General features: G+C 43.7%; 1 protein-coding gene and 2 pseudogenes across 1 annotated transcript; 2 read left to right on the top strand and 1 right to left on the bottom strand.

Moving 5' to 3' along the window:
- The first annotated feature begins 2,903 nt into the window (after positions 1–2,903).
- LOC137526148 (uncharacterized) lies at positions 2,904–11,625 on the top strand (annotated as a pseudogene).
- A 20,446-nt stretch (positions 11,626–32,071) lies between these two features.
- On the bottom strand, positions 32,072–32,228 carry LOC137526276 (U2 spliceosomal RNA; annotated as a pseudogene).
- A 391-nt stretch (positions 32,229–32,619) lies between these two features.
- Positions 32,620–140,582, top strand: DNAJC10 (DnaJ heat shock protein family (Hsp40) member C10). Its single transcript, XM_068245414.1, has 23 exons — positions 32,620–32,812; positions 35,135–35,473; positions 49,032–49,197; positions 51,133–51,183; positions 59,724–59,806; positions 61,608–61,739; positions 63,551–63,644; positions 65,297–65,374; positions 74,857–74,900; positions 77,730–77,867; positions 79,804–79,893; positions 80,231–80,344; positions 84,504–84,618; positions 93,135–93,262; positions 95,795–95,911; positions 97,640–97,741; positions 98,690–98,845; positions 103,414–103,547; positions 106,879–106,932; positions 112,990–113,137; positions 117,140–117,262; positions 119,672–119,779; positions 140,203–140,582. The coding sequence occupies exons 2-23, from the start codon at positions 35,267–35,269 to the stop codon at positions 140,212–140,214; spliced, it is 2,394 nt and encodes a 797-aa protein (XP_068101515.1). The 5' UTR covers positions 32,620–32,812; positions 35,135–35,266; the 3' UTR covers positions 140,215–140,582.
- The last annotated feature ends 3,597 nt before the right edge of the window (positions 140,583–144,179 follow it).

Here is a 144,179-nt window from a genome sequence, read left to right as displayed (position 1 = left end):
TCAAGGTATTCAGAGAGGGGCATGGTGAGTCCGTGGCAGATTTCATTTTTTTTTTGTCGCAAGTTAGAAGAAATGGAAACTTTTTTTTTTTCTCACAAAGTGTCATTTTCCGCTTACTTGTGACAAAAAATAATATCTTCTATGAACTCACTATGCCTCTCAGTGAATACTTTGGGATGTCTTCTTTCCAAAATGGAGTAATTTGGGGGGTATTTATACTATCCTGGAATTCTAGCCCCTCATGAAACATGACAGGGGGTCAGAAAAGTCATAGATGCTTGAAAATGAGAAAATTCACTTTTTGCACCATAGTTTGTAAACGCTATAACTTTTACCCAAACCAATAAATATACACTGAATGGGTTTTTTTATCAAAAACATGTTTGTCCACATTTTTCGCGCTGCATGTATACAGAAATTTTACTTTATTTGAAAAATGTCAGCACAGAAAGTTAAAAAAATCATTTTTTTGCCAAAATTCATGTCTTTTTTGATGAATATAATAAAAAGTAAAAATCGCAGGAGCAATCAAATAGCACCAAAAGAAAGCTTTATTAGTGACAAGAAAAGGAGCCAAAATTCATTTAGGTGGTAGGTTGTATGAGCGAGCAATAAACCGTGAAAGCTGCAGTGGTCTGAATGGAAAAAAAGTGGCCGGTCCTTAAGGGGTAGAAAGCCCTAGGTCCTCAAGTGGTTAATGTATCTTTTGAAAATGGAAAATTTAATAAAAATTTTTGGAAAAAAGAAAAAAAAAGGCGGCAAAATGAATGGCAGTTTAGGTGCCAAAACCTGACCTTTAGGCACCAAAACCTGACCTTGCCCCAGGCGCAACTTGGTCTAGATCCGTCCCTGCTTGGGCTTCCCCAAGCCCCCAGCAGCCGTCCTGTCTCGCGCCGCTCCTGCACAAGCCTCTGTTCTCCCGCACCAGCCACTTTCGTTACCGCTGACTTGCAAGTCGAGGGCAACTGCACCTGCACGCCCTCCTGGGCAATGCAAAGCTTTCTTTGTTTTCCCACCCGCTATAGCATCCTGCGCTAACAGCGCAGGATGCTATTGTGGTCTGGAACGCGAAGAAAGCTTCGCGTAGCATGGAGCGCGTAGGCGCAGTTGTCATAGACTTGCAAGTCAGCGGTAACGAAAGTAGCTTGTGCGGGAGAACGGAGGCTCGTGCAGGAGCGGCGCGAGACAGGACGGCTGCTGGGAGCTTGGGGAAGCCCCAGGTAACTGAAACTGTTTTTTTACACGAATTTACAGTTCTGCTTTAAAGAAAACCTGAACTGAAAATTAAGTCAAAATAAGCATACACAAGTCATACTTACCTTCCATGAAGTCTACTCCTCAGTGTCTTTCTCCTGTCCCACGTCCTATTTGTTCACTGTGATCAAGGGAATTTTCCGTCCTCCATTTTGAAAATGGCCATTACCCATAACAGCTTTCTGGTCAGCAAACAGTTAAACTGTAACATCGCCCACTTGAGCCATAGGGAAACATGGACATTACCTGGTACATCAGTTTTCCTCTCAGCTATAACTGACAGCAACTGATATAGTTCAGATCTGACAAAATATTGTCAGAACCGGAAGGGATTATTATCAGAAGAAAATGGTGAGCTTCTGAGAGGAACTGATGGCAAGGTAACTATGCAATGGGTACTTGTGTATTATCCCGTCTAGCAGGACAGCTCGTCCGTTAGACAGGCTTAAAAAGTGTGCACTGTGTTTCTTTAGCAGCTGATTCATCACAAATCATCTGCTCTGTCCTGCTAGACGGATAATACACAATATTAATAACAGGAGGAGGATCGGGGCAGACGGGGCGTTTCCAGTGACAGCTCCCCTCCCTCCCTTACATCCCGGATTGTCGCTGCTTCCCCAGGCTGGTGGCCGGAACAGCCCGGATCACGGCTCGCTGTATAGTGCTGCGCACGGGCAGCGCCTCCCCGTGTCAGCTGGGCCGCTCCTGATCAAGCCCGCCAGCTGCACAGACTCGTCAGGAATCAGGCTAGATTATACAGATTAATGCACGAGAAGTGCTGTCGACTCGCTTCCCGGAGACTCTGCTGCATTTCCAAGTATCCAGAGTTCTCTCGTGAAAACGTGTGCCTCCGAGTTAAAAGCTGCAGGATGAACCTACTGCATTCAGTATTCCCTGAACTAGGGCTTCCCGCATACATGTATAGCACCGCACGGCTGCAGGAGGGGAGTAATTACTGCAGCGTGGAAATCCTCCTGCCAGCACAGCCGATCTGAGTGGGAGAGCCTGAATATTCGGGGAACACTGTACAGCGGATAGCGCAATAGCAGTATACCGCTCCGTAGTGATTGAATGAGGCAGTGGCTACTACTAGATTGTAAGGGATAGGTAATTAAATTCATAACAGTGTTACACAGCTCCGTAGTGCAGTAGTGGGTGGCTCTGAAAAGAGCCTTTGGGTTCACTTTATAGTCGGGTGAGAAGAGATGGTACTGTGCAGAACAGAGCAGCTGATTTGTGATGAATCAGCTGCTAAAGAAACACAGGGCACACTTTTTAAGCCTGTCTAACGGACGAGCTGTCCGGCTAGACGGGATAATACACAAGTACCATGCAATGTTCATTTGAAGTTACCTCATGTGTTTATTTTAAATATTTGTACTCAGTACAGGTTCTCTTTAAGCGCTCAGATGATTGTGGAGGTGGACAGCCATCATCAGGGGAGCCACGTGGAGTGAGGATCGCAAATCACTGGATTACAAACACAGCTAAATATGTTTTATTCCAAAAGAAATTCCATTTTGTTTTGAAATAAACATATATTTACATACACCTGCACCAGCAATTGCTTGACACTGTGTGGCTTCCATGATAAACTGACAAGAGCTAAAAGACTAATGTGTGCCCTACCTCCTGTTTTATATGCATTGATGGAAGTAGATATCCTATCAAAAGCAAGGAAGGAAGAGGTAGAGAAATTGAGATTTCAATTACGTGCGATAGAATCAAACGCCCAACTTATGAAGTCTAATAAAACCCAATTAGAGATAGAGAGCTCAAACACGGAAACATTGATTAGGTACCTAGAAACTGATGCTGAATATAGTTGCATAGCATACCGCAAGCTCAAAGAGGAATTTGGAGAACTGCAGCTACAATACTCCAAAAGTCAACAGACAGGTATACCTAATAGGGAGTGATCTCCTGTCCCTCCAGTAATTACTCCCCAATATAAGAATTGGTCACCATCTGCTCTAAAGCCAAACCAATTGGTGATGGTGATCCAGTGTAACGATCGGTGGGCGCAGAGAGTATCTGATTACCGGTGATCTGCAGTATCACCGGAAATACAGATATATACCAGATTATAAGTGAACTGCAGTCTCACCGATAATCCGATATACAAACTAACCTCTGATCTCCTGAATAGAGTGTAGTGTTTGGTGTAACTGTAACACTAAGAGGACAAGGCCTCAATGCAGTAAGGAGTACTGCACAGATTCCTTCCGCAGACCTGAGCTCTCCAAGACGGGAGGAGTCAGACTGACAGTAGGAAGGGATATCTGAAAGTGACCCTCAGGAGGAAGGATCGCTAACAGAGCGAGGAACCGCCTCTAACGGTAAGGTCGGTTCTCGAGGTCGGACAAGCCAGGTCGTACACACACGGACAGATAAAGTACAGGATCAGGAGGCAAAGGCAGAGTCAGAGTACAGGCAGGGTTCAGCAACGGGGTATCAGAAATATCGAGGTACAGAATCAGGAGGCAGAAGCAGAGTCAAAGTACGAGCCGGGGTTCGTCAACAGAGTATCAGAAATATCGAGGTGCAAGATCAGAGTTCAGGAGGATAGTCAAGGCAGGCAAAAGTCATAACAGATAATCACAATCAAACTAGTACTTTAGCTATCAACAGAATCTAGCTTAGTGTAGGATTACAGCTCCAGCTGGTCCCGGCACACTAACGGATCTAACTACGGATCTGGGTGCTCCCACATATGTGAACGCAACGCCAGACAAGGAGCAAGTGAACAACCAGCAGTATATATACTCTAGGACCTTTCCAGGACCTCCCTAATTGCTGGTCCAATGGGAGCAGTGGAATTTGTCAGCTGACCCAGCTGGTCAGCCGACACCCTTCTAACTGCTATTTAAATTCTGCCTCAGTGCTCGCGCGCGTGTAAGTCTGAATCTTGGTGGACTATCAGTCCCAGCCACACCAGTACTGTTTTGCAATGTATCTAATGCGGGGGTCGCCTCTGATGTGGATTCCGCCGTTACCAATGCGGATTCCGCCGCACTGCCCATGCGGCATGCAGCGTTTTTTCCGCGTTGTGACGCCATGCTGGACGCGGAAACAGCCGCCTCACCTCGAGAGACGGCGGCTTTTCCGCGTTTCCTCACAGTACCCCCCTCCCGAGGAGTGGACTCCGGACAACTCCCACCAGGTTTCTTGGGATGTACAGCATGAAATTCCTTCACTAACTCGTCCGCATGCATGCGGTTCCTAGGTACCCATTGCCTCTCCTCAATCCCGTACCCCTTCCAATGTACGAGGTACTGTACCGAGTTCTGTACAGTACGTGAATCTATGATCTTCTCCACTTCGTACTCGGGTTGGGCATCCACCAACACGGGAGGAGGAGGAGTGGGACCCACCTGGACTGCTGGTTTAAGAAGGGATACGTGGAAAGACCTCACCCCCCGCATGCTGATGGGAAGGTCAATGGAATAAGTAACATTATTAATCTTCTTGGTCACGGAAAATGGGCCCACAAACCTGGGACCCAGTTTGGCAGATGGCTGCTTCAGGGTCAAGTGACGCGTGGACACCCAGACTAGATCCCCTGGCCGAAACTTCCATTCCACGGACCGTCTCTTATCTGCTTGACCCTTCTGACTCTGGAACGCCTTCTGTAAATTCCCCTTAACAATTCCCCAATTGTCCCTGAGTGATCTCTGCCAATCTTCCAGTGCTGGAAATGGAGACGAGACAACTGGAAAAGGGGAAAATTTGGGTGACCTCCCTGTTACAATCTGAAATGGGGAAAACCCAGACGAGGAATTCTTTAAATTATTTTGAGCGAATTCCGCGAAGGGCAAAAATTTCACCCAGTCACTCTGCGCCTCAGCAACGTAGCATCTCAGGAATTGCTCCAGGGATTGGTTAATGCGTTCTGTCTGCCCATTGGTCTGTGGGTGGTAGCCTGACGAGAAAGACAATTTCATGCCCATTTGGTGGCAAAATGCCCTCCAGAATCCAGACACAAACTGGACTCCCCTATCAGACACGATGTCTTCCGGAATGCCATGCAGCCGCAAGATGTGAATGATAAACAATTCAGCCAGTTCTTGAGCCGAGGGGAGTCCTTTCAGGGGCACAAAATGGGCCATTTTGCTAAACCGATCGACTACCACCCAAATGACCGACATGCCTTCAGACCTGGGCAATTCCCCCACAAAATCCATGGACAAGTGGGTCCATGGCTCACTCGGGGTGGGCAAAGGCTGCAACCTTCCTACAGGTGCCAGCCGGGAGGGCTTACTCTGGGCGCACACCGCACACTCCCTAACATACTCCTTGCAATCTGTTGCCAAGGAAGGCCACCAAGCACACCTGGCAATCAGATCCTGCGTTCTGGCAGCTCCAGGATGACCAGCATTCTTATGGGCGTGAAAGAGTTGCAGAACCTGTAACCGGAATGGTAGTGGTATGAACAAGACCCCTTCGGGTTTCCCTTCAGGAACCTCCTGCTGAAAGGGACCCAAGATCTCTGTCCACTCTTCCCAAGACTCCGTGGCGACTAACACCAGTTTCTGCGGAATGATGGATTCAGGAGTGAGGGGCTGTGCTGTCTCAGGTTCGAAACACCTGGAGAGGGCATCTGCCTTGATGTTTTTGCTACCTGGAGTGTATGTGATTATAAACCTGAATCTCGTAAAAAACAAGGACCACCGGGCCTGACGGGGACTAAGCCTCTTAGCCCCCTCGATGTACTCCAAGTTCTTGTGGTTGGTGTAAACAGTGATCATGTGCTCTGCCCCCTCCAACCAGTGGCGCCACTCCTCAAATGCCAATTTAATGGCCAGGAGCTCTCTGTTGCCTATATCGTAGTTTCTCTCCGCCGGAGAGAACCTACGGGAAAAGTACGCACAGGGATGTAGTCTTCCCTGTAACCCTGATCGCTGAGACAGCACAGCCCCTACCCCGACCTCCGAGGCATCGACCTCAACAATGAACGGATAAGCGGTGTCGACATGTCTCAGGATTGGTGCGGAACAAAACAATTTTTTCAGACTAGAAAATGCATTCTGAGCCTCCGGAGACCAGTGGGTAGTATCTGCCCCCTTTTTTGTAAGACTGGTAAGGGGTGCAATGATTGTGGAGTACCCTTTTATAAACCTCCTATAATAATTTGCAAAACCCAGGAATCTCTGGAGGGCTTTCAGACCCACAGGTTGCGGCCATTCTAGGACAGCTGTGACTTTAGCGGGGTCCATTGACAGACCTGAGGTAGAAATCACATACCCCAGAAACGTGACGGATGTCACCTCAAAAATACACTTTTCTAACTTGGCATAGAGTCTATTCTGTCTTAATTTGTTTAGGACAAATTTCACATGGACCCTGTGTTCGGGGAGGTTATTGGAATAAATTAATATATCATCGAGATATACCAGTACGAATTTACCCAATACCTCCCGGAATACCTCATTGATTAGTTCCTGGAAGACGGCGGGCGCATTGCACAACCCGAAGGGCATCACCAAGTATTCGTAATGCCCGTCGGGTGTGTTAAAGGCCGTCTTCCATTCATCGCCCCTTCTAATGCGGATTAGGTTGTATGCCCCCCTCAGATCTAACTTAGAAAAGATCTTTGCAGTAGTGACCTGCGTGAATAAGTCGTCTATCAATGGTAACGGATAGCGATTTTTCACCGTGATTTTATTGAGTCCTCGGTAGTCGATACAAGGTCGAAGACCCCCGTCTTTTTTCTTAACAAAAAAGAAACCGGCCCCAGCAGGTGACCGAGAGGGCCGAATAAACCCCTTGGCCAGGTTGTCACGAATGTAATCCTGCATGGCCAACTTCTCGGGACCGGACAAGTTATACAGGTGACCCCTAGGGTGCATACAACCAGCACGGAGATCAATGGGGCAATCGAACGGGCGATGAGGAGGTAATTGATCAGCAGACTTGGGACAAAAGACATCAGAAAAATCGGAATACACCTCGGGAACACCCTCCACGTACACCTTGGTCTGACCCAATGTCACCTTTCCTAGACACTGTTGGTGACAACGATCAGACCATCTGGTTACCTGACCCGTGGCCCAGTCGATTTGTGGAGAGTGGGCCTGTAACCAAGGCATGCCTAAGATAATAGTGGAGGTTGACATGTTCAAAACGAAAAACTGTAGCTGTTCCCCATGCAATACCCCTATCGTAACCCTCACCTGCGGAGTCTGAGACAGGGGACGATCCCGTTGCAGCGGGGAATCGTCTACTGCCGTGACCTGAATGGGGGGACTTACTGGAGTGAGAGGAATACCCAACTCCCGAGCAAATTCAAGGTTCATAAAATTGGCCGCTGAGCCAGAGTCAATAAAAGCTTCAGTGTCCACAGACTTATCATCCCACGTAATAGTACAGGGGAGAAGTAACTTCTTCTCCTTTTGGGGTGAGAATGAAGTGCCTAGGGTGTCACCCCCCACTACTCCTAGGCAGACCCGTTTCCCGACTTGTTAGGGCAGTTTCGCACCATGTGCCCTGCTTCTGCACAATACAGGCACAGTTGTTCTGTTATTCTCCGCCTACGTTCCACCTGGGTCAATCTTGATCGACCAATTTGCATGGGTTCGGGTGGTGGTGAGGCTGGAGAGGGTGACACCGGTGGAGATGCCGTTACTGCGGGTGTACCAGAAGGTGCCACATACGAAGTCACCCTGACCCGGTGACTGCCCCTAGTCTGCCTCTGATGGCGTAGTCGACGATCGACTCTGATGGCCGATGATATGGCCTCATCGACTGTTGCGGGCTCGGGTAAGGTTAGCATCAAATCAGAGACCTCCTCCGACAACCCAGATAGAAAATAATCCATCAGAGCAAAATTGTCGAATCTGGCGGTAACAGACCACCTACGAAATTCTGCTGCGTAATCCTCGACCGACCCTCTGCCTTGCCGCAAAAGTTTGAGCTTCCGCTCTGAAGTTGCCGCAAGGTCAGGGTCGTCGTATATTACGGCCATAGCCTTAAAAAATTCCTCGACTGAGGTCAGAGCTAAATTAGTGGGGGACAGGTTGTATGCCCAGGACTGGGAATCACCAGTTAACAGTGTTTTAATGAAAATGACCCGTTGGGTCTTAGTCCCCGAGGATCGGGGTCTTAACTCGAAGTATGACAACACTCTACTCTTGAAATTCCGGAAGTCAGACTTGTGGCCGGAAAATTTATCAGGTACAGGCATACGTATGTCATCACTAGGAGGGGATCGCACTGAATCAACTGACGTCTGGAGGGTTTGCACAGAGCCTGAAAGGGCATCAATCAAAGCTTTGTGCTGGCCCAGTGCTTGATGGAGGTTATCCACCGAAGTGGCAAGCATACCCAGACGACCAGTGTTTGCGTCCATTTTGTTTTTTGGTCTGGCGTTCTGTAACGATCGGTGGGCGCAGAGAGTATCTGATTACCGGTGATCTGCAGTATCACCGGAAATACAGATATATACCAGATTATAAGTGAACTGCAGTCTCACCGATAATCCGATATACAAACTAACCTCTGATCTCCTGAATAGAGTGTAGTGTTTGGTGTAACTGTAACACTAAGAGGACAAGGCCTCAATGCAGTAAGGAGTACTGCACAGATTCCTTCCGCAGACCTGAGCTCTCCAAGACGGGAGGAGTCAGACTGACAGTAGGAAGGGATATCTGAAAGTGACCCTCAGGAGGAAGGATCGCTAACAGAGCGAGGAATCGCCTCTAACGGTAAGGTCGGTTCTCGAGGTCGGACAAGCCAGGTCGTACACACACGGACAGATAAAGTACAGGATCAGGAGGCAAAGGCAGAGTCAGAGTACAGGCAGGGTTCAGCAACGGGGTATCAGAAATATCGGGGTACAAAATCAGGAGGCAGAAGCAGAGTCAAAGTACGAGCCGGGGTTCGTCAACAGAGTATCAGAAATATCGAGGTGCAAGATCAGAGTTCAGGAGGATAGTCAAGGCAGGCAAAAGTCATAACAGATAATCACAATCAAACTAGTACTTTAGCTATCAACAGAATCTAGCTTAGTGTAGGATTACAGCTCCAGCTGGTCCCGGCACACTAACGGATCTAACTACGGATCTGGGTGCTCCCACATATGTGAACGCAACGCCAGACAAGGAGCAAGTGAACAACCAGCAGTATATATACTCTAGGACCTTTCCAGGACCTCCCTAATTGCTGGTCCAATGGGAGCAGTGGAATTTGTCAGCTGACCCAGCTGGTCAGCCGACACCCTTCTAACTGCTATTTAAATTCTGCCTCAGTGCTCGCGCGCGTGTAAGTCTGAATCTTGGTGGACTATCAGTCCCAGCCACACCAGTACTGTTTTGCAATGTATCTAATGCGGGGGTCGCCTCTGATGTGGATTCCGCCGTTACCAATGCGGATTCCGCCGCACTGCCCATGCGGCATGCAGCGTTTTTTCCGCGTTGTGACGCCATGCTGGACGCGGAAACAGCCGCCTCACCTCGAGAGACGGCGGCTTTTCCGCGTTTCCTCACATCCAGAAGCACAAGATGTTTTGGGCCGGTTGAGTGAAGCTTGCCAAGCTGTGACCGTCTTACTAGGCAATCACAGAACAAGGGTTCCTAGAGATTCTTATCCAGACACATCCCCAGAGAGGAATGTGCGAAATCCAATACCCGTGTCAAATGTGTCCCATAAAAGTTATGTTCCAAGCTCTAATGCAAGTGAAGTTGAGAGTGATGCGAGCAAGCATGGGTCCAGTCCTTTTCCAAACAGGGGGAAGAATTCCCATAAAAGGAGTTCAAAGAGAAAAAATCCACAATCTCCAGATGAAATACAAAATTCTGACAGCATAATTACATTTTTGAAAACTGCTGTGCCAAAATTTTCTAAGAAAGGTTCTTTCCAAATAGCAAACCACTTAGAACTGTATGAATCTACCGTGGATTCATTAAAATTGTCTGATGCAGATAGAATCAAGTTTCTTCCATAGGCCTTTGATGACAAATAGTGTCACAATTTTTCCTGTTTTAGGGAGAGGGGAATTACCAAATGGCAGTCTGTCTTACATGAAATTAAACTAGAATACGGGCCCTACCGAACTACCACTGCTGCAAAGAGAGAGATTTACAAACTTACATGTAGGCCTAATCAAAGCCCTCAAGAATTTCTCTCTGTTCTTAAAAATGCCTATGGTTTGGCCTACAGAAACCCTGATTGGGAATCTGTGGAATTTAAACCAGTATTTTATGAGGCCTTACCAACCCAATTCAAATTAAGTCTTGCCCATGATCTGGATTTTGAAAACCCCCTATAAAGAATGGTGACTTCAGCAACCTCACTGTTTAATATCAGTAAAGGCCAAAATGCAAATGAGAGGAGAAATAAACAACTCCCGGAGCATAATGTTTATGAATCCAGAGAAAAATCTGATTTAAATTTTGAGTCCCAGCCAAAGAAAATACCCTAAGCCACAGGGCCTAGTCAACAAAACCACAAACAACCGCTAAACCCCCAAACAAACTAAACCTCAAATTGCTAAAGGGTCAGGAGGGAGTAGCTCAGGTTCTGGAAGCCAGGATTACCGACCTCGCTTTAACCAAGGGTACCAAGGATACCAGGGTAATCAAAATTATAGGGTTATCAAGGATACAAGGGTCCCCAGGGGTACAGATGGTGGAACAATAGGCACAGGCCACCGTGGGGAAAAAGGCAGGAACCACCAAATTCTCCTAGGGGTGATTCACCCACAAGGAACTGGAATGGTCCCCAAAATCAAAACCCTCATAGGCCTTGCAGATTTGATCAACTTGCAGACCAGGTGGCCAAATTGAGCAACATTGTAAGTAAAATGTCTCAAGTTTCTGCACCAAAACAACCTGAAGTTTTTTAGAGGAAAAGGCAGGGCCAAGCTCTGCCAAGTAAAGAAAGCAAAGCCAAATACCTACATGGAAATGGACATGACAGAATCAAATACGGTTAACGATCATGTTTTGCATTGCACTGACCCATCCAGTGTCGGGGAGAGGGGAAGTTCATTTGTCTTGCAGCCCAATAAGGACAATCTTTGTAATCTGCTGTCACTTGAGTCTGTGTGTGACGTACCCTCTGTTCAGTCTGTTCCAATGGTAGAATCCATCGAAAACCGGGTGCCCTGCAGGCGGAACGGGGAGGAGCAATCTCAAAATATCCTGATGCTGCAGAGGGATCACTCCTTAAAACAAGAGATGGTAAAACTCTTTAATTTTCTCTGTAATCTTGTACAGTTAGACGGCTGGTATTTTATGGATACCTATCTCTAAGATGGATGTGTCGGACCAAGGTTTATTGGATATCGGGTCCCAGGTCACTATTTTGTCTTTCAGCTATGTCCAACAGGTTTTTGGAGTCATGGACAAAGAAGCAAAGACTAATGGCATTTGATGGCTCTCTGGTAAGTGTAAGTGGTGACAGTTTACAAGTGAAATGCACATCCTAGCTGTCAAATAAGATTGGTAAAACGATCATTAGACATCTAACATTGATTGTGGATCTTCCATATGATCGGCTGATCATCGGAATTGATTTGCTCAAAAGATTGAGTTCTACAATCAACTTTATTAATGAAGCAATATGGACTCAGGTAAAAACTCCAGTTGCTTTTGAGCCAGAGCAATGCACAACCGCAACATAGTTGCCAGATGATTGAAGAAAGGCCTAACTCTGTCAAAATCCATTTCCAGAACAATCAGGTAGCAAAAATGGTAAACCCCAAGAAGATGTTAATACTACTTTTCACATCATCAATATCCAGGATAAGATTGAAAAGATAATTCTGGAGGATGATGTATTAACCATTTCTCTTAAGGGGGAAATCAGGAAGTTGCAGGCCTAACCAGACATACCCAATCATTGGTTAAAATCGAGAAGACCAACAATACTATGCTGATTTCCGTACAGGTAAATGATATTGCCCAGGTGAAATATGCCAAGTTGGATCTGAAATCCGAGACCAGCTACATATGTCTAGGACTTCTAAAGCAGGTTACAGATCCTCAAATGATTAAGCTTTCCTCCTTACAGGAATGGTTTCATCATGACCTGGACAAAGATGTCCAGAGTCAAAATGTTATTGCAAGGTGCATTTTGTTTGTCTCCCTAGGAAACAAAATGTATGTAAGCACCTTCAGCATGCTTTTGTAATTTGCCCAGAGGAATATTGAGAAAGCTGCAGTAAGCACAAAGACGTATTATAATATTGACCACGCCTCCAAACGATAACATGCCCACCAGACCTGTCTGGGACCTCCCTCCCCCTCTCCTGAATGGTAAAGCATAGTGAGGCTGGAGAGAGAGAGCAATGCTAAGCAGCAGCGATACAGTATGTTACTTATTACAGCCACATGGGGGGAGCTTCTGTACAACTAATGCCATCCCGTCGGCTTCCACACAAGCTGTTACTTATAATGGTCACATGGGGAGCTCCTGCACAACTAATTCTGTCCCCTCGGCTTGCATATAGGTTACTACTTATTATGGCCACACGGGGGCTCCTGCACAACTAATCGGTGTCAGTAGTAGCAAAATTACCTCGGCAGCTGAGAGCGGCGCGAGCGCCACTCTCGCGTCTGACGTCACAGCGGATGCCACCGTCGCCTCCTCGGCATCGCTTCCCACCAGGTCAGGTCTCTCCAGGGCGCATCTCAGCAGAAGGGCGCACGCGCGCACACAGAGACAGGACCTTTATGCACTGAGGAGAAAGATCAGCTGACGCCTGAGAACTGACCTCTGTCGCCTGATTGGTTGAGAGGTGTGGGCGGAACTGCGAGGATTACCCTTGCATTTAAGTCCCGGGCTGTCAGTTCAACATTGTCTGCTGTTGCTGAAACTTTGCGGTTAAGCTCTCAGACCTTAGATAGTTCACACAAGATAGGAATTGTTTGATAGCTATAATTATAATTGATATTATTGTCTCTATGTGTATGAACCTTGCCTGAACTCTCGACTATCCTTTGCCTCACGATTCTGTACTCTGCCTATCTGTCTAGTTGCCGACCTGCTCTTGCCTTCTGATTCTGTACCTCCGCATATCTGATTGCTGCTGACCTTAGCTATCCTCTGACTATGTACTGTTTGCCGATTTTGTACTGCTGCCTGACCGGCCAGTTACCGACCCTACCTGTACGACCTCTCCTGTTCTGGTGATAGTCCCACAGCCAGGGGCTATCACTTGGGAGTGCTCCTGAGCTACTGTGCACCTAAACAAGTGTGATCACTTTGATTAAAGTACTGACCGTTCTGTTACTCTAATGCTAATCTCTGCATTATTGGTGATTCTGCAGATCACCACATAATCAGATATAGTTTCTGTATTATTGGTGATACTGCAGATCACCAAATAATCAGAATCCTGTCACCAGCTGACACTAACCGTTACAATCGGCTTCCATACAGGCTGTTATGTATTACGTCCAGGTGGGGGAGCTCTTGCTCAACTGATGCCGCCCTCTTGGCTTGCTTGCGCGCTCCTGGTTCTTCTGTGTAGTGCTTCTAGTGGGTAGGCGGACACTGTTTGCTGCCCAAAAATTTCACCTTCGCCACCAGTCCGCCGCTATTATGTCCGCAGAGGTTTGTTTCTGGACAGTAGCAGCTTTGTTGTGACGTCTAGTTGCTCCTCCTCCAAACCGGCACTTAACCCCACCCCCATGCACGTTCCTTTGTTTGACACTCAGTAGGAAACAGAAAACCCCACTCAGCATGGGTATGTGTAAAAATACACCACAAAATACATTATACTACTTCTCCTAAGTACAGCGGTACCACATGTGTGGCACTTTTTTGCACCCTAAGTGTGCTAAGGGGCCCAAAGTCCAATGAGTACCTTTAGGATTTCACAGGTCATTTTGCGACATTTGGTTTCAAGACTACTCCTCATGGTTTAGGGCCCCTAAAATGCCAGGGCAGTATAGGAACCCCACAAATGACCCCATTTTAGAAAGACGACAACCCCAAGGTATTCCGTTAGGAGTATGGTGAGTTCATAGAAGATTCTATTTTTTGTCACAAGTTAGCGGAAAATGACACTTTGTGAAAAAAAACAATTAAAATCAATTTCAGCTTACTTGTGACAAAAAATAAAATCTTCTATGAACTCACCATACTACTAACGGAAGTTAGGGTGCAAAAAAGTGCCACACATGTGGTATCGCCGTACTCAGGAGAAGTAGTATAATGTGTTTTGGGGTGTATTTTAGTTTCAAAAGTATTTAATTAAAAATTTGAGGTTTACAAGATCGCTTAGGTGTAGCCCTTAGCAAAGGGCGAATTTTGTGACATTTATCATGCGAATACAGTAAACAGTCTACTCAAAACAAGAGTAGCGTAAATAACATATAAACAGTAATGGTTGGTAACATACAGTCGATTAATTCGTTGGTACATTCCAGATTGACTTACAGGGCAATCATTGGGGCTACAGGTATTTTTTTCAAAAGGTAAGGGCACACGAACGTAGTCCCAGAGTATGCGAACAAGAGAGCCAAGGTTGCCAGGTTCTAGTGAAAGCGTCTGTAGTGTCATTAATTATGGCTAGGGTTCGCTCAGATATTAATATATCTTTAATAATATTATCAGTGAGGTCCATTGATAGTGTTGGTTGTCGCCATTGACGTGCTATGTGGATTCTAGCTGCTTTAGCTATGTGCTGGGAGAGCCTATGATGAGGATATTTCCATCCTTGAGGCTTGTCCCCTAGGAGTAGGAGTAGAGGATCTGGTGTGAGCGACTTCTCAAAGGCCGTGCTTAGAGCAGAAGTAACCTGGTCCCAATATCTTTTTACAACCGGGCAGAACCACCATATGTGGTCAATGGATCTGGGAGAGCCGCAGCCTCTGAAGCATAAATGGGAATTATCTGCTGATATAGCATGCATTTTAATAGGGGTAACATATGTTCTATGTAGTATCTTGTAGTTCTATATGGGAATAGAAACTACTGCCTTTAGTAAGGGTTTAACAGCATTTGGACCAGCGTTTAAGGGGTAGGGTGAGGCCCAGGTCTCTTTCCCATTGTATCATTGCCCTGGATTTTGTAAATTCTAGTGGTTGTGATAATAATGAGTATATGTAAGATATGAGGCCCCCTTCGAGGGGGTGCAGATCGCACCAGGCTTCATATGTGGTCCTGGTAGGAAGCGTGGCATTTTTAGCCGGAAACGATCGTATAAAGTGGTAGATTTGTGCAGCATGAAAGTATTCAGAAGGTGGGAAAGAAGTGGCCTCCCTAAATTGATTCCAGGAGGGTAGCTTATCATTTATCAAAACGTTTTTAAGAGTAAGAAATCCTCTCTCTTTCCACCATCTAAATGAGTTTTGTTCAAGACCCGGAGGGAAATTGGGATTACCGAATAAGGGAGTTTGGAGGGGAATAACTGATTGTAGTCCTTTTTGTATTTTAAGTCTATTCCAAATTGTTAAAGAGTGTGCTGTCAGCTGAGACTGTTTTTGGTATTTAGATGGGGATATCTGAGTTGACCATTGTAAGGCCAAGAAAGTGGCAGGATGTATCAAGGCATCCTCAATCTCAGCCCATAGAGGGGGACTAAACTTAGCATGTATTTGGGCCATTTGGGAAGCTTTGTAGTAGCTAAATAGGTCCGGAACTCCCATACCGCCCCTGCTCCTGTTCATGCACATTATTTTTTTATTTATCCGAGCTCTTTTATTGTTAGTTATGAACTTAAAAATAGAGAGCTGTAGATCATTGAGTGAGGATTTAGTTACTAGAACGGGTAATGTTCTGAACAGGTATAGCAGGCGCGGGAGAAGAGTCATTCTGACCGCTTGTATTCTGCCCGTCCAGGACAGTGAGGGTGAATTACATATTAGTAAGTCTTGTTTCAGAGAGGCCAGCATAGGTTTATAGTTGAGTGCATATAGATCTTTGGGATTGGCAGAGATTTTAACCCCGAGATAGGTAATGTACTTACTTTGAATTGAAAGGCCTAGTGAGGATGTTATGGCTGTGGCTTGTGCTTTGGATAAGTTAGTGAAAAGGACTTCGAATTTGTTGATATTAAGGGAGAGACCCGAGACATTGCCAAATGTTTTCATTAGATCTAATAAATTAGGCAGGGACGTGTGTGGAGAGGTGAGGGTAAGGAGTAGATCGTCCGCAAATAAATTTGCTTTGTAATTAGTTCTTGCTATTGTCACACCCTGAATGTCTGGTGAAGCACGTATTTTAGCTGCTAAAGGTTCTATTGTCAGGGCGAAAAGAGCTGGAGAAAGCGGACATCCTTGACGTGTTCCTCTTTGAATATTAATGGCACCTGGGTTGTTAGTAGGTAATTTTAGGTAAGCTGTGGGGGTGGAGTATAGACTCTGTATAGCTTTTAGGAAGGGCCCCCCAATCCCGACTTTTTGGAGGGCTTGTAACATGTATGGCCAGTCGATTGTGTCAAAGGCCTTCTCCATGTCGAGTGAGACCAGGGCTAAGGGGAGTTTTCTAGAGGCAGCGACATGGAGAAGGCCCACTACCTTTCTGACGTTGTCAGAGGCCTGGCGTTGCGGGATGAACACCACCTGATCTCTATGTATTAGTGGTCCCAGGACCTTATTCATTGGGGTGTATTTTTACACATACCCATGCTGAGTGGAAAAAATATCTCTGTAAATGGACAATTGTGTGTAAAAAAAATTGTCATTTACAGAGATATTTCTCCCACCCAGCATGGGTATGTGTAAAAATACACCCCAAAACACATTATACTACTTCTCCTGAGTAGGGCAATACCACATGTGTGGCACTTTTTTGCAGCCTAACTGCGCTAAGGGGCCCAAAGTCCAATGAGCACCTTTAGGCTTTACAGGGGTGCTTACAATTTAGCACCCCCCAAAATGCCAGGACAGTAAACACACCCCACAAATGACCCCATTTTGGAAAGTAGACCCTTCAAGGTATTCAGAGAGGAGCATAGTGAGTCCGTGGCAGATTTCATTTTTTTTTTTTTGTCGCAAGTTAGAAGAAATGAAAACTTTTTTTTTTTGTCACAAAGTGTCATTTTCCGCTAACTTGTGACACAAAATAAAATCTTCTATGAACTCACCATGCCTCTCAGTGAATACTTTGGGATATCTTCTTTCCAAAATGGGGTCATTTGGGGGGTATTTATACTATCCTGGAATTTTAGCACCTCATGAAACATGACAGGTGCTCAGAAAAGTCAGTGATGCTTCAAAATGGGAAAATTCACTTTTGGCACCATAGTTTGTAAACGCTATAACTTTTACCCAATCCAATAAATATACACTGAATGTTTTTTTTTTTATCAAAGACATGTAGCAGAATAAAATTAATTTAGGTGGTAGGTTGTATGAACGAGCAATAAACCGTGAAAGCTGCAGTGGTCTGAATGGAGAAAAAGGCTCTGGTCCTTAAAGAAAACCTGAAAATTAAGTCAAAATAAGCATACACAAATCATACTTACCTTCCATGTAGTCTACTTCTCAGTGTCTTTCTCCTGTCCTGCGTCCTGTTTGTTCACTGTGATCAAGGGAATTTTCCGTCCTCCATTTTGAAAGTAGCCATTACCCATAACAGCTTTCTGGTCAGCACACAGTTAAACTGTAACATCGCCCACTTGAGCCACAGGGAAACATGGACATTACCTAGTACATCAGTTTTCCTCTTAGCTATAACTGCCAGCAACTGATATTTTACTGCCAGCAACTGATATATTTCAGATCTGACAAAATATTGTCAGAACTGGAAGGGACTATTGTCAGAACAAAATAGTGAGCTTCCGAGAGGAACTGATGGCAAGGTAACTATGTAATGTTCATTTGAAGTTACCTCATGTGTTTATTTTAAATATTTTTACTCAGTACAGGTTCTCTTTAAGGGGGTAGAAAGACTGTGGTCCTCAAGTGGTTAAAAAAAAATACCAATCAGACACAGTAGCTGGTCACAGTGTAGTTGGTAAAGCAGATCTGGATGCTGGCTTGCTGGAGTCCCGGATTTGGTAAATATTCTGCAAAGCCACGTCATCCATCAAGACAATCGAATGAAACAGCAGTTAGAAAAAAAAACATGCTTTGTTTAACAAAGGTGGTTCCACAGCATTAGACATCCTGTACACAGTACTTGCTTATGCCTTCACATATTTTCCAGTACAAATACAGCAGGTAGCAGATAACAATCTACTTGCATGCATTTCATAAATATATCAGATCCCATGCCAACCACATCTAGCCAAATCTTAGAAAAAAAATAAAAAAATAAATTAATAAAATAATAACAGAAAATTAAATAAATGAACTCCTTATTTTACATCCTGGTTTCTTAACATTTGGTTTACGCATTCCAGGGGGTACGCTGTCTTTTAGTTAAACCTTATCAACACATTTTTAAATGCTTTGGACCACTAAGACAAAAAAAAACAAAAAACTGATTCTCCGCTCGATCGTTTTTGCCGCTCGATTCTGCAGTCTATTCTCTTATCTTCAGCTCGTTTTTCTTATCTTTTTCCATTCACTTCTATCAGGAATCGAGCGGCAAAACGATAGAACGGGAGATCGGACATGTCGGAAATGATCTATCTAACCATCTATCTGCCTCAAAAACGAACTGTGTATTCCCAGCATTAGTAAAAGGCAGAGTATATTTTCAGGGCTTCTTAACATTTTTTAGTACATATCCCCTTAGGAATTTAGGAAAGCCTGTGCTAGCCCCTTGGTATAGGACTTGTACCCATTGACACATTTGCGGCTCACTTACATGCTCATGCGCCTGCACTGGCAGGCTTGATCTTACAATGCGCGGCCATGATTGCAGAAGAGGAGCCGCACAGCCAGGATGAGGAGGAGGGGGGCGCTCTCAGCATGAGGGGCACTACAGACCACCGAGGGAAGCAAAAGGATCCTGATCTGAGAGGTCGTTCTTAATTTTAAAACCTGAGCTTCAGCTCGGGTTCTCTTTAAATAAGAACTTGGTTATTAGTCCCATAAAGCGGCATTAGAAGTTGAGGTTAGTAAAGGTCAAAGTGGGAGACAACAGAAGGTCGGCACTATTGTAATTGTGTGATGATACAGTTCATGTTGTAGCCAAGGGCTCACTAAGAAGCTTGTTCTCACCTCTAAATCAGGTACTGTGTGCTCAGGATAACACAAATCTTAACAGGCAATCTGTAGAACAGAAACTCCAGCACTGCAGTGCTTAGAGACACTAAAGCGAAAAAAAAAATTGATATTATGATTTGTATGTGTAGTACAGCTAAGAAATAAAACATTAAGATCAGATATATCAGTCTAATTGTTTCCAGTACAGGAAGAGTTAAGAAACTCCAGTTGTTATCTCTATGCAAAAAAATGCCATTAATCTCTACGACTTTCAAAGTCGTGGAGAGGGCTGTCTTCTGACTTTTATTAGCTCACCTGTAAGTGAACAGTTTTCTTTTTATCTGCTAGAGGAGAGGACATTAGTTCACAGACTGCTCTGAAAGAATCATTTTGAATGCTGAGTGTTGTGTAATCTGCACATATTATAGAGTGATGCAATGTTAGAAAAAACACTGTATACCTGAAAATAAAAATATGAGAATATTTTCTTTGCTGCTAATCTTCTAGTAATTATTTATAGTACACAACCAATTCATTATATCATATATTTTTTTTCGCTTCAGTGTCTCTTTAAATTGGCATTTATTCAATGTAGAACCATAGGCTTGCAGACAGAATTGTGAAGTGCTAAACATTACAAGGATGATCCTACCATTAGGTGAAATGGATGGCAGCGGGTACAGGTGTGAAATGGGCTGCCTAACGACCGTTTCGCATGGCGATGCTTCTTCCGAGGCTTGTCCACTGAGGTTATAATATAACAAGTTCTATTTTATTCATATTAAAGAACACCTGTAAGGAAAAAAAAGTGCCCCTTGGGGTGTATTTACCTCAGGACAGTGAAGCCTCTGGATCCTATTGAGGCTTTCCCGTCCTCCTTGGTCAGCCCGATCTTGTTCTGGGACCCCTGGAGAATAAAACTAAAATAATCTCCATTGCTGCTGCACGCAGGCGCAGTAGGGGCTTCCTGCTTGGGAAATAGCCGAGCCTGATCGCGCAAGGCGTCTGCACAGTAGAGCAAACTTCATCAGGCTTGGCTATTTCCAATGGAACCCAAGCAGGAAGCCGCTAGTGCATATGAGCGCATGCCGACAAGGAGATCTTTGGGTGTCCCAGTGCTGGATCTCCTCTACTGCGGAGGACAGGGAAACCTCTAGAATCCATAAGCTTCCCTCTTACGAGGTAAGTATCCAATACGGGCACTTTTTTAACTACAGGTTCACTTTAAGTTTAAGCAAAGGGGATGATATTAACCACTTCAGGACCACAGGCTTTACCCCCCTAAAGACCAGGCTATTTTATTTTTTTTTTACAAAAAGGGCCACTGCAGCTTTAAGCGCCCGCTGCAGGGCCGCACAATTCAGCACACAAGTGATCCTCCCCCCCCCCCCCCCCATTTTCTCTCCACCAACAGAGCTCTCTGTTGGCGGGGTCAGATCGCCCCCCGGATGTTTGTTTATTAGTTTATTTTTTAATAAATGTTCCTGTTTTTTTTTTTTTTAATTAATATATTCCTCCCTCCCCCCGCCAGCCAATCAGCGTGATCGGCTGTCACAGGCTTTAGCCTATAACAGCTGATCACTGTCAGGTCTCCCAGGGGGACAGCCGTGTCACACGGCTGTCCACAGTACAGCGCTACTGTAGATCGCAGCGCTGTACATGCTAATTAGATTGTGGTTTCGCCGTCTAACAGTCTCCGAGCGGCGATTGCCACTGGGAGACTGAAGGTGACTGTCTTAGACTGTGAATGTAGATGTAGAAGAGAAGGGCTTCAAGAACATTACCTTGAGGTACAACCACAGTAGCATGTGTTGGAAAGGGTTAGTATTGGAATACATTAGAAGACAGTGACAGAACACTGAGATGGTAAAGGGAAAGGGTAGAGCCTTGATTTCAAGGGATTACAGAATGTTAAGAGACAAAAATTGATTGACAGTGAGTCAGAGGAAAGGCCATTAGATACTTTTCAGTGTAATAGTGGGGTTGGAAACCAAACTGAAGGGGTCAAGCATAGAGGAAACAGAGAGGCAGTCTGACAGTTCTGAATTGATGTGCAGTTTACAAGCAAAGAAAAAGATGACGGCTAGACTGACCAATACTGTTGACAGATTTGATGATATTTGGCGCCCCTGGAACATTTGGAAGATAGAGACGGATTATGGTCCCATTACACAGCATAACCTATATTTTATAGGTGTTTAGGCCTTATCCACATTCGTTTCTCCTTGTTGTTGTTCTTCTTTTTTGTTTTTCTGATGGCACTCGGATTGCACATGTGACAAGTTGACCTGTTTGTGAAACTTAATTACTGGATTTTAGTCCGTTTGTTTGTTCCTTGTTCTTTTTTAATTCTACATTTTCCACTGGATGTTGCAACCCTAGCATTTATGTAACATATGTTGTGTTTGCTTTCTTTGTATTTCACTGTATTATACTTTTGTTATACTGTGCGCACTTAAAGGGAACCAGAGCTGAAATAATAAAGACGTTATACATACCTGGGGCTTCCTCCAGCCCCATACGTGCTGATCTATCCCTCGCTGCCATCCTCCTCTGCCCGCAGCTACGAGAACCGGCTCTGCGCTGTTCCGTCAGTCGGAGCCAGTCTAAGCGTAGCAGAGGTGCGCTTTTTTGCGTATCTCTGCAGCAGTGTATGTAGAGATACGTAGAGGACGCACTTCTCCTGCGTAGGCTGGCTCCGATGACGCCAGCGACGAGAGCCCGTTCTCGTAGTTGCGGGCAGCGGTGGACGGCGGCGTGCGATCGATCAGCGCGTATGGGGTCAGAGCAATTTTGGGTACCTGGAGGCGGTTGTTTCATAAACTGAATCGTATGATTTTGTCATATCCCTTTTAGATCAGGTGGACTTTAAAGAGAGCTCCGCGGGGCTGAGTGGATCGGGTAGCCGCAAAAACCACCATCCCCGTGGGCCGCAATGGCCCACTTTCACTTTCGTGACCTCTAGGTCACGACGCTGCACTGAGAGACTGTGTGTCTCTCATAGCGTGCAGAGAGGTGGGGGAGTTGAAGGAGGCACGGTCAGGGAGAGAGAGCTGCCCAATGGCTGCTCAGGAAACCCTGCAGGAACACCCCTGGCGGGCGTTTTGACCACGGAATTCCTCTCCCCTGTGTTTACAGTGGTTTCAATAAACTGAGGAGTCGGAGTCTGATGATTTTTGAACCAAATCCATAGCCCAGGGGTCAGGAACCTTTTTGGCTGAGAGATCCATAAAAGCCACATATTTTAAAATGTATTCCATGAGAGCCATACAATATGTTTCAAACTGGGACTGTGCGCAAGCGCAGCAAAGGGCTCATGTCCCTTTTGCCATGGTGATGTGGACACCGTTGATCCTCTGGGCAGCAGAAATGTCAGACACGTCTTCAGCTTCTCTTGGGTTTCAACAACATCAGTAATTTCCCCAAGAGCCAGACAGGAGAAATACCGAACAGCTAAATACTAACAGTACTAACAGCTTGTACAATTAGCTAACTGATTTGGGGATCGATTCACTTTGTAGGATGAGATCCCCGCACTTTGGCCCAATAGGCTGCCTGACAGGCAGCCTATTGGGCCAAAGTACGGGGACCTTGTCCTACAAAATCACTTGGCCTGACAAGGTCCAGGGTGGGACAGTTGGAGCGGCCGTTAGTTTTGGGGGAGCTCAAGTAAGTTAGTAGTGCATGCTACAGCAGTAGTGTGCCTACTTTGAAAATTGTACTTGCGCTGCCACATTTAGCTGTGCTGCTTGAGCAGTGTAGCTTAGTGAATCAATCCCTACTGATTTGTCTGTGAGCCAGATGTAGCCATCAAAAGAGCCACCTCTGGCTCCCAAACCATAGCCACCTCTGGTTCCCTACCCCTGCCATAGCCTTTGTAACAATTAGACTAAGGATTCGGATTTTGGGTACCTGGAGTCAAAGGTTTCATAAACTGAGGAGTCGGATTATTTTTGTATCAATTCCACAATCCTGGTTATGTTTGTTTGAAGGAAAAAGGGAAAATGCAGGCAAAGCAAGATTGAAAATACAGTAGATGTTCAAGCATGACTAATGGATGCAGCCCAATAGGGTATGAGAAGAGAATGAATGAGGTCCACAGCTCAGATAGGGAAGTGAGCTTTGGAGATCAGAGAAGAAAAACACTGTTCGGTTAAAGTAAACCAGAGAGGTGAAATGCTAAAGAGTCCCACGCTATCTTCCCATGGTCTGCCGTTCAGCCGCTATTAGCCCCGGTAACTGGCTCAGACACATCAGTCTGGGTCCACTGATCATGCACGGGAAGTCTGCGCATGCACATATGACCCAGACTGGACTGTTCGAGACTGTCAGGCTTGGAGGTGTATTCTCCACGGTCAGCACGCGATGCATAAGCTGACGTGAAGGGGGTACACACACCAGCACAAGGAATCAGGATATCCCCAGTTTAGTGGAGGAGAGGACTGACTCCAATAGGAGATTGTGGCGCACAGAGCCGGTGCAGATCCGAACAGCCACAAACAATACTTTCGTGATAACGTCTCAGCGCAAAGTAGCGCTGAGCGCATAAACCAGAACTGAGGAGATCAGGACAGGTAGACAGAATGAACGCTTGCTAGCCAGCCGCTACTTAGCGACAGCAAGCGTCCACAACAAGACAGACTGGAATGAGGCAGCCAATGCGTTGCAGCGATGGCGTGCCTCACAAAGACAGGACAGGATAGTCAGGAAATAGCAGGATCAAGATAGATGAACGTAACACAGATAAATATACAATAAGTATGTTTTCCTAGCGTATTACAATTACAGCTATCAATGAAACTATTTGTAACGTCTGACTAACATATGTATATATCGGCAATGAACCGATATATGACATAAGCAGGAACACTGACTAGGACTGGAGCAATACAGGGAACAGGACTCAGAAGGATTCACTATCTCTTCGCAGAGATGAACGCAATCCACAAACGGTAACAGGACAGGATTACTAACTCAGCACGGGTGATCACGATACGCGCAAACTACCAAAACGTGCTGGAAAGCTGACTAACTGAACACAGGATATAAACAGTTCGTGTACGTATATATCAGAGACACTGATGTATCAACGTAACACGAATACAAGGAAAATAATAAACGTGCTGGTATGCATATATATTGGCAATGAACCAATATATAATGCAAGACCAGCAAAGTATCTTTAGAACAAGAAACACGATCCGGGACTAAAGCAACAGCAAGACAAGCTTAACTGAAGCTATGATAGCCCAAGGAGCCCTGCAGGAAGCAGATCTTTATACTGAGGTCATCCAATGGGAGCAGACATGCAGATTCCCACACAGGTGAATGGTAATTATTCAATCCTGAGCTGGCCAGCATTGCAGAGCCACTGCAGATAGAGTCAGCAACTAGTTTGAGTGCAAACCAAACTATGCAAGCAAATGCATGTAATGACATCAAAAACTGCTTGTCTTCAGTCAAACTGCAGCCAACAATACATGCTGCAGACATGATCATAACATTACCCCCCCTTAAAAGCGGATACCAGACGCTTTTCAAAACTGAAATTCCCAACAAAACAATCTGACTGATAATTCATGATGACCGGGTCAGCCCGGCAAGACCAAATTCCAGAATCAGTCCCCACAAGACTGGACCCATCAGAACCAGAACCTACAGAACCATGCCCATCAATACTACAAGTCCCAGTGTGACACCCATCAGAACCATGATTTCCAGAAGAAAGCCCTCCGAAACTCTCTGAGCGATACCCACCGCCTTCCAGGAACCGTTCAAAAACGCCAAAGCCTTTGCAATGCCCACCGGAACTGTCTTTACCAATACAAAATCCCCTGTTGAACCAGTCCAAGGCACCAGGACAAGTTTCCTCAGAGATCTCCCAGAACACTTCGAAGCTCCAAAGAGATCCCCATAGGTCAGAACGCCCCTTAGGCTCACATGGAGAACTATCAAGAACCCCTATGGAACCCAGGGCAACTCCCGAGTCAGGGCCACAAGGACAAACATCAAGATCAGGGCTTTGAGGGACCAGAACCATCTCTGGGCATGCAGGCAGACTGGCAACATCAGAACATGTTCCCACTAAGGAAACATCAGAGCACGCTAACACCTTAGACACACTTGGGCATTCTGGTACACAAAGAACATCTGGGCACACTGGCACAAGAGAAACCTCTGGGCATGTCAAGGAACTGTGAGCCTCAGGGTCAGCCAAGACAGGACCGAAACCAGGACTGGCCAAAAAAAAAATCATCATGACTAGACTTCGCAACTACTGGACTTTCACACAAGAATGCAGGATCAGACTTAGATGTCGCTGATTCCAGCAAAGTCAGTAACAAATCAGGTTCAGGGGCACTAACAAGACAGGACAAATCTTCTGATGTATGCACTGAACCAGATAGGGACTCCACAACTACCTCTGAACTGGACAGAGACTCATCTAATACACTGGATTGGAGCTCATGAGGGGCTGCAGAACAAGTCAGTATTGCAGCAGCCCCCACTGGACTAGGCAAAACTGAGGAATTCCCTGGACAGGAAGGGGACTCTGGAACCTCTGCCACAGCGGCCAGAGAACCAGAATCTTTCAGGATACAGGGCTGGGTTTCAGGAACACTCATCAGACCGGACTGAAATTCTGAGATTTCTATTACCCTTTCCAGAGAATCAGAATCATCCATGTTACAGGGCAAGACTTCTGAAACATTCAGAGGACAGGGCTGAAGTTCCCTAGCTACTATAATATCAGAGAGGGACTCAGCATTATTAGCTAAATCAGACTGTGTACAGGGCAAGGTATCAACAACACTTGCTGACAAAGACAATGTCTCAATGGCTTCTGCTTCACTGGGCAGAGATTCATCAAGTTTTATTAGAGCAGACTGTAATTCCAAAACAGCTGCTAAACAAGTGAATATTACTACAACACCCACTGAAGTAAGCAGTGCCTCAGACTCCTCTACTAGAGGGTCTGAAGTATCCAAAGTACTGGGTGAAGCATAAGACTCTGCGACCACAGCTTCACTGGACAGGATCACTGAACAGTCCATATTGCAGGGCAAAACCATGGAAGCACCTGCTGGACAGCATAATGATTCTGTGACCTGAGTTTCATTGGAGAGATCTACTGCACAATTCATGGTACAGGGCAAATTTACTGGAACATTTTCTGAACACGGTAATAATTCTGCGATTTCGGATTCACATAGCAGACGCTCTGAGCTATTCACGAACCTAGAGCGAGGTGTAGAATCAGGAAGATCAAGACACAATGTTTGCGCATCTGAATCACCATTCAATTGTAAAATTGGAAGATTCAGATGCTGGGGTTCTGAGGTTTCTGGACAGGATTGCTGGGACTCGGAAACTGATGTAGTGCATCTATTGGCATCTGCTGGATCAGACAAGAGTTGAACTTTATTAACACAGGTAATTTCTGCAGAAGTGTTTGCAGAGGCAGGCAAGATTTTTCTGGTGTCTCTTTCACTGAACAAAGACTCATGAGTACTGGCTAGGCTAGACTCAGAAGTCAGCAGGACCTCTGGATTCTCTGCTGAGAAATTTGTGCAGGGCAAGGTTAAGAAAGTATCAGTGGCTTCTGTTTTACTGGGAAGTAACACTGAGTTATCCATGGTACAGGGTGGAGTTACAGGAACATTCACAAGACAAGGCAGGGACTCAGGAACTGGAGAAGTGGGACAGTCTCCAATTGACAGTGTGTCTTCCCTGGTATCAACTGATTGAATCGCATAAAAATCGTCCAAAATCATTTTCCACACATCGATTAATGGAGCCACAAAGTCATACCCACACACACCAGTTTTTATTAGGTTATAGGCAGACTTAATGCATGCATTCAATACTAATTCACTTTTTGCACTGTAAAATTGACAAAATGAACTTGAATCATTCTTCAATTCACAGACCAGGGCTTCCATCTCTCCTTTCTCAAATGGAGGATCCCATGCATACTTAAAGGGAAGGTTCAAGCAAAAAAAAAAAATGAGTTTTACTTACCTGGGGCTTCTACCAGCCCCATGTAGCCATCCTGTGCCCTTGTAGTCACTCACTGCTGCTCCAGTCCCCCGCTGGCAGCTTTCTGACCTCGGAGGTCAGGGCCACATTGCATACATTTTTACGCATTCCAGCTAGTGCAGGAACAAATATTTACGCGTTGCACCACTAACGAGTAAAAATGTATGCGTTAATGTTCCTGCACTAGCGGGAATGTGTAAAAATGTACGCAATTCGGCCCTGACCTCCGAGGTCAGAAAGCTCCCAGCGGGGGACTGGAGCAGCAGTGAGTGACTACGAGGGCACAGGATGGCTGCATGGGGCTGGTAGAAGCCCCAGGTAAGTGAAACTCATTTTTTTTTTTTTGCTTGGACCTTCCCTTTAACAGGCTGATCACAGTTTGCAAATGTGGTTGTGGCAGAAACATGTATTGGGTTAATTAGCAGGCGATTGGCAGATTTCTTATTCCTAAGGATCTCCAATACCTGTAGCAAGTGTTGGACTGTAGTGTATGCAAATGTTCCTTGCTGCACGAATAGATTGATCTGTTCAATACTCTGTAATATATCCTCATAATCATACTCAGATAATTCTTTTAAACAAAAATCTTTATTTTCCCTAGCCAGTGATGAAAGTTCATTAGTAGTTTCATAAGTCCATTTAACTCCCCTGAAAGACAATTGCATTTCATTATCTGTTAATGGCAGAATCTCATTACAGGTCTGATGCGCTAAAGATAACGATTCTGCTGATTGGACACGTTTCTTAGAACGTTTGCTTTTTGCCTTAGACCCTGCTGCCTTTGGTGATTTATTCAAAGCTGCAGGAGAATTATCAGTAACATTCTCTGCTTGCTGATCATTTTTGCAAGCAATTGAAGGAGCAGCTGATTGGCCTGCTGCCAGGAGTTCATTAAGAGGAAAAGGCAATGGATCTATGCGCAACCAATTGTGAATTACAAAAGCTATAAATTGCAAAGGACTTTGTCTAAACTGAGTGTGATCTAAGACATCGATTGCCCAATCAAAAAGCTTGCCCTTAAAAAGAGCGCAAACGATCCAATCAGACCAGGTAGAAATTGCAGAAGCCCGAAAGTCGGGATTGGCCAGAACTTTAACCAATTCTGATATAAATTTGTCTGTAACTTCAGGACTAAGCTTTTCAAATGTTTTAAAGGAGCAGGACCCCTGACAAACAGTGTCATAATTTCTGGAAATTCCCCCCACAATGGGGATTGGTAATGGGGCTATCATAATGTCAGGCTTGGAGGTGTATTCTCCACGGTCAGCACGCGATGCATAAGCTGATGTGAAGGGGGTACACACACCAGCACAAGGAATCAGGATATCCCCAGTTTAGTGGAGGAGAGGACTGACTCCAATAGGAGATTGTGGCGCACAGAGCCGGTGCAGATCCGAACAGCCACAAACAATACTTTCGTGATAACGTCTCAGCGCAAGGTAGCGCTGAGCGCATAAACCAGAACTGAGGAGATCAGGACAGGTAGACAGAATGAACGCTTGCTAGCCAGCCGCTACTTAGCGACAGCAAGCGTCCACAACAAGACAGACTGGAATGAGGCAGCCAATGCGTTGCAGCGATGGCGTGCCTCACAAAGACAGGACAGGATAGTCAGGAAATAGCAGGATCAAGATAGATGAACGTAACACAGATAAATATACAATAAGTATGTTTTCCTAGCGTATTACAATTACAGCTATCAATGAAACTATTTGTAACGTCTGACTAACATATGTATATATCGGCAATGAACCGATATATGACATAAGCAGGAACACTGACTAGGACTGGAGCAATACAGGGAACAGGACTCAGAAGGATTCACTATCTCTTCGCAGAGATGAACGCAATCCACAAACGGTAACAGGACAGGATTACTAACTCAGCACGGGTGATCACGATACGCGCAAACTACCAAAACGTGCTGGAAAGCTGACTAACTGAACACAGGATATAAACAGTTCGTGTACGTATATATATCAGCGACACTGATGTATCAACGTAACACGAATACAAGGAAAATAATAAACGTGCTGGTATGCATATATATTGGCAATGAACCAATATATAATGCAAGACCAGCAAAGTATCTTTAGAACAAGAAACACGATCCGGGACTAAAGCAACAGCAAGACAAGCTTAACTGAAGCTATGATAGCCCAAGGAGCCCTGCAGGAAGCAGATCTTTATACTGAGGTCATCCAATGGGAGCAGACATGCAGATTCCCACACAGGTGAATGGTAATTATTCAATCCTGAGCTGGCCAGCATTGCAGAGCCACTGCAGATAGAGTCAGCAACTAGTTTGAGTGCAAACCAAACTATGCAAGCAAATGCATGTAATGACATCAAAAACTGCTTGTCTTCAGTCAAACTGCAGCCAACAATACATGCTGCAGACATGATCATAACAGAGACTTTTTGAGTGTGATTCTTTTGAGGGTGTCTGCTTTCCTTGGTGAAGCGCCTATCTGTCCTGCTGCACTTTACCTATTGTAGAGTGACCAGACGTCCCGGATTGCCCGGGACGCGTCCCGGATTCGGGGTCCGCTGTCCCAGGCAGCATGAGGTCCCGGGAAACGTCCCGCTTTCAGCAGCGGGACCGCCGGGACGTCCCGGCCTCGGGACTCTGGCCACTCTATACTCATGGACTGGCAGCGGCGTCTATAGACACCGTGCCAGTTCATTGCCCGCAGCCCCGCTCCAGCCTAACTGTCTTCCGGTGTTCCGACACCGGCAGGCGAGCAGGGCTACGGCAAGATGGCTGCCGGATCCCTGTACTGGAGACTATTTGTGTCTCCAGTACAGGGCTTCGGGCGCCATCTTGCCGTAGCCCTGTCAGCGCGGGAGAGAAGATCAGCAGCAAGATGGTCCCGGGAGCAGCGCGCCAGAGGCCGGAGACTTCTGCCAGGTGAGTAAATGCTTTCTTTTCCAGGTGAAATGTTTGCCCGCATTGCGTTTTTTTTCCAGGTGAAATGTTTGCCCGCATTGCGTTTCTTTTCCAGGTGAAATGTTTGCCCGCATTGCGTTTTTTTTCCAGGTGAAATGTTTGCCCGCATTGCGTTTCTTTTCTGTTGAAATGTTTGCCCGCATTGCGTTTCTTTTCCAGGTGAAATGTTTGCCCGCATTGCGTTTCTTTTCTGGTGAAATGTTTGCCCGCATTGCGTTTCTTTTCTGGTGAAATGTTTGCCCGCATTGCATTTCTTTTCTGGTGAAATGTTTGCCCGCATTGCGTTTATTTTCTGGTGAAATGTTTGCCCGCATTACGTTTATTTTCTGGTTAAATGTTTGCTTGCATTGCATTAATTTTCTGGTGAAATGTTTGCCCGCATTGCGTTTCTTTTCTGGTGAAATGTTTGCCCGCATTGCGTTTATTTTGTACTGACATGTTTGCCCGCATTGCGTTTATTTTGTACTGACATGTTTGCCCGCATTGTGTTTATTTTCTGGTGAAATGTTTGCCCGCATTGCGTTTATTTTCTGGTGAAATGTTTGCCCGCATTGCGTTAATTTTCTGGTTAAATGTTTGCCCGCATTGCATTTATTTTGTACTGACATGTTGCCCGCATTGCGCTTATTTTGTACTGACATGTTTGCCCGCATTGCGTTTATTTTGTACTGACATGTTTGCCCGCATTGCGTTTATTTTGTACTGACATGTTTGCCCGCATTGCGTTTATTTTGTACTGACATGTTGCCCGCATTGCATTTATTTTATACTGACATGTTGCCCGCATTGCATTTATTTTGTGCTGACATCTTGCCCACTGCGTTTATTTTCTGGTGTCCGGGGTAACTGTTACTGCATTTATTATTTAATGGTCATAGATGGCTATGTTTGCTGCTTTGTGGTTACGGTATACTATTAGCATCACACAGTTTCTGCACACCCATGATGCAAAGTCTCGTTTGTCTTATGCCACGCTGTTACGTTAGCTCCGCCCATACAATGTCATGACCACGCCCATTTTTCACCAGTCTTCGTTGCTGCGCGCTCCTCAGTCCTGCCCACTTTTCGCCGCGGCGCGCCGCCCCCCCCTACCCCGTCCCAGGTTGGACCCACAAAAATCTGGTCACTCTACCTATTGCCAATTGATTTTACCTTTTTACAGGTATTTTTTTTTTTTTTTTTTTTAGCTTTCTTGGCCCCTGTTGCATGCAACAGAGGTCCCGGGTAAGCAAGGCTATTAGCCCCATGCACGGAAAAAGCGTGAGTGCCCTAAAGCACCCCCACAAAACGTGCATGAGTAGCCACAGGCCCCACAATGCTGCAGGGCCCTTCCGGTTGTTCCCCGAAGGGAACCTTCCCCCTTTGCCTTCGGCTCAGGGGGTGGCATCCTCCAACACCCGAGGGGTTGGAGGATCCTGGGGTCCTCCAAGGAGGACCCCTACTGCGCCCAGTGGTTACCCAAAGGGCCTGGCCATGTGGCATCCGTGTCCACATGGTCTGGGTGGCTCCCCCGAGGGGGAGCCGGGTGGGAACCGAAGTCCCCGGTGCCAGCAAGCTGGCCCCGACCTTGCGGCCGGAGTGATAAAAATTCCGCACTCTCCCTAGCCAAAAGGCCGGGGAGCTGCGTTAGTTGGCGATGCATATGGGCAGTACAGACCAAAGCACCCTACTTCCGCCTGAGATCTGCCACATCTCAGGTTTTTTCAGGTGCACCTGGAGCGCCACTTCCAGGGGCAGTACGCCTAAGCAAAGCCCTCAGCCATTCAGCCTCGACCATGGTATAGATCCATTCAATCAACCCCTGGGAATTACGACCAGGAAGGACACCCTGCCACAGTGCCATCCCTCCAGGTCCCCCCAAAAATTTCAAGAACAGATACTACACTTGATCTTAGCCAAAAGTACTACACTTGATCTTAGCCAAAAGGCCGAGAAGCGATTTAGCTGCCTGGATACTATTTTAGTAGTAGGGCTTACAATTTGAACATCCACAAAAATCCTAAAATTGTGCTAGGGCTTATCTTAGGGAAATCAGGGTATCTGCTGTGCAAATTTTACTCCTATCCCCATAAACACATGTGAAATTAGTTCTTTATTCCTCTCCCATACACCTCCTGTGCAACCTTCTTAGATGATCCTGTACCTGTACAAACATTACTTCTCTTCCTTTATCTCTCTGTGCAAGTTCTGCCCCTCTTCCCATCTCCCTTCTATGCAAATTCTATCAACTATCTCTCCTGTGCAAATCCTACTTCCTAGCAACGTATCCGCAAGTCGCTGTTCACTATGAAAAGTTTCCCCCACCCGCCCGGCAGCACAGTCAGCCGCAGCCAATCCACCCTCGCCAAGCCACAGAGCCAGCCCACGACCCACAATCCTCTCCTGCAGGACGGGGTATCACCGGGGAATCTGTACAGCATCATAGGCAGGATCGCCACTCTGATGTGCACTGTTTCCGGTGTTCCTTCTCAGCTACTGCAGTACCGGCTGGCAGACGAGATAGAAGGTTCCGCACGCATACACGGTAATGAGCTGCACTGCTTCTCGCATTTCCTGTGTCTGTAATTGCCAATAATCCATCCATGGGATTAGTAAAAAGGACAAAAACTGCCACTCTCTATAGTTATATTGCCATTTACTAATTTATGGGCGATGTAGTGCTTATAGTAGCATTTATTACAGGGTAAACCAGTGACTGAGGCATAAGTTATGGAACATCTTGTGGGGCTGTTGTAAACTATTGTGAAATGGGCTATGATTACTTGGGGGCTCATGCTCTAATATGGTGTCATATATATATATATATATATTGCTGATGGCAGGTCTGCTCTGAAGATAAACATATTTAAAGGGTTTTTGCTTGGAAACTGTTATGTACATGAAATTACTTGTACTGTAGTTTAATCAGAGGAAGTGATTACAAAATAGAGTTAAAAGAAGCGCTTATTGGTTTTTATTATTCTCAGATACCTGAGGTGAAGTCATTTGTACAAACAGAGGGAGCAGGCATTTTTGGGCAGCAGTCCTCATGTCCATTAGTCCTCTTCATTCTCTCCTAAATTAGCCTGTAAGTTGTGCACTACTGTGCAAGTGATGGCCCTGCAGCGGGCATCCTTGATTGCGCTCCCGTCGCACATGGGCACTACATAACAACTCGTGTGCATGCGCAGGGTGCTCCTGGCTACGAAAGAATGAACAAGGACATGCTCCACCGGGCCATCACTTTCACTGTAGTGTGCAATCTGGCATGATTTACATGGGGGGAGGAGGGGTAGTGGTGGTTACTGAATAATGTGTAAGTAGATCTGTTAGCACAAGTTGTGTTATTATATAATGGCAAAAAGCCACTCCAACGCACTCACACTTGCGTTGGAGTGGCAAACGGATCCTTGAAAACGGATCTGATCACAGTTGATCAGATCCATTTTAGTTTCAAAAACTTTTATTGGGCACCTAGGTGCCATGGGAGCAAGAGGTACATTACAGCAAAACATTGTTAATCTGTATTAGCCCAACATGGGCAACAGAGATCAAGAGGTACACAACGTATGGAATTACAATTACGTTCTAAATAATTCAACAGCGGAGAACATAGGAAAAGAAAAAATAGAAAGTAAGTTTAACAGGAACACGAAAATGACATAGAAAACATGGCACGGTCAGTTCTTTGGTATAATTGGTTGTAGAAGGGGGTCTACAGAGCTTGTGTATGGTATGGGGGTCCAAGATTACTTTTTTGGTGGGCCTTCGCGATTGGTGCAATAGCCGGTTAGATTTATGTTTGAATTATCTATGGTCAGTTAGAGGGGGAAGCGAGGTCCAGTTGCACTTGGGCTCCTTTAGAGAGTTTGTTAGTGGCCCAGGGGTCCCAGACTTTTTGAAATTGGGGCATTCTATCATTGATGATAGCATTGATACGTTCACATATCATTATGGAATTTACATTATGAACTATTTGTAGGTAAGAGAGATGTGGCGAGAGCCAGTTAGCTGCAATATGCGTTTTAGCAGCGTTTGCTATAAATTGTATAAGTTTATGCTGGGCATAAGGTATTGTCTTTGGTTTATGTCCTAGAAGGAATATTTTGGGGTCCAAAGTGATAGATGTTGGAAGTATACTATTAATAAGGTGACGTAATCTTCCCCAAAGGCGAGATGCTTTGGGGCATGAAAACCAGACATGATATATTGTGCCCGGGACCTCGCATCCCCTAAAGCAAAGTGAACTTTTTGTAGGATCTATTTGATGAAGTCTGTGGGGGACCAGATATGTACGGTGTAGTAGTCGTAAAGATACTTCCATATGTGTTGTTTGCAGACTACCCCTAGATAGGGTTTCTAGGCACTGGGTCCACTCCTCATCTTTGAGTTGTGAGTGGAGATCATTTTCCCATTGTTTTTGGTATTGATGTACATGATTCACTGGTGGAGAGTTGAGGATCGAGTATCAGATCCATTTTAACACTGTTTCCACTTCGCTTCTTACATTCCGTTTCCCCACAGACCCCCACCCCCAAAGTGTATTTTTCTATTAAGAACGGCCCATTTCTTTACTGGTGTCAAGAAACGTTCTGTTTCCTCATTGCCCCCAATGCAGCGCTTCAGCTTCCGTTCCGCTGGGCTCAGCGGTGTGGAAAATTTTTGCTGCAGGAAACTTGCGGTCCGTTCAGTGGATCGTGCGGAATGGATCCTTTTGAATGGGCAGATGTGAACGGATCCATAGGTTAACACTGGATCCATTCGCATACGTTCGCGGATAGGAACAAATCCTAACGGAAGGGGTTTTTTTTAACGCCAGTGTGGACCGGGACTTAGGTTAAATTTTTTTTCTCTCATATATTTATAGGGTAAACACGGAAAGAAGTCAGCAAGAGAGAAGCCGTCACCATGCACATCAGCTACAAGCCGGCCACAGTATAACGTGTTGATGCTCCCCACGGACTTTTAGCATTTTACCTTCTCGGCATCTCTCAGCAGGATGGAACCTTCATGCACACAAAACTGCATTTTCCAGAGAATTTTCAAGAGATTTTTAGTCTGTTTGCTGCTGCTGTCTCTGGCAGTGCTCATCTGTACAGAGCAGGACTACTATGGCTTACTTGGTGTGTCAAGAGCATCTTCTAGTAGAGAAATTCGACAGGCTTTCAAGAAGTTAGCTCTGAAATTGCATCCTGACAAGAATATAGTAAGTATAGCATGTATTAAAGTGGAGCTGAACTCTTACACAGCACATAATGAAAAGTCTTTATTCCACATATAGTTGCTAAAGAAATTCACTAGTCTGTAGTCTGTGTTTGTCTGCCCATACAGCAAACACTAAAGGGGCCCATACACTCAGCCGATTTTCTGGCCGATCGATCAAAATCGGTTGACCGATTGGTGGCCGATATCAATCGATCTTGCAGGGTGGAAAATCTAGGTCGATCTGTTGAGATTGCTTATCATTTTGCATTGGCCCTAATGGAAATCTGATGGCAAAAAAATGCCATCAGATCGATTTTCAATAGATTTCGAACTGAAATCTATTGGAATTCTAATCCTAGTAAAAAATGTTCCTAAACGCATCAGATAGATAAGAAAATCTATCTGATGATCTATCTGCTGCTAATCTAACAAGTGTATGGCCACCTTTTTTTTTAACCATTTCAGTGCTCCCTGCAAAAGTTGAACAACGTAAGTTAAAACTTCAGGCTTTTTTTAGGATTTCCCTAAATTGTAATAAAGAAAAAACATTTCATGAAGTTTATCATGCTGTGGCTCTTCTTTTAGCGTAAAGAAGAAGTTCTGAACTTAGTTTCACTGTACTAGAATGGCTTAATGGGAACCTGTATACAAATCATGTGACAAAATGAAATGGTGTGTACACACATGCAATTTTGATTGGCCAATTTTACCAAATACAAGAATCTGAACGGAGGCGCCAACAAGGATAAAAACATTTAAAAACCGTCTTGGTGGACTTACCTCCCTCGCAGATTAACAGACTGAAAACGTTACTTTAATTCAAAATAACATTTATTACATGCTCCACAATGCAACGCGTTTCGCAGGCCACAATCCTGCTTCATCAGGCAAATAATGGAGAAAACAAGTAGTCTGTGTAGCAGCCAAGCGCCTCTGCTGAATCAAAATGTCAAATTCCCTACTATTAAATTATTTTCATATGTTGTGTTGGTGCTTTATATTTCACTAAACGTATGCTCTATAAATTGATATGTTCTGATGGATGGATGGATGTTCTGATGGTTCTTTCTATGATGTCCATGCTTGTGTGCTCATCACATTAATATATTTGTTAAAGTTAGCAGATGGAGATAGACATACCGTAAATAAGTATACCGTATAAAGATGTTTTTAGTTAACCTCCTTGCCGGTCTAAAAAATCCGGCAAGGAGGCAGCGCCGCACTTTTTTTTTTTTTTTTTTTTTTTTTTAAATCATGTAGCGAGCCCAGGGCTCGCTACATGATAGCCGCTGAGCGGCGGCATCCCCCCACCCACTCCGATCGCCTTTGGCGATCAGAGTATGCAGGAAATCCCGTTGAGAACGGGATCTCCTGCAGGGCTTCCCCGGTCGCCATGGCGACGGGGCGGGATGACATCACCGACGTCATGGACGTCACAGGGAATCCCGATCCGCCCCTCAACGCTGCCTGGCACTGATTGGCCAGGCAGCGCAGGGGTCTGGGGCGGGGGGGGGAGCGGCGCGGCGGATCGGCGGCGAGCGGCGGCGATCGGAAGTTACAAGCAGCTAGCAAAGTGCTAGCTGCTTGTAACAAAAAAAAATATGCAAATCGGCCCAGCGGGGCCTGAGAAATCCTCTTGCGCAGGTTACCCCGAGCTGAGCTCGGGATAACCGGCAAGGAGGTTAAAGGAAACATCCAATCTAAAAAAACAAACAAACTCCACTTACCTGGGGCTTCCTCCAGCCCTGGCAGTTGTTCTGTGCCCTCGCCGCAGCTCCAGTGGCTCCTGGTGTCCTTCGCTGCAGAAGCCGGGTCGGCTTCCTGTGGGCTCCACGGCACGGGTCACGTGGTCCGGCCGACGTCATCAGGATTGTTCTGCGCCTGCGCAGTATAATCCTGATGACGTCGGCTGGACCACGTGACCCGCGCGGTGGAGCGTTGAAGAAGCCGACCCAGCGAGGTCGGCTTCTGCAGCGGGGAAGACCGGGAGCCACCGAAGCTGCGGCGAGGGCACAGAACGACTGCCAGGGGGCTGGACAAAGCCTCAGGTAAGTGGAGTTTGTTTTTGTTTGTTTTTCTGCTTGGACCTTCACTTTAATATCTGCTTCAGATTCCACCTACCAGATAACACAAATAAAATAAACATATATTCACCAAACTATTAGCAGATATGCTTTATGAAAATAAGGCTCTTATGTGTTTAGCAATTTTGGTGGATTTATTGGAATTATTAGGGTCATTTTATGCTGGAAGCTCCACTTTTGGCTGCACTTAAGTCTTCTGACAGAAGGTCTCATGTTCAAAAACTTTCTGTTGCAATGAAGAATTCATAGGGCCTGATTCACAAAGCGGTGCAAAGTGTTTGCACGCCTGTGTAAAGCCCTTTATCACACCTAAACTCAGTTTAGGCGTGATGAAAAGAAACTCGTGCAAAATCGTGCGGCGCACGTCGCAGTGCGCGCGATGCGCCCATTAAACCCTATGGGCTTTGCGCGCGATCAGCAGCACCAAGCGGTGATAACTCTGCTAGTGCAAAGGTTATCACGCCTAAAGTCTTTTAGGCGTGATAACTGGGTTATCACCGCTTTGTGAATCAGGCCCAGTGTGTTTTGTGGCAGTGAGCTACCCACATCCTCATGCTCCATCCCAAATTTTCTACAACTATGAAATGCTATCTCTGGTTGCCAAACAAGTAGTAAGTCTCTGTGGCAGAGAACCCTGTCTTTGCCTCATCTGCCTCAGAAGTCCTGATCTTCCACTAGGTGTTTAAAAGCAAACCTTCATCTCACTTTGTAGTTCCTGGACAATAGATCTTTCCTGTTGGCACACATTCCATGTAGATCTAGTTTGTGTAGATTCTTCTTCTAGTCTAATTGCAGACTTTTTACATACCGTAAGTGGTAGCAAGAGTGACTTGTGATGAAATTTGTGTGTTCCTAGACACTTATTTCAAAAAATTTTAATTCTCTTTTTAGGGTGAATGTGCCGAAATAGCCTAAATCCTAAGTAGGATATATTGTATAATCCCTTCCTAGGCTCATAGAATTCTATCATTTTCTTTCTGAAGGCCTTAAAGGGAACCTGAAGTGAGAAGTATATGGAGGCTGTCATTTATTTCCTTTTAAACAATACCAGTTGCCTGGCAGTCCTGCTAATCTATTTGGCTTCTGTAGTGTCTGAATCACTCGAGAAAGATGCATGCAGCTAATCTTGTCAGATCTCACAATAATGTCAGAAACCTCTTATCTCCATATGCTTGTTCAGTCTATGGCTAATAGTATTAGAGGCAGAGGATCAGCAGAATAGCCAGGCAACTAGTATTGTTTAAAAGGGAATAAATATGGCAGCCTCCATATTGCTCTCATTACAGTTGTCCTTTAACCTCCTGAGCGGTATGGACGAGCTCAGCTCGTCCATCACCGCCGGAGGCTGCCGCTCAGGCCCTGCTGGGCCGATTTTTATCAAATAAAGTGCAGCACACGCAGCCGGCACTTTGCCAGCCGCGTGTGCTGCCTGATCGCCGCCGCTCTGCGGCGATTCGCCGCGAGCAGCGGCGAAAGAGGGCCCCCCTAGCCGCCTGAGCCCTGCGCAGCCGGAACAAAAAGTTCCGGCCAGCGCTAAGGGCTGGATCGGAGGCGGCTGACGTCAGGACGTCGGCTGACGTCCATGACGTCACTCCGCTCGTCGCCATGGCGACGATCTAAGCAAAACAAGGAAGGCCGCTCATTGCGGCCTTCCTTGTTTATTATGGGCGCCGGAGGCGATCGGAAGAACGCCTCCGGAGCGCCCTCTAGTGGGCTTTCATGCAGCCAACTTTCAGTTGGCTGCATGAAATAGTTTTTTTTTAATTAAAAAAAAACCCTCCCGCAGCCTCCCTGGCGATCTCAATAGAACGCCGGGGAGGTTAAAAGGACTGAAGTGAGAGACGTATGGAGACTGCCGTATTTATTTCCTTTAATACAATGCAGATTCGCTGGCTGCCCTGCTGATCCTCTGCCTCTAAAGGTGGCCATTCATCGAGCAATTTTGGTGGCCGATTGACCAATAGACTGATCTCTTTCTCTGAGAATCTGATTGGAGAGATATCTGTTGACTGCCATGGTGCACTTGCAATTATTCTTTACCTCTCATGCCATCCCCAAGTATCCACACTGTACCGCCTCACTGAGGCCCCACCTGGTTGCTGGCATTCTAGCATGTGAGGTGTATGTATGCAGGGGCGTAACTAGAAGTCTTCGGGTCCCCCTGCAAGAATTTGAGCAGGGCCCCCCCCATACCCTGGGACCCGCTCCTGGCCGTTTTAGGGGGGCAGGAGGGGTCGCAGCATGAGGGGAGAGCTTGGTAGTGGGGAGGGGGGATGGTCCCCCCCCTTACCTCGGACTCTCCCCTCTGCGCTTCCCTCCTGCATCTATGTAAGTGCTAGCGGCGGCAGCAGCAGCTATAATTACCTCCATTCACCACCGGAGGTCGCCGATTTCCAATTAATTTCACAATTATAGCTGCTGCTGCCGCCGCTAACACTTACATAGATGCAGGAGGGGAGCGCAGAGGGGAGACCCTGAGGTGAGGGGGGCGACTGCAAGACACCCCCCCCCCCAAGGCCCCCCCACCCCCGCCGACCTGCTGCCAAGCTCTCCCCTCATGCTGCGATCCCTCCTGCCCCCCAAAACGACCATGAGCGGCCCAGCGGCCGCTTCCCCTATTGTTACGCCAGTGCATCTATGCCATCACACACATACCCCTCATGCAATACACCGGTAGTCACAGACTATGCAGTGCATTACGGCATAATGCGCATGTTAGCAGTGCCTCTAAAGCAGGGGTGTCAAACTCAAATACAAAGTGGGCCGAAATTGTACACTGGGACCTAGTCGGGGGCCAACCTCAATGTCTTGTGGCCTCCTGCCTCAGTTATAAAGTTCCCAGGTGTCTAATGACCCCCTTCCTCCCCTATACAGTTCCCTGGTGTCTAGAGGCACCCACCCTTCCCTATTTATTATGTATCTATTTAAGTATTTAATAGCGCCAGCATATTACGCAGCGCTGTACAGAGTATATAGTCTTGTCACTAACTGACCCTCAGAGGGCTCACAATCTAGTCCCTACCGGAGTCATATGTCTGTATGTATCATGTAGCGCATGTATCATAGTCCAGGGCCAATTTTAGGGGGAATTAACTTATCTGCATGTTTTTGGGATGTGGGAGGAAACTGGAGGGCCCAGAGGAAACCCACGCAGACACAGGAGAACATACAAACTCCTTGCAGATGTTGACCTGGCTGGGGCTCGAACCGGGGACCCAGCTATGAGAGGCAAGAGCGCTAACCACTACGCCACCTTAGTGCCCATATACAGTTCCCTGGTGTCTAGAGGCCCCACCCTCTCCTATACAGTTTCCTAGTGTTTGGTGCTTTCCCCTTCCCTCCTCTATACGGCTTCCCTGGGGATTTAGAGCTTCATCTCCACTATAGCTCCCCTGGTGGTCTAGAGTGGGCCAAACAATGCAATGTGGGGAAACTACTTGAGGGCCAAATTTAATAGCTCTGAGGGCCAGATTTGGCCCGTGGGACGGAGTTTGGCATGTATGCTCTAAAGCAGGAGTCAGGAACCTTATTGGCTGAGAGAGCCATAAATGCCACATTTTTTAAAATGTAATTCCATGAGAGCCATACAATATGTTTCAAACTGGGACAGTAGGGCTCACGTCCCTGTTGCCATTGTGATGTGTATACAGTTGATCCTCCAGGCAGCGGAAGTGTCAGACACGTCTGCAGCTTCTCTTGGATTTCAGCAACATCAGCAATTTCCCCGAGAACCAGACAGGAGAAATACCGACTAACAGCTTGTACGATTAGCTAGGTGATTTGGGGGTTCATTCACTTCTTAGGACGAGATCCCCGTACTTTGGCCGAATAGGCTGTCTGTCAAGTGATAGACAGCCTATTGGGCCTATCAAAGTGCGGGAATCCCATTCTACAAAGTCACTGGAGCTGACAGGGTCCAGAGTGGGACAACTGAAGCAGCTGTTCGTTTTGGGGGGAGCGCAAGTAAGTTAGTAGTGCATGCTACAGCAGTAGTGTGCCTACTTTGAAAATTTTACTTGTGCTGCCACACTAAGCTGTGCTGCTTGAGCAACATTGCTTTGTGAATCAACTCCTACTGATTTGTATGTGAGCCAGATGTAGCCATCAAAAGAGCCATATCTGTCTCCCGATCCATAGGTTCCCTACCCCTGCTCTAAAGCATACTTTTCATTGACTGTATCATAGTTTCCAACTGTCCGTCTTTTGCAGTGACAGTCCCTCTTTGGGAACCAAATCCCTCTATCCCTCTTTCTTCCTTATTTGTCTCTCTTTCAAGACTGATTTTTTTTTTCCACTGAAATGTGTTTAAAGGACTCTAAACTTTAGTCACATCAATCAAGTTTATATATTTCTTCAGAATCAGAATCATTTTTATTTCGCCAAGCACGACTGGGTCGTGCCCGGAATTGGACTTGGCATACAGGGCTGAGAAAAACACGAAACACAGTGTAAATGTTAAACAAAACACAATACAATACAAATACAGTTTCGAACACAATTGCGCTACTTTCTTATTTTCCAATGTTAAAATGATAAAGAGGACCAGTGTGGTTTAAATAATAAAACTAAATCCTTTGTGCCTGAATTCTTTGGGATATGCTTGGTGAGGGGTGTGGTAAGGGAGTGGTTAGAGGTGTGGCAGGGGCATGTCTTAAAGTGTTCCTCTTTCTTATCTCTTAAAGTTGGGAGGTATGCTATATCCTGCGCATAATGTGCGAGTCAGATTTACCTCTCCGTTACATTGCTATTTTTACAAGGTATGCAATGCAGCTTCCCACTGTGAACTTAGCCTAAGGCGCCCTCTACACTTATAGATTTTCTTTAACGAAAAAAACTCCCCTGGGGGGTACTCGCCTCGGGTGGGGGAAGCCTCCGGATCCTATTGAGGCTTCCCACGTCCTCCTCTGTCCCACGGCGGTGGCGAAAATCCTCCCGGAGCGGCAGCAATGTAAATATTTACCTCCGTGGCTCCAGCGCAGGCGCAGTATCCGCTCTCTGCACGGAGATAGGCGAAAATAGCCGATCTCCATCGGGCCGCTTTACTGCTCAGGCGCAAGTCACCTGCGCAGTAGAGCGGACCCTATCTCCATCAGAAGAGCCGAAACAGCTCCCCTGCTGGAGCCAGAAAAGGCTTCTACCAGCCCCATGCAGCCATCCTGTGCCCTCATAGTCACTCACTGTTGCTCTGGTCCCTCCCGTCAGCTAGTTTAGTTTTTGCCGACCTCGGGTTTGGCGGGCCGCACTGGGTACATTTTTACGCATTCCCGCTGGTGCAGGAACATTAAGGCTGGTTTCACAGTGGGACGTTACAGGCGCACGTTAGAGCAGCCTGTAGCGCACCCCACCGCACAACAATGAAAAATCAATGGGCTGTTCACAGTGCCCACGTTGCGTTACTTAGTAACGCTGCGCCATTAGACAACGTACTGCATGCAGTACTTTATAAGCGGCAGAGCCGCGTTAGACTGCTTGCACATGCTCAGTAATGTTGGGGAGGAGCGGATAGCGGCCAGGCACATGGCTAATTAATATTCACTGCACTCAGTGACGTGCAGTGTTTACTTCCTGGAGCGGCCGCTCTGTGCGGCGATTGGCCGGGCGGGACCACGTGATGCCGCATGCGTCCAAGAGTACGCATCACGGACGCCAGAGTGAGCTGCACAACGCGGCTCACTCTGACGTCCACATTAGAGAGCACCAGGCGTTGCGTTAGGGGCACGTTATGCGACCATAACGTCCCCTAAAACGCGACGTCCTACTGTGAAACCAGCCTTACACATACATTTTTACGCGGTAGTGGTTTAGCGTGTACATTTTTACGCATTGAACCACTAACGTGTAAAAATGTATGTGTTACTGTTCCTGCATCAGCGGGAATGCGTAAAAATGATAACTCCTTTATAGAGGAGCTGTTAGGTATAGGGTCTCAGAGAAAAAAAACACATATATCAGTAGCTAAATATTGGCTCTATTTACATTACATATGCATTTCACTGTCCACGTTTGGATTTCACAGAAGTTTTATATAGTATTTGCAGAGAATGATGCTCCTGACAGCTCATGGCAGGTTCCATGTTTGTCAGTCTCCTATGAAGCCAATTGTGATGTCATATCCTCCCTGCTTCCTGATGATTCGACTCACAAAAAAGATCCTAATGGACAACACTACTGTGCAGTGAATATTAATTAGCCATGTGGCTAGGAACAATAGCGGACTCATGCAGTATACTCTAACCCAGTGGTTCCCAACCTTTTCCGGCCCGGGGAACACTTTCTGACCATATTTTTCTCCGGGGAACGGCGGGGGGCGCGCGGGTGTTTGCGCGACCTAGTGGACAGTGCCGTGTGTAGCAGGCTATGGGGGGGGGGGCTGGGGTGCGGCTGCATAGCTAGCATAGTTGCCCCAGTATAGGGAGTTTAGTTGCCCCAGTATGGTTAGTATAGTTACCCCAGTATAGCTAGTATAGTCCCAGTATGGATAGGTAGTGCCCCAGTATAGGTAGGTAGTGCCCGGTATAGCTACTATAGTGCCCAGATAGCTAGTATAGTGCCCAGATAGCTAGTATGGTGCCCAGTATAGCTAGTATAGTGCCCAGCATAGCTAGCATAGTGCCCAGTATAGGTAGGTAGTGCCCCAGTATAGCTAGTATAGTTGCCCCCAGTGTAGCTAGTTTAGTTGCCCCCAGTGTAGCTAGTTTAGTTGCCCCCAGTATAGCTAGTTTAATTGCCCCCAGTATAGCTAGTTTAATTGCCCCCAGTGTAGCTAGTTTAGTTGCCCCCAGTGTAGCTAGTTTAGTTGCCCCCAGTGTAGCTAGTTTAGTTGCCCCCAGTGTAGCTAGTTTAGTTGCCCCCAGTGTAGCTAGTTTAATTGCCCCCAGTATAGCTAGTTTAATTGCCCCAGTATAGCTAGTTTAGTTGCCCCCAGTATAACTAGTTTAGTTGCCCCCAGTATAGCTAGTACAGTTGCCCCCAGTATAGATGCCCAGGAGGGGGGAAGTAGCGCTAGAAGGAGGGGCAGTGGAGGCAGCGGTGGGGAGGGGGGAAATATCCCCCCCCTCCCTCACCTGGGACCCCTCCTTCTGCCTCTCTCCCCCTCCATTTATCGGTGGCAAGTGCGGGGCGGCTCGGCGGCGGGGAGACATGCGCAGACTTACCACTTCTGCGTTCCAAGCGCCGGCAGCGTCATGTCGTCAGATCTCCGCCTTCAATGCCGCCCACTGTGCTTCCTGATTAGCGGAAGCACAGTGGGCGGCATTGAAGGCGGAGATCTGACGACATGACGCTGCCGGCGCTTGGAACGCGGAAGTGGTGAGTAATTCTCCGCGTGCCTCCCCGCCGCCGACCCCGCACTTGCCACCCATAAATGGAGGGGGAGAGAGGCAGAAGGAGGGGTCCCAGGTGAGGGAGGGGGGGGATATTTCCCCCCTCCCCCCCCTCCCCACCGCTGCCTCCACTGCCCCTCCTTCTAGCGCTGCTTTCCCCCTCCTGCGTTCTACATACAGTAGGAACGCACGGCACACCAGGCAACATGCCGCGGCACACTAGTGTGCCGCGGCACAGCGGTTGGGAAACGCTGCTCTAACCGAACATGTGCTCTGTGATTTTTCAGTGCTGTGAGTTTAGGCTGCTGTTAGAAGCTGCTGTAACATGAGCCTGTAACTTCTCACTGTGAAAACAGCCTTAGGGCGTGATAGGGAAATTAAGGGGATGACCCAAGGTAGTGCAGTGGGGAGAAGAGACAGCCCCAGAATGCTTTGCAGTATCTGTTATGCGTCCTGCCGGCCTCCTTACCAGCTTGGGAATAACAGCCTTGCTGTTCAGCACACATCACAGTAAGAGAGATTTTTAACTTCAGTATTGCCTTTTTGGCTTCCTTCTAAACTGTTTAACACAGGAGAATAGAGGTTTAAATTAGCTTTTGCAGCCTGACAGTTACTCTTTAAGTGCTTTAGAAAGCACGATTAATGGAAATTCCAATGCATTTGCAGGAATTCATCAACAAGTATGTGTTGCGAATCCGCAATGAACCACAACACATGGATGGGAACATCAGACAGCACTTCTGATGTCCCTGCAGATTGCGTTACATCCCATTGCTGAAATCGCAGTAAGGCCTGGAACCCACTAGAGCGTTTTTTTGAGCATTTGGGAAGCGCTTGAAATCCCTAGTGATTTCCCTAAACACTGCCAATGTAAATTGATGGGACAGATTCCACTACAGCGATTACAATTAAGCAAATCGCAGAACAGGCAGCATTTTGGGAGCGTTTCCATCCTAATGCATTGTATACGAGCAGGGAAATCGCTTGCAAAACGCTATCACAAATCGCTAGCGATTGCAAGTGAGTTCCAGGCCTTAGAGCTTAGAGGCCTAAAGGTTTTGAATTGCGGCCACAAGGGTGCATCAGGATGGGACCAGTGAAGTTTTTTTGCTTTTATCAAAATTTTTATTAAGTCGAATATATGTATAAATGATATATAATCAACGCAGAATCCAAAAACAGAAGACAAGTCTTCAACAAAGAATGAGAGCAGGCAAATGTCCACCACAGTAAATATCGGGGTCACGGCACAGCTCTGTAATCATGGATACCCAGAAAAAGGAAAGAGGCTTACCAGCTGGTGACAACCCACATTATGAGGTTGTATCAACGATTTGGTAGGACATCAGGAAGCAACAGTCTGTCCAGGATCCACCCATTCAGCAATGATTCATCTCACGAATGGATATCAGTAAACATAAAGAGCAAACAAACGGCAACTCTAAAGGTGGCCATACACTGGTCGATTTGCCATCAGATCGACCAACAGATAGATCCTTCTCTGATCGAATCTGATCAGAGAGGGATCGTATGGCTGCCTTTACTGCAAACAGATTGTGAATCGATTTCAGGTAGAAACCGATCACAATGTGTGGAGCTGCCGCCTGCATACATTACCTGATCCAGCTGGTGTGAGTCCCCCGGTCTCCGCTGTCTTCTTCTCCGCGCTCGACTCCAGCTACACTGAACTTCCTGTCCGGGGAAGTTTAAACAGTAGAGGGCGCTCTACTGTTTAAACTTCCTGCTGGGACAGGAAGAAGTGAAGCCTGCCGGACTCGGAGCCCAGCGGAGAAGGAGCAGCGGGGACACACGACGGCGGAACAGGTAATGTATTGCCGTTGTATTGCGTCGGTCGTTGGGCATTCGAACGCCGCTATCGACGCACTCCCGACCCGCCGGCGATCGAGCGAAATCTTCCGCACGGACAGGAACGTCGGGAATCGACGGACGATTGATTTTGGTTGGAAATCGATCGTTCTGTCAACGTTTGCGCAAAGATTTCACAGCAGATTCGATCACAGTGATCGAATCTGCTGTATATCGGCGGGAAAATCGTTAGGTGTATGGGCCCTATGCTCAGCCATGTTTTGATTGAATAAAAGAGCTTTAATACGAGTTTTCTGGAGTGGTGCCGGTCCTACTTGTGGATGCATTGTTGTGGGTCTCTATGGGCACTGAGACCTTGACCGAGGTACACTCAAAATTTTACAGATTTTTGGTGCTTCTCCTAAAACATTGCTTACTGATTCAGACACTACTGCCGCCAAAGAGATCAGCAGGACTGCCAGGCAACTGTTATTGTTTAAACGGAAATAAATATGGCATCCTCCATATACCTCTCGGGTTAAGTTTCCCTTTTAATAAAAAAAAGAACATTACATCTGATTTAATACATTTGCTGCACTGCTCTGGTTAATTTTGTTGAGGTCATGTATTTGGCTTTGTAATCATGTTACACCCATCTGTAAATGTGTTCGTTTGTGAGCTATGCTCACATTTTGCTCTTATTACTGTACTTTCTCTTGTGAGTCTTTGCTGTTACTGGTATACACCATGCATTGGTGTATGGCCCCAAAAGGAGGCATGTTTTTCTGTTTAATAATTTTTCTGTGTAGCTTTAACACAAAACTGAGGCCTGGTGCAAACCAAGCGTTTTTTGAAGCGATCCGCAAACCGCTTCCGCCTTGGAAAACGCTTGGCTAATGTATTTCAATGGCCCGGTGCACAGTGCGGTTTGCAGTTTTTAGCAAACCGCAAACGTGGGTCCTGCAGCACTTTTGCGGTTTGCAGAAGCGTTTCTGCCTCAATGTAAAGTCTAGAAAAAACGCAAACCGCTCTGGAAAACGCTACATCAGAGCGGTTTTCCAGGCATTTTGATACAGAAGCTGTTCCGTAACAGCTTTAACTGTAACAATATTTGTAATCTGCTACACAAAAACGCTAGGCATGTTTAGAAAACATCTCTAAACATACCAAGAATCGCTCTGAAATCTGCTCCAAAAACCTCTAGCGTTTTGAGGATCTGCTAGCGGTTTTGGTGTGCACTGGGCCTTACTCACAGGAACAAATAGTTTAGTGCATGATTTAGATGCTAAGAGGGCATTAAAAATAATGTAATGAGGTGGGGGGAGGTGGGTACGGAGTCCTTGCATAGCACTAGGTAAAATTCTGTAGCAGACACCAGGGACATAACTTTTTTTTCTGGCAGAGCCTGGGCCCCTTCCCCTCCCAAACACAAGCTCCCCGAACATCTCTCCTATTCCCCCCCCCCCCCCCCCCCCTTCCCTGCGATCATGCAGAGCAAAGGCAGCTGGAGCTTATACTTTACCTAATTCCGGTAGGAATGGTTTTTTTCACTGCTCCGTTTAGCCGCGACGTGAAGCCTATTGGTTTTCCTGACACTGCATGTCATGTGATAGGAAGTTGCAAGCTAACAGGCTGCAAGGCGTGGCTACATAGAGTAGTGAAAAGGTATTGGGTAAAGTACAGTATATGCTCCGCTACCACTGCTCTGCATGGTCTCGGACGTGCCGGGTGGGGACAAGATTCTTTCAGGGGCTATTACACCAGTGGCAGCACAGTACTGACCAGACTGTTTTAAATGGAGAATGAAGGCTGAGGAAAGGGTGTCCTGTATGAATTACATTAGGGGCTAGCTGAGGATATTCCAATGTAGCAGACATTCATAATCAACCCCCCCCCCCCCCCTTTTTTTAACATACTTTTTGAAGCACACCATAAAGCGCAAGTAAGTGAACCCCTCCAGGCCCTGTCCACTTGTTCAGTACTGATATGATGCTGAGGTGTGTTGTTTGGGAGAATCTGGGTGTCCAGGATATCATGAATTTGAATGCTAGTTTATACACTGTATGCTTGTAGATGGCATACTCCATTTAAACTTCTATGATGACAACTATTTCCAGGTCAAAGACCAGTTTAGGAACCTCCAAACCTTCAATTTTAAAAGAAACATTTTGTTCATTTTTTTTTCTTTTCGCAAACAAAATTTGCGGTACTTTTAAAAAGTGTAAAGTAAAGACACTCTTTATATTGATATATTGTGCAAACCATTTGGGCAGTTTGTGACTTTATTACGTAGGTTTTTGTCTTTCCATTTGCTCATGGTCTGTTCTATATGGGGTTTCTTTTCTAGAATGATCCTGATGCACATGACAAATTTTTAAAAATAAACCGTGCCTATGAAGTTTTAAAAGATGAGGATCTCCGAAAGAAATACGATAAATATGGAGAAAAGGGACTTGAAGATCAACAGCAAGGAGGCCGATATGAGAGCTGGAGTTATTATCGATATGACTTTGGTATGTGCTCCATCTTCATTTTTACTGGAATCTGCATATATTGTGCTTAGTGAAAGCCTTCATATTGAACTAACAGGTGATTGTGAATGGTGCTGCATACAAGGTACCTGAAGTGACATCTGAAATAAACATGAATGTAAAAACCAAACATTTTTTTTGTGAACTAAAAGTAAAAGACTAGTTGATTACAGTAAAGGGCTATATTGAATGTTTAAAGCGTTAGTGCAATAGAAAGCTAATGGCAGTGATCTCACTGCCGTGATTGCCAGCGATCGTGAGCGTTTTCACAATTAAGGGCAATCGCAAAACGTGTTACCTGCAGCATTTTGCTGCGATTCTCGAGCGATCGCGGTACAGTGATTGTACAAATGCTGATCGTCAAGAATCACAGAAGTGTACAGTGATTTTTACCATGTTAATTGCGGTAAAATCACCCACACAAAACTTGCGCTTTTAAGAGCCCTTAGTCTGCATCTTTCTGTCTGATAATCTGACTTGTCAAATTGTTTATGGAGTGATTACAGGCACAACAAGGAGAGGAACGGACAATACACAGTCGAGGTATGTGTGAAGATGAGCAGGACAACCAGGCAACTGGTATTGTTTAAAGGGAAATAAATATTGCAGCCTTCATATCCCTTTCACTTCAGGTTCCTTTTTAATGGAAAGTGTATCCCTGTTTTCTGTTTAAAGTCTCACAGGACTTCAAAGGCAGTGAGGCCAGAAGAGGTAAATGAAATATGTATTCTTGTGCTTGGTGAGCCAGCGCATATACAGTATGGCATCTCCACAGTGCCACTTGCACAAGGGTGCAGTGCCTGCTTTGGAAGTGCATGAAACATAAGTGGCCAAAAACAAAGCAAAGGCCATGGCTTGTTGTATGTGTGACTGCGTGTGGTAAGGAAAAATGCTTTTAGTGTGTATCGTTAGAAAGAGTTCCTGTTTCCTCATGTGGAGAATATAGTGTGTTGGAACACAAAGCATCCAGTCTCATTTTACCTTTTATCAGATTAGAGTAGGCTGACTGAAGGAATATGATTGGTTTCCTGCCCTTTGCAGTTATCTGGTTTCATTAGAAGCATTCTTTTACATTTCAAATGTTTATCATATAACATGAGCTGTGGCTGTTTCCCAAATGAAAGTGTAAAAGTTGTTTCTATTAATTTTCACTCTGTTTGGAAAGCTGTCTTTAATGTCTTTCACTCCAGGATGTCCTTGTCCAGGTGACTAACTTTTCAGGTCACTTTGTATGGTTACAGTTGATTGAGCAGTGGCGTTTTGCCACGCTTCTAAAGCCCTGAAGATGTGCTGAGCTCATACGTACAGAGCTTGCTGCATAGTTTTTTTTCTTACTGAGTGGTTTTTAGTCTTAAAACAAAATGGAATAGACTTCTCCTTTCTTCTGGTTGGCATATACAAGTCATGTTCACTGAAAGTGGACCTGAACTCTTGCAAAAGTCAGAAGGAAAACATAGAGAAATGCACCCTGTATGTATTTAGAGAGTTTAGCCTGTCTAATTCCCCCTTATCTGTGTCTAATCCAGGCATGGGCAAACTTGGCCCTCCAGCTGTTACGGAACTACAAATCCCACAATGCATTTGCCTTTGAGTCATGACTGTGGCTGTCAGACTCCTGCAATGCATTATGGGACTTGTAGTTCCTTAACAGCTGGAGGGCCAGGTTTGCCCATGCCTGGTCTAATCACAAGTTGTAATGTGATCACTCCCGTGTGTCACATGACTGCCACGGCAGATAAGGTAGATAAGCTCATTTGAAAGCACAGGCTGTTAAGGAGTAACTGTCGGGCATAAAATAAAAAGTCAATTCTTTATTTTTATCTGGTAAACAAGCAAAAAAAGATGCTAAACAGGTAATCCAAAAGTGAAAATCACTATTACTTTTCTAGTTGATAAATGATTTTTTTTGTGTTTCAGGTATTTACGATGATGATCCTGAAATTGTCACGTTGGACAGAGGAGAATTTGGTAAGTTTATATAATCAAATTACTTAATATTTAACAGTTTGCAATACTTTTTTTTTGGGGGGGGGGGGGGGGGGGAGGCAGTATGTCTTTATTATGGTGAACAAAAAAAATATTGGCTGACAAACTGCCTCCATTTTTCAAATGAATCCAAGGGATTTTATTGGTTATAACCAGTAAACCAGCAATTCTCAAATTGCAAATCATAGTATATACTAAATTCTGCCCCTGCGCACGCGCACCACAACGGCCGCCTACAGCAAATACCACCTCCGCCCAAAACCTAACGTTGCCCAAAGCATGCCAAAAACTCTGCCTGCAATGCAATAGCCACTGACGCCCAAAGCCTGCATATGCCACAACTGCTGCAGTGCATCCATGCATAGTTACATCCTAGGTAGTGCGATGTACAGGACTGCCCCTTGTGGAATGGTGTGAGAGCAGGCTTGCTGCCATATAATACACTAGGCAAGCTTAGGTCACTCCTTGAAGCAAGTTTTGGATGTCTCAAGGCAGAACTGTAGTATGACATAACATACAACTAAAATATGTCCTTATTGACTACAGACGGAGTAGAGAGTTTGCTAGATGTATAACTAATTAGATTATCCCATGATGCCACCTGTCTTTCAATTAAGCGTGCCATTTTCTTTAGCCTGTACTATGGGTAGTGTATGATACAGCAATTTACTTCTCTAGTCTCTGAATGGCACCTTAACCACTTGAGGACCGCAGTGTTAAACTCCCCCCTAAAGACCAGGCCATTTTTTGATAAATTGGCCACTGCTGCTTTAAAGGATACCCGAACTGACATGTGACATGATGAGATACACCGGCGTACCTACCGGGAATGCGACCCTCTCAGCCGCAGGGGGGCCCGGGGCTGCTCTGGGGCCCGCTCACTGTGCGTGGGGGGAGTGCTGCTCTGGACCCCCCAGCAAGGTGCTCAACTGGCCGCAGCGTCTAATAGACGCTGCGCCAGTTCATTCCCCGCTGCCCCGCTCCAGCAGCCTGCATAGTCTCCGGCAGGCAGAGCAGGGCTACGGCAAGATGGCCGCTGAAGAAGCCCTACACTGGAGACTATTTGTGTCTCTAGTACAGGGCTTCGGCAGCCATCTTGCCGTAGCCCTGCACTTTGCCTGTCAGCGCGGGAGATGTGCTGCAGGAGGACTCGAGGAGCTGCGAGCCAGATGCCGGGAGAGGAGAAGACTTCTGTCAGGTAAGTGAATTGTTTTTCTTTTTACAGGGGCATTTTTTTTCTGGTGACTGCTGCCTACATTGTGATTTTCAGGTGCCTGCTGCCCACATTACGATTTTCAGGTGTCTGCTGCACACATTGCGATTTTCAGGTGTCTGCTGCCCACATTGTGATTTTCAGGCGTCTGCTGCCCACATTGCGATTTTCTGGTAACTGCTGCCCACATTACGATTTTCTGGTGACTGCTGCCCATATATTGCGATTTTCTGGTAACTGCTGCCCACATTGCGATTTTCTGGTGACTGCTGCCCACATTACGATTTTCTGGTGACTGCTGCCCACATTACGATTTTCTAGTGCCTGCTGCCCACATTATGATTTTCTGGTGACTGACTGCCCACATTGCTATATTCTGGTGACTGCTGCCCACATTACGATTTTCTAGTGCCTGCTGCCCATATTGCGATTTTCTGGTGACTGCTGCCCACATTACGATTTTCTGGTGTCTGCTGCCCACATTACGATTTTCTGGTGTCTGCTGCCCACATTACGATATTCTGGTGACTGCTGCCCACATTGCGATTTTCTGGTGACTGCTGCCCACATTACGATTTTCTGGTGACTGCTGCCCACATTACGATTTTCTGGTGACTGCTGCCCACATTACGATTTTCTGGTGTCTGCTGCCCACATTACGATATTCTGGTAACTGCTGCCCACATTACGATATTCTGGTGACTGCTGCCCACATTACGATATTCTGGTGACTGACTGCCCACATTGCAATTTACTGGTGACTGCTGCCCACATTGCGATTTTCTGGTGAACTCTGCCCACATTACAATTTTCTGGCCCACATTACGATTTTCTGGTGAACACTGCCCACGTTACTATTGTCTGGTGAATGCTGTCCACGTTACAATTTTCTGGTGAACGCTGCCCACATTACGATTTTCTGGTGTCTGCTGCCCACATTACGATTTTCTGGTGTCTGCTGCCCACATTACGATATTCTGGTGACTGCTGCCCACATTGCGATTTTCTGGTGACTGCTGCCCACATTACGATTTTCTGGTGACTGCTGCCCACATTACGATTTTCTGGTGACTGCTGCCCACATTACGATTTTCTGGTGTCTGCTGCCCACATTACGATATTCTGGTAACTGCTGCCCACATTACGATATTCTGGTGACTGCTGCCCACATTACGATATTCTGGTGACTGACTGCCCACATTGCAATTTACTGGTGACTGCTGCCCACATTGCGATTTTCTGGTGAACTCTGCCCACATTACAATTTTCTGGCCCACATTACGATTTTCTGGTGAACACTGCCCACGTTACTATTGTCTGGTGAATGCTGTCCACGTTACAATTTTCTGGTGAACGCTGCCCACATTACGATTTTCTGGTGAACTCTGCCCACATTACGATTTTCTGTCCCACATTACGATATTCTGGTGAACGCTGCCCACATTACGATTGTCTGGTGAATGCTGTCCACGTTACAATTTTCTGGTGACTGCTGCTCACGTTACGATTTTCTGGTGACTGGTGCCCACATTACGATTTTCTGGTGAACTGGGGGACTGAAAGCGGGGCGGAGCTCCGCCATAGAAGCGGAGATGTGCGCGCTTCAGCGCGATCTCTTGCAAAACAGGCCCGCAGGACCTTACACCGATACACTGCAGGACCTTACACCTGGGGCTGCCGCCACAGCCATGCACATCGGCGTGACAATGAAGTATCATTTCAATCTAAGCACCTTATCTGCGTTCTTGTTCTGGATCTGTGGCTAATGCTGGGAATACACAATGAGATTTTTCAGCAGATTTACTGTCCGGTCGCTTTTCCAGTCGTCTTTCCATTCACTTCTATGAGAAGTCGATCAGAAAAACGATTGAAAATCAGATCGGTCATGTTGAAAATTATCTATTGAATCATCTACCCCACTTTGCAGTTATTTATTTGTAAAAAATGTTTGGAATCATGTATGAGTTTCGTTCCACTTCTCATGTGTACACCACTTTGTGTTGGTCTTTTATGTGGAATTCCAATAAAATTGATTCATGTTTGTGGCAGTAATATGACAAAATGTGGAAAACTTCAAGGGGGCGAATACTTTTGCAACCCACTGTATCTGCCAGAAAATCTCATGGTGTATTCCTAGCAAGAGAGGACACTTGAAGTGAGAGGAATATGGAGACAGTCATATTTATTTCCTTTTAAACAATACCACTTGCCTGGCAGTCCTGCTTATCATCTGCCTCTAATACTTCTAGCCATAGACCCTGAACAAGCATGCAGATCAGATGTTTCGGACTGAAGTCTGACTGGATTAGCCACATGCTTGTTTCAGGTGTGCGATCCAGATACTGTTGAAGCTAAAGAGGTTAGCAGGACTGCCAGGCAACTGGTATTGTTTAAAAGGAAATAAATATGGCAGCATCCATATTCCTTTCAGTTCAGGTGTACTTTAAAGCATTCGAGGCAGAGGATCGTCAGGGCAGCCATGCAAAGGCAACCTGTATCATTTAAAGAGACACTGAAGCGAAAAAAAAATGATGATATTATGATTTGTATGTGTAGCACAGCTAAGAAATAAAACATTAAAGGTGGCCATACACTGGCCCGATTCGCGGCCGTTTCGAAAGCAGATTCGATCCCGGGATCGAATCTGCTGCCAATCGTTCGAGGTAAACGCACCCGCCGATCCGATTTCCTCCCGAAATCGTATTGGTCCGTCGATCGTGCCGTGCGGGAAATTACCCTCGATTGCCCGCGGGTAGGGAGCACGTCGCTAGCGGTGGCCGATCCGATCAGGTATACATTACCTGACGCTGGCTCCCGGGCATCTTCTCCGCGCTGCACGGCTCTGTTCCGGCTCCATCCCGGCGCTTCCTGTGTCACTGCAGTGACCAGGAAGTTCAAATAGAGGGCGCTCAGGAGTAGCTCAACAGATTGTGATCGGTTTCAGGCTGAAATCGATTCACAATCTGTTTGCAGTAAAGGCAGCCATACGATCCCTCTCTGATCAGATTCGATCAGATAGGGATCTGTCAGCTGGTCGATCTAATGGCAAATCGACCAGTGTATGGCTACCTTAAGATCAGATACATCAGTCTAATTGTTTCCAGTGCAGGAAGAGTTAAGAAACTCCAGTTGTTATCTCTATGCAAAAAAGCAATTAAGCTCTGCGACTTTCAAAGTCGTGGAGAGGGCTGTTATCTGACTTTTATCTCAAGTGTTATTGAGCTAATTACTTTTCTTCTGCTAGAGGAGAGGTCATTAGTTCACAGACTGCTCTGAAAGAATCATTTTGAATGCTGAGTGTTGTGTAATCTGCACATATTATAGAATTGTTCAATGTTAGAAAAAACACTATATACTTGAAAATAAAAATATGAGAATATTTTCTTTGCTGCTAAACTTCTAGTAATCATTCATAGTACACAACCAATTCATTATATCATATTTTTTTTTTGCTTCAGTGTCTCTTTAAAAGGAAGTAACTACAGCCTCAACATCCCTCGTAACACAATTTTAAAGGCCAGTAGACCAATTAAAAGAAAAAAACAAAAAAAAACAAAAAAAAAAACTTAATTTCATGGGTAACTTATTGGCTTCTTATGGCAGGCTCTTAAAAATTCCAGTAATTTATAAGGGTTAAAATTACCTGCACAATTAAGTCATACTAACATGCCACTTGGGTGCTAGCATTGGAAAATATAGCTAGCAAAAACTGTAGCAACACACTAGTTTGTATAGCTGAACTCCACATGAAATATTTACATACCCAAATAGTATTGGGAATATTTTGCATACATATATTTGTCTGCTAAACAGTAAACCATTGAGTTGCTGTAACTGCTACCAATATAGAGCTCTGTACTCCTGCATATACTTTAATCATTCATATGATTGTACAGTCAGATGAATGGTTACCAGTATATGCAGGAATATAGAGCTCTATATTGGTAACTTCTAAATGCCTTTTATGGCTGTTGATACAATGTAGATTATCAATGTAGATTATATAATGTATTGGCCCTTTCCAATCCATTTTTTTGGATCACCCATGGTTACATCCTGTAGCTCCGCCCCCTTGCACGCACACCAGTGTAATCACATAGCATGGTACAAGAAGGGATCAAAGTGTGGGACTTTGTTTGACACTTTCAGCCAAAGGGTGACGCTGTGCCAGACTAGATCTGGCAGTGGTCCCCCTACCCCCCCGAGGCTTTTTCACTGGCCCCCCAAACACAAAATGCATAACTTAAAGATTCGGCCCACTGTACCTTTTAAATATTGGCGGCCTGCATATAGAGTAGCAGTGCTGGCATCACCCATCCACATACTGTAGAAGCCAGCGAGCATTTGCTGGCTTCCAATCCAATTCTGCATCAGGTGACACTGCTGTCCATCTGGACAGCAGGTTGTCACCTGGGTATGCTTCACTGTCTGGTGCACAAAGACGCTTTTCGGCATCGCATGACTGGCTGCTGCAGGGAGTTCTCCAGGCATGACTGGGGGGAATCAATACCTACATTCAATGTAATTTTTTTCAACATCATTTTATGGATGTTCCGGCCCCCCGGCAGTCTGAAGTATGTTGACCCGGCCCTTGACTGAAAAAGGTGTGGGGACCTCTGATCTAGACTATATGGCGCAGAGGATGAGGCTGGCAGTGCTTAAAGTGTTGGACTTACTCTGACACTTTGATCTAAAGTGGCTGACCCTGTGCTGCATTTTATCCGGCAACAGTGCCCCATAGCGGCAGCCATTTTTCTTACAGTGGTGTGAAAAACTATTTGCCCCCTTCCTGATTTCTTATTCTTTTGCATGTTTGTCACACTTAAAGAGACGCTGAAGCGAAAAAAAAAATATGATATAATGAATTGGTTGTGTACGATGAATAATTACTAGAAGATTAGCAGCAAAGAAAATATTCTCATATTTTTATTTTCAGGTATATAGTGTGTTTTCTAACATTGCATCCTTCTCTAATATGTGCAGATTACACAACACTCTGCATTCAAAATGATTCTTTCAGAGCAGTCTGTGAACTAATGACCTCTCCTCTGGCAGATAAAAAGAAAACTGTTCACTTACAGTTGAGATAATAAAAGTCAGAAGACAGCCCTCTCCAGGACTTTGAAAGTCGTAGAGATTAATGGCTTTTTTGCGTAGAGATTACAACTGGAGTTTCTTAACTCTTCCTGTACTGGAAACAATTACACTGATGTATCTGATCTTAATGTTTTATTTCTTAGCTGTGCTACACATACAAATCATAGTATAATATTTTTTTTTTCGCTTCAGTGTCTCTTTAAATGTTTCTGCTCATCAAAAACGTTAACTATTAGTCAAAGATAACATAATTGAACACAAAATGCAGTTTTAAATGATGGTTTTTATTATTTATCGAGGAAAAAAAACTCAAAACCTACATGGCGCTGTGTGAAAAAGTGATTGCCCCCCTTGTTAAAAAATAACTTAACTGTGGTTTATCACACCTGAGTTCAATTTCTGTAGTCACCCCCAGGCCTGATTACTGCCACACCTGTTTCAATCAAGAAATCACTTAAATAGGAGCTATCTGACACAGAGAAGTAGACCAAAAGCACCTAAAAAGCTAGACATCATGCCAAGATCCAAAGAAATTCAGGAACAAATGAGAACAATAGTACTGTAATTGAGATCTATCAGTCTGGTAAAGGTTATAAAGCCACTTCTAAAGCTTTGGGACTCTAGCGAACCACAGTGAAGAGCCATTATCCACAAATGGCAAAAACCTGGAACAGTGATGAACCTTCCCAGGAGTGGCTGGCCGACCAAAATTACCCCAAGAGCGCAGAGAAAACTCATCCGAGAGGCCACAAAAGACCCCAGGACAACATCTAAAGAACTGCAGGCCTCACTTGCCTCAATTAAGGTCAGTGTTCACAACTCCACCATAAGAAAGATACTGGGCAAAAACGGCCTGCATGGCAGATATACAAGGCGCAAACCACTTTTAAGCAAAAAGAACATTAAGGCTTGTCTCAATTTTGCTAAAAAACATCTCAATGATTGCCAAGACTTGTGGGAAAATACCTTGTGGACCGCCGAGACAAAAGTTGAACTTTTTGGAAGGTGCGTGTCCTGTTAAATCTGTCGTAGAAGTAACACAGCATTTCAGCAAAAGAACATCATACCAACAGTAAAATATGGTGGGGGTAGTGTGATGGTCTGGGGTTGTTTTGCTGCTTCAGGACCTGAAAGGCTTGCTGTGATAGATGGAACCATAAATTCTACTGTCTACCAAAAAATCCTGAAGGAGAATGTCCGGCCATCTGTTCGTCAACTCAAGCTGAAGCGATCTTGGGTGCTGCAGCAGGACAATGACCAAAAAGACACCAGCAAATCCACCTCTGAATGGCTGAAGAAAAACAAAATGAAGACTTTGGAGTGGCCTAGTCAAAGCCCTGACCTGAATCCTATTGAGATGTTGTGGCATGACCTTAAAAAGGCAGTTCATGCTAGAAAATCCTCAAATAAGGCTGAATTACAACAATTCTGCAAAGATGAGTGGGCCAAAATTCCTCCAGAGCGCTGTAAAAGACTTGTTGCAAGTTATCGGAGACGCTTGATTGCAGGTATTGCTGCTAAGGGTGGCCCAACCAGTTATTAGGTTCAGGGGGCAATTTCTTTTTCACACAGGGCCATGTAGGTTTTGAGTTTTTTTTCTCACTAAATAATAAAAACCATCATTTAAAACTGCATTTTGTGTTCAATTATGTTATCTTTAACTAATGGTTAACGGTTTTTGATGAACAGAAACATTCAAGTGTGACAAACATGCAAAAGAATAAGGAATCAGGAAGGGGGCAAATAGTTTTTCACACCACTGTATGTTGGACTATGTCTGACATTGGCCTTTTCCAGCATAGGTCCAATGTCGGATATACAGTAGGATTAGAAAGGTTTACAGTGACTCATAATTTAGTCTGAAATATATGCATGCAAAATATTCCCAATACTATTTGGGTGTGTATAACCGACAGCAACATGCAAATTACACAATAAATATTTCTCATTGATTGCAGTACTGGTGTGTTGCTAAAGTGTTTTGTTTTTTTCCGTTGTCTTAAAGGAAACCTGAAATGATTTTAAAAAAATCAATCCTAGTTACATTTGTATGCCTTTTTTTTTATCTTTGGGCTCATTATCTATTTTTATTTATTTTAGTATTTATATATGCAATTCTGTTACCCCCTTCCTATGCTGTAGTTAATGTTTCAGTGTATTTGTGTCTCTAGATATTCACTCTTCATTCTTATTTTATTGTTGTCATTTACAGATGGGGCAATAAACTCTGGAGAATTGTGGTTTGTGAATTTCTATTCGCCCCGCTGTTCACACTGTCACGATCTGGCACCCACAGTAAGTTGTTCAGTACGAGTAGAGCAATCTATCTGACTGAGTGTAGTGTTGAGTGGTTTTGCTTCACCCAAACAGTAATTCACATTGTAATATCTGCTCAGTCTAATGAGAATAGACGTTCCCCATCCTGACATTATAAAAGGCCCATTGGAAGCAGTAGATCCAGGGATTTTGTAAATACTTATATATGGTACCCAGGATGAAGTGGTATTTCACAGACAGCGTTTGGCTGACCTTTGGGCCTGTTACTGCAATTCCAAGGATCTGCTTAAGAAGTGCTCACTAGGAGTGAGTATGCAGTGCCCTCAACATGGACCTGTATACTGCACCAGTGATAATTCATGCATAGGCCAAGTCACAGAGTGTTCTGGTCTCTATGTGGAGGATTTAATACAACCGTTACAAAGGAGAGTGAAGAAGAATTAATACAGAACAACCAGCTAGCATGCTTTTCCTTTTTAGCAGCTGGAACCTCATTGGTTTCTTTTGAGAACTGCGTCACTTTAACAGTTTTCTTTACTTGTTTTTTTCTAATTAAGCTGCTCTAAGCAGGACTTGGGAATCCTAAATAATGTAATAATGTTGCCTGTCCCTAAATTATGAGCTTGTTCTGGACCAAAGTAACACGAGTACTTGTAAAACTACTGCTCATTTCTGAGAAGTTCTTGAGGGGCCTTTTTCATTACTGTAATTTTACTTCAATGGATATCTAGCTGACCTAGGGGACTGTTCCTTCTGGAGAAAACAATATTCCTGGAATTTTAGCTTCAAAACGGTTCACTTTCTACACCACCTCCTCATTCCACAAACCAACATATCCCCAGTTTAAAACCAAACCCCTGTTTTTGGCTTGAGTGGTGTGTAAAGGCATTAAGGTATTTTTTTTTTTGGTTTGTTGTTACTGGGGGTGCACTTTCTGCTGCCATGAGACAGATTTTTACTCACTTCCTGTCTCTGTCTGGCTCCACGGAGCTTTGGGGCTCTAGTGTGAAATGATGGGTATCCCTGATGACAGGAAATGAGGGACAGGAATAAAAAAAAGGTTTGATTTATTGCTGATCCTTAATATTGGAGAGCTTTTCTATTTCCTACAGAAAGTGGTGGAAGTTCTCACAGATGGGGATACAGAACCGCAGTATAAATCCGCAGCTTGCATGCTGTTCCATTTTTGAGACACATCCGCCCTAGGCTCCAGCCAGAACATTGGTGTAGATCAGGGCCGAATTTACCATAAGGAACTGTAGGCACGTTGCCTATAGGCGCCTGATGGTAGAAAGGCAGCTCAATCCCCTCCTAAGTGCCTTCTTCCTGCCTAACCTATGTAGAGTCCCGAGTGAAGTGTAAATTGGAGGTTACTCACCCAGGTCTCAGCATTTCACTGACCAGATCTCCCTTTAGTCGGGGGCACTTCTAGCTACCTAATGCTTGGGGCACCTCCAGCTACTTATACTGAGCATAGCTCTGGCTACCTAATACTAGGGGACACCTGTACTTGCCTATGACAGGCAAGGGAAGTAAGGGAAAAGTGACAGCTGGGTCAGCCAGCACATTTGCGGTGAAGTTTGGCGGGGGTTTGTAGGTTCATGGAGGGCGAAGTCTAGAGTGCCAGGACATCTGTGCCTATAGGCTCCTGTAATGTAAATACGGCCCTGGAGCAGATACTATACTGTCTACTGCCGCTGGCCATTCGTGGTCCAGCTCAAGAGGGAACCCAGCCTAACTGTGAAGGATTGGTATGTGCTGTAGTGGAGTATCTTCTGCACTGAACTCCTTGTTGTTTATTTCCTATGTTCCCAACTAGTGGAGAGAATTTGCTAAAGAGATGGATGGTCTTCTTCGCATTGGAGCAGTAAACTGTGGCGATGACCGGATGCTTTGCAGGAGCCGAGGAATTAACAGCTATCCAAGCCTTTACATCTTTAAAGCTGGAATGGTAAGTTCATTTTTTCTTCTGCCAATATTCGTTAGCACTTAACCATTTCAGCCAGATATTTCTCTGCTACTATTTTAGGCAGGTTTCTTTTTTTATTGTTGTTTTGTTGCTTTCTTTTGTGCATTCATGCATTCAATAGGTAGAACATTATCTTAAATGAAACGTTCATTTTTTCTCAAAAATGTTACCATTTTATTTAGAAAAAAAAAAATACCTGCTGCGCCAATTGATCCTTGTGATCTCCTTAGCAATCTCCACTGCCTGCTCACGCAAATCCCACAACAGTCATTCTAAAGTTGTGTCTCCATACTGGAGAATGAGTTATGGTAGGATGGTAAGTTCAAAGGGAGGCATGGCCTCAGCTGTCAGAACAATTGTTCTTCACGCTACACGCCCCTGTGACAAAAGAGAGTTTCTGATTGGGGGAGGGAAGGCAGCCGTAGGTTGTTTACGAGTCAACCATCTCTGAATTGATGCAAGAGATTTTTAATTGCAAAAATCATTGATTTATTTATTTGTTTATTTATCTTAATTCATTTAACATTCTCTATTCAATTTATAAAAAAAAAACTTCTCACTAATCTAAGAAAACTTGTTGGAGGCGCCCAGAATATAATTATCTTAAATCATAAGGTATAGGAGTAATTCGGTCTTGCCTCCATAAATGGTCAAACCTTATAAGTAAAAGTTTTTAATGATGCACAAAAAAGACCACACGTTTCACAGGTCCTGGTCCGCTTCTTCAGGTCAATAACAAAGTGCCTAAGTCTGTAGCAGTCTCTTTAAAGAGGCGTCCACAGCTGTGACTGCTACAGACTTAGGTACTTTGTTAATTACCTGAGGAAGTGGGCCAGTACCCATGCATCGTGTTTTTTTGTGCATCGTTAAAAACTTTTACTCATATGGTTTGTCCGTTTATGTAGGCAAGACCAAATTAGTCCTATAACTTATGATTTAAGATAATTATATTCTGGGCGCCTCCAACAAGTTTTCTTAGTTGTAGTCTAACCCTTTGCGGTAGTATATGGTAACCACGTGTCCAAATACCTAAGGAGAGCGACCGACCAGCACCTGCCAAGCGGATCTGGGATACCGAACGGGAACGATTCATTTCCCGTAAGCTCTGTCAGTGGTTGCAGGAGTGCAACCCACCCTTGTGAGGATATCTTACTATCTTACTCATACCAATTTTACCTAACGATACTGCATAATTGGGCTTCCGGTCTCTCTCATTGCAGAGCTTTGGCGGTTGGTGTCTCAACCACCAGGAATCATCCCATTTTCTCACTAATCTGGGGCTTTAAAAACTTTTTTTTTTTTTTTTACAAAAAACAAATAGACAGGTGTCTGTAAGGTTCGTACACACTTGCAAAAATGGTCCTCCAAACCTGTAGTTCTTGATTGTTTTGAACAGGCTTTTCCTGTACAAACTAGCTTTTCTGTTCTCTGTGTTCTCTGCCAATCAGCATGTTCTGTGCTATGGGAGAGAGCTGTCTTGCGTGCTTGAGGCGTTAAATAACAGATGATGTGGTATTCCAGCGTGCCTGATGGCTCATGCACTGTCAGTGAACATCAGGGGATACCTATAATTAAATGGAAAAGACACTTGAATCGCAAACTGTTCTTTAGCCACCTACCCGGTTTGAAAAATGACGGTGACCCTTTGGGGAGCTAAAGATAGCATGTACAAACTATATGTCATACTGTATTTATTGATGGAGCCGCTTGTGAATTTTCCTGGAGTGGTATAATATAAAAAAATAAGAGGGCTTAATAGTGTTTTTGAACTTTTTTAATTTTGTCATTTGCAGAATCCAGTTAAGTACTTTGGTGATCGTACCACAAATGATTTGGTGAATTTTGCAATGAAGTATGTGACGAGCTCTGTAACAGAATTATGGGCAGGTAAGGAAATGAGGGTCCCTGCTCGGGAACAAAACCTCAGATGGAACATGTATTGGGCCCGATCCAATTCATTTCAGGTTTTCTCCTAGGTGATATTTTTTATCAATATAATGCCTTTTAAGCCACCAGCAAGCAAGAACATACTCAGAATAATTCTGAAAGTACTTTTTGGTACTTTTTTCAATTGCAGAGCAGTGAAAAGTTATTTTAAACAGAAAATAAAAATTATCTCTTAGGAGAAATTTTAATTGAATAAGGACCATTGTATGTGAGTGTGTACGTTAGTTTGGTTTTATACCCTGATCAGTAATCACCAGGTGGAATGATGGATTGGCTGTGGATCTGCCTGTTTTTTCTAGGCATTAATTATTGTAGTTGGATGCCTTCATGGGGAATTGTCACAATAGAAATATGGGACTAGCGATATTATTGTTGTAGTAAGACACTCGGAGACACCGCTCACTCAGAACCGGAAAGTGCTGGAACCAGGATGGCCAGATCCTTGAACTATAGCAGAAGAAGAGGAAGGTCCGCACGTTATCCTAAACGAAGTCCTTTATTATGGACGTATCCAAAGAATCAGCACACACAATCACACATCTCCAGCTGACATGTTTCAGACCAGGTGGTCCTTAATCATAGCTGATTAAGGACCACCTGGTCTGAAACACATCAGCTGGAGATGTGTGATTGTGTGTGCTGATTCTTTGGATACGTCCATAATAAAGGACTTCGTTTAGGATAACGTGCGGACCTTCCTTTTCTTCTATTATTGTTGTAGTATAGTAGTTATTGTCACTGGCAGGGGTGGAGATTCATCCCTGAAGCAACAGTTCAAGGCCTAGTGCTCACAATCCATCCAGCAGTGTTTGGCAATCCACGGAGCAGGTGGAAAAAAGGGGAAAATGGCCAAGAACAGCCAAGTGTGTGCCAAACTTTAGGCTTCAGTCACTGAATGCAGTGCGGAACTGCATTCTGGGTTTAGGTAAGGGATTTAGTATTAGCTAGATGTTAGCTTTTGCTAGATTTAGTAGTAGACTAGGAATGGCCGAATATTTTTGTTTGCAAATTTTACCGTGAAAATTTAAAGGGACCTGAGCAGTAAAAATGAACAAAATGGGTACTTACCTGGTGCTTTCTCCAGGCCACCGTAGGTCGGGAGCTCCCCCGGCGTCATCCTGGCTCCTCTCCCGGTCCTGTTGCAGAGTGTCGGGCTGACACTTCCTTATCGGTTGGCGTGACAGTACTGAGCATGCGCAGTTTAGAGTTAGAAAACCGTGCATGTGCAGTACTGTCACGCCGGCCGCCGTATAGCTATTGGGGAGTGTGGGAGGTAAGGGACTAATTTTAACAGTAAAAAAATGTCATTATCTGGAAATTTTTATTTCCAAATGTAATTTTACTATTGGCCACAAGATGCCCTCGGAGTTTACATCTGCATGCTTAGTATTACTATGCAAGCAGAAGTAAGGCGTGGATGGGGCAGAAGGGGATTTATGAAAGACAGAGCCGTCTCGTTGACAGTGCGGGTCTATTTATACGGGAACTTGGAGCAATGAATGGGAACTGTATATTGTTATCAAGCGTGACTTAATTGTTATGCTTTTTGAGTGCAGTTACTTGATATTTAATGATCACTTTTTTCTGTCTAGGAAATTTCCGAAGCTCAATTGAAGGCTCCTTTGCGTCAGGTGTTGGTTGGCTCATTACATTCTGTGCCGAGACTGGAGGTAATCTGATCTGAATTCTCCCACATGTAGAACTAGGGTTGTGTTTCCTGTTTCCAAGCTGGTAACATGTGATATATTTGCACTTTGTTTGCCTTACTGTGGACCAGCATTATGTGCAGTCACACTACACTTACAGCTAAGCTGTTTTCCTGCATTAAATGTGCTGCTCACTGCTCATAGCAATTCATGTAAGGCTTAATATAGATCTTGAAAAGGAACTGTAGTGAAAATAATGAAATCCATAACATTTTTTTATTTTTCACTATTTATTTATAAATGTAGTCAGTGTTTGCCCATTGTAAAATCTTTCCTCTCTCTGATATTCAGTACAGTGCATTATAAAATGTATCACAGTCAGAGCCGGGACAAGGTCCTCCAGCACCCAATGCTGAGACACATCAAAGTGCGCCCCTCCATCCCTCCCACACACTGATTGGCTGAGACACCAAAGTGCGCCCCTCCATCCCTCCCACACACTGATTGGCTGAGACACCAAAGTGCGCCCCTCCATCCCTCCCACACACTGGCTGACACACCAAAGTGCGCCCCTCGATCTCTCTCACCCCAGCTGTCACATCACTCACTGAGTGCCATTAGACTTAAGCCCCATACACACGCTCAACAGCGGACTTTTATGCAGCACAATTATCAAACAACTTTTGATGTGAAACAAGTTGAACAACCAAAAAAAAGTTGCTTGCTATTGTTCAAAGAACTGATAAGCTGTCAATCGAACAGTTGGATTGACGTCTTATCGGTTCTTTGGGAGAAAAAACCCTTTCAAGAAGTGTCTGCAAACAGTATCAAAATGTATTTCAAAAATATCAGGACAACCACATAAGACACCCCTTTATCCACCCTTAAAAATGTTTATACATATTTCACAAGTCAGCTGACACCACTCACTTTCATACACCACCTAACTAGCTTCAGTACTAACTGGATATTTGATAGTTGGATGAATCATCACCCTTGAACATATATGTCCCAATGTCCAGATGCTGTAGTCTCACTAGTTAGTTAGGCGGTCCTGTTGCAATACAAGCTTGTCAACAGCGTTAATGGCTTATGATGCTAAAGCAGTCCCCAAATTCATGCACTATATGCCAGAGTCCTGACACGGATTAAAGCAGAGCATAGCATATGTCAGTCTTCAGCATATATCCTCAGCAGTCCATATGTTACAGATGATAAAAGGTCACACTTTTGATTTGCAACAAACAAACGATTTTTCCCTTTGTCCACATCTATGGCTTGCTCTATTTCAATGCAAAAGAATCTGCAGGCACATGCGAAGCAGAGAGGGACCATACAACTGCCCGATTGGGCTCTCACCACCACTAGGATGTTGGACTTGTCTCCTGTAGCCCGCTATCCGCTTGTAGTCTGGTCACTCCTCTGTAGATAGGCCGGGGTGCTTGCTTGATTAGTGCCGGCTGTTGCATGGACTACACCGCGGTGCACAGCGTGTGTAGATCAGCTGCTTGTCACGTCCGTGTCATGTGACATTTTTTGCCTGGCCGTCCCAAGCTTTCTCAAACGTAGGTTGGGATTGGCCGTTACTCTCTGTATTTAAAATCACATGGGTGATATCGCATCCAATCAATGTTCAGTTGAAGTCTGCCTAGTAACTGTTGATGCACATCACCAGCCAATCACCGCTTTAAATCTGCCTGGCAACTAGCGATGCACATCACTAGCCAGTCACTGCTTCTTTAATTTCTAGTAGAACCGATGCACTGTATATCTTGACTTAAACTTCATTTTAAAACACAAATGGTATATTGTTCTATTTAATACTGTTACACTGATGGATACTCTGCCTCTGGTTAGAATTTACCATACACCATTTTTTTGACCATAGTTTGAACACGTAAGTGTAGTCCGCTGCCAGCCCATGGCACTCACTATTATGAAAAATCAGGACAATATTGCCAAAATTGATCAGACTTGCATATGTAGACCCCAGCGCGCCCCCCCCCCCCCCCCCCCCCCCGGCACATGCAACTACGGTCCCTGTGCACTGTGCAGTTCTGCAGAACGTTTGTTTCTGAAAATTCTTAAGCCAGTGAAAATAATGCCTTGTCTCCAAGAATATTCTGGGAACAGAGTTCCACATAACTAAACAGCCTAGGCTAAGCATCACTGGGAAGGCGGGGCTACATGCCAATATACAGCAATATATAGCTAAAGGAAGTGTTTCTGATGCGGAAACCAGGAGTATTATATTGCACTCTACTGTAAAGACACTACAGTGCCTCTGTAAGATTAAAACCTCAGGTAACCCGATTAAGGTGCCCACAGTCATAAATTGATTGTTACCCAACCAGTCTGCTTATAAGATTTTGAAACCTGCATATTTGTATTTGCTTTCCAGCATACACTGTCTGGCTGTTTACAGTGAAAAAAATCAGTCATCCAAATTGTATTTACGGGCCAGTTACCTGTGTTTTCTCTGCACTGGGCCTTGTGATATTTGCCTTCAAAATACACAATTGCCTGATCCAAACATAGAGGTTTATGTGAAGATCTTTGATCCTATGGTGGTCTGTCATAGACTGAAACACCTTTAAAAAAAAAAAAACACACACAGATGTTGCTTCCTACCCTGAATGCTTTTCTTTCGGTCTTCTCTAGCCATGTGCAAAAATCATGCAGCGGGATCATCATCAGAGGGAATATACCCTAGCAAGGCATTTCATAGTGTGGCCACGCAGTGAGCCAATTACGGTGGCAGGTGCTGGAGGTGGTCCAGTCACCACCTTCGTATTCCTTCGTCACTAGGGACCACTGCACTGGAGAAGCGCCAGCAGAAGCATTTGGTTGCAACAGACCAAGGTAATCCTTCCTCAAACCATGGAGGATTCTCATTAGTCTGAGGGGATCTGGATACTGGAGCTTCACACGTGCAGTTGATTCCATCAGCATCTGCTTTGGCCGGTCGATCCGTAAAAAATGAGGACTGTACATCCTTGCATTCCGCTCGTCGGAACTGATGACTGATATTATTGGATCCTATTGGTTTCCATAGGATCCTTTGGGATCCACTGTGTTTCCATCTGCTAAACAGAATTTTTTTTTTTTTTTATGCTAGACAGAAGGAAAGGTGTCCAGGGTAGGAAAAGACACTTGTGCTGTTAAATAAATACTTTAGTTCCAGGATATCCTTTATGGAGTCATTATAATCATCTGCTATTTGTAGAATGTTTGAAGTATTTCACATACATCGGATTACAGTTGACCAAGCCAAATCATTCATAATCGGATCAATTGAGGATTCAGAGGTCCATGCAAGCACCCCTCACTCTCTGCTGTGGTCTCTCCCTGAAGGGGAATAACATTTGCATAGTTTTGCCCAGCTGCTTTTGCATTCCTTGTAAAAGGTAGTCTCCCTCACCCCCACCACCACCATGCTACAGCAAGTTTGTACAGGCATTGCAATCAATTCAGATATTCGTTTGAGTTTCCGCAGACTATTATCTATCTATATTATCTATCTATTATCTATCCGGCATTCTAGTAAGTGGAGTGATGTTGCATATGTATTTCTTTCTGTTATAGCAAGAGGTTTTGAATCAGGATAATACCATTTATTGGCTAACTTAAAAGAATAAGAGTAAGTAAGCTTTCGGCTGTATAAACTCCGTCGGGCTTACAAACTGCGCTCTGCTGGCCCCCATAAATCAAATTGCCGTGCTAGCGACACGCAGCGTGTAGATAGCCGGCTGTTTACATTGCCACTGTCACTCTCTGCTGCTCCCCGCCTCCTCTGTCGCCGCTTCCCGCTTGCGTCCCTTCCCTCCCCGCTGATTGGCTATCGGCACGCTGCGTGTCGCTAGCACGGCGATTTGATTTATGGGGGCCAGTAGAGTGCAGCGCACGGGGGGGGGGGGTCTGGGGGAGAACGATATAGCAAAAGAGGCTGGGCATTATATGCAGACCCAGCCTCTGTGAGCAATTAGGATTTTTAAAACCCACCTCTGGTTCTTTTTAAAGAGACTCTGTAACAAAATTTTCGTCCTTATTTCTGCTATCCTATAATTTCCTATACCTTTTCTAATGTGCTCTGTCTTACTGCAGCCTTTCCTAGTTGCACAGTGGCTGTGTTATCTCTGTTATATGATCTAATCTTCTCTCCTCTGTCGGCCTGAGGCAGTCAGGCTGGAATGTGCTGTGCTGCTTGTGATTGGATAGAAGCTATACACACCCTCTCCAGGCCCCCTGCACACTCTGTATGACTCACACACTGAGCTAGTCTCAGAGTATCACTTGTTATGTCTTTTGTTTGTAAACACTGGATAAAAACGGCAATTACAAGCCAGGATTGCAGCAGGGAGAGGCAGAAACAGGTGAACATAATGAATAGAATGGTATGCTTTTTATTGTAAGAATTTTAGAGTACAGATTCTCTTTAAGTGAAACAGAACATCTATCTGTTATTTATAAGCTATTGGCTTCTAATTATATTAAAATGCTACCAGGGAAAACTAAAACTGGACTAGTGGTTATCTAGGCAAAATTTTGAACTGAGAACAGCTGAATGAAATATACAGTGGGTTGCAAAAGTATTCAACCCCCTTGAAGTTTACCACATTTTGTCATATTACTGCCACAAACATGAATCAATTTTATTGGAATTCCACATGAAAGACCAATACAAAGTGGTGTACACATGAGAAGTGGAACGAAAATCATACATAATTCCAAACATTTTTTACAAATAAATAACTGCAAAGTGGTGTGTGCATAATTATTCAGCCCCCTTTGATCTGAGTGCAGTCAGTTGCCTATAGACATTGCCTGATGAGTGCTAATGACTAAATAGAGTGCACCTGTGTGTAATCTAATGTCAGTACAAATACAGCTGCTCTGTGATGGCCTCAGAGGTTGTCTAAGAGAATATTGGGAGCAACAACGCCATGAAGTCCAAAGAACACACCAGAAAGGTCAGGGATAAAGTTATTGAGAAATTTAAAGCAGGCTTAGGCTACAAAAAGATTTCCAAAGCCTTGAACATCCCACGCAGCACTGTTCAAGCGATCATTCAGAAATGGAAGGAGTACGGCACAACTGTAAACCTACCAAGACAAGGCCATCCACCTAAACTCACAGGCCGAACAAGGAGATCGCTGATCAGAAATGCAGTCAAGAGGCCCATGGTGACTCTGGACGAGCTGCAGAGATCTACAGCTCAGGTGGGAGACTCTGTCCATAGGACAACTATTAGTCATGCACTGTACAAAGTTGGCCTTTATGGAAGAGTGGCAAGAAAAAAGGCATTGTTAACAGAAAGCATAAGAAGTCCCGTTTGCAGTTTGCCACAAGCCATGTGGGGGACACAGCAACCATGTGGAAGAAGGTGCTCTGGTCAGATGAGACCAAAATGGAACTTTTTGGCCAAAATGCAAAACGCTATGTGTGGCGGAAAACTAACACTGCACATCACTCAGAACACACCATCCCCACTGTCAAATATGGTGGTGGCAGCATCATGTTCGGGGGTGCATCTCTTCAGCAGGGACAGGGAAGCTAGATGGAGTCAAATACAGGGCAAACTTGGAAGAAAACCTCTCGGAGACTGCAAAAGACTTGAGACTGGGGCGGAGGTTCACTTTCCAGCAGGACAATGACCCTAAACATAAAGCCAGGGCAACAATGGAATGGTTTAAAACAAAACATATCTATGTGTTAGAATGGCCCAGTCAAAGTCCAGATCTAAATCCAATCGAGAATCTGTGGCAAGATCTGAAAACTGCTGTTCACAAACGCTGTCCATCTAATCTAACTAAGCTTGAGCTGTTTTGCAAAGAAGAATGGGCAAGGATTTCAGTCTCTAGATGTGCAAAGCTGGTAGAGACATACCCTAAAAGACTGGCATCTGTAATTGCAGCAAAAGGTGGTTCTACAAAGTATTGACTCAGGGGGCTGAATAATTACACACACCGCACTTTGCAGTTATTGATTTGTAAAAAATGTTTGGAATCATGTATGAGTTTCGTTCCACTTCTCACGTGTACACCACTTTGTATTGGTCTTTCACAGGGAACTCCAATAAAATTGATGCATGTTTGTGGCAGTAATGTTACAAAATGTGGAAAAAAATTCAAGGGAGCCGAATACTTCTGCAACCCACTGTATTTTTTTTTTTTTTTTTTGAAAAAACGTTTTATTGCAATTTTTCAAATATTACAAACATACAGTATATACATAACATTGTATATTACAAATATCTCCCATCCCTACCCCCCCCCCTCCCCCACACAGTCTTCCCAACTTCCCCCCCTGAGTCCTCCCATCCCTATCCTCCCGTCTACTTATCTAGAGGAAAGAATCCATCACCTCTCCTATTAGTATAAGGCATAGTCCATTGGTCAAATATCAATGTCAGAAGCTTCCAACCATTTCCTCCACACCTTATAGAATTTTTTAACAGAGCCACGGTTCTGGTATACATTTTTATAAATTGGTAAGTCAGAGTTAATAGCAGACCTAAATTCCGTAATAGAGGGTGCTTCTGGCTTTTTCCACGCTAGGGCAATTGCCCTCCTAGCATAGAATAATAGAAGTTTTACCAAGAGCTGTTTGTTTTCCCCGAGAGTGATGTCCCCAAAATGATTAAGTAGCATAGCAGTAGCTGTAAATGGAACCTGTGGACCAATAATTTCTGCGATTGTATCATGTACCTGTGACCAAAACAGTTTAATCCCCCCACACTCCCAGAAGATATGGAAAAATCCCGCCCCTTCCGTTCCGCGCCTCCAGCACGCATCATCAACATCAAGTCCCATCCGAGATAGCCTCCGAGGGGTGTAATAAACCCTATAGAGGTATTTTAGTGCACTCAACTTATGTTTGGCTGCAATCTGAATTTTAAGAAAATCCGCTACTATTCCTTCCCAGTCTTTAAATGACAGGTCTGGGAAATCTATATTCCATGCTGCAAGAGCTTTGGCAGGAACTTGGGATGGATGTGAAATAAATATATCATATAATTGGGATACTATTCCAGTGAGGCCTGAGTGCATCAGCAGATTTTCCATGTCACTAGATTGTAAAGCTAAAGGCCTATGACGGAACTGTGTCTCAAACGCGTGCCGCAGCTGCAGATACCTGAAGAACATAGAGTTGGGGAGAGAGAATTGAGTTTTCAGTAGATTAAATGACAAGAGCCCTTGCTCGCCCGCAATATCCCTTAAGCTGAGTACACACGTACGATAACGTGACCGATAATCGTGTGTTCCAAATTTTCCAACGATCGTTTTTTTGGACGATAACGACCGTTATCGTTCAATCCGACCGATCCAACCCGGCGGATTTTTTCGAAAGATAATCGTTCAATCGTTGCAGTGTGTACAAAGATCGTCCGATAATGATTATCTGTGGAGTAGTACGCATGTTCTTATTGCCTGTCATAACGTCACTTCCGTTTGCGCACGCATTTTTTTATCGTTCGTCGTTCAGTACTTTATACTTATATCGTTCACGTGTGTACACAATCGTTCATTACGAACGATCTTTTCGGTCTAATTTGAATATCGTGTAAACGTCACGAATCGTTCGTAACGAACGATCTTTATCGGACGTGTATACGAACCTTTAGTTTAAGGATCCCTTTGGTTGCCCATATAGAGGGGTCAGGGACTGTAGCAAATTCCTTTAGTCTCACATTGTTCCATAAGGGAGTGTGTGGGGACCATTGATCATCGTTTAGGAGAGCATGTTGAGCTAGTTCCCAAACTTTGGCCGTGGTCTTCATTGGGGTTGTCAGGGAGGGAATGGCCTTATATCCTCGATATGGGAGGGCAGACAGTGCCATGTATGATCCAATGTGGGTAGCTTCTAGTACTGTCGCTGGATTGTATGTAGATTGTTGAAACCACCAATAAACTGTATGAATCACTGTTGCCCAATAATACAACTTAAAGTTCGGCAGGGCCAGTCCCCCCCGTGTAACAGGTAGCTGGAGGCTAGACAGAGCAATTCGTGGTGCCGATGAGGCCCAAAGAAAGGAAGTAATTAACTTATTATTAGCAGAGAAGAAGCAGTTTGGTATAAGAACAGGTGTGTTACGGAACACATAAAGAAAGCGTGGTAATATGCACATTTTAATCAAGTTGGCTCTACCTATCAGCGACAGAGGCAGTGTGCTCCAGGTACGAAATTTAGTCTTGACCTGATGTTGTAACGGCAGTACATTGAGACCATAGTACGAAGTTACCTGTGAGGTTATTTCGATTCCAAGATAGGTGAGTTGTGTGACTACCTGTAATGGTGAGGCTATGGTTGTATTTTCAGGCAGGGGATCTAGGGGTAAAAGCAAGGATTTAGTCCAATTAATCTGTAGGCCTGAGAAACGTCCAAAAGTGGAGATAAGTTCAAGTGCTGAAGACAAAGAGTCATAAGGGTCTGCTAAATAAAGTAATAAATCGTCAGCGTAGAGTGACACCTTCTCCTCTATAGTAGATAGACGCAAGCCCACTATGCTACGATTAGACCGAAGGGACGCCGCCAGGGGCTCCACCGCCAGTGCAAAGAGAGCAGGTGAAAGTGGGCACCCCTGGCGCGTACCTCGGTGTAGGTTAAAGAATGAAGAAATTCTACCCCCCGTCCTCACTCGTGCCCGCGGATTGTAATACAGGGCTTGAACGTATTTAATAAAGTTTTCCCCAAATCTGAATTTAGCTAGCACCTCCCACAGGTATGCCCACTCTACGGTGTCGAAGGCTTTTTCGGCGTCTAATGACGCAATCACCCTAGTTCCTGCATTGTCATGTGTAATGGATAAGTTAGTCATAAGCCTTCTCAGGTTGATGTCACAGCCTTTTTCAGGAATGAATCCAGATTGGTCGCTGTGTACAATTTTAGTAATAACAGTGTTCAATCGTATGGCAAGGACTTTTGCTAGTATTTTCCCATCGACATTAAGTAAGGAAATCGGTCTGTATGAGGAACATAGAGTCGGGTCTCGGCCTTTTTTGGGTATTACTGTGATAAGCGCCTCAGTCATGGATGGGGGGACCTGTCCTATTTCTAAAATATTCTTGAATAAGCGGCCTAGCTTAGGAGCCAATGTCTTTTTGTATGTAGCATATAGTTCTGAGGGAAGACCGTCAAGACCAGGAGATTTCCGTTTTTTGAGTGTAGCTATTGCTGCCTATATTATTATATAAGAGAATACTTGCAACCCACTGTATACCACAGCTCTCAGCAAATATTACCTCTGCCATGTGCTGCTTGAATAATAGCATGAATAAGTTGTTCCAAATAAAGTTATCTGTGATTGTATATTGCTTGTGAGCTCAAGTTGAAAATTGTACATGTAACTTTTACGGATGATAGGATAGTAAAAGGGATTTGATGACCAGATGAAGCTGAGGCCAGTCTTTGTTTTGTCCTCTTCTGGGAACTAGAAAGCCTCATTCTATTACTAAGTACATTACCTTTACTTTTTTAAAGAAACTTTTTGTTGCCTTTTATTTCAGATTGTCTATCTTCACAGACACGTCTAAAGCTTGCAGGAATGCTTGTGAGTATCAATTCTGCCTGTCCTTTATCACCAGGCATATGGTCCTTCAATCTTTCTGGTTGCAGATAAGAATATGAGAAGCCTATGGTGGCCACTAAGGATATAATTCAGCGAACGATTGTTTACTAACAATAATTTGTATAAACGATTGGAAATGATCGTTTGGGATCACTAACGGATGAACATCTCCTAACCAATCTGATCAAATTAACTTCAGGACTGCCACAGGTTAAAACTAGGCTGCATATGTGGCTGCCTAAGCCTGGTGCGGTATAGATTTAGTGGTGGTGGCTCCCATGCACGCGATCAAGTGTCCCCGTTGGCACAGAACTCCGCTGTCTAAAGACAGCAGAGTTCCGTACCTCGGTCAGGAGCTGTTTTCATTAAGCCAATCGCAGTGATCAGGAAGGAAGAAATTGAAAAAAAGACTCTGGTCCTTGAAGGGGCCAGAGCCTTTGGTACCAAAGTGGTTAATGAAATTGTTTTCCGAGTTTTGGATCGATCCCATCAATCTGATCAGATTGGTTAAGATAATTTTGTTGTCAGTTAGTGGTCCCAAACATTCATTTCTGATCTTTGATATGAATAATCGTTCGTCAACGGTTCAGCAAATTGATTCATTAGCAGCCACTATTAGAATTATTCAAACCCATCTCATGTTTAAGTGTATAGTTTGGCTTAACATACAGTGAAAAGTTGTCCCACCACTCCTTACTGACCATATAATTTTCCTATCCAGTTTAATTTCAAAGTACAGTCAGCTTTGCAAACATCACATTCCTCATTGACCAGTCAGAATTGAATGTGCGTTTTCACCCTAAAGCTGCCCATTAACTTTAAACTTTCCTGAACAATCTACTGTCCGATCCGATCAGGCCCACCAACGGAGGGTAAAATAAGCAATCCAATCAGACTAAAAGAATATTTCCAAAGTTCGGATCGGCTGAACTTTCGATAGAACGATTGTCATCGATCAGCACTATTAACAGCACCCAATCCTATTGAATGTGCGGGAAGTTGTACTGTTAATCAGTGGTGCTCTGATACCACCAATCACGAATTCGAGTGATCACGACTTCGACTCCGCCCACTTACGAATTGACTCGTGATCACGATCATAAGTAGAAAGTTATATTCGGCTCGAGTGCGGTTTTGAATCTTATAACCGCATGTAATCACGAGTGGTATTTGTGATTAAAAACCCACCAACTTTAACGGTTAATTTTTCAAAAAGACCTTATAGTTTTTGAGAAAATCGATTTTATAGTTTCAAAGGAAAAAAAGTATTTGTGATTAAAAACCCAGCAAAACCCGCCGACTTTAGCGGTTAATAGCGAAGCCACCTTACATGCCAGAAACACCAAATTTGCAGGATATGTTAAGAACAGTGGGTACAAGGGAAAAAACATTTTCAAAAAGACCTTAAAGTTTTTGAGAAAATCGATTTTAAAGTTTCAAAGGAAAAAAATTATACATTTAAATGCGATAAATACATTAACTGTCATTTACCGCATTTAAATGTATACTATTTTCCTTTGAAACTTTAAAATCGATTTTCTCAAAAACTATAAGATCTTTTTGAAAAAAAATGTCCTTGTTCCCACTGTACTTCTTAACATATCTGGCAAATTTGGTGTTTCTAGAATGTAAGGGGGCTTTGCCATTACCCGCTAAAGTCGGTGGGTTTTTAATCACGAAAACAGACTAGTGATCACGAGTCAGTTAACGAATGCAATCATGAGTGCATTCGTGATCGAGAGCTGATCACTAATGCCGATTACGATCTCAAGATCTCAAAAGTTACTCGTGATCACGACCTTGTGATGAGCATCCCTGCTGTTAATTGGCATCTTGATACTGGCAGTTACATTGCATATATATCTAAGATCCTACTCGGCTGTACGTGACAAAACCAGTAATCTGCTGCTCAGGAGGCAGCACAGCTCATATGTCACTCAAATAAAATCTGTGCCGTTTCTTCAATCTTATTTGCTGCTGCTACGATCACCTCCACAGCACAATAAGATAAACCCCAGCATACATTACGTGCTCCGGCCGGCGCGTGTCCCGCTGTCACCGCTGTCTTTTTCTCCGCTGGGTTCCGGACCGCTGGCTTTACTTCTTTCTGTTCAGGGAAGTTTAAACAGTAGAGGGCGCTCTACTGTTTAAACTTCCTGCCGGGACAGGAAGTAGCCAGCCGGTCCGGAATCCAGAGCCCAGCGGAGAAGAAGACAGCAGGACACGCGCCGGCCGGAGCATGTAATGTATTGCGTCGGGCATTCGAACGCCGCTATCGACGCACTCCCAACCTGCCGGCGATCGAGCAAAATCTTCCGCACGGACGGCTCGACGGGAACGATTGATTTCAGACGGAAATCAATTGTTTGCGCAACAATTTCACAGCATCTGCTGTATATCGGCAGGAAAATCGTTACTTTTTCAATACAAAGCTCCCGGCAGGGAGATGCGAATCTGAAAAGGTGATAACATTATCTTGTGTTTACTTAATTGTAGCAGAGAGGAATGTAAACATTCCCTGGCAGTGGTGAAACTCCTAATTTGTCCAGATCAGACACAGCTCAGAAAAATTCACTGGGTACATTACAATATATAACTACTGTAGCTATGAATAAAATTGCAGCTTTCAGAGCAAATAAACTGTACTTTGGGAACTTGTAATTTCTAAATGAATAATAATACTTGTGAACAAAAGCAAATGTGATAACTGTATGGGTTATAAAAAGTAGGAAAACACATTTTTTTATGAATATTATGTCCAAGTTTAATACCACTTTAATTAAAGCAGCTTTGTGTCTTCCTCTTCTCTAGGATGGCCTAGTCAGTGTCGGCTGGATGGATTGCTTTGTCCAGGGTGATCTATGTGAAAACTTGGAAATTCGCTCCAGCACAACGGCTTATTTCCCTCCTGGAGCATCTCTATCACAAAAGGACAAAAGCGGAATTTTGGTAATGTGTATCATTTCTATAATATGTGCTTTGTGCTGCTACTTCGGTGTGTCCTGTCTTCTGAATATCTTTGATAAGAAATGCATTGACTCTATGATGTTAACCTTTTTCTACATTTGCAGTTGTATTCTGGCCCACCCAAAAAGGCACCTGTGGGGCGCAGGCACTATACATAAGATATGTTCTGTGAAACCTAGAAACAATAGGGGATTCGCGATTGTGGCATAAGATGTAGAAACCCTTCTACGTGTCCAATGGCAGCATTTTTCCAAAATCCCTGACCCCATTTAACTCACTAGAGCATGACAGCCATGAACTTATGATTCACTGTACAATTTGTGGTAGATCAAGTAAACTATTATTATTAATGATTTATATAGTGCCATCATCTTCAGTGGTGCTGTACAGAGTAAGAAGCATACATGGGTACATTGGTATACATAAAAATGCAGAGATGAGGTAGACAATATACTGTATTGTTTGGACTATAAGACTCACTTTTTCTCCCCCAAAAGTGGGAGAAAGAGTCACTACGTCTTATAGTCCAAATGCAGGGAGTTCCTGGCTTGTGAATGCCTGCCAGGGGGCATAGAGGAGGACACAAGGGGGATAGAGGAGGACACAAGGGGGACAAAGGGGACATAATCCACAAGATGCCCCTTCACCATGGATGCACCAGGTTTAGTATATATTTTTCCCCTGTTTTTTTTTCCTCTAAACCTAGGTATGTCTTATAGTCCGAAAAATATGGTAATAGTTGTAGTGACAATTGTATAGTGATAACAAAATGTACAATTGCCAAACACAAGAAGGTAGATAACACTTGTGAGCTTACAATCTAAATGATCAATGTCTCCAACATATGAATTGCTTACCTGGTCTGCCAGCTTGCACTAGTAAATATTACACAACATTTAGCAGAAGTCGTGCATAACAGTATTTGCGTTACTGCAGCTGCTGTCTTTGTACTGCCAAATGCTATATGCAGCTGTGCGTCTGTAAACCACAGTCACCCCCAGCATGTCTGCCGGCATTCATTTTCTGACAAAAGGATGTCTGCACAATGTTGATCATGGGTGCCCTAAAATTTTGACATTCTTCACTTAGGGGTGTACTCATTTTTGTTGCCAGCGATTTCGACATTAATGGTTTGTGTTGTTATTTTGATGGGGCAGCAAATTTACACTGTTCAACCTGTACAATGACTACTTTACATTGTATCAAAGTGCCATCTCTTCAGTGTTGTCCCATGAAAAGATCTAAGAAAATATTTGCAAAAATGTGAGAGATGTATTCACTTCAGTGAGATTCTGTATATGCTTAGTCTAGAGATGTGACACCCAACAAAGGAGGTGTTTAAGTAAATTTTAAATTATTGTTGTGTATGTTTTAGGGGCCTTTCACACTGGTGCGGTGCGGCATTTTACCACAGCCTAACCCTAGGGCAATGAAAGTCTGTGGGGCATATCACACTACATGCAATGCGTCACGGCGGAAGTAGCTAATCTAACGTGAGGGCAAACCTACGTTACCGTGCAACCTCTGCAGTGACGTGCAGCTGACCGGTCATGAAGTCATGTTGGTCTATGCGACGCATGTGTTTTAAAACGACCACCACAAGTTTTACATGTCGTGCATGCGTGGAAGCGTAGTTTAGCAATACACTTCTGCGCATGTCATCAATTCAGCCACAGGAAGTGAGCGTCACTTCCTGCTTAGCCTGCTGCCAGACGGGGATTACCGCATACTAACGCGGTAATTTTCCAAGGCTATTTTTTGGACTGCACGGTGTGGCCCCAAGCCGCCCCGCACCACAAGTGCAGAAGTTTAGTGTGACACTGGCCTCCAGAGTTAACTAATGCTTCATAGGGTTTGAAGTTCTTAAGTTGGCATTGTGATGTGACATTTGGCTAAACATCTTCCTCTTCTGGTCTAGTTTTTCAGTTCTTTGGATGCAAGAGAGATCTACACAGAGTTGATGGTGAAGCTTCCTGATCTGGAAATGCTTTCGGCAGATTCCTTGAAGGTAAATAAAGGCTCTGAGGCAGCTTGTTCCATCACTTAGAACATGTATCTTCCATTTCTATGACTTTCCTGGTCTACACAATCATTCCGAGAGAGTGTATCGGGCAGTGTTATAGCCAGAGGCTCAGTATGACTGCCAGCAAACTAGCAGTTTCAAGATATCATCTATGGTTGGTCACATCTTTTTTTTTGATTGCTTATTTTATAACCACCCCATGTCCAGTCCACCAATAAAAAAAATTATTTGTGGATGGAATTGTCCCTTTTATAAACCATTTTATTGATGCTGCATGTGACATATATGTGATAAGAGCTTACCTTTTCGTCTTCTCTTTAAGGACAGGCTAACCTACCACCGCTGGCTTGTTTTCTTCAGCTATGGAAGAGAAGAGGAGTACTTTAAACCAGAGTTAAAGAAGCTTAATGTTCTACTGCACGGGGACCACATTCAGGTAAACCTTGTTCTGTTTGAAGCTGGTTATTCTTGAATTAACACGTCGGGTTTATAGAAAAAATTAAAGTGAGATTTCCCCTTCCATGGAAGTTTCACTGTGCACCAGCTTCCCTCTTATTTTAGTGTTTTCATAAATTATATTAAAGATTCCCTTTTCATCCATCTTGTAAAGTGCCTAGCATACTACCAGGCTAGACAGATTTTTATACATGGGGGCACAGTCCATATGGGACACATGATGTGACCTCATTGCTCTGTGCCCACAGTTGCTGGATCTTTGCACATTTGGTTGTGCACATAGATCTGGCTTCATGATGGGTACACCCACATATGCTGCTCAAATTTTGCTGCCTTGGCATGAGAATCTAGGTTTGTGTACGCTGGGCACCTTGCATTACTTGCATGTAGCTGGAAAGCTCAATGTTACTATGTTATATGGAGGCACTATGGGAGAGAAACAGGAAATTTTGGGTGCGAGCAGCAATATGGTAAAAAAGAGCGCTACCATAGGAAATAAAGGGGAATGCTGGGATTAGCGGCAGTGTAGGGAAATGTGCCCAAAGCTGCGGCAACGCAACAATAATAAAGTTACATTTAGGCATTTTAGTTGACTGATAAAAAAGCAGGCACTTGGGCTACCTGCTATGCAAATTGAAGCTATAAATAACGGGCACAAAGCCACAATTTCAGAATGGGTAGCCCCAGCGCACACTTTATCGGTAGCCTTGGGTGCCCATATGTAATGTTATTACTGCTAATCGCAACTTTGCAGCAGGGAGAGGTTAAGGGCTGGGTGCCACGGGAGTGGATCAGGGTCGGTTAGGCACCAGCAGGGGAGGGTTATGGGTTACGCACCACATTAAGCGTTAGGCATTGGTAGAAGGGAAGGTTAAGGGATAGGCATCGGTAGAGACGGCTATTGCGTACACATCGTCCGTATGCGTCAAAAAGTACGCATTAATGGGTGTTACGGCACTACGCGTAACATCGTAGCGTAAGCGCCTACATTACGGTATCCTTACGCGTAACTGCGTAAGTTAACGCGTAATTACAGTGATGAACCGTAGATAATTTCCTACGCCGTAACCGTAATTGCATAATGCGTAATAGCGTAAAATTACGCGCAATGATCCGTAAGTGTAGATTTTTCCATTACGACCAGCACTGACTGCGAGGGCACAGGATGGCTGCAGGGGGGCTGGTAGATGCCCCAGGTAAGGAAAACTCCTCTTTTTTTTTTTTTTTTTTTTTTTTTTTTTTTACAGTTAAGGTTCCCTTTAAAAAAAAACACAAGTTAAAATCTTTTTTCGAAACTTTGGAGCTGTAGCAAGTAACATCAGCCTCTATGAGCTGGGTTGATACTTGGTTCAGTATCATTGTACTGTTCAGACTGTAAGGGAGTGGAACACACATAGCTGACCTCACTTCTTTCTGCTTTGAAAGTCTGTGCTATTGGGAATGGTGGGTTTAAAGAGACACTGAAGCGGAAAAAAAAATATGATGAATTGGTTGTGTACTATGATTAATTTCTAGAAGATTAGCAGCAAAGAAAATATTCTCATACTTTTATTTTCAGGTATATAGTGTTTTTTTCTAACATTGCATTATTCTATAATATGTGCAGATTACACAACACTCAGCATTCAAAATGATTCTTTCAGAGCAGTCTGTGAAGTAATGACCTCTCCTCTAGCAGAGAAAAAGTAAACAGTTCACTTACAGTTGAGATAATAAAAGTCAAATAACAGCCCTCTCCACGACTAACTTAGTCGGAGAGCTTAATGGCTTGTTTGCATAGAGATAACAACTGGAGTTTCTCAACTCTTCCTGTACTGGAAACAATTAGACTGATGTATCTGATCTTAATGTTTTATTTCTAAGCTGTACTACACATACAAATCATAATATCATCATTTTTTTTTTCGCTTCAGTGTCTCTTTAAGAGCAGCTGACTAGGCATTTCAAAAGTCATCTAGCATTTTAACCAAATCCTATTTTTATTTGTAAGAATCCAAAGATCGTTTTGATTGGTCCTAAACCAGACAAGGTACCACCTGCCAAAACCTAAGCAAACTCAGCACATAGCAAACTCAGCACATAGCAAACTCAGCACATAGCAAACTCAACCAAAACGTACATTGCCTCACTATGGTTTAAGCCAGCATTTTCATATTAATGTGCCTTAAATAAAATGAAGCTATGATTTGCCCCCCCCCCCCCCTCAAAAAAAAAAAACCCTCTATGGTAGCTGATAGAACAGAAGGCTTTGGTAAGGTGTGGCAGCCATTACTTCAGAACGCTACAGGTGTCCAGCATATCTTGCAAATACTATAAGGATTTTGCGTATATGGCTATAATTTCCATATTATTTGCCTCTCAAAGTTGATGGTCGTAACATAGTGTTTTTCAAGAGGTGTATTTCTTGACTCCAAGCATGTTTGTTATGATATGAACATAGAAGCTTTGTTTCCCGTCATTTGTACCAATGGGTTCATCATCGTCATTCATTAAAAAAAAAATAGCTGAAAGCGAAGATTTAAAAAAAAATATAATTACAGGGACATTGATAAGAGCTAGGCTATAACCTTTATTTAAAGAGTGAAAATAAACTTATGAAATAATAAATGCTATGTGTAGTATGGATAATAGAACATTAGTAGTAAAGAAAATGGTCTCATTTTTATTTTCAGTTCTATAGCTTTATTTATAACATTGCATCAGGCTGTCATAGTTGCAGTTTAGAATCCACGCTCTGTATTTTAAGCTGTAAGGGCTTATTTCCACTGGGCAGCCCGAATCAATGATTGGCTGCATGCTGCAGATCTCACCAAAGTGTGATCTGGACCGCAAGCCACTAGAAAGATAGGCAGCACTTAAGTAGGGAAACGCTGCAGATTTGGCTCAGTGGAAATAGGCCTCAAAATAAGCAGAGCTAATGACCCTTTGAACCTTCCTGCAGTAAAACCTTATCTCAAGCTGTCTCTCACTGTTTCTTGTCTGTTTAATCTCTTCAGAAAAGGACTTGACAGTAACAAGCTCAGAGAAACTCTTGCATAGATAACAACTTAAAGAAAACCTGAACTGAAAATTAAAAGTCAAAATAAACATACACAAGTCATACTTACCTCCTGCGTAGTCTACTCCTCAATCTATTTTTCCTTTCCTGCGTCCTGTTTGTCCACCGTGATCAATGGAATTCTCCGTCCTCCATTTTGAAAATGGCTATTACCCCATAACCGCTTCCTGGTCAGCACACTGTTAAACTGTAACATCGCCCACTTGAGCCATAGGGAAACCTGGACACATCAGTTATCCTCTCAGCTGTAACTGACAGCAACTGATATATAACTGACAGCAACTGATATATTTCAGTTCTGACAAAATGTTGTCATAACTGGAAGGGATCATTATCAGAAGAAAATGGTGAGCTTCTGAGAGGAACTGATGGCAAGGTAACTATGTAATGTTCATTTGAAGTTACTTAATGTGTTTATTTTAAATAATTTTACTCAGTACAGATTCTCTTTAAGTATTTTAACTCGTCCTGTACTGGAAAATAGAAAGGGACGTAGAATAATTTTTTGGTAGGGCATGTATTAGATGTGTATAGGTTTATCTCATCCTGTCACATAACACTTCAGGTTCACGTTAACTTTACAACAACAACAACAAATAACATTTGTAAAGCGCTTTTCTCCCATGGGACTCAAAGCGCATAAGCATGACTCCGACCATCGTGGTGCAGAGGAAGAATTTTATAAGTCTGGAAATGCCAGGCTAAACAGGTGGCTTTTCAGTCTGGATTTGAATGGCTCCAGGGATGGTGCTGTCTTTACTGGGTGTAGCAGGGAGTTCCAAAGAGTAGGGGCAGCATGACAGAAGGCTCTATCTCCAGATTTTTTGAGGTGCACTCTGGGAGTGACCAAGTTTATAGAACTTGCTGATCTGAGGTTGTGAGAGGTGTGGTGCAGCTTCAGCAGGTCCTTCAAGTATCCAGGGCCCAGATTGTGCAGGGATTTGAATGTCAGCAGTCCAACTTTAGTTATGCATTAAAATCTTGCTTGAGCATATTTTACCACCTTTCTCCCTTGATCCCAATAACGAAACTGCTATTTCTGGATATGCAGAGTAAGGCTAATTGATATTTTTGTTTTTAGGTGGGAAGATTTGACTGCCAGTCCAGCCCAGTCACCTGCAAATCAATGTATATAAACAAGCCTTGTATCGTAGCATTTAAAGGGAGAGGCATTGATGACTATGAAATCCATCATGGTGAGAAACTGGAATAAACTATTACTGCTATTTTAAAGTGACCATCAATGATGCAGTCTTGATTGTACAATCTTATCACTTCCATATAATATGAAAGACTACCTAAAGTATCGATTCAAAGTATATTCACTCAGTTTACCTTTCTACTACATAATTTGTTAAAGCGGATCAGAGATGAAAAACTTACTATAACAAGTAACTTGTCTATATATCTTATCTAAAGTTTAGATGGTTTACACAGCAAATCTATCTGCAAACAGCTTTAATAGAATATGATTGATTATTCCTGTGATACAATGACAGCAGCCATGTTGTTTGTAAACATTGCACAGAGGCAGGCTTATTTGCATCTTGAGCAAAAAAAACCTAATCCCCCCTTCCTCCTCCCTCCTCCCCTCTGCCTCTGAAATCTCTGGCTAGTAATACCTCCCCCTCCTCCTGCTCAAACTGAACTCCCATGAGCCCTTGCTACTGTCTGAAAGTGCCTTGGCTCTCTGAAAACCTGTGGGTGTGGCTTGATTAGTTTATAGGGAATTTGAGTATTAAAACAAAAACAAAAAAGTATTTGGCTTGAGGAATGCCCTATAAACAATAGGAAAGGAACACAATTATGCAATGAGTAAAAGTTCATCTCGGATCCACTTTAAGATAGTACAAAAGAGATTTATAATTAGTGGGTACCTCACAGAGCCCCAGTGACACAGTTTATCATGACGGAGTTTGGAGCTCAGATTCTGTATCCAGCTATTGCAGCTCATTAGCGTGTGAAGTCAGAACACAGACGTAGCCAATTTGGCTTGTGTTGGCCCAGTGACTAGTGATGTCGCGAACCTCCGATTTTCGGTTCGCGAACTCTGTTCGCGAACTTCCGCGGAAGGTTCGGTTCGCGGAAAAGTTCGCGAACCGCAATAGACTTCAATGGGGAGGCGAACTTCAAAATTTAGAAACATTTCTACTGGCTGGAAAAATGACAGAAAACATGTTTTAAGGGATCTAATACCTGGAGGAAGACATGATTGAGTGAAATACACATCAAAAGTCCCAGGAAAAAATCTAGATTTCACATAAACCCCTATTTTAAGGTCACTCAGACCTGGGTTCAATTCCCGGCCAAGACCTGGGTTCAATTCCTGGCCAAGGTATATAAGCTGGCTTTTAAAAGCCTACAAATCTTCAAGCAAGCTAATTTTTCTCTAGGATAGATCATAATGGTACATGCTAGGCTGCCTTCAGCATGTAGTGCTGGTGGTGGTATAGCGGTTAAGAGAGCTGACTACCAAGCACTCAGACCTGGGTTCAATTCCCGGCCAGGGTATATAAGCTGGCTTTTGAAATTCTACAATTCCCTGGAAGATGAGACCCACCTCCCTCCGGGAGTGAGGGAGGAGGGAGCGAGGGGAAGTAATAACAATCAGCTAGGAACAAGCCTATAAGAGCCTAACTAAACTCTCCCTAGCAGAGTCTGTCAGCAGCTGTCCCTTAACTAATTAGTGCAGGCAGACTAGTGCGTAAAACGGCACAAGGACCTTGCCTTTTATAAGGGGGGGTGGGGCTCCAGGAGTGAGTGCAGTCTGATTGGCAACAATGTGCCTGCTGACTGTGATGTAGAGGGTCAAAGTTCTGCTCAATAAAGCATTATGGGGCGAATCGAACTTCCGGAAAAGTTCGCCTGCTCTTGGCGAACGCGAACCACCGAAGTTCGCCTGGAACCGTTCGCCGCGAACTGTTCGCGACATCTCTACCAGTGACCACTATTTGGCAGTGACTGCTGATGCTATGGAGAGATTTCCCTTCTAGGCGATTGCGCATCATCAGCAAGTGCTTGGTGAACCTTTTTTTTTTTTTTTTTTTTTTTTTTTTTAAAGGAACCCAAGGTCAGTGACATATAGAGGCTTCCATATTTATTTCCTTTTAAACGATACCAGTTGCCTGGCAGCACTGCTGATTTTACTGGTCAGTAGTGTCTGAATTACACACCTGAAACAAACACACAGCAAATCTTGTCATATTGTTTTTTTTTATCAGAAACTACTGATCTGTTTGCTTGTTCAGTGTCTATGGCTAAAAGTATAAGTAGGTAGTAGTGTGGTGGCACCCTCTATGGTAGTTCACTTGGATGTGCCTGGCTAGTAGTCCAGCAGCCCTCTGGAACAATCAGCAGGAAAGTAAGGAAGCAGCCGGCACCATCAGTAGTAAGATTTCTGCTCTTTTATTACATGAGAAATTCCAGCAGATATAGCAACGTTTCAAGGTTACACACCTCTTTATCAAGCTTGCTGGATGTCAAGTTATGCATTAACTAATCACAGACAACTTTATATAGCACACATGGTCAACAGCATCCAATAGAATTTGAATCTAGTTTCCCCAATCATCACAGTCCTAAGTTAGTGGACCTGATGGGGAACTTCAACATAGCTGTCCTGATAGGCCGCAGCATTATGGAACCACCCACCTGTACAATCCCCGACTGCCCGGCCTGTCACCGTCTCCCCGGGTCCGCCGGAATTCACAGTGGGTTAACACCCTCTGCGCATAGCGTATCAGGCGGGTCCCCCATGTGTATACACGCAGTGGGCGGAGTTGAACCTCCGTTCCAGCGTGACTCGGCGGACTTAATGGAGACGTCAGCGGATGACAGCGGATGACAAGGCCATTAGGAAACAAATATTTAAAGTCGCTAAGACGCACATCACCTTTGAACTCCACTCAAGGACTCTCGCAGAGTATCACAGAGTTAAAAGAATACCGAGAGGCATGAGATCCAATGTGGCACCAATCATGTTTCCAACGGACAAAGAGTTTTGCCTGAGATGGTCCCGTATATGGAATAAAGCCTCATTCGATTCAATGGTTTTAACCATTGAGAAAATACATGAGGAACTACCGAAGCTAGATATCCAACGCAAGGAGCTCAAAACCAAACTACGACAACTTATACCAGAAGGGGAATATGAGGCATTTCTGGTAGATCTAACTGACAGTCTGGAAAGATATGAAAAACAGATACAAACAATAAAACATGACAAATTCCAGAGAGATGAAGTGGATTATAAAACTGGCTTTGTATATAACTGTCAAAGACCGGGACCAAGACCATATCCCCCACGTAGACCGAGACAAGGGGGTAGACCAGGCGATCAACCAGGAGAACGTCCAGTGGGGAGTCAGCCAGACTCTTCTGGTAATGCCACAAGTTCATCACAAGAGCTATCCTCGGATTTAGCATCAAATGCAGGAGGAAACGCAGGGGTGGACGTAAGAGACGAGGGAATAAGAGGCAGATTACGCCCAAGACGTCATCAGTCATACCGGAGACCATGATTGTAGTGAACATCTCGTCATGCCAGTTGTCCCCCGTGCAGACCTCTGCTCTCAATCTTGGACTATCATATGCACCTACTAATGCTCCTGATCCCCTTGAAGTAGATTTGGAACTACAAAGATTTTTTTCGTTCAGTAAAACTTAAATATTTTTTCTCAATACCAAGAACATTTGATCTAGCATCAACAAGTGAGGAAGATTCTGAGACGTTACGGAGGTCCTGAGACAACTCTCCGACACATCTACCTATCAGAAGTTGGATAGAGATCCATTGGTCAATATTCAAGATCGTATCAGTGGAGTAATATCTGTGGCCGTACAGGCCAAGGTGATCGATGAGAAATTGGCAAGATTTCTTACACAAGAACATCCCATCACACCCATACTATACATCTGCCCTAAGATACACAAACGGTTAGACAACCCCCCGGGCCGCCCTATAGTGGCAGGGGTGGAGTCAGTTTTTTCTCCACTAGCAAAATACCTGGACCATATATTAAGACCATATGTAGTGGGGCTCAAGTCCTATCTGCGAGATACCCAAATGTTTTTGAACATTATTCGCAATATGGAACCTTTGCATGATCCATGCTTACTGGTTACCTTGGATGTGGAAAGCCTCTACACCTCCATCCCACATGATGGGGTGTAGAGGCAGTACACTTTATGCTGGAAACAGCATCAGACTTTTCGGATGCGCAGATCAAATTTATATGTGATTTACTAAGGATTGTCTTGCAATGCAATTATTTTCGATTTGATGACGATTTTTTCCTACAGATCAGGGGCACAGCTATGGGGTCGAATGTGGCCCCGTCCTACGCTAATATTTTTATGGGGGTATACGAGGAGATGTTCGTGTACACCAATGTACTATTTCAACAATATGCCAGACAATGGCACAGATATATAGATGATATTTTTTGCGTGTGGGCGGGGCCACACTCGACCCTGGAGGCCTTTATTGCTGAGTTGATGGCCAGATGCCCTCATATACGACTTACCATACACTCTTCACCTGAACGGGTGAGCTTTCTAGATACACTGGTTTATCGGAGTGGTGATGGATTGAGTACCGACCTCTATGTTAAGCCCACGGATGTGAACTCCCTTCTCCATTATGGGAGTTTCCACCCGTGGGCTACTAGGAGGTCGGTGCCGGTCAGTCAGTTTCAGAGGGTCCAATTGATTGTTGAGGATGAGGCTGTGCGTGGAGCTAGACTTGATGAGATGCAACACAGATTTGAGAATAGGGGGTATCCCACTGAGATCCTGCAAAGGGCACGTGCTAGAGTGGATGCACACAGTACGGGACAGAGAAATAGACAACAGATCCAAAACCGCATCCCTTTTGTTACCAGATTCAATACACATAGTTTGGCCATATCTAAAATCATCAAGCGTCATTGGCATTTGTTGTCTGATAGCTTTCCTGAGATTGAGCACTTTAGGAATCCCCCACTTATATCCTATAAAAGACCACCTACATTAAGAGATCGCTTGGTGCATGCAGAAGCAAACACTGACAACCATACGGTACAAACACTAAGGAGAGGGACTTATCCCTGTCTTAACTGTGTACACTGTAGTTCGGTTATTAAGGGCCCATCACTGTCCCACCCTCACCAGGGCACTAAAACTATAATCAGGGGATGGCACACATGTGATTCAGATTATGTAGTGTATGCTTTAAAATGCCCATGTGGCCTACTGTATATTGGTCAAACCACCCAAAAACTTAAAAAACATTAATCATCTCATAAACATGCAATTAGGGAGAAGCTTACTGATCAGGCGGTGGCATATCACTTTGCACAGATGGGCCACCATGTCAGCCAGCTCAGATTTATGGTCATTGAAAGGATTGAACCTTTGAGGAGGGGGGGTGATCGTATTAAGAGATTACTTTGGAGGGAGGCTTATTGGATTAAAAGGCTGGACACAATGGAGCCAAGAGGACTCAATAGGGAACTCGATTTATTACCATTTTTGTGATTTTTATTCCAGTTTCTTGCTCCATTGTGCCCAGCCTTACCATGCTTGTGGATCTATTGTTACATGTTGGCAACTGGTTTCATTGGGATTGGGTTGACTTATACTGTCCTGCTGGACAGCCTTACGATATACGTTTATCATGTCTAGCTTGCTCTCTGTCTCTTGTGTACACTAACACAAGCCATCCCCCATTCTCTCTTTCCTAGTTTCTTTTCCTATTTCCCGGCTATATACTCTTTTCCTTCCTTCTTTCTTTCCCCCCCTGCGATGCTCTTCTGCTGTGCTGTCGCTTTTACACATAGATTGCAGCCTGTGACTTTATGATGGCGGTGGAATGCCTGCTGTTACACTGTTATGTTTATATGTTATGGTGGCGCCGCGCTGGCAGCATGTAAAATACGGTTGCCAGGCGACAGCCACGCTGTGTACATATGGGAGGACTCTGATTGGTCGGCGGCGCCGCTCTCCCTGTTTCCATCTGGTGACGCCGGCGGCTGACAGCCGCTGACGTCTCCATTAAGTCCGCCGAGTCACGCTGGAACGGAGGTCCAACTCCGCCCTCTGCGTGTATACACATGGGGGACCCGCCTGATACGCTATGCGCAGAGGGTGTTAACCCACTGTGAATTCCGGCGGACCCAGGGAGACGGTGACAGGCCGGGCAGTCGGGGATTGTACAGGTGGGTGGTTCCATAATGCTGCGGCCTATCAGGACAGCTATGTTGAAGTTCCCCATCAGGTCCACTAACTTAGGACTGTGATGATTGGGGAAACTAGATTCAAATTCTATTGGATGCTGTTGACCATGTGTGCTATATAAAGTTGTCTGTGATTAGTTAATGCATAACTTGACATCCAGCAAGCTTGATAAAGAGGTGTGTAACCTTGAAACGTTGCTATATCTGCTGGAATTTCTCATGTAATAAAAGAGCAGAAATCTTACTACTGATGGTGCCGGCTGCTTCCTTACTTATGGCTAAAAGTATCAGAGGATCAGCAAGATTGCCAGGCAATGTGCATTGTTTGTTTATAAAGAAATATGTCGGCCTTCACACATCTCTCACCTCGGGTTCCCTTTAAATAAGAATTTCATGATTCAGTAAGTACGGTATAACCCAATTAATGCCAGCTATTACCATTTATCTTTAAACATTTTATTTCCCTTGCTTATAGTCCCTTTTAAATGTTATTAAGTAGTATAACTTACACATGTGAATAATTCTTCAATTGGTTGGGATGCTTGAAAGTCTGTCTGCAGTCATGGTGAAAGTACCATGAACCACACCTGAACCAATTGTATAAAATTGCAACCCCTTTTGGACTTGTAACCCCCCCCCCCCCCCCCTTTTTAAATCAGACTATCATAGTTGAAGTTAAGAATCCACACTCTGTATTTTAAGAGTTTATTTGCACTGGGCAGCCCGGATCAGTGATTCGGCTTCAGAAATTTGCAGCATGCCGTCCAAATTTGGACCGCAAGCCACTATTTGCAGCTCGCAAGTAGGGAAACACAGCAGATTTGGCTCAGCGGAAATAGGCCCTAAAATAAGCAGCGCTAATGACCCTTTGAATCTTCCTGCAGTAAAACCTTATCCCAAGCTGTCTCTCACTGTTTCTTGTCTTGTCTTGAGTTAAGGGAACCTTAACTCAAAAAAAAAAAAGAGTTTCCCTTACCTGGGGCATCTACCAGCCCCCTGCAGCCATCCTGTGCCCTCACAGTCACTCATGGCTCCTCCGAACGCCGCCGCCAGCTAGTTTCATTTTTGCTGATTCACAGAGTCGGCGGGCCACCATGCGTACCTTTGCCCGCATACCCGCTGGTGCAGGAAGCTATCGCGGACATTAACACATACATTTTTGCGTACATTTTTACAGGGCTGTGGAGTCGGAGTCGGGGCAATTTTGGGCACCCGGAGTTGGAGTCATGGTTTCATAAACTGAGGAGTCGAAGTCGGATGATTTTAATACAAAATCCACAGCCCTGGTAAGTATTAGACTAAGGAGTCGAGGAGTCGGAGCAATTTTGGGTAGTCTGAGTTGGAGTCGGTGGTTTCATAAACTGAGGAGTTGGAGTCGGAAGATTTTTGTACCGACTCCACAGTCCTGCATTTTTAAGCATTGCACCTGCACTGTGTAAAAATGTACGTGTTAATGTCCGCGATATCTTCCTGCACCAGCAGGAATGCGTGCAAAAGTACGCATGGGGGCCCGCCAACTCCGAGTCGGCAAAAACGAAACTAACTGGCGGCAGGGGACCGGAAATACCATGAGTGACTGCGAGGGCACAGGATGGCTGCAGGGGGCTGGTAGGTGCCCCAGATAAGTGAAACTCATTTTATTTTATTTTTTTACTATTATTTTAGAGTTAAAGTTCCCTTTAATGCTGGGAATACACGATGCGTTTTTGCGTTCGTTTTTGCCGTCGTTTTCGCTTTCGATCGATTCTACTCTCGATTCACTGCTCGATTCCCCTCTCGATTCCTTATCTTTTCTTATCAATTACATTCACTTGAATGAGGAGAATCGAAACGAAAGTAGAATCCACCAGATCCAACAGGTTGGAATTTATCTATCTAACCCATCTATCTAAAGTAAAAACTTAACGTGTATTCCCAGCATTAGCTTTTCAGAAAAGGGCTTGTCTGTGACAATCTCAGAGAAACTAATTTGCATAGATAACTTAAGTGCTAATGCCAATGGCAACTACTCTCAATGCTAATCAGTCATGTGACCACTGTTGACCAGGCATCAACAGATAAGATCTCAATCATGCCATTCCTCTAGTTGTGCACTATGGTGTGTTGGTTGAGGATGAAAGCTTGCTTTATTGGTTTGGTTGGAATGGATATTAAAACTGGAGTAGAGATTTATAAACTATATTGTCTACCATTGTATTTGTAAATTATGTTTAGCCGGCATTGCGATTTCATGCAGCCCCACTAGAGGGCACAACCAGTCTACTAACACTATGTTACCTATTCCCACTGTGCTTGCTTTCTTCCTTGCTTGCATCTTGGACAAGGATTGCACAATGTACGGTAATCTATTGCTGACTTTATAAAGGGAGGTAAAATAGGAACCATACAGTCTAGCAGAGCTGTGTGAAACACAAGACTGGCCAAGAAGTATTTATATAACTTTGCCTAGTGCCGAGCAAAATTTGGCATCTGGATAACAAGATTTTCCTCATTCATAGGTAAAATAAACCTGTATGATCTAGTGGCCTTCACTAAAGAGAGTGTGAATTCCCACGTTGTCACGCTTGGACCTGAGAACTTTCCAGAGAAGGATGGACAGGCATGGCTGGTGGACTTCTTTGCACCCGTGAGTACAGGCTTATTTCTCTACATTGCACTGAACAAATAAACATGTTAGTGTCCATTTTCCAGATGAAATACAGGGAACATAGTTACGTTATGGAGAGCCATAATGGGCTAAAAGAAACCTGGAGGTCAAATTGAAACACAGCTTTTCATTTTGACAACAGAAAGAAATCTGAGAGCATCACGTTTGTGTCCAAAAAACAAGACTATGATGCAGTGAACAGAACAGGGGACCTTTGTAAGGCACTCATGTATCCAGATTGACTTCTTTATAGTACGCCTATATAGCTTTTTAAAGCACAATCAAATTCAAGTAGGCAGTTCATTTGTAGCTTCCGCAGACTGCATAAAAGCAGAATTCTATCAAGAGCAAATGTATGCGTACATTTTACATTCTATTTTCTTCTAATATAAAGTTATAACCTGTGAGGCCTATTTCTTACAAATCCCGCCCTGAGCCCCATGTCCGCTAGTGTCTGATATGCAGCCTCGCCCCTTGCAGAAAAGTGCCTTGGCGCTTTCTCCCTACACACCGAAAGCTGGCGGACACAGGGCTTAGGGAGGGATTTGTAAGAAAAGGCAGGCCTGGCGGGTAGTTATAACTTGATATTGGAAGAGGATTGATAGAATGTGAAACTGACACTGAATTTGAAAAAATAACACAATCTGTTTACCCTTTTCTACCTCTGCACCTCAACTTTGGTGTCGGCTGTCTGGCTGGGCAGTCATTGTTCTCCAGCCATTTTGAACAAAGTAAGCCCTAGTAGGGGTTGTCCCACCTCCATCCACACTGAATCCCAGGAACCTCTATGCTTCTCCATCACACTATCCCAGCTGCATCAATCATTTAAGCCTGGTACACAATTTAAATTATGACTGGCCAATCACTGACCAATTTTACCACCTTCATGTAATATGAGGGTCAACAGATATTGAATACGATGAGCAGATTATGTAGCTAAACCCTTATACTACATAAATGTGGTCAAATTGGTCAGCGATTGGACAGTCATAATTGAAAGTGTGCACTAGGCTGAAGTTGTGACACAAACCATACGCAATTGGAGGTCAGTAACTGTAACAGCCACACTTCTCCAAAGAAAGGAGGGGGAATGAGTGGTTTGATGTCCAGATAAGTAAAACTTTGGAGGCCTCGAGTGAAGAACATCTCAAAGCCAGTAAAGAGGCTTCGGGGTAGGAAGGAAAATCATTAGAAAGGTAGAAAAACGATAAGAGCCATGCACTGTCTATGTGGTTAATTTTTATTTAACAAGCAGAATACGACTTCCAAGTACAGGTGGTGTATTCACATGCCAAATAAAGTGTCACAACAATAGTGTGGAAGTGGGGTGGTACGGCAGACACAGATGGACTGATAATGGGGGAGGGGGGGGGGAAGCATGCTAATAAATACTTGGCTCCGCCCACCGAGATGGCTGTGCAGTGGAGGGTTGTGCATAGGTGTAACCATAGCAGCGTGTGCACAAAATACAGTGCATAAGACCCGAGCATGTATTTAAAAACACTGAGGCACAGTACTACAAGCTGCGGTATCAGACCAGGCTATGTCCTCCATTGTTCAGTTATATTGCTGGTAAATTTTACAATCATTAGTCTGAAAACAATGGGGACATTAGGACTAAATGGGAAACCGATGTAAGAGACTGCAAAAAAGTTTGAGGATGGGGACGGTGGGATAAGGGAAAGTATGCTGGCTTGTTCCCAAAACCCCCCAGGGATGTGCTGACTGTTTGCTGCAAACAATTTGGTCTGGAAGATGTAGAATTAGATTAGGTGGAAAATCAATAAAAAATCGGTACAATGTCTGATCGGTCGTTGTGTCCCTCCTCCTTGCCCGGAATACATGTGAGCATGCATCTTCGGCCGTTGTGACGGTCTGTCTGTGTCTGGTGTCCCACCCCACTTCCACACCACTGTTGTGCCACTTCAATAGGCATGTGAGTACACCACCTGTACTTGGATGTCGCATTCAGCTTGTTAAATATACCACATGGACTGTGTCCAGCCTCCTCCTAACACGAGAGCACGTCTAAGTATTTGTACAGCCGAGCTAAACAAGTGGTGAGTGAGGTGATCCTCTGGCCATCTCACCATAGCGGAAGCGTTTTGGATTTCTTTCTTATTTGTTACATGTTAGAAAGGTAGTTTGGCAATTTGGAACACTGGACTGTACAATCCATGAAGGCCTCTGTAACATGGTAAGGAAATCGCTATATCATCTCTCCTCATGTTCTATGTTAAAAAGACATTAAAAAGTAATATTTTGAAACCATATTGGCCATCTCACCATAACGGAAGTGTTTCGGATTTCTTTCGGATTCGTTACATGTTAGAAAGGTAGTTTAGCTTTCATTTTAAATAGTAATTTGAAACGTTACTGAACCTGTTTGCTGGTATTCTCTCTGATCTGAACCCCACCACCCCTCCCTCTTAACCCCACTTATAAATGTTTAAGTGAATTTGGTGAATTGATTGTGCAAACACTGATGATTTGCTCTCATTTTATGTTTAGTGGTGTCCTCCATGTCGAGCCTTGCTGCCAGAGTTAAGGAAAGCATCCAAAAAGGTGTTTGGTCATGTCAGATTTGGAACACTGGACTGTACAATCCATGAAGGCCTCTGTAACATGGTAAGGAAATCACTATATCATCTCCCCTCATGTTGTATGATAAAAAGACATTAAAAAGTAATATTTTGAAACCATATTGAAGTGAAATACCCTATATATTTGCATATAAGCCACATTTTTGGGTCTAGAAAAATATCCCAAGAGTGGGGAGGTTGGCTTGTATGCGAGTCATGTGTGTGGGATTCCACAGTGCACACATTGGAAGTGTGCCGGTATCTAGAGTTACAGCTTACTGTTCCTGACAGCCATCTTCCCATCTCCAGTGCAGCTCTGTACTCGCCGCTAGAGGTCCAGGCTGCACTGTCTTCTCATTCCAGGCAGCCATCTTCCCATCTCCAGTGCAGCTCTGTACTCGCCGCTAGAGGTCCAGGCTGCACTGTCTTCTCATTCCAGGCAGCCATCTTCCCATCTCCAGTGCAGCTCTGTATTTGCCGCTAGAGGTCCAGGCTGCACTGTCTTCTCATTCCAGGCAGCCATCTTCCCATCTCCAGTGCAGCTTTGTACTCGATGCTAGAGGTCCAGGTTGCTCTGTCTTCTCATTCCAGGCAGCCATCTTCCCATCTTCAGTGCAGCTCTGTATTTGCCGCTAGAGGTCCAGGCTGCACTGTCTTCTGATTCCAGGCAGCCATCTTCCCATCTCCAGTGCAGCTTTGTACTCGCTGCTAGAGGTCTAGGCTGCACTGTCTTTTCATTCCAGGCACCCATCTTCCCATCTCCAGTGCAGCTTTGTACTCGCTGCTAGAGGTCCAGGTTGCTCTGTCTTCTCATTCCAGGCAGCCATCTTCCCATCTTCAGTGCAGCTCTGTATTTGCCGCTAGAGGTCCAGGCTGCACTGTCTTCTGATTCCAGGCAGCCATCTTCCCACCTCCAGCACAACGCTGTACTCCCTGCTAGAGGTCAGTGCTAAGTACAGAGCTTCAAGGGAGACGGGAAGATGGCTAACCTGGATAAGAAGACCGTGAAGTCTAGACCTCTAGCTGCTAGAACAGGAAGATGGCTGTCAGGAATGAGAATAGGGATCTATAGATGCAGACACTCTTCCATTGTGCACTTTGTGGAGTTTATTAAATAAACTGCATAAAGTGGAATTACATGTGCAAAGTGTGGTGCACGATGAGTAGAGCAGAATGCAATACATTTTTTGCAGTACATTACTCTCTACTCATCGTGCGTATAACGACTTGCTTTAATTCTGCTTAACGCAACTTATTGCATACTGCATCACATGTGTGGGGAGACATTGGGGCTCAGCTGATAAGGAGGTATGAGTTTTTTTTGAGGAATGAAAGTTGGGGGTCAATCTGAATTATAAGTGTGTGTGTGTGAGTGTGTGTGTGTGTGTGTGTTTACATAGTTATTTTGGTTGAAAAAAAGACATACGTCCATCGAGTTACACCACAAGTAAACAGTACTAGATGTGTAATTCCGAATATAACAATTCTGAGTTTATTTATGACATTGCAAATTATGCAGCTTGAAAATGGACCAATCGAATCCCCCTAAGGTGGAATTCAGTTGGTCCATTTAGAATAGAAAGCTGCGAGGCTAGGAAAATGTTTGCTGTGTACAGATTAAACTGGATATTATGTGCAAAGGCTAATTCCAGTGACCAGGGAGGTGAGGGGCGTTAGGTATATTTTTTTTAACAGATTTCTGCAAAGTGTGTGAGATTGGCTTGATGACCTGAAAATGATTGATTGTGTGTACTGGTATTTTCTTCCGATACAGTATAACATCAGAGCTTATCCCACTACTGTCGTCTTCAACCAGTCCAATATTCATGAGTATGAGGGACATCACAGTGCTGAAGAGATCCTGGAGTTCATTGAGGTACTGTACAGCTTGCAGTGGTCACAAGTCTTGGTTACTAATACTTTGAATATTTTTTATGCGTTTGCTATATTTGTTGTTGAATGTTTTTTTTTTGTTTTTTTTTTTTTCACTGTAGCATTCAAGTAGTTAGTAAATTAATGTATAACTTGCACAGATCTTAAAACTCTTGGCTACTAGTTATATTTCTTGTTTCAAGTGGTCATTTGAGCACCCGATGCGGCTAGTGGCCAATCGGCTACTACGTAGTACTTAATGGCTGTAGATGAACTATCGGTTGTTTGGCGCACAGTTTCTAGGTTGGTTATAGGCATTTATCAGGAGGTTAAGGTTAGGTATTTACAAAGGGGTTAGGTAGGGTGTCTTTTTTTTTAAGCACTTACGGGGGTTAGAGTAGGCATCTACAGATGGAAATTAGAATTAGGCACTTGATGTGGGGGGTTAGGGCTAGGTACTTATAGCAGAGGGTTGAGGTAACAGATGCTAGGTAGTGCATAGTAAGATATATTTAATTTACCAATATTTTACTATAGGCGGCATCACCCAATGATCAACTGATATGGCAGCCACTAGGCCTGAACGATAAACGATAAAGGCCTAGCAGCCACAACTCTGGAAAGGGACCCTGAGTAATGCATGTAGCTAAGCAGCTGTGCCAGTTTACAAACCTTGTGTCAACTCTGGTAGTTTAAAAGGTCTTCAGTTCAGTCTATGAACGCATTTAGCAGGCTTTATGTATTCGACAAAAAGTGGTGCTTTCGCAGTAATTAAAATCAAAATACTTTTGGCAGCAAATAAACTGCAGTTGGTATTATGACTTTAATACGTGGAAAATGTTTAATTTTTTTTTTCTTTTTACATTAAAGGGATTGTAAATCTAGTAAATGCATGAATACAAAATTGCAGCGCTTTATTAATACTATTATCTGTTTGATATTCTAAATGTAGGATCTTCGTCATCCCTCAGTTGTTACACTCACTTCATCAAATTTTAAGGAATTGGTGAAAGAACGAAGCCGGGATGAAATCTGGTTGGTGGATTATTATGCTCCTTGGTGTGGCCCATGCCAGGCCTTGATGCCTGAATGGAAACGTATGGCAAGGGTAAGAGGGTCCTAAAGTTTGCTTAGTGAAATCTTAGCCGAGATAAGTAATAGTAAATTAATAACGTATCGTTAACCTTCCTGGCAGTATGAACGAGTCTGACTAATCCAGGAAAAAATAGCTGAAAACGCTATGGACAAGTCAGGCTTGTCCAGCATTTCTAAGGCAGGATTCAGTTTTTCCGCATGTATGCAAATTTCCGCATGCTCTGGAAACCTTTGTGGGGAAAATTTGCGCACGAATGCAAATTTTAATTTGAAAAAAAAAAGCATGTTTTCTGCAAAAAAACAAGTATTGGGGAAATTGTGGCCTGGTGTAAAGAGAAATTGAAATTTATTTTTTGACATGAATTTGTGTTTAAAATTTTTATTTTATCGAAAACGTATGCCAGACCCTTGCTTGACACATTTTGGTAAGTTACAGGCAATAATTAATATTTGCACAGAAATCCAGCAGAAATGGAATGCCAGAGAAGTTAGTATAAAAACCATTTGTGATTTAGTGCTATTTAAAATTACTTTCCCATTTCAGTCAGTAGCCACCTTTAATTCTTAAAGCATTACAAAAATATTTTAATTATGTAATCTACAGCCATGGCAACAGCCCACCATTTTGGCATACAAAGCAGCTCCTAGTTTGCATTTCAAGATCCCCAGCTAAAAATTATTGGATTTTCTATTGAGTGTTATGTGATTGATTCCTGTCATCTAGACCATAGCCTAGGTTGTCAGCGCATGGTACGTGTACCCCATGGGTACTTTAGTTTGGCTCATGGGGGGTACTTGAACTTGCCATAGTCATTCTATTGTATTAATTTTTGATTTATAAACCCTATTTAAATTAACCTGAACATATTAATAGTAAAAAGCATTAAGGCATATTTAATATTGTGCATTTTACACAACTATGGAGTACTCCTAACCCCCTAAGCATTGTGTATGTGTCAAGAGGTACTTCAGATGATGTTACTCACAACAGGGGTATTTGGCCAACACAATCATAAATAATCGGGTACATTCAATACTAATGTTGAGAAACACTGATCTAGAGGAAGAGTCAGAATCTTAAGGTGCGTACACACGCACTGTTTTAACAAACGACGGGTCTGTCAGACCCTCCCGCGGCACGACCGTTCTGCTGACAGTAGTACGTGAGTACAGGCTGTCGGCAGATCAGTCAAAAACAGTCTTATCAGTCTGCCAACAGCCTGTACTCACATACTACTGTCGGCAGAACAACCGCGCCGCGGGAGGGTCTGACGGGCCCGCCATTTTGTTACAATAGTGCGTGTGTACACACCTTTAGATACAGTCTACAGCCCTTGTGCAGGTACATCCAGTTACCCCCTACCTCCTTCCATCTGATATCACAGCTGACTAATTCAAATACTGAGACAGAACTCGCAGCTGCCTCACTCATATTTGCTGATATATTTGCAATACATATAGTTGAAGAGAAATCTAAACTTTTGTGAAAACATCCTTCTGCGACAGTTACATCTCACTAATATAAATGCAAATGTTTGGGTGTTTGTTACTCACTCACGCAACAATGGCTGAACGGATTTGAACGAAATTTGGCACACACACATAGTACATTACCTGGAATAACATATAGGATACTTTTTATCCCCATAACCAAAAAGTGGGAGGAGACATACAAATTTCACTGGGAAAATGTAAACTGCAGCCATTTTTACACCGTCAATGGTAGGGTTCTCAAACTTTGTACAGTTGGTCACTGGGTGACTGGGATTAATATTCTGAAAAGTGGGTGGAGCCTACAAAAGCCAATCAAAATTCACCTATTGATTTTCAAGGGGAGTATTTAATTGCTGCCATTCTTGCACTATTAATGGCACAAGTCTCCAACTTGGTACAGTTGGTCATTGGGTGACTGAGGTTCAAATTCAGAAAAGGGGGTGGAGCCACAAACAGCCAATCAGATTTGTTTCCACAAAGCTCACAAACTTGGTCATTGAGTAATTGTGTGTTGGGGTTAGAAAAAGTGGGCAGAGACAACACCAGCCAAATACACACCCGGGCAACGCCGGACCATCAGCTAGTATAGTATATAACAAAGTTATTTCAGCAAATGCAACAGAACTCTTAGGCCTGGAACACACCAGAGGAGTTTTTCTGAGCGTTTTGAGTTTTTAAATCTGCTGCTAATGTTATCCTTTGTGTCTGTGCACACTGGAGCAATAAGGTTTTGTAAAAAAAAACCATAGCATTACATTGGGAAGAGCTTTTAGAGGTTTCAAAAGCTCTTCCCAATGTAATGCTATGGTTTTTTTTACAAAACCTCATTGCTCCAGTGTGCAGACACATAGGATAACATTAGCAGCAGATTTAAAAACTCAAAACGCTCAGAAAAACTCCTCTGGTGTGTTCCAGGCCATACAATGTGTTTTGTGAGACATATGATATGCATCTGAATAGAATGTGGTAACTGGATGTGCCTACAGATCTTCTCAGATTGGGCCATATCCTATTAACTTTTCTCCTGAGTTTTCTCCAAGTAGATATTTTCAAAGCTTATCAAGAAAACACTTTTAAAGTTCCCGCTAAACAAAAAAAATTCTCAGTTTGATATTTCCTTTTTATCTACTGATTAGTACTTTTTCAATTGCAAAATACTGAAAAATGCATTTTGGATGAGATTATAAATGATCTCCTTGGAGAAAACTTAATAGAATATGCCACATTGGCCCATATGCAATTAACTTTTTCATCTGCGTTCTCTCCTAGGAGATAATTTTCATCTTCTCTTTAAACAAACTTTCAGCACTTTACAATTGAAAAAGTGCCCAAAGGTTGGTGAAAAGGTACTATCAAATTTATTTTGAGTATTCTCTTGCTTGCTGGTGGTTTAAAGGGCATTTTATGACAAGTTGTGAAAATATCACCTGCAGGCCCGGATTTGCCTCGCAGGAGCCTATAGGCACAGATCTCCTGGTACCCTAGACTTCACCCTCCATGACCCTACAGTCCCCACCAAACCGCACTGCAAGTCTGCTGTCTGTGCTAGATGTCACTTCTCGCTTACTTCTGTTGCCGATCATAGTTAGCCCAGGTGCCCCTTAGTATTAGGTAGCCAGAGGTACCCTCAGTATTAGGTTGCCCCCGACTGAAGGGAGATCACATTAGTGGAATGCTGAGAGCTGGGTGAGTAATCTCTCATTTATGCTCCGCTCAGGACTCTGCATAGGGAAGGAGGGAGAGAGGCACTAGGGGAGGGGAGTGAGCCGCCTTTCTATCAGGCGCCTGAAGTGCCTTATGGTAAATCTGGCCCTGATCACCTGGGAGAAAACTGCATCATTCGCTTAACAGGTCACTGCCATCTAGGTTGCAAGAGCATATTTGTATCACTTGCCTTGTCATGTCTGGTAATACCAGACTGCTGACTGCAGACTGAAATGTAAAGGTCATTTTAATAACTTCTTTCTTTTACTGATGGCTAACACGGTACAATACTTTACTGCTACACTAAGTTACAGAATGATGTTTGTAGCGTTAATCACTGTAAAAGAGAAAAAGTGTAGCTGCAGTGTAAGTACCATATGAGTGTGTGTTTGATTACAGTCCTACATTATGGAGTGTATGCATTAAAAGATGGTAAACTACATATGCAGATCGCATATGTCAAATGTACTGGGAGTTATGCAAATTATTGAATACATGTTATGTAAATAGAGTACCTTGCGTTGTACATGCAACATATAACGTGCGTTACTACTGCCTTGTCACGCGTTATGCAAGCGATGCATGTAGTGTGTGTATAACACAAGTTAGGTGGCTTGTGTAATCCTGGTAGACCTTTAACAGGTAGTGTATGTGCATGTAACGAACAATGCCAGTTTTAAAGATGTCTATCTGGACTTGTATGCCGTCAGTTATTTGAAGCTAGATATATCTTGTGAGTAAAAGCACAAGCCTAATCCAGTAGATAGATATAATATTGGGATTTGGTACACATAATCAATGACTTTGCTGTATTTGTAAATGGGCTTTGTGTTTTTACCTCCATTGCTTCCCATATGTAATGCAGGCGGAGGAGTAATCTAGGTATGTACATCAATTTATGATTATATTTAGGACATCTCCCTGTATACAGGTAGTCCCCGGTTAACGAACGAGATGGGGACTGAAGGTTCGTTCTTAACCTTAATCTGTTCTTAAGTTGGAACGATGTGCCATCTCTGTCCCCTATACCTCCTCTGTGCCCCCTTGTGCCTCCAGTGTCCCCCTCTGTGTCACCTCTGCCCTCTGTGCCTGCTTATTATTAAAAGCCATTTTTTCTTTGAATTTTTTAAAATCAATTTTCTCAAAAACTGCAAGTCCTATTTGAAAAAAAATGTGTTTACTTGTTCCCATGGAAACCCAGAATCTGTGCCGTTCGTATTGGCGGGTCGTTCGTAAGTCTGATGTTCGTATGTCGCGGAACATACCTGTATATGGACACCAGCCAGGGAGAATGACATATTTATGCTTGGTCTACAGAGACTTATACTTTTCTATATATGACTGTTTTGCCCTACATTTTTGTAATGTGCTTTCTTATTTCAGCATTTAAGTGGATTGATCAATGTAGGAAGTGTGGACTGTCAGAAATATAGCTCACTTTGCAGTAAGGAATATGTCAACTCGTACCCAGAGATCAGACTGTATCCAACAAATCGGGATAATCCGCATTATTACCAGTGAGTACATTGTAGTGGCTATGCCTACAGAAAAATGTGTCCCTAATGTAGCCATATATGCTTGAGTGCTTTAAAAGTGATAGCCGCTTTTAAAGGACTGCTTTCTTCTGTTGTCTGCTAGGAGTACAAACACAGTTGTTTTATTTTTCTAAACTTTTCTATGTTAAAGTGGCCTAGTCTTCCGTTTTGCTTTTATCTTCTGAAGTCCTGTTTTGACTGCCAAGTTAATATTGCACTCCTGTTCGCATATGACCCCAAATGTACTGCGCATATGTGAGTGTGGTCCGTGTATGCCCACTAGCCCAAAGCCACTAGTGCATGGCGGAAAGCTGCATGCAAGTGGCTTCATGTCACTGAGCATGCCTGGATTGTACTCCTGCATGCGCAGCACAGTCATGTTTGTAGGCGAAGGAAAGCATGGCCACAAAATCATATTTGACGAGCACTTATCGAATATGCTTTGAGGGACCCAGTGCTTGGACGGTGGGCTACAGGTGAACTGATCGGGAAAGCCTCTAGACCAGGGGTGCCCATTCTGTAGATTGTGATGTACTGGTAGATCCCACATCTCCCAATTGAAGTGCTTGTGCTGCAGTTGAGACTTAAATCGGTAGGTAGAATTCACCTGGTAGAACATATTCAATTTGACATTTAAGAAGTAGCTTGCAAGCTAGCATGGGCACCTCTACTCTAGACAGAGGCCTCCCTCTACTGAGCTAAGTATGTCATTTTATAACTCCTGCTTCAGCTAAGCTTAAATACAATGGGCCTGATGCACGAACCACCGGTAATATTGCTGTACGCAGGCAGCACACAGCAATTATACCAGTACTAATAGTAGCATAGTATTACAAGCATTGCTATGGTAACAAGCATTAAGCAAGTATTGTAGTGCTTGTTACTATAGCAACACTTGTGTTACCTAAGTACTGCAGGTCGCAATAATTGTGCTATGCGTGGTACTCTGCTACCATTAGTACAGGTAATATTGCTATGCACTGCTTGTGCACAACAATATTAACAGCGGTTCTGATTTTCCATGATCTGTGAGGTGCATTAGTTTTGGAATAGCAATGTTAAGGTCTCCCTCAGTTGGCCTGCTTGGTTTATAGCAGCAGCTTTATGTCTCTCCTGCACAGCTTGTTCTTTACAGAAGCCACTGTTGTAAACAAAATGCCAGGCATCCGGCTGGCCGTCTTGTTAGTTCATCAATCAGAAGTGCCATTTAGAACCGGGCCTTTTTTTTTTACTGAGTTCTGCAGCTACATAAACTAATATGTTCCGATATATGGGAATAACAGAAGTGGGACTCATAAGTTTGTGAAAGAGAAGTGTTTACCTCTCTGTGGAACCACATTATTTCTATTTTCTATCATGCAGATTTTCAGGTCTGTACTGAGCTTTGGCACAGAGAGTGATTAGTGATGTGACTTATAAAGGTAGAAGTGTCTGGCAGGCCAGAGTTCCAGTCCCAACCAATGTGTGTTTTTATTTTTGCTGTACTGAACAAAGTTTCTTCCAGCAGCTGTCAGTGTTCCTTTATTGATGGTGGCTGGAAGAAAAATGACTTTAGTGTTTGTGCAGCATGGGTGAGGCTTCCTTACTAGGAAAAAAAAAAGTGTGTGTGTGTTTTTATTTTAGAGGATTTGTGCTCCAATTGTGTAGTCTTTATTTTCCTAGAAAAGGGATTAAACCATACAGGCCTGAAGCGCTTAACCCTAGCCCACCAGAATGCATGAGAATCAATCAACTCTCTTTAGCTCTTTTACAAATGGGCTATCTGTCCTTCAGTTACAGGCAAATGACTTAAAGTACACCTAAAGTCTGAAGGTTATGGTGGCCATATTTATTTCCTTTTAAACTATACCAGTCCTGCTGATCGCTTTGGCTGTAAAAGTGTCTGAATCACACACCTAAAACAAGTATATAGCTAATCAGTCAGTCCATCAGACTTAAAGGAAACCTTATACCTTAGCGCAAAAACAATTTAAAAATGGGGGGAGCAGGCATGTGTAGTGGGCTCTCCTCAAGCCCACTGCTCCCCCCCCCCTTCTCCATCCTCCTCCGTTACCGTGTACCGTTCCCCCAAACTTACTTCGGTACTTGTGTATAATCCCGTCTAGCAGAACGGGCTCGGCAGTTAGACAGGCTGGAAAAGTGTGCACTGTGCTTCTTGAGCAGTTGATTCACCACAGATCAGCTGCTCCGTTCCATTCAGCTTTCCTCACTGCGCAGTGTTGTAGCCCGTCCCGAAGTGAAGTCACAGCACTTGTCTGTGTAAGATGTGAGTAGAGAGGCTGTACAGTACACTGAATACAGTGACCTCCGCTCCATAGACAGCAGCCGCTGATCCCCACTTAGGTAAGCTCTCCCCTGGTGGGCTGTGATTAGGGGCGAGACCCTTTTATAGACAAGCCGTATGATAGCGGGCAGATTGCTGCAGGGCACAGCGCTGTACATAGCAGGGGGTGTGAGGTGGATCACCTTGTGCTGGTGCTCAGCAAGTCCTCTTCCCTGTAATGTGATTAGGCAGAGTTGGTATGCTGCTAGAATCACTTGTAATCCCCTCCTCCAAGCTGGAAGGCTTCATGCCTCTTTCATTATTGCTCTCTATTGTTCTGCGGTCTGATAGCTGACGGAAAAGCCAACACAGTGCAGTGAGGAAAGCTGAGTGGAACGGGGCAGCTGATCTGTGGTGAATCAGCTGCTCAAGAAGCACAGTGCACAATTTTCCAGCCTGTCTAACTGCCGAGTCCGTTCTGCTATACAGGATAATACACAAGTACCCTTACTTCCTGGTCGGGGTGGTCGCGGCTGACTGCGCAGGCGCTGCCCAGCTACACTAACCCTTGCTACACCACACTACACTTCACGAACCCCTGCTGCTCCCACCAACTACACTACACTTCACTTACCCCCTAAAGCCCACCAGCAATAGAGATTGCACTACACTACAGCTTGAGTGGAACATCTCACCTGATCCTGCTGCCGCGATCCTCTCCTCCTCCGTCTCACTCTGGTCACCCGAGGGCGCCTTCCTTCAAGATGAAGCACATTAGGACCCCAATCGCCACGCTCCTCTTCCCCAGTCTCCGTCTGTAGGCTGCAGCCGCCACACAGCCTTCATCTGTACACACACCACTGCTACCGTCCTTCCTGGTTACTGTTCCCCTGTTACTGTGTGACCTGACAGCGCAAGTTTATCCCTCCAAAAAACCCAGCACTGTATTGGTCAACGCAACAATGGTTGTGCTACACAAGGTTGTAAAGATCTTATAGGAGTAACATTGTCCTGCCTGCTTATTTCACAACGTTTTTTGATTTATTGCAGTGGCTACACTGGATGGCATAGAGATGCATATTCATTGAAGAATTGGGCACTTGGGTAAGTAGTTTTATGTCTACATATCATTTTATTGTATTTTTCTGCATTAGTAAAACTGAGATCTCATGAAATCATGTCTGATGGATGATGAGGATAAGCTATAGCTGCCAATTTTCAATCAGTCCTATTAGAACAAATATTTAGGGGCCCAGCAAACTGTATTAGTCATTAGTTATTTACTGCTGTTTATAATTAATCTGTAATCTGTTTGAGCCTTGAGCAGGTGCATTGTTTGGGTTCATACTTAAAGAAAACCTGTACTGAAAATTAAAAGTCAAAATACTGAAAATATGTAAGTCATAATACACAAGTCATACTTACCTCCCATGTAGTCTACTCCTCAATCTCTTTCTCCTCTCCTGTGTCCTGTTTGTCCGCTGTGATCAATGGAATTCTCCGTCCTCCATTTTGAAAATGGCCATTACCCCATAAAAGCTTCCTGGTCAGCACACAGTTAAACTAATATCACCCACTTGAGCCATAGGGAAACTTGGACACATCAGTTCTCCTTTCAGCTCTAACTGACAGCAGCTGATATATTTCAGTTCTGACAAAATGTTGTCAGAACTGGAAGGGATCATTGTCAGAAGAAAATGGTGAGCTTCCGAGAGGAACTGATGGCAAGGTAACTATGTAATGTTCATTTGAAGTTACCTCATGTGTTTATTTTAAATAATTTTACTTAGTACAGGTTCCCTTTAATCCTTTTGGGACTGGACCGCTATGGACCCTTAAAGGGGAACTATGGCGAAAAATTGTAAAATTTTAAAATATGTGCAAACATACAAATAAGAAGTACATTTTCCAGAGTTTCCAGAGTAAAATGAGCCATAAATGACTTTTCTCCTATGTTGCTGTTACTTACAGTAGGTAGTAGAAATCTGACAGAAGTGACATGTTTTGGACTAGTTCATCTTTTCATAGGGGATTCTCAGGGATTTATTTATTTTCAAAAGCACTTCATGAATGGCAGTTGCTCTGTCCAACTGCCAAAAAACTGTGTAGTGAGCAGGGAAGCTGGACAGCATAATTGTTTAAATCCTTTTTAGGGAATATCTTTATAAAGATTAAAAGCTTTGCTGAGAATCCACTATGAAGAGATGGACTAGTTCATAACCTGTCACTTCTGTCAAATTTTGACTACCTACTGTAAGTGGCAGAAACATAGGAGAAAAGTAATGTATGGCTCATTTTACTCCGGAAAAAAAGCACTTCTTACTTGGTTATGTTTGCACATATTTTAAATTTTAACATTTTTCGCCATAGTGCCCCTTTAAAGACCAGAGCCATCCTTTCCTTATGCTGTGATTGGCTCACTGTAATCACAGGGTCAGGAGCCAATGAAATTGGCCAAGATGCAGAAGCTCTGCTGTCACAGAACAGCAGAAAAGACGATGTGAGTGCTTTGCTTTAGCAGTAAATTGATTGAATCTATGTCCTGTCAGAGCCTAAGGGGCCGTTCACATTACAAACGCGGATGGCCATGCGTGCGGAACGCAACGCATGCGAACGCACGCCGTCCGCGTTTGTATGCGTTGCGTGGTTGATCCCATTACTGAAAAGTAAATGGGACAGCCGCACGTTTTTGTAAAAACCGCGTGCAGCATGCATTTCCGGACCGCACAGGTCTGGAACGCATGCAGTGTGTACATCAGACAGTGCAGTCTATGCACTGTCTGATGTCGTGCATGTCTGCCTCCCGCACGCGTTTCCAAAACGCGGCTGGAAACGCGTGCAGTGTGAACGGGGCCTTACAGCCACCAGCAGGATGTACATTCCAGGTATGTTGGAACGGAAGCGGTTATTAAGAAAGCTCTTACTCCTCAGAGGACTGTGATTCTTCCAATGTCTTAAAGGGAAATTCCACAGTTAAAATTTCCATATACTTAGATTGGCACTACATCAGTGATATTTTCTGTTTGTTTGTTTTTTGTTGTTGTTTTTTTTTGTAATTTTTAATGTTATCAACAATTTTTTCAGTTTTAAATTACAGCTAGCAAAATAAAAAAAAATTTCAAACTGAACCCAGTGGCAACCATGGTAACAGTATTCTGTTTGGAGTAAAGATTACCTATTAACTCCCACCAAGCTGCATGAATAAATTACTGCAGAGAATGAATAATTGTAACTTAAAGGTGCGCTTAGAGAGGAACTCCAGTAAAAATAATATAATAAAAAAGTGCTTCATTTTTACATTAATTATGTATAAATGACTTAGTCAGTGTTTGCCCATTGTAAATTCTTTCTTCTCCCTTATTTACATTCTGACATTTATCACATGGTGACATTTTTACTGCTGACAGGTGATGTCAGTGGAAGGAGATGTTGTTTGCTTTATTGGCAGTTGGACCCAGCTGTAAACAGCTGTTATCCCACAATGCAATTAGGTTCACAGACAGGAAACTCACTGTGGAAGGGGTTTCACCTCAATATCAGCCACACAGAGCTCCCTGATGATCCATTTGTGGAAAGAAAAAAAAATTTCTAATGGGAAATGGGGTATCGGCTACCGATTGGGATGAAGTTCAATTCTTGGTTACGGTTTCTCTTTTAGTAAAAAAAAATAAAAAAATTCTGCTGGCCCTTCTAACATGTAGACACTAAGGAAGACTTCATTTTGCTAGCAGTTTTCTATTTGTCAGCCTCTAATTTACATCATCTGACAATTTTTCTCCATCAGAAAGCATGGGTGTCCCCTCCCCAATTGGTTTGCCTCTTTCTCTCTCTACCAGACAAGCTGCAGCCATTGCTGCACACAGGGCTTCGGCAGTGTGTTCTTTGTAATTGTTGTGTGAGAAATATGTAATTGACTAAGCAGCTAAATTAGAAATACCCAGAATCTGACTCATGACCTTGTGTATCACAGGCAGTTCCTTTACTGCTATTCCATGGATTCTGACATACTAAATGAGAAGAAAAAAGTTTTTTTACACATTATTCTTCAACCCAGCCAACAAGACAAGACACAGAATATGTATATTGTGCTTTTCTCCTGGCGGACTCAATGCAGCAGAGCTGCAGCCACTACAATTAGGTGCTGGCTTACTGAACAGCAAGAGCCAGGATTTGAACCCAGGTCTCTTGTGTCAGAGGCAGAGCCCTTAACCAGTACACTATCCCATCACTGATTGTAATTCCTACTCTGAATTACATGTGCTGAATGGCTAGGTTGTAATTCTTTCTTCTACCACTGGAGGTCCGTCCAGAGGAAGAGTTGCATGTGCTGAATGCCTGGGTTGGAAAACAAAAATGTTTCTATCATGAATGATTGTATCTAACAAGGAAAACCTTGCATTTGTACATACTGAAGGTTAACCTGCAGGGAGGTTGCGCCTTCACAACAAGGATATTTTGACTCTCTAGGATTACTTTGGTTTGATAAAGGTTTTACTGCCCACTAGTCCTTTCCTTTTATCTGGGTAATATGTGGCTTTTAAATGGCAAATTAACTGCTTAAAATTTGCGTGTGAAAGTTCAGTGTTTTTATAGAGTTGTATGGCGAGTTTGTACAGCCTTTTTCCATCTTCCGTCTTTAGATTGTTGTGTGTTTACTACATTTCAATGTCAAAGGTCTCACTCTCCTTAATATATGTTTTTATTGCAGTTTTTCAAAAAATAAACATCTTATTATAAAAATGAGTCAGAACTAGTGCTTTTAAAGTAAGCCTGAGACATTAAAAACATAAGGATGTATACTTACCTGTGGCTTCCTCCCGCCCTCTGTAGTCCGTGGCCTCCTTTGGTGTGCGTCCTCTCCCGTTTGTGTTCCTACAGTCTGCCCCAGTAGTCAGGGACCACTGCACATGTGCACACCTCCTTGGTTTGCACTTTCATGGCCTGGAGTGTTCTGCACCTGCACAATTAGTTAAGGCATGTAACTGTGCCGGGACAGAACACTCCTGTGGTGGCCAAGTCAGCGCATGAGCAGCGGTCTCCAGTTGGCTCCGTCCGTGACTTTACTGGAGTTGACTGCTGGAAAACGGACAGGACAAGATGCAGTGAGGAAGCCCACGGACTACATGGGGATTTAGGAAGCCCCAGTTAAAGTAGACCTGAACTCTTGCACAGGGCAGAAGAAAAGCATAGTGAAATGCACCCTGTATGTATTTAGAGAGTTTAGCATCTCTAATTCCCCTCACAACTGTAATTTGATCCCTCTGCTGTGTCAGCTGTCTGCCATGACAGAGCAGCTAATCAGTAAACACAGGATGTTAACAATATGTCTGCTTCCATGAAATCAGGAAGTAGACACACTGCAGATTGTTTTGCAGGATTTGTATCAGCTGTAACAGACATTTTTTTCTTTAAATGTTATTATGTTGTTGCTTATCTTTTTAGTGCAGAGTGGGAGTTCTGAGTTCAGATCAGCTTTAAAGGGAAGGTTCAGGGACAGTTGATAAAAAATAAAAATCTGAATCCACTTACCTGGGGCTTCCTCCAGCCCGTGGCAGGCAGGAGGTGCCCTCGGCGCCGCTCCGCAGGCTCCCGGTGGTCTCCGGTGGCCGACCCGACCTGGCCAGGCCGGCGGCCAGGTCGGGCCTCTTCTGCGCTCCATTGTGCGTTCCATGCCGGCGCGCTGACGTCATCGGACGTCCTCCAGGCTGTACTGCGCAGGCTCAGAACTACTGAGCCTGCGCAGTACAGCCCGGAGGACGTCCGATGACGTCAGCGCGCCGGCGTGGAACGCACAATGGAGCGCAGAAGAGGCCCGGCCTGGCCAGGTCGGGTAGGCCACCGGAGACCACCGGGAGCCTGCGGAGCGGCGCCGAGGGCACCTCCTGCCTGCCACGGGCTGGAGGAAGCCCCAGGTAAGTGGATTCGGATTTTTATTTTTTACCAACTGTCCCTGAACCTTCCCTTTAAGGCTCGTACACACGCCATACTAAAGGGAACGACAGGTCCGTCGCCACCTCCCGCTGGGCAGGTTTTCAGCAGACAGTACAGCGTGTGTACAGTCTTTCGGCGGACTGATAAAGCTGATTCTGAACGATGTGCCGGGCGGATCGTTCAGAAACAGAAACAGCCTTATCAGTCCGCCGACAGACTGTACACACGCTGTACTGTCTGCTGAAAACCCGCCCGGCGGGAGGTGACGTCGGACCCGTTGTTGCCTTTAGTACGGTGTGTGTACGAGCCTTTAAAGAGAACCCGAGGTGGGTTTGAAGAATATTATCTGCATACAGAGGCTGGATCTGCCTATATAGCCCAGCCTCTGTTGCTATCCCAAACCCCCCTAAGGTCCCCCTGCACTCTGCAATCCCTCATAAATCACAGGCACGCTGCTGACAAACTGCTTGTCAGAGCTGGCTGTGTTTATCTCTATAGTGTCAGTCTGCTGCTCTCCCCGCCTCCTGCAGAACTCCAGTCCACGCCTGCATCCCTTCCCTCCCTGCTGATTGGAGGGAAGGGACGGGGCAGGGACCGGAGCTATGCAGGAGGCGGGGGAGCAGCTGAGACTGACACTACAGATGTAAACACAGCCTCACAGCATAGCTGTGATTTATGAGGGATTGCAGAGTGCAGGGGGACCTTAGTGGGGTTTGGGATAGCAACAGAGGCTGGGCTGTATAGGCAGATCCAGCCTCTGTATGCAGATAACATTCTTTAAACACACCTCGGGTTCTCTTTAAGGATAAAACCTTCTGTTTGTAACATCTCAGGAACAGGTCTCAGGGCAGCCAATGCCTTGTCCAAGTAATTTAAAGTTGAAAGCGGTGGGCACATCCAGCATAAAAAAGCCTTTATTTGAAAAAGTTTTAAAATTAGTAGCTACAGCTACAGTTGCTAGGTGAGCGAGAGGGGGACAAGCATGCACAAGAAAGTCGACAGCTGTTTCGCACTCCTCTAACGAGCGCTTCCTCAGGACAAATGAGCCCCCCAAAGATCACCCCTTAAATACCTCATCAGGGCAGCCAATGCCTTGTAGTGAAACAGCATAGACATTCCTACTAAAGTCACCTTCACATTACTAATCCGGGATCTTAAAAACTAAAGATCTCTTAGTGGCACTGTAGGAATCCTAAGAAATTGTGTATTCACATGGAATTTTCTATACAGGTACATACCTAAAATCGCTATTGACCTCACATCTGAAATGTTTGAAGAGAAAGTGCTCGGTGGAAAAGATAACTGGATTGTAGACTTCTATGCTCCTTGGTGTGGACCATGTAGAAGCTTTGCTCCAGAGTATGAATTTGCAGCAAGGGTAAGCATTAATCTTTGTATACTAGCAGTATCATCCCTTCCCTCTGATTATCCCCTTATTAATGCAAATAGGTTCACATAAACAAGGGTTGTTTTTTTTTTTTTTTTTATTCCTCTTTAAAAGCTTACACTCTTTGTTGGGGACTTTTGCTGGCCTCTTGAGACAGGAAATGATTGAATATTTCCATTCGGAACAGAGGCAACAATGAAATTACTCAGTTCGAGAATGAAGGAAAGGGGGAGGGTATGGCACCTGAATAGGGTCGCAGACAGACGTAACACAGTTGGGCTTTAGGGCAAGTCCACTTCTGAAGATCACAAGCCACAGATCAATTTGTAGCTTTTATAATGTTTACATCTCCCAGCTCAATACAGGTCCACAGTATTTAAAAAAAAAAATAGATAAGATGTGTCATTATTAAAACTGTTTATGCACGCAGAACAGAAAGGAATCGTTGTCTGTGACTGTTTAGACTTCAAATCCCAGGATTAATGGAGGCTGCATCCTGTCTCTTATGTCCCACCTCCCACCTGTATGGTATCAGATTTGCCTCCTAGTCTGTTGACCTGATAACACTTATACTACACTAAATGTTACAGCATGAAGTTTCTAGACTCCCTATGTAGAAATAAAGCTAGGTACACACAGTCAATTGGTGTCACCTGTCAGGGTCGAGCTTGATCCTTTAAGCAATGCTGTGGAGTAAGTGCCCTGTGCAGACCTATCCTCTGGCTACCGCTGAGGTGCGCGTCTGTTTCTATGGGGAAGAGAGGAGAGACAACAGCTTGGTTAGGATATGGTCAGCTTCCAGCAAGCAGGATGAGAGGCAGGACAGTGGTATGGGGCATCAGCATCGCTGTCATCCAAGTTCTGGCATGCTGGATCTTTATGTGACATCGGGGAACACCTGTACACACACTAGATTCTAGGGGTGCACGGTTTCTCGGATTTTAATCGAAACCGCGATTCATTAGAAGACGATCTTCTGATCGTCAGTATCTTGAGAATCTCGGTTTTCCGGCGCCCGTCCGCTTTGTGGACGTTGCACCTTTTACACGCGCTGTGCGCTTTGCAGACGGATTCCCAGGATTCTCCGTTCATCCCCGGCTTCCGGCTGGAGGGCAGTACCGACGCACCGAGCTGTCAGTGGACGGGGAGCTGGAGGTGACGGAGGGCAGCTAGCTGCAGCTCCGCTTCTATGGCATCAACCTGCAAGCCGACAGCGCCTAGCTGCTGGCCTTCACTTAGGCGGGACTGGGCGGCCAGGACAGGACAACCGCCACTGCGGGGTGAGCACTCAGGGCCTGACGTGAAACCACACCAGGCTGAACGTGAGCGAGGAGGCGGCGGGCACGGCCACTCTGCTCCACCTGGAAGTGCTGCCCCTGCGGAAGACCCATCACTCGCGGGTCTATGCTCTGTGCTCCCGCCGGGGCCCTGGGCTCTGCACCCGGGCCCTGATGGCCGCCTGCGGGTCCTGGAGGAGCAAAAGCTTCTCATGCCGATCTGGCTGCAGGCGATCGTCATCGTGGTGCTTCTCGCCCTGTTCAGCATCTTCAGCGGCCTGAACCTGGGGGCTGATGGCGCTGGACCTCATGGAGCTACGGGTGGTGCAGCGGTGTGGCACGGACCGGGAGAGGAAGTACGCCGCCAAGATCAAATCTGTGCGCCGCCTGCTGTGCTCCCTGCTGCTGGTCAACACTACGCTCACCACCCTGCTGGACGAGCTGATCGGCTCCGGGCTGGCTGCTGTGGCCACCTCCACCATGGGCATCGTGGTGCTGAGAGAGATTGTGCTCCCACCATGGCCTGGCAGTAGAGGCCAACACGCTCTTCCTCACCCGCTTCTTCATGATTGTCACCTTCCCCATTGCCTACCCGGTGAGCCGCCTGCTGGACTGCATGCTGGGACAGGAGATCGGCACCATCTACAACCGGGAGAAGCTGCTGGAGATGCTCGAGGTTTGTGTGTGTGTGGCCGATGTCCTGCCAGCAGGAGGTGTGTGTCATTACACCTGCCTGCTCCTCATCAGGGGTCTCCTTGTTTAAAAAAAAAAAAAATCGTGAAAAAATCGAAATCGCAATTTCTGAAAGAAAAATCGCAATTTCAATTTTTTCCTAAAATCGTGCAGCTCTACTAGATTCCCATCTCCTCTACCCCGCCATTGCCACATACGGACCCTCTGAACATATCTGACATGAGCTTGTTGAATATGTTCTTGTAGCTGCACTCCCTGTCGTGTATGAGTGGCTGTACTGCACCTGCATACTGAAGGGCCACATCAGCCAATGTTCATCTATTGTGTATGTACATGTAGGCTTTATTTAACAGAGAGAAAGTGGCTTTCACCACAGGCAGGATAGCATGGCAGATGGAATGACAGTGTGAAGAAGAAAGCCTGGTTCACTGAATCTGTGTAATGATCAGTAACGGCTCACTAGCGAAATGTCTGTACTTTAATTAGAGTGTGATCACATGTGTTTCTGTGCACAGTAATGCAGGAGTACTCCTATGTGATAGCCCTTGACTGTAGGGACTATCACTAGTAGAGAGGTCGTACAGGCAAAGTCGGTAACGGATCGGTCAGAGGCAGCACAAAATCGTCAGACAGTAGCGTAGTGAGAAACAGGCCGGAGTCGGTAACCGATAAGATGGGCAGAAGTACAGAATCAGGAGGCGATATCGTAGTCGAGGTCGGCAACAATCAGACAGGTAAGGTACAGAATCAAGAGGCAGGAAGCAGAGTCAAGATACAGGCAAATAGTCATACACAGTAATACAATGGTATTGAATACTACTATTTAAGTACTATCAATTTCCTGAGCTTTGTGTGAATCCCCGGGGTCCTGCTGGATCAAACACACTCGGAACTAACTAAGGTCTGAGAGCTTAACCGCAAAGTATCAGTGAAAGCAGACAAAGAACGAGTGACAGAACAAGACTTAAATACCGGCAGATACTCTCCAACTCCACCCGGCGAATATCAACCAATCAGGAGCGGATGTCCGCCCAGCACTGTCAGCTGACCGGCAGGTCAGCTGACTCGCCTGCGCAAAGCATAAAGGTCCTGTCTCCCGGCGCTTGCGTGCGCTACTCTGCCCAAATGCGTCCCGGGGAGACCTGCACCACCTGCGGACAAAGACTGAGAGGTTGCGGTGGTATCCACAACCGCGTCTGACGCGGAAGCGGTGGCCTGCCCGCACTCCACCGAAGAGGTAACAAACAAGCTCCTAACAATCTGTACATAGATGAGCTCTTCATACACACCAGTGTTTGTAGTTTAATAGCAGTTTTCTTAATAAAAAAAAAATATGACAATGCAAGCAGTATGGTGCTGCTTTGCTGGGTAAGAAATATGAGGGAAAGTCAGGATGTGTGCACAGCTTAAAAGTTTGTAGAACTTGTAACATATTAAGGAGACAGAAAGTTGGTTCTCACACTCACTCACCAGTGTGCAAACTCTGATCTGGACTGCAGAGGTGAGTACATCTACACAGCAGCGTGAGCACTATCATTAAGTTCTGCCACAGAATTTCAGTACAGATGTTCAGTAAGCATGGTGGCTGTAGGGTCCCCAAAAAGAAAATTAATTTATGGAAATTGAGTTAATGGCTGATAGGTGCTGTCTCTCTCATCTGCCACTTATGGCACTGGGCTTCAAGTATTTAATGTTGAATAGGTCCCCTCAAATACTGAAGAATAGGAGAGTGGAGTTGAGTGTTAAGATCTGCATCGTTACTTTATTGCTATATACAATTGAAGAGCAGGTTAATATGAGAAGAAAGTTTAATACTATTCAAATATATCAGGTTGTAAGTTTTCGTTACTTATTTATTTTTGTTGTGTCCGTCATTTGGCTGTAGTTAGTTGTGGCATGATTTGTACAATACCTGTTATCACACTCTTGAGTATAGGCCTACTCCTCTGCCATCTTCATTCCTGATACATTTTTTGGACCTTAATACGTATATCATGTTCATCCTATTTTTTGTCATCTACAGCTTCTTAAAGGGAAAGTAAAGGCTGGAAAAGTGGACTGCCAAGAGCACGGATACACCTGTCAAAAAGCAGGCATCAGAGCTTATCCTACTGTGAAATTGTTTCCATATACTGGCTCAAAAAAGGTAAAAAATAATTGGAACATGTATAAAAACACTCTAAAAAGTGATTTAAACCTTTGACATTCTAAAAGATTACAAATATTCTTTCATTTAGTGTTGTCAGCAGTACACCATTTAGTGACCATTTTAATTTACAGCTCTGGGTTATTTGTTCATGGACACACCTAGTTTCCACTTCCTCACTCAGATCACCTACTTCCCCGATCTGTCTCTTTCACAGACAGAAGTAAAGACGTAAAGGAGTGCATGAATGTTTAATAATATAATTGCAATGTATACATAGATCAGCCAAAACATTAAGACAACCTGCCTAAAATTGTGTAGGTCACCTTTGTGCCACCAAAACAGCTTTAACCCAATGAGGCAGGACTACACACGACTTCTGAAAGTATCCTATGGTATAAGTCAACAATAAGTTAGCAGCAGATTCGATAAGTGTTTTAACTCGTGAGGTGGGGTCTTCATGGACTGGACTTGTTTTTCCGTTGGACCGAAAGTGTGTAGCAACTGGGAGTCCAGATTTGGTATCATTACACACTTTCGGTCCAACGGACACAGCATGGATGATCTTCGTGTCACTGCCCTGAAGGGCGGCTTCAAAACGTCAAATGACCGATTAATAGCAGAAACAAAATTTATAAATTGGTTCAAAGCTGTGCAGAAGGGTTTGAATAAGGACAACAACTTTCTATATTGGTATGAGATTGATGATATATGAACTGTCTCAGCCACTCTAGCTGAGCTTGTGAACTAGGAATTTACGATACCTCTGGGTCAGTCCTAAAGACAAGGTCTGTGAGCAATGGAGTAAACAAGGATCCTTATCTTACCCCATTTAGATGGTCTGTTTGTATTAAGGCATCTTAATGACGTATTTATGCTTGAAAAAAATATCTGTTTTCCCTTTTGATGTTGCATGTATATAAGCTGTCTGTACCACCAGCTTGCAAACTAACAGGATGTAAACCTGACGAAGGCTGCAAGGCCGAAAGCTTGTTTATTCTTATTCATTTGTAGTTAGCCAATAAATGGTATCAGCCTGATTTAAAACTTCTTGATATTATTCTATAGAATGCATTTGTGTGCAATGGCCACTAGATGGTGTGCATGCTCCTGGATTTATGCACATTGCAGCAAGTATGACAGGAAATACCCAAACAGCTTTTGTCTGATCTCATTATTTGAATAAAAGATAGGGCCATGAAATATAAATCCTTTTTTTTTCTTCAAAACACTTTTTATTATTTTATATGGCAATGTAAATTGATTGATGGCTCTGTGCACTCTGTATAGTGCTGTGTAATATGTTTATATAAATACTACAGAATAAGTAATATAACAATACAAGGTTGCATTAGCACTGAGATATTTCTTTTTCTTTTTTAATTGATATTTCACACAAGAGAGGAGTTTCACTTTAAATAAAGACCTATTCTAGCTCTTCTCCACCCATCCCTCTAATTTCTACTTTACTGATACTTTTAATTTGTTTTAAATCAAAAATGTAATTTCACTTTACCAAAGCTGATAGAAACCTATTTTATGATTACAGTCAGTGGTGTAGCTAAGGAGCTGTGGGCCCTGATGCAAGTTTTACATTGGGCCCCCCAAACACTCTATACATAACAATTGATACAGCTTAACAAAACCTGCCAATGGCAACTACAGCGTCATATGTGCAAGCAGGGGATGGGGAACGGCTTGTTAACCTCCCTGGCGGTCTATTAAAATCGCCAGGGGGCCGCACAGCATTTTTGTTTTTTTCTTGTTAATCATGTAGCTAGCCTAGCGCTAGCTACATGATAGACGCTGTGCAGCGGCATCCCCCCACCCCCTCCGATCGCCTCTGGCAATCAGCGCAAACAGGAAATCCCGTTCAGAACGGGATTTCCTGTTTGGCTTCCCCCATCGCTATGAGAGTCCCGATCCACCCCTCAGCGCTGCCTGGCGCTGAAAGGCCAAACTGCGCAGGGGGGGGGGGGGGCGCGGTGCGGCGGCTATCGGGAAGTACACGCAGCTAGCAAAGTGCTAGCTGCGTGTACCAAAAAAAAATGATGCAAATCTGCCCAGCAGGGCCTGAGAAATCCTCCTGCGTGGCATAGCCCGACCTGAGGTCGGGCTTACCGCCAGGGAGGTTGATGATTACTACTATTCAAAGTATCTACAGAAGTGATTATTATGAGCACAGGACCAATGGAGAGCTAATACTAGATGAGGGTGGGCCTTATGGGGCCCCTCTGGCCCCGATGGGTTCGCTACCTCTGCACCCCCTATTGCTACGCCCCTGTGCAGAATAATCTCTAATAATTCCCAGTGCAGAATACTCTCTTAACTGCTAAAATATAAGGTAGGGTCTGTTTTCTTTCATTTATGTTTGACTCTGTTTGCATTAAAAAAAATCTTGTTTTGCAGAAGGATACTCAAGGTGAACTTGTGGATAGCAGAGATGCCAAAGAAATAGCAAAGGTAGTAACCACAAGGATAAGCTATATAAAGAGTCACCAAAGATCACAGAAGAAGGTAAATAAATCAATGATTTAATTCTAGTAACTTACTTTTTGTTTCATAGCTTTTCCCATGCGTTTTATTATAATATGTTTTCTTTCTGCAGCAGGATTTTTGACTGCACTAACATTTTAATTATTAGACACTCCATATATATATATATATATATATATATATATAGGTATAAAACCCAGCATCTCCTCTTTGCTCTATTGCTGGGAATACATGGGTCATTTTTGCGGCAGATAGATGACTAGATAGATCATTCCCGACGTTTCGATCGTTTTTCCGCTGGATTCCTGATAGAGTTGAATGGAAAAAGATAAGAAAAACGAGCGAAAGATAAGAGAATCGAGTGGAGAATCGAGCGGCAAAATTAATCTGAGAATCGAGTGGAAAAAACGACCTGTGTATTCCCAGCATAAAAGATTATTTACAGCATGTAATATACTACCACATTTTTTTTTCATTTTTTTTAGCAGAACAGCATTCAAAGGGTTAAATCGTTGGACTTTTCAATAGCAAGCTCCCTGTAGGGAGATCTGCATCTGAACTGGTGATAACATTATCTGAACTGAAACACTGCCTAGAAATCTTTACTGGGTACATTACAATATAAATACACCAGTTATGAATAAAATGCAATGGCAGCTTTCAGATGAAATAAAACTGTACTTTGGGTACTTATGTAATACTTATGCACAAAAGCAAATATGATAACTGTATGGGATATAAAAAGTAGGTAAACACATTTTTATTGAATATTATGTCAGTGTTTAGTACCGCTTTAAAGAGAACCTGAAGTGAGATGCATATGAAGGCTGCCATATTTATTCCCTTTTAATTATGCCACCAGGACCTAGGAGCTATGTGCTGAAAAATTAGCCACTCTAGCTACAAGGCTGTAGGACCTACATTCAAGAAGAAAGCCGATCGCACATGCCCACCGTAACACCGATTGGTGCAAGGGACCATGTGGTCCCTGAACCAGATCAGCTCTGCAGTGACCTGCAATTACCACGAAAAGGGTGTGCGATTTCGCACAATGCAAAATTGCATATAATGCTTTTCAGTGGTGATGCTCACCTTCGGTCATTTTCCGCCTGCGATTCGCTAGCTTAAAAAAATTATTCCCGCCGCATAAAATCACAACAGGTGTATGATTCCCATAGACTGCTAGCAGGTGCCAGCAGACTATTGTGGGTGACCTGAGTACGAAATCACATAAGGGATATGAAAAATCATCCACGGGAAAACGCCGGTGTTTTCCGCAGACACGTGTGGCCTCTCCCTGGCTGTGCCTCTCTCGCAGCAGTACTGTGTTACCTCAGATCTGTGTTTTTGAGGTGACAAGAGCTGCTGAGAGGGGTCGCATAAATTTTGGTACAGTATGTGCTGATAAATTTTGGCGCCGCCATAGGCACCCATGTATAATGTCGCTAATATTGGATAGAGCAGTAAATTTGGGTGTCTTAGTCCCCAATGAAATAGTGGGCACCGGAACCGCCCACTATATTTTAAAATAATGGCCGCCTGCTATTATCTTGAGTTACTTTAGCGCCCAAATTTACTGTTATAGCCACTATTAGTGCTGTTTTACATTACTGTTAGGTATAAATTGTGGAGGATTAGTGTTAGGAGGGTGGGGGGTGGCTAGGGTTAGGCATAAAATAGAGGAGGATTAGTGTTATATACAGTGGGATGCGAAAGTTTGGGTAACCTTGTTAATCGTCATGATTTTCCTGTATAAATCGTAGGTTGTTACGATAAAAAATGTCAGCTAAAGATATATATATATATATATATATATATATATATATATATATATATATATATATATATATATATGTATGTATATATATATATATATATATATATATATATATATATATAGATATATATATATATATATATATATATATATATATATATATATATATATATATATATAAGATCGGATGTATGTGTCTATGTATGTATGTGCCGCGATCACGCGAAAACGCCTTGACCGATTTGAACGAAACTTGGTATATCCCTTACTACCTGGGATAATATGTTATGGGGGTCTCGCGTCCCCCCTGTCCACCTAGGCGGAGTTACAAACAGCAAATCAGATTCCACTAATTCATTTTAATGGAAAAAATGTAAAAGGCTGCCATTCTCACAGTAATCAAGCCAGAGTCCCCACACTTGGCACAGTTGGTCACTTGGTGACCAAGGGTACTAATTCAGGGAAAGTGGGCGGAGCATAAAACAGCAAATCGAATTTCAGCCATTAATTTTAAATAGGAAAATGTAAACTGCAGCCATTCTTACACTGTTAATCGCAGGGCTTTCAAGCTTGGCACACTTGGTCTGAAACTGCTGCCATTCTTACACTGTTTATGGCAGAGGCTTCAAACTTGCACCAGTCAGTCATTGGGTGACTGGTTTTCAAATTTGCCAAAAAGGGGCGGAGCCACAAACAGCCAATCAGATTTCCTGGGTGAATAAACTGCTTCCATTCACACATTTTTGATGCCAGGAACCTGAAAGATCATAAACTTGGTCATTGAGTGACTGTGTCATGGTTACAAAAAGTGGGCGGAGCCAAAACCACATTTCACTGGTCAAATATAAACTGCAGCCATTCTTACACAAACTTTGCACAGTTGGACACTGGGTGACTGGGATTAATGTTTAGGAAAATAGGTGGAGCCTACAACAGCAAATCAAAATTCACCTGTTGATTTTCATGGGAATATTTAAATTGCTGCCATTCTTACACTGTTAATAGCAGATGCCTCAAACCTGCTACAGTTGGTCACTGGGTGACTGGGGTTCAAATTCAGAAAGGGGGTGGAGCCACAAACAGTCAATCAAATTTGCTTAATTTCAATGGGAATATACAAATTATCGAAACCAAAGACCCTAAGCTCATAAACTTGATAATTGAGTGACTGTATGTCAAGGTTAGAAAAAGTGGGCGGTGCCAACAACTACATTTTTTACATGGGAAAATATAAACTGCAACCATTCTTACACTGTTAATGGCATGGTTGGCCACTGAGTCACGAAGATTAATATTTAGAAAGTGGGAGGAGCATACAACAGACAATCAAAATTCACCTATTGATTTACATTGCTACCATTCTTACACTGTTAATGCGAGAGGCCTCAAACCTGATAAAACCGCTAGCAGATCTGCAAAACGCTAGAGGTTTTTGAAGCAGATTTCTGAGCCATTCTAGGCATGTTTAGAGACGTTTTCTAAACATGCCTAGCGTTTTTTGGAGCGTTTTTGTGTAGCAGATTACAAATATTGTTACAGTGAAGCTGTTACTGAACAGCTAATGTAACAAAAACGCCTTGAAAACAGCTCTGATGTAGCGTTTTTCAGAGCAGTTTGAGCTTTTCCTATACTTTACATTGAGACAGAAATGCTTCTGCAAACCGCAAAAGTGCTCCAGGACCCACGTTTGCGGTTTGCTAAAAACCTCAAACCTCTGGTGTGCACCATCCCATTGAAATACATTAGCCAAGCGTTTTCACAGGCGGAAGTGGTTTGTGGAACCCTTTAAAAACCGCTCGGTGTGCAGCAGGCCAGTCAGTCATTGGGTGACTGGCGTCCAAATTCACTAAAGTGGGTAGAGCCACAAAGAGCCAATCAGATTTGTTAGATTGATTTTAGCCATTCTGTCATTGGCAAGGTTCCCAAACTTGACACAGTTGGTCACTGGATGATTGGGATTAATATTCAGGAAACTGGGTGGAGACTACAACAGCCAATCAAAATTCACCTATTGATTTTCAAGGGGAATGTTTACATTGTTACCATTTTTACACTGTTTCTGGCAGAGGCTTCAAATCTGGTACAGTCAGTCACTGACAGACTGGGGTGTACATTCTGTAAAGGGGGCGGGCCACAAACAGCCAATCAGATTTGTTTAATTTCAACGGAAAAATGTAAAAACTTATTGATGCCAAGGGCTCCAAAGCTCATAAACTTGGTAATTGAGTGACTATATGTCAAGGTTACAAACAGGGGGCAGAGCCAATTTTTACATGTAAAAATATAAACTGCAGGCCATTCTTACACTGTTAATGGCAGGGTTCTCAAACTTGACACAGTTGGTCACTGGGTGACAGCGATTAATATTCATAAAAGCAGGTGAAGCATACAACAGCCAATCAAAATTCACCTATTGATTTTCAAGGCGAATATTGAAACTGCTGCCATTCTTACACTGATAATGGCAGAGGCCTCAAACCTGCTACTGTCAGTCATTAAGTGACTGAGGTTCAAATTCACTAAAGGGGCTGAGGCACAAACAGCCAATCAGACTTCTTTGCTGGATAAACTGCTTCCACTCACACAATATTGATGCCAGGAACCCGAAAGCTTACAAACTTGGTCATTGAGTTACTGTGTGTTAACCACTTCTCAACCACAGGGTTTTTCACCTAAAAAACACAGCAATTTTCACATTTCAGGGAGGCAAGAGTTAATAGGCTTAATGGGGGTATAGTTTATAAAAAAAAAAAAAAAACTCACTGATGCTGATCAGTCACTAATGCTGTGTTAGTTATCTGAGATCCTCTCACGCATGATCTCAGGAAGGCTCAACACACACCATACAATCTTGGTTGTTCAATGTTACTACTTTCATGTAGTATAAGAGCTTATCCAATCAATCATTCAAGGTATTTTCAATCTGTTGGCCCTTATACTACATAGATTTGGTAAATCTGTACAACCAAGATTGTATGGTGTGTGTTGAGCTTAACTGTAACGGCATAGTGACTGATGTTTACACACATTATGAATGAATGAGCACTGCCATTGGCTTTGGCAGTGCCCATTCAAACTTGTAAGCACTTTGATTGATTTTGTGAACACATGTTCACATCAACCAATCACGGATCAGCGGGTGCCCGACACGTACGCGCCTGCATGCGATCGGTGCGCAATCGCACACAGTTGCAAAATAAACAGGAGCTGCTTATCTACGCCCCTGTGACTCAGGTGAATTTTAAAGGGGCGTAGATAAGTGTGGCAGAGGTTGCCAAATGGTTAAGGTTACAATAACTGAGTGGAATCAAAAACAGGTTTCCCTGGGAAAATGTAAACTGCAGCCCTTCTTCATTGTTAATGGTAGTGTTCTCAAACTTTGCACAGTTGGTCACTGGGTGGCTGGGATTAATATTCAGAAAAGTGGGTGAAGCCTAAAAAAGCCAATCAAAATTCAGCTGTTGGTTTTCAAGGGGAATATTTAGTTTGCTGCTATTCTTGCACTGTTAATGGCACAAGCCTCAAACCTGGTACAGTTGGTTATTGGGTCACTTGAGTTCAAATTCAGAAAATGGGGTGGAGCCACAAGCAGCCAATCAGATTTGTTTTGTTTTTTTACTGGGAAAATACAAATTATTGATGCCAAGAACCGCAAAGCTCACAAACTTGGTCATTGAGTTACTGTGCGTCCAGGTTACAAAAAGCGGGCAGAGCCAAAAACAAATTTCACTGGGAAAATATATACTGCAGGCCTTCTTACACTGTTAATGGCAGGGTTCTCAAACTTTGCCCAGAAGGTCACTGGGTGACTGCGATTAATATTCAGGGAAGTGGGTGAAGAGTATAATAGCCAATTAAAATTCACTTGTTGATTTTCAAGGGAAATATTTAAATTGCTGCCATTTTTACAATGTTAATAGCAGATGCCTTAAACCTGCTACAGTTGGTCATTGGGTGACTGGGGTTCAAATGCTGGAGAGGGGTGGAGCCACAAACAGCCTATCTGATTTCTATGGGAATATACAAATGATTGATGCCAAAGCTCACAGACTTGGTCATTGAGTAATTGTGTGTTAGGGTTAGAAAAAGTGGGCGGAGCCAACACCAGCCAAATACATACCCGGGCAACGCCAGGCCATCAGCTAATATATTATATAGGAGACAGTGATATTTGAGAAGTGAAATGACGTTTATTGGATTTACAGAAAGTGTGCAATAATTATTTAAATAAAATTAGACAAGTGCATAAATTTGGGCACTGTTGTTATGTTATTGATTCTAAAACCTTTAGAACTAATTATTTGAACTCAAATTGCCTTTAAGCTCAGTGACCTTTGACCTACATACACAGGTGAATCCAATTATGAGAAAGAGTATTTAAGGGGGTCAATTGTACGTTTCCCTCCTCTTTTAATTCTCTCTGAAAAATGGCAACATGGGGGTCTCAAAACAACTCTCAAATGACCTGAAGACAAAGATTGTTCACCATCATGGTTTAGGAGAAGGATACAGAAAGCTGTCTCAGAGATTTCAGCTGTCTGACCCTGTGGTCTTCCATTTCCTCAATATGTTCCTAACTGTGGAAACAGTTTAAGTTAAGGTTCAAAGTGGCAGACCAAGAAAAATCTCGGATAAACAGAAGCGACGAATGGTGAGAACAGTTAGTCAGCCCACAGACCAGCACCAAAGACCTACAACATAATCTTGCTGCAGATGGAGTCACTGTGCATCGTTCTCCGCCCACAGCACAAACAGAGCCTGAGGTAGCCAGCTTAATTTTGGAATAAGGTGATGTGGACTGATGAAACTAAAATTGAGTTATTTGGGCATAACAAGGAGCGTTATGCATGGAGGAAAAACAACATAGCGATCCAAGAAAAACACCTGCTGCCTACAGTAAAATATGGTGGTGTTTCCAACATGCTGTGGGGCTGTGTGGCCAGTGCAGGGACTGGGAATCTTGTCAAAGTTGAGGGACGCATGGATTCCACTCAGTATCAGCAGATTCTGGAGACCAATGTCTAGGAATCAGTGACAAAGCTGAAGACAACTACCCTAAACACTGCTCAAAATCCACTAAGGCATTCATGCAGGGGAGCAAGCACAACATTCTGAAATGGCCATCTCAGTCCCCAGACCTGAATATAATTGAAAATCTGTGGTGTGAGTTAAAGAGAGCTGTCCATGCTCGGAAGCCATGAAACCTGAATGAACTAGAGATGTTTTGTAAAGAGGAATGGTCCAAAATACCTTCAACCAGAATCCAGACTCTCATTGGAACCTACAGGAAGCGTTTATAGGCTGTAATTACTGCAAAAGGATTTAGGATTTACTAAATATTGATTTCATTTCTTTTTTGTGGTGCCCAAATTTATGCACCTGCCTAATTTTGTTTAAACAAATATTGCACACTTTCTGTAAGTCCAATAAACTTTATTTCACTTCTCAAATATCACTTTGTGTGTCTCCTATATGATATATTAAACTGACATTTTTTTATCGTAACAACCAACGACTTATACAGGAAAATCATGACGATTAACAAGGTTGCCCAAACTTTCACATCCCACTGTAGATAGGGCGTACCTACTGTATAATTGTGCTGCAAAGAAAAATGGGTGCAAAATAACAGTAATCGGTGCAAAATGACAGTAATAGAATTTCGGTCAGCAAAACAATGCGTCCGCAACACTAACAAAACATGAGAGCGTGCTAAGGGCCCAACTAGAAGCAATATGGGTAGAGAAAGAAAGCCCATAATACAGCACCACTCAAGATATATTCAAAAATGTAACAATTTATTTCACATAATAATAATTGACATAATGGGAGATTCAAGTATGAATAAAAACAGTTAAAAAAGACCTCATAGTCTTAAATGACCAGCTGCAATAATTCATATATTCAATGCATAAGTTAATGATAACACATATGTAGCAAATAATCTACTAATAAATAGCAAAGATAAACCAAACTGGTGGGCAACAATTTAGAGCCCACCAGTGGTAGAACCCGGGTTCAGTAAATGTAAAGTGCTTAGTGATAATAATTGCATATAAATATAAAACTGTGCAATGATGATACAAAAAACAAACTGCATATACCAACTGTAACAATATGAGCAGCCTAATAGGTAAAGTGCATATGAGCAAAGGGTGAGAAGTGAAAAAAAGAGAAGGATACTTAGCCCAGGATACTAATAATAAAGGCAGCTGGAAAAGACTGGGATCCCCTCAGACATTCCACCAGGTTCGCGGGCGTCACCCCGCTTTGACAGGAGGAGAGGACACCGTGCTCGTGAACGCCAAGCCGGCGTTTAAATGGAGAAAGAGGGCGTGCATCGGAGAGGCAGGCGTCAACCGGATGTGACGTCACCGCTATCCGGAAGAGAGGAGGAGGAAAGAGGAAGGCGGAAAAGACCACGCTGGAGCGCAGCATAGGAAGCTGAGAGGTGAGTAACCAAGGCAACCAGCACCCAGCAGTAGCCCAGAAGATGCGGAGATTGAGAACGCAGCCAGACTACCAATCTAGAGTCTGAATACATATACATATACATATGTCCAGCACCCAAGTCACAGCACAATGCATATAATACATACACATATCTATATATATATAAACAGCACGACAGCATATCAATAAACAACCCTATTTAAAGGGGGCATATAAATGTCCAAGGTGAAACTGTGCATCACCCCGACATCCTTGAGAACAAAAAAGGGGGGGGGGGGGGCCCGGAGGCACATCCAGATCCACAGAGGAATCCTGAATAATTGTCCAAAAACACCAGTAAGGAAAAATCCGGAATAAATGTCCTTCAACAGAAGAGGGGAGGCCTGTATAGACCAAAGCGAATGGGGTCCCATGGTGCACATAAAGTCCCAGAAGTTCATGTCCCATCTCGGATAGCAGGATAACAGAGTCCACACACTTGTCCATGTACCACATTCACATACATACGGTTCGGCGAATATAAGATCATATGCAATTAGATCTGTACATACAGAGAAGAAAGGAACAGATGTAAGTATACAAAAAATGCATAATTGAACCAAAATATACGACTGCATATAAATCGAAAAAATGCAAAAGATACATCTGTATGACAGATGCATAAGATTGCAGGAGCACATTATCCCAAATATCCAGACCAATCGATTTCTTCATTAATCCCACATGGTGACATACTGTCCAACTGATAAATCCATCTAGCCTCCCGCCTCAATAGAGCTCTGGAAACATCACCACCCCTCATACCTAATTTGATCTGATCTAGACCATGTACCTTTAGACCAGCTGTGGAACCCCTATGCATGGACAAAAAATGGGAGGCCACTGATGTTAATGTCTCCCCATTGTCCAGATCACGTTGGGCCAATCTGATTTTAGACAGATGTTGTTGGATCCTAGTTTTTAACATGTTTTTAGTCTGTCCCACATATATTTTACCACAAGGGCAGGTGATCGCATATATGACCCCCCTGCTTTTGCAGTTAAGGTACCCATTGATCCTATATTGTTTGGTACCTTTGGTGTCATAGATCATATTTTGGGGCTGCATATACATACAAATGTTACAGTCACCACAAGGATAGCTGCCTCTGAGTGGACCTCTACATCTCCTTCTTCCTTCAACATAATAACTTGAGCATAATCTGTCTTTGAGGCTCGGACATCTTTTGGCTGAAATAGATGCATTTGGAGTAATGAATTGTGCAATAGTCGTATCTGACAATAAAGTTGGCCAAGATCCATTAAGTATGCGATACAAATCCCTCCATTGATTGTTGTAAACTGTACTGAATCTTACCAGTTGACTAGTAGTTCTTGATGTCTGATGTAACAATTGGGACCTGTTCGCACCCTTGGCTCTTTGGTAGGCCTGCGAGATCACCCGCCTGGGGTAACCCCTATCTTTAAATCGATCTGATAATTCCCGTGCCTGTGAAAAGAAATCATTGGTATCAGAACAGATACGGCGTACTCTCAGAAATTGTCCAGTGGGAATATTATTGCGTAAAGGTCTGGTATGTGCACTCTGATAATGTAATAAAGAATTAACCGAGGTGGGTTTACGAAACAAATCCGTACTGAGATGGCCATCCGTATCAACTTTGATCTTGATGTCCAGAAAATCAATGTCTGTGGAGGAAACATGCCTGGTTAGATGAATATTCATGTTGTTATTATTTAAGGCACTCAAAAATCTGTCACAGTCTTCCATGGACCCCCCCCCCCAAAGCATAAACACATCGTCAATAAATCTGCGCCAGCCCATAATGTAGGGCTGAAACTCTTCCAGAAGTGGCCCAAAAACGATTTCTCGTTCCCAATAGCCCAGAAATAGATGAGCTATTGAGGGGGCACATTTCGCGCCCATGGCTACTCCACACACCTGTTTATAGAAAACTCCATTAAATAAAAAGTAATTATGACTCAAAATGAAATCAGCCAACCTCAAAATTAATTGTTTAAGATCCTCCTGATGATTGCTCTCCATGTTTAGGAAGTAGGAAATGGCTTTGAGGGCCCATTCATGTGAGATATTAGTATATAAAGATTCTACATCAAACGACACCAAAAGGGTACCTGATGGAACTGTGAGATCCTCCAAAGTTTTCAACAAGTCAGAGCTGTCTCTCAAGTAGGATTCCAGACTGGTCACATGTCTTTGTAGAAAGAAATCTATAAATTCACAGGAAGGAGCAGTTAGACTTCCTATTCCAGCTACAATTGGTCTACCAGGTGGACAAGTGGCATTTTTATGCACCTTAGGCAATAAATAGAGGGTCGGTATCACTGGATGTTTAACTGAAAGAAACTCAAACTCTTTTTTAGAGATAATACCTGCATTTCTAGCCATCACCAGAATATCATCTAGTAATGCCTTGTAATACTCTGTCGGATTTCCAGGCAATGGTATATAATTGTTGGTGTTCTTGAGTTGTCTGTATGCTTCCTTTAAATACATCTCCTTCAGCCATAACACAACATTCCCTCCTTTGTCCGATTCCTTGATTAGAAAAGAGTCATTATCAGATAAACTTTTTATAGCTTTTTGTTCTTCTTTACTCAAATTCTGACCCTGATTAGGGATAACTGGTAAACGTTCAATCTCTTTCCAAACTGTTTCAAAAAAGATTTTGACCACCGGGCAAGAGCCAAAGGGTATAGTGTACTTTGATCGAGGCCTGAAAAGCCGCGATCGATTACTCACCAAGTCATTCTGTTGGCTCTCTTGTAATAATGCCATCAAGTCTTCAAACACCTGTCTATCCAGGGACTCCATGTGTGGGGATGCCTCCGTACCTCCCTCAAAATATTTCTTGAATACAAGTTTCCTACAGAAAAGATACACATCTTTTAAGACTTCAAATTTGTCTAAACCTTTGGTGGGTGAAAATGTGAGTCCCCTTGTAAGTACACTTTGCTCGGCCATTGTTAGTTCATAGTTCGTGAGATTGATTACTTTTAATTCATGTGTTGTTGCTCCCTCAGGCGTTTCACTCGTGGAGTTGAAGGATCCCTGTGTGATCCCGTACTTATGCCTCCTACCACCCCTCCTTGTTCGCTTTCTGCGTCTATATCGCTGTCCGATAAAAAATCGCTGTTGGAGGCTGTGTCACTGGGTGCTGGGCCCCTAGGATTGTGTCCATTATGTGGTGGCTGTTGGGGACCTCCCTGGGGTGTGGGCTTGCTGGGTTTGGGATACCTCCTCCGTCTCCTCCCATTACCCCTATGCCTCCACCTATAGGCTGCTCCATTATCATAATCCTGACGATCTCTCATCAGTTTTTTGCGTTTGCCCTCTATGATACATTTTTCAAAATTGTCCATATCAATTTTCAACTGATTAAGAAAGGGCTGAACAGTGATGCTCCTGTTAGATCCCATTAGTGTGGTCTCAAGTGCCTTGAGCTCCACTTTTTTCATTGCCATTAATCTCTCATCATGTTCTATCAGCATGTCAATCACAATTGCTGAGCATTTAGCCAGGCCCTCCTCCCAGGTGGTCCTGTAACTGTCAGTGACCTCCCAGGCAGGAAATATCTGGACTCTAATGCCCCTGGGATAGATCCCTTCCTCTTTGTATTGTTTCAAACTATGTACATTCCACCACAATTTGAGATATGCTTTGTTCAAATCTTTGAATGTTCTACATAATTGTTTCATCTCGTCAGGTGCACCACTGCCACCTTGAGGGCCCGCCCCAGCAAAGGCTGTTTCAAACCTCCTATTCCAACCTGTCTCTAAAGTGTCAATAAAACCCTCCATATTGAATACACCCAATGTCAAAGAAGATAGGGGAAATTATTGTGCAAAAAAACACACTAAATTACAGTAATTAAATTAAATTTGTAAGGTGCTGGACCGAGGGGGTGGTATAAGGACAGAACCACCCCTGGTTATAGGATAGCAAAACAATGCGTCCGCAACACTAACAAAACATGAGAGCGTGCTAAGGGCCCAACTAGAAGCAATATGGGTAGAGAAAGAAAGCCCATAATACAGCACCACTCAAGATATATTCAAAAATGTAACAATTTATTTCACATAATAATAATTGACATAATGGGAGATTCAAGTATGAATAAAAACAGTTAAAAAAGACCTCATAGTCTTAAATGACCAGCTGCAATAATTCATATATTCAATGCATAAGTTAATGATAACACATATGTAGCAAATAATCTACTAATAAATAGCAAAGATAAACCAAACTGGTGGGCAACAATTTAGAGCCCACCAGTGGTAGAACCCGGGTTCAGTAAATGTAAAGTGCTTAGTGATAATAATTGCATATAAATATAAAACTGTGCAATGATGATACAAAAAACAAACTGCATATACCAACTGTAACAATATGAGCAGCCTAATAGGTAAAGTGCATATGAGCAAAGGGTGAGAAGTGAAAAAAAGAGAAGGATACTTAGCCCAGGATACTAATAATAAAGGCAGCTGGAAAAGACTGGGATCCCCTCAGACATTCCACCAGGTTCGCGGGCGTCACCCCGCTTTGACAGGAGGAGAGGACACCGTGCTCGTGAACGCCAAGCCGGCGTTTAAATGGAGAAAGAGGGCGTGCATCGGAGAGGCAGGCGTCAACCGGATGTGACGTCACCGCTATCCGGAAGAGAGGAGGAGGAAAGAGGAAGGCGGAAAAGACCACGCTGGAGCGCAGCATAGGAAGCTGAGAGGTGAGTAACCAAGGCAACCAGCACCCAGCAGTAGCACAGAAGATGCGGAGATTGAGAACGCAGCCAGACTACCAATCTAGAGTCTGAATACATATACATATACATATGTCCAGCACCCAAGTCACAGCACAATGCATATAATACATACACATATCTATATATATAAACAGCACGACAGCATATCAATAAACAACCCTATTTAAAGGGGGCATATAAATGTCCAAGGTGAAACTGTGCATCACCCCGACATCCTAGAGAACAAAAAAGGGGGGGGCCCGGAGGCACATCCAGATCCACAGAGGAATCCTGAATAATTGTCCAAAAACACCAGTAAGGAAAAATCCGGAATAAATGTCCTTCAACAGAAGAGGGGAGGCCTGTATAGACCAAAGCGAATGGGGTCCCATGGTGCACATAAAGTCCCAGAAGTTCATGTCCCATCTCGGATAGCAGGATAACAGAGTCCACACACTTGTCCATGTACCACATTCACATACATACGGTTCGGCGAATATAAGATCATATGCAATTAGATCTGTACATACAGAGAAGAAAGGAACAGATGTAAGTATACAAAAAATGCATAATTGAACCAAAATATAAGACTGCATATAAATCGAAAAAATGCAAAAGATACATCTGTATGACAGATGCATAAGATTGCAGGAGCACATTATCCCAAATATCCAGACCAATCGATTTCTTCATTAATCCCACATGGTGACATACTGTCCAACTGATAAATCCATCTAGCCTCCCGCCTCAATAGAGCTCTGGAAACATCACCACCCCTCATACCTAATTTGATCTGATCTAGACCATGTACCTTTAGACCAGCTGTGGAACCCCTATGCATGGACAAAAAATGGGAGGCCACTGATGTTAATGTCTCCCCATTGTCCAGATCACGTTGGGCCAATCTGATTTTAGACAGATGTTGTTGGATCCTAGTTTTTAACATGTTTTTAGTCTGTCCCACATATATTTTACCACAAGGGCAGGTGATCGCATATATGACCCCCCTGCTTTTGCAGTTAAGGTACCCATTGATCCTATATTGTTTGGTACCTTTGGTGTCATAGATCATATTTTGGGGCTGCATATACATACAAATGTTACAGTCACCACAAGGATAGCTGCCTCTGAGTGGACCTCTACATCTCCTTCTTCCTTCAACATAATAACTTGAGCATAATCTGTCTTTGAGGCTCGGACATCTTTTGGCTGAAATAGATGCATTTGGAGTAATGAATTGTGCAATAGTCGTATCTGACAATAAAGTTGGCCAAGATCCATTAAGTATGCGATACAAATCCCTCCATTGATTGTTGTAAACTGTACTGAATCTTACCAGTTGACTAGTAGTTCTTGATGTCTGATGTAACAATTGGGACCTGTTCGCACCCTTGGCTCTTTGGTAGGCCTGCGAGATCACCCGCCTGGGGTAACCCCTATCTTTAAATCGATCTGATAATTCCCGTGCCTGTGAAAAGAAATCATTGGTATCAGAACAGATACGGCGTACTCTCAGAAATTGTCCAGTGGGAATATTATTGCGTAAAGGTCTGGTATGTGCACTCTGATAATGTAATAAAGAATTAACCGAGGTGGGTTTACGAAACAAATCCGTACTGAGATGGCCATCCGTATCAACTTTGATCTTGATGTCCAGAAAATCAATGTCTGTGGAGGAAACATGCCTGGTTAGATGAATATTCATGTTGTTATTATTTAAGGCACTCAAAAATCTGTCACAGTCTTCCATGGACCCCCCCCAAAGCATAAACACATCGTCAATAAATCTGCGCCAGCCCATAATGTAGGGCTGAAACTCTTCCAGAAGTGGCCCAAAAACGATTTCTCGTTCCCAATAGCCCAGAAATAGATTAGCTATTGAGGGGGCACATTTCGCGCCCATGGCTACTCCACACACCTGTTTATAGAAAACTCCATTAAATAAAAAGTAATTATGACTCAAAATGAAATCAGCCAACCTCAAAATTAATTGTTTAAGATCCTCCTGATGATTGCTCTCCATGTTTAGGAAGTAGGAAATGGCTTTGAGGGCCCATTCATGTGAGATATTAGTATATAAAGATTCTACATCAAACGACACCAAAAGGGTACCTGATGGAACTGTGAGATCCTCCAAAGTTTTCAACAAGTCAGAGCTGTCTCTCAAGTAGGATTCCAGACTGGTCACATGTCTTTGTAGAAAGAAATCTATAAATTCACAGGAAGGAGCAGTTAGACTTCCTATTCCAGCTACAATTGGTCTACCAGGTGGACAAGTGGCATTTTTATGCACCTTAGGCAATAAATAGAGGGTCGGTATCACTGGATGTTTAACTGAAAGAAACTCAAACTCTTTTTTAGAGATAATACCTGCATTTCTAGCCATCACCAGAATATCATCTAGTAATGCCTTGTAATACTCTGTCGGATTTCCAGGCAATGGTATATAATTGTTGGTGTTCTTGAGTTGTCTGTATGCTTCCTTTAAATACATCTCCTTCGGCCATAACACAACATTCCCTCCTTTGTCCGATTCCTTGATTAGAAAAGAGTCATTATCAGATAAACTTTTTATAGCTTTTTGTTCTTCTTTACTCAAATTCTGACCCTGATTAGGGATAACTGGTAAACGTTCAATCTCTTTCCAAACTGTTTCAAAAAAGATTTTGACCACCGGGCAAGAGCCAAAGGGTATAGTGTACTTTGATCGAGGCCTGAAAAGCCGCGATCGATTACTCACCAAGTCATTCTGTTGGCTCTCTTGTAATAATGCCATCAAGTCTTCAAACACCTGTCTATCCAGGGACTCCATGTGTGGGGATGCCTCCGTACCTCCCTCAAAATATTTCTTGAATACAAGTTTCCTACAGAAAAGATACACATCTTTTAAGACTTCAAATTTGTCTAAACCTTTGGTGGGTGAAAATGTGAGTCCCCTTGTAAGTACACTTTGCTCGGCCATTGTTAGTTCATAGTTCGTGAGATTGATTACTTTTAATTCATGTGTTGTTGCTCCCTCAGGCGTTTCACTCGTGGAGTTGAAGGATCCCTGTGTGATCCCGTACTTATGCCTCCTACCACCCCTCCTTGTTCGCTTTCTGCGTCTATATCGCTGTCCGATAAAAAATCGCTGTTGGAGGCTGTGTCACTGGGTGCTGGGCCCCTAGGATTGTGTCTATTATGTGGTGGCTGTTGGGGACCTCCCTGGGGTGTGGGCTTGCTGGGTTTGGGATACCTCCTCCGTCTCCTCCCATTACCCCTATGCCTCCACCTATAGGCTGCTCCATTATCATAATCCTGACGATCTCTCATCAGTTTTTTGCGTTTGCCCTCTATGATAAATTTTTCAAAATTGTCCATATCAATTTTCAACTGATTAAGAAAGGGCTGAACAATGATGCTCCTGTTAGATCCCATTAGTGTGGTCTCAAGTGCCTTGAGCTCCACTTTTTTCATTGCCATTAATCTCTCATCATGTTCTATCAGCATGTCAATCACAATTGCTGAGCATTTAGCCAGGCCCTCCTCCCAGGTGGTCCTGTAACTGTCAGTGACCTCCCAGGCAGGAAAGATCTGGACTCTAATGCCCCTGGGATAGATCCCTTCCTCTTTGTATTGTTTCAAACTATGTACATTCCACCACAATTTGAGATATGCTTTGTTCAAATCTTTGAATGTTCTACATAATTGTTTCATCTCTCACAGTTCCATCAGGTACCCTTTTGGTGTCGTTTGATGTAGAATCTTTATATACTAATATCTCACATGAATGGGCCCTCAAAGCCATTTCCTACTTCCTAAACATGGAGAGCAATCATCAGGAGGATCTTAAACAATTAATTTTGAGGTTGGCTGATTTCATTTTGAGTCATAATTACTTTTTATTTAATGGAGTTTTCTATAAACAGGTGTGTGGAGTAGCCATGGGCGCGAAATGTGCCCCCTCAATAGCTAATCTATTTCTGGGCTATTGGGAACGAGAAATCGTTTTTGGGCCACTTCTGGAAGAGTTTCAGCCCTACATTATGGGCTGGCGCAGATTTATTGACGATGTGTTTATGCTTTGGGGGGGGTCCATGGAAGACTGTGACAGATTTTTGAGTGCCTTAAATAATAACAACATGAATATTCATCTAACCAGGCATGTTTCCTCCACAGACATTGATTTTCTGGACATCAAGATCAAAGTTGATACGGATGGCCATCTCAGTACGGATTTGTTTCGTAAACCCACCTCGGTTAATTCTTTATTACATTATCAGAGTGCACATACCAGACCTTTACGCAATAATATTCCCACTGGACAATTTCTGAGAGTACGCCGTATCTGTTCTGATACCAATGATTTCTTTTCACAGGCACGGGAATTATCAGATCGATTTAAAGATAGGGGTTACCCCAGGCGGGTGATCTCGCAGGCCTACCAAAGAGCCAAGGGTGCGAACAGGTCCCAATTGTTACATCAGACATCAAGAACTACTAGTCAACTGGTAAGATTCAGTACAGTTTACAACAATCAATGGAGGGATTTGTATCGCATACTTAATGGATCTTGGCCAACTTTATTGTCAGATACGACTATTGCACAATTCATTACTCCAAATGCATCTATTTCAGCCAAAAGATGTCCGAGCCTCAAAGACAGATTATGCTCAAGTTATTATGTTGAAGGAAGAAGGAGATGTAGAGGTCCACTCAGAGGCAGCTATCCTTGTGGTGACTGTAACATTTGTATGTATATGCAGCCCCAAAATATGATCTATGACACCAAAGGTACCAAACAATATAGGATCAATGGGTACCTTAACTGCAAAAGCAGGGGGGTCATATATGCGATCACCTGCCCTTGTGGTAAAATATATGTGGGACAGACTAAAAACATGTTAAAAACTAGGATCCAACAACATCTGTCTAAAATCAGATTGGCCCAACGTGATCTGGACAATGGGGAGACATTAACATCAGTGGCCTCCCATTTTTTGTCCATGCATAGGGGTTCCACAGCTGGTCTAAAGGTACATGGTCTAGATCAGATCAAATTAGGTATGAGGGGTGGTGATGTTTCCAGAGCTCTATTGAGGCGGGAGGCTAGATGGATTTATCAGTTGGACAGTATGTCACCATGTGGGATTAATGAAGAAATCGATTGGTCTGGATATTTGGGATAATGTGCTCCTGCAATCTTATGCATCTGTCATACAGATGTATCTTTTGCATTTTTTCGATTTATATGCAGTCTTATATTTTGGTTCAATTATGCATTTTTTGTATACTTACATCTGTTCCTTTCTTCTCTGTATGTACAGATCTAATTGCATATGATCTTATATTCGCCGAACCGTATGTATGTGAATGTGGTACATGGACAAGTGTGTGGACTCTGTTATCCTGCTATCCGAGATGGGACATGAACTTCTGGGACTTTATGTGCACCATGGGACCCCATTCGCTTTGGTCTATACAGGCCTCCCCTCTTCTGTTGAAGGACATTTATTCCGGATTTTTCCTTACTGGTGTTTTTGGACAATTATTCAGGATTCCTCTGTGGATCTGGATGTGCCTCCGGGCCCCCCCCTTTTTTGTTCTCTAGGATGTCGGGGTGATGCACAGTTTCACCTTGGACATTTATATGCCCCCTTTAAATAGGGTTGTTTATTGATATGCTGTCGTGCTGTTTATATATATAGATATGTGTATGTATTATATGCATTGTGCTGTGACTTGGGTGCTGGACATATGTATATGTATATGTATTCAGACTCTAGATTGGTAGTCTGGCTGCGTTCTCAATCTCCGCATCTTCTGGGCTACTGCTGGGTGCTGGTTGCCTTGGTTACTCACCTCTCAGCTTCCTATGCTGCGCTCCAGCGTGGTCTTTTCCGCCTTCCTCTTTCCTCCTCCTCTCTTCCGGATAGCGGTGACGTCACATCCGGTTGACGCCTGCCTCTCCGATGCACGCCCTCTTTCTCCATTTAAACGCCGGCTTGGCGTTCACGAGCACGGTGTCCTCTCCTCCTGTCAAAGCGTGGTGACGCCCGCGAACCTGGTGGAATGTCTGAGGGGATCCCAGTCTTTTCCAGCTGCCTTTATTATTAGTATCCTGGGCTAAGTATCCTTCTCTTTTTTTCACTTCTCACCCTTTGCTCATATGCACTTTACCTATGAGGCTGCTCATATTGTTACAGTTGGTATATGCAGTTTGTTTTTTGTATCATCATTGCACAGTTTTATATTTATATGCAATTATTATCACTAAGCACTTTACATTTACTGAACCCGGGTTCTACCACTGGTGGGCTCTAAATTGTTGCCCACCAGTTTGGTTTATCTTTGCTATTTATTAGTAGATTATTTGCTACATATGTGTTATCATTAACTTATGCATTGAATATATGAATTATTGCAGCTGGTCATTTAAGACTATGAGGTCTTTTTTAACTGTTTTTATTCATACTTGAATCTCCCATTATGTCAATTATTATTATGTGAAATAAATTGTTACATTTTTGAATATATCTTGAGTGGTGCTGTATTATGGGCTTTCTTTCTCTACCCAATAGAATTTCGGTCGTTTTACTAATATTCTCTTATCCACGATAGTAGAATATAAGTAGTTTAACCATAAGTCTGCTAACACTCACAGTACCCCAACTCTCACCTGAAGCCTCTATCGCTGCATAAACCTAACAGCCCCTCAACTACTGCTAACATTAACCACCCACCTATCTGAATGAACTGCAAAAAAGCCATAGGTGCAGCTTGAGAAGTATGGATTGCTATGCATCGAGTTTGTTGTCAAATGACCTACCGTATATGTGGCCAAATTTTAATTGAGGCCATTAATGAGTTGTAGAATAAATTTTGATGGATCTTATAGTTTGGACCCCTGTGACAAAAAAATTAGGTAGGGACAAACTCCGTCATTTAAAAATACTTACATTTTCTACATTATGATCGAATTTGGGAAGGGTTCAGCAAAACTACAAAATCTAATAAACTAATAAAAATACCACCAAAAAAGTCTAATTCGTGGGGAAAATAACACGATATAAATCATTTAGGTGTCATAAGTAGTGGTAAAGTTATTGGAAAATGAATAGTAGGAGCACTGAAATGTGAAAACACTGAAGGCTGAAGTGGTTAAACAATATGCCTGACTATCCTGCTGATCCTCTGCCTCTAATACTTTTATCCATAGACCAGTAATAAGCATGCAGATGAGATGTTTTTGACAAAGATCTGACAAGATTAGCTGCATGCTTATTTTTGGCATTATTCAGACACCACTGCAGCCAAAGAGATCAGCAGGGCTACCAGGCAACTGGTATGGTTTACAATGAAATACTGTAAATATGGCTGCCTCCATATGCCTCTCACTGCAGGTATTCTTTAATCTTCTATCATTTCATACAATTTTTTTTTCACAAGGTTTCCTTTATTTGCTTTCTCTACAGGATGAGTTGTAGTGGAATCCAACATATCACTGGTTACTTTTTATGGGGAGGATTTATCCCTTCAGAGTAAAAAGAAAAAGAATATAAGGTGGAAACCAGACAATGGACTGATCATCAGAAGTGCTGAGAACTCCCACCAACTTAGACAAATCAGTTGCCTTTTCCGTTCCCTCCTACAAGCATGTTCTGTTTGCTGGGAGTGTTTACCTGCACTACAGATTTTACACAGTATTTTTACCCTGTCAAAGCAAAAGCTGCACATTTGATTTGATGAGTGAAAGCATTACAACATCCCGCAGCAAAGTTGGACTTTACCAGATACGATTCCTTCTGAAGCAAGCTACATTACTTGCTTCAATAAAATCTTATTTTTATATGGATTACTTGTAGTTCATGCAGTAACTTAAACATTTAACTAAATACAATCTAAATATAAAACTGACGACATCCTCATTGATTGAGGCCCATTATAAGATGTGATAACTTGTTTGCGGCTTGTCCAGAGAAGATGGAATAGTATTGATGTAGAAGCATCCTATTGTGTGTGGGAGTGGGTAAGGGCTGGTTTCCACGGGTGACTGCCAGGCATCCCTTGGCGTATAAGTCAAATGCTTGTTTACAAGTGTGCGGAAAAGAATTTGGCGGCTTTCTGCAGCGATCAGTGTTTTTCACCCCCGCAAAGGCACACAGAGATGCAACGGTAAGCAACCCCTGGAAGCTGCATGTTGCTGCCAGGGTTGGCTGAAATGATGGGAAAAATCGGGATCGGAGCGCTGTTTTTGTGCAAACGACTGTAAATGTACGGAGCAAGCACTACCATTCATTCACTTGAATTAACTGCGGCCGGTAAAAAAAAACAACCTGCGATCGCCGCGTGAGCCAGTCCTTAGTGTGTGTCTGTGTGTTGAACTGATAAAGTTTTAGCTTTCAAATAAGCCTGATCTCAAAGTTTTATTCTCCACCCCTACCCCGTGCACGGCAAGATGAGGATTTGATTGTGTCTTATATACATCCTTCTGTTACGTGAACATAGTTGCTTAGTGGAGTTAGAGGTCGCCATAAAGAGTCGGCATATCTACTAGGGCTGCTATCTTACTCACCCATCCACTTCTGATTCTCCAAATCATGGTAAATCCCGTATTACTGCCATTTTTATCAGCAGGAGTGGAAACACTGCCAGAATAACCTCAGTGAGGCGTTAAAATAAAGTTAGAAACATTTTGCACGTGCCATAAATTTGGATATCTGAGTGATTATTTTATTTGAAAGTAAACCAGAGGCTAGTAAGGGAAAAAAAAAATGTAAGCCCCGTGCACACTGCAAATCCGATTTGCGATACCAATTTTTCGTGAATGCTATCAAAACATGAAGTAAAATGCAGAAAAACTGTAGCATGCAGTACAGATTAAAAATCGCAAATCGAAATCACATTTAAATTGCGTCAAAAATGCAAATCTGATTTGCATATTGTGTGCAAGAGCCCTTAAGCTGGCCACTAACGGTCCAATTTCTAGCGAAAAATCGTTCGAGCGATCAGAAATTCTGATCGGTTTGGTTGTAAATAATCTCCATTGGTGGACACAATCGATTATGAACGAGTGAAAAAAATGTCACCCGAATGAATTTTCGTCGAGCGAAAATTTGGATTTTCTTGGTGGTCGTGATAGATAGGAGTAAACTAGTAGAGATAGAAAACACAGGGACACCGGGAGCCCGATATCGTGTATTAACGTTGTGTGAGATGGTCTACTGAAGATAAAATATACTCACAATTCTGGTTTGCTGCTCAGGCAACCACCATCAGAACATGTGGAGAAGTACCGTCTCCACTCGGCCTTGTCCGGTCGCTGCTCCCAAAAAAGTACTACTATAAAACGAGCTTACAGTAAGTAAAGCCCCACTAAGTGGGGTGGAATTGGGTATCAAAACACTGTAGGAGGCGCCCTTAAACTTGTTATGACATATATAACCAATTCATAGGTAGGTATAGTGTGTCTTACCTGTTATGAAGGCTCGTACACACGTAAATCATAAAATTGGGTTTATTAAAGCACAATGGATAGACAACGCGTTTCGCGACTACAAGTCGCTTCCTCAGGTCAAATAGAGTGCTTAAAGAAAAAGAACAAGGATGGCGCTCAGGCAAATACATTTCACTTCACATATAAAAACAATTATAACAAAAGACCCAGCAATACATGTAAAAATTCATATAAAAGTTCCCATGCTCAACGGTCGTATATAACACATATAGCATTTAAATATATTCATCATTCCTAAAAGCTAAATTCATAGATAAATACATAAATATCTGTCCAGCAGCTGCATCAACAGAATTTCTAAACCGGTAAGCTCAATTGTTTTCAAAAAGTGATTCAAATTACACTCCTGTACAACTGCTAAAATATTCATAGCGCAATACCACATAACATATACTTATAAACATGTAATTCTATATCAATATCAATGCAGCAGGGTGCAAAAAGTTAATATACCTAGATAAAAAATCCACAGTGTTGTCTATGTCTGCCGTTTAAGATTATGATGGAGAGCATACAAAATTACTAAGTAAAAAACGTTCCTAGTTGTATATAATAAAAGATTGCAGGGGTTCCAGAAGTGGCCATAGTGAAAAGCAGAAGTACGCATAGGGGTATTTGCATTCGTTATAAACCCCCATTACTACCATAGGCCGTCCGTGCATAAAAGGGACAGGCGGGGAGAAAAAGGTGAGGGGCTGAGGTAGCTTACCTATTAGCCAGAGATGAACAGCGTGGGCGCCATACGCGCGCTTCCGCTGTCAGGCTCTTTAAAAGACAAGTAATTCCAACGCACCTGTGAACGCGGAAGTTCGGGATTCCCATGACGTCACTTCCGTCGGAAGTGCGTCATATGTACAGGGAGTGTACGGGCAGCGGCCATCTTGGGTGGGGCAGCCATTACCGAGGGCAGAGGAAAAGGATAGAGGCGGCCATCTTGTGTGTGGCGCATATGCCTCGGTAGTATAAGGAATGTAGACGGTGGCCATCTTGAGTGTGGCCATCCTCTCTAGATGGCCATATTGGTGCAGTATAAACAATTTATACTTTATACCTCTGTGTTACTACCCAGGAGATAAACTATCGCATGGTGGGCTGTAATTACATAGGAGGGCTGTAATTACATAGGAGACAAGGAAGTAGCCAGATAAGGGAGATTAAATTATAGCCCAGGAAAGTGAGGCTTTTAAAAGAACATCTATAAAACTTGCTGATAAAAATATAATAACAACAATAATATCACTCCTAGTGGTAAAGGATAGGACATTGTATATATATACACACCAACCCATTCAATAAGCCCAACCAGGGTGGCACATTACAATAATATTTCTCTATCCTTATCAACATATAGGAGGATACAATACACGGGCCAGGGTGGGGGGGGGGGGTTTGAATAGGGGGATAAGGCAAGGAAGGAGCAAGGTAGGCGGGCGGTGGGGAGGGATTAGCTCGGGGAGGAAAGGGGGGGGGGAGGGAAGGGATACAATAGTGTACATAATTGGTCCTATGCACCTAAATTATTAAAGACCCTCAATAGGGAATTGAGTAGGGGAGGAGGTACCATGATATACATATTTAATCTTGTGCACCCTGATTGTTAAAAACCCTAAACAGGCTCAATTTAGGATTCATGAGGATAGATGATCCCTCGTATATTTTGAAGAAATTATAGGGGTACGTAGACCGGAGAGGGGGGGGGGGGGGGGTTTGGTGTTGGGAGACGGGTTATGGGGAGGGGGAAAGAAAGGGGAGGCGGGGTTTTTTTTTTTTGGGGGGGGGGGGTTTGTGTAGGGGAAGTGTATGATGAGCGAGGGGAAGGAAAAGAGGGGGGGGGGGGGGGGGAAAGGGAAGGAATAAAAAAGGGGGGGGGAAAAGGGGGGATTTATAGGGGAGGGCAGGAGAAAAGAGGTCCTACACTAGAGACTTCACTGGCCC

Source organism: Hyperolius riggenbachi, chromosome 7 (assembly GCF_040937935.1).
Source record: "Hyperolius riggenbachi isolate aHypRig1 chromosome 7, aHypRig1.pri, whole genome shotgun sequence".
Lineage (NCBI taxonomy): Eukaryota > Metazoa > Chordata > Amphibia > Anura > Hyperoliidae > Hyperolius > Hyperolius riggenbachi.
Note: the sequence above shows the minus strand (reverse complement) of the source record. Positions and strands in the feature narration are given on the sequence as shown.

What these genes read in the sequence shown, in the direction of transcription:
- DNAJC10 (XM_068245414.1), top strand. Translation starts at nt 35,267, where the DNA reads ATGGAACCTTCATGCACACAAAACTGCATTTTCCAGAGAATTTTCAAG. An exon ending in TGGTGGACTTCTTTGCACCC is followed by an intron (nt 93,263 to 95,794) that starts GTGAGTACAGGC and finishes TTTTATGTTTAG; the next exon opens with TGGTGTCCTCCATGTCGAGC. An exon ending in ATGAAGGCCTCTGTAACATG is followed by an intron (nt 95,912 to 97,639) that starts GTAAGGAAATCA and finishes CTTCCGATACAG; the next exon opens with TATAACATCAGAGCTTATCC.